The sequence below is a fragment of the Mytilus californianus genome, unplaced genomic scaffold (assembly GCF_021869535.1).
Source record: "Mytilus californianus isolate M0D057914Y unplaced genomic scaffold, xbMytCali1.0.p SCAF_83, whole genome shotgun sequence".
NCBI lineage: Eukaryota > Metazoa > Mollusca > Bivalvia > Mytilida > Mytilidae > Mytilus > Mytilus californianus.
In genome coordinates, this window is record NW_026262738.1 from 449,928 (window position 1) to 594,106 (window position 144,179).

The following is a 144,179-nucleotide window of genomic DNA, read 5'->3' on the forward strand; positions in this document are numbered from 1 at the left end:
TTTCTTTGAATTTATTTTCTTGCCTCTGGTGTAAGCTCTGGATTCGTAACGGGAAATAAACCTATTACTGCGTATGTACCCGTTTTAGCGCTCGATTGATACCCTGCTACTTATTCGTTCCTTATTTACTTATTATACGTTGCATCTTTTTAATGCTTTGTTTTGTTTTGTTTTTTGTTTTTTCTGGTGTTAGCTGTGGGTTTATTTATGGGAAATAATCATGTTAGCGCGTATGCACCCGTTTCAGCGTTCGATTAATAACCTGTTACTTATTCGCTACTTATTCGTTCCTTATTCACTTTTTTTACGTTGCATCTTTTTAATGCTTTCTTTTCTTTTATCTTATTTTCTCATGTGTTAGCTGTGGTTTTGTTTATGGGAAATAACCCTATTAGCGCATTAGAAGCCGTTTCTGCGCTCGACTGATACCCTGTTCCTTATTTTCTTCTTATTCGTTCCTTATTCCCTTTTTTTTCGTTGCATCTTTTTAATGCTTTCTTTTCTTTTATTTTATTTTCTCATGTGTTAGCTGTAGTATTGTTTATGGGAAATAACCCTATAAGCTCATATGTAGCCGTTTCTGCGCTCGACTGATACCCTGTTACTTATTCTCTACTTATTCACTTCTTATTCACTTTTTATACGTTGCATCTTTTTAATGATTTCTTTTCTTTTCTTTTTTCTTTTCTCTGGTGTTAGCTGTGGGTTTGTTAATGGGAAATAACCCTTTTAGCGCGTATTACCCGTTTCAGCGCTCGACCGATATCCTGTTACTTATTCGTACCTTTTTCGTTTGTTATACGTGTATTATACGTTTCACCTTTTTAAAAAATTTCTTTTCTTCTATTTTCTTGTCTCTAGTATATACTATATGCTGGGTATGAGTGGAAAAGTAAGTTTATTTGCTTCCAAGGTGCAACTGTTACCATGAGGCGTAGCCGAGGGCAATAGTTGTATCCCAGGGGATAATAAACTTATTCCAGTCAGTAAGTGTTTTATTATACCGAAAGAGAAAACAAACAAGATATGTCGAGGCTAAATCAACTATCGTAATATAAAAAGCAGAATCACAACCATACTTTTTACTTCATAGATTTTCTGAATGCTAAGGCTACATCCCGCACTGACATTAACCCTACACACACAATAGGTAAAGCGCGACGGCGTAACTCCTGTGGTATCTCATAATCCTCCAATCCCGTAGCTGCAGTTGAAATTACGCGAAATATAATGACGCTTGCGGTCAAATAGTTTTATAGAGGGCGAATAGTTGGAAACTATTGACCGGTCAAATAGTTCAACGCTTGCAATTCAAAATATAATGAAAACATTGTGTACTTATTTTATATAGAAAATGATAACTGATGTATGAAATAATGTTAGCTATGGGTTCTTAGAGATAAAATAACCATATTAGCGCGTATGTACCCGTTTCAGCGCTCGACTGATATCCTATTACTTATTCGGTACTTATTTGCGCCTCATTCGCTTTTTATACGTTGCACCCTTTTAATGCTTTCTTGTCTTTCCTCTGGTGATAGCTATGAGTTCGTAGACGTGAAATAACGCTATAAACGCGTATGCATCCGTTTCAGAGCTCGACTGATACCCTATTACTTATTTGCTACTTATTCGTTCCTTATTCACTTTTTTACGTTGCATCTTTTTAATGCTTTCTTTTCTTTTCTTTTCTTTTCTCATATGTTAGCTGTGGGTTTGTTTATAGGAAATAATCCTATTAGCGCATATGTAGCCGTTTCAGCGCTCGAATGATACCCTAGGTTACTTATTCTCTACTTATTCGTTTCTTATTCACTTTTTATACGTTGCATCTCTTTAATGCTTTCTTTTCTTTTATTTCCTTTTCTTTGGTGTTAGCTGTGGGTTTGTTGACGGGAAATAACCCTTTTAGCGCGTATGTACCCGTTTCAGCGCTCGACTGATATCCTGTTACTTATTCGTTCCTTATTCGTTTGATATACGTTTGTTATAAGTTGCACCTTTTTGAAAATTTCTTTTCTTCTTTTTTCTTGTCTTTAGTGTTAGCAATGGGTTCTTAGAGGTGAAATAACCCTATTAGCGCGTATGTACCCGTTTCAGTGTTCGACTGATACCCTGTTACTTTTTCGCTACTTATTTGTTCCTTATTCACTTTTATACGTTGCCTCTTTTAAATGATTTCCTTTCTATTGTTTTCTTGTTTCTAGTTTTAGTTATTGGTTCGTGGAGGTAAAATTACCCTGATGACATGTATTTCTCCGTCTCCGCGCTTGACTGATACCCTGTTACTTATTTGTTCTTTATTTTCTCTTCAAATGTTGCCATTTTTTTAAAGCCATATGATATGACATGTTCAAAATAAGCTTAAATAAATTCAGAAGACCTGATTTTGTACAAAGTACTTATATTGCTTTGAAGTACTTGTTCTTTTACGCTTTTAAGACCACAACAGAGTGAATTAGACACTGATCCTTGCTTGTTCTAGCTATGGAAGATATCTGCAGCCCCTGGTGCTTTTTTCATTTTTTTGGTTGTGCTTATAAATATGCTTAATGATAGGTATCATTATAGAACTGTAGACCTGGCCAATACGTCTGATGAACAAATGGTCCATAGGAACTAGATAAGACCACAACAGAGTGATTAAGACTTTGGACCTTGCATGTTGGACCTACTGGGTGATAGCTACAGCCCGTGGTGCTTAGTTCATTTTTAGTGGTGCTCATAAATAGGTTGTATGCTTCATGATAGGCACCATTATAGGACTGGACATCTTAGCCTTGAAGACCGGACTACTAAGTCTGGTGAACAAACGGGCCGTAGAAACCAGATAAAACCACAACAAGAGTGATTTAGACTCTGGACCTTGCTTGTTGGGCATTTTGGAAGTTTAGTGCAGCCCGTGTTGCTTAATGTGTTTTTTGTATGGTGATTATTAATATATGGGATGGGCGGACATCTTCAACTTGCAGACTGGACCACCAAGTCTTGTGTACCAATGGGCTGTGTTTATCAGACTAGAACCAACATGTAACTAAGTGGTTTAGACCCTGATGCTTGAATTTTAGACATATTGGAAGATAACTGCAGTCCGTGGTGCTTAATTATTTTTTTTGGTAATGCTTATAAATGTATGAGATGGGTGGACATCTTCAACTTGCAGCCTGGACCACCAAATCTGGTGAACCAATGGGTTTTGTTTATCAGATTAGACCCCAAAACAAGTGGTTTCGACCCTGATGCTTGCAATTTAGACCTATTGGAAGATAGCTGCAGCCATCGTTGCTTTTTTTTTTTGGTGGTGCTTATAAATATATGAGATCCTACATTTGTGAAGAAATATAATTTATTCCTCTTTTAAATGTTCATTTCATGAATCCTTTACTGTATTTCAATAACTACTTGTATATAAAATAACCCATGAAAGACTATTTTCAATAATTTTACTGATAAAAAATATTAAAATCCGTGGTGCTTATACTGGTTCTTCTACGTAAAATGGAAGAAAATAAATGCAGGGGATAGTAATGAACAGTACTACGGTAAGTTTAAATCTATACCAACTCGCCCCATTGCCAAATCGCCTAAGACATACAGGCCCGGCCCCCACTTATGAAAAAGGGTTAAATCCCGCTTAAACGGTACTTTTACCTCTACGAACCCATAGCTAACACCCAGAGAAAAGAAATAAAAGAAAAGAAAGCAATAAAAAGATCAAACGTATAAAAAGTGAATAAGGGACGAATATGTAGCGAATAAGTAACAGGGTATCAGTCGAGAGCTGAAACGGGTACATACGCGCCAATAGGGTTACTTCCCATTTACAAACCATAAGCTAACACCAGAGGCAAGAAAATAAATTCAAACAAAGCATTAAACAGGTGCAACGTATAAAAAATTAATAAGGAACGAATAAGTAGCGAATAAGTAACAGGGTATCAGTCGAGCGCTGAAACGGATACATGCGCGCTAATAGCGTTATTTCATGTCTACGAACCCATAGCTAACACCAGAGGAAAGAAAAAAAAGCATTAAAAAGGTGCAACGTATGAAAAGCGAATGAGGAACTAATAAGTAACGAATAAGAAACAGGGTTTCAGTCGAGTGCTGAAACGGGTACATACGCGCTAATAGGTTTAGTTCAGCTCTAAGAAACCATAGCTTACACTAGAGACAAGAAAATAGAAGATAACATTTCTAAAAGGTGCAACGTATAACAAACGTATAACAAACGAATAAGGAACTAATAAGTAACAGGATATCAGTCGAGCGCTGAAACGGGCACATACGCGCTAATAGGGTTATTTACCATCAACAAACCCACAGCTAACACCAGAGAAAAGAAAAGAAAATAAAAGAAAGCATTAAAAAGATGCAACGTATAAAAAGAATAAATAAGGAACGAATTAGTAGCGACTAAGTAAAAGGGTACCAATCGAGCGCGGAAGCGGGTGTATGCGCGCTGAAAGGGTAATTTTACATCATCGAACCAATATCTTGCCTCATTGTAAATAAAAAGAAAAGAAAGGAAAGTATTAAGAGGGCAACATATTAAAAAGCGAATAAGGAACGAATAAGGAATAAGGATTGAGTAACGAATAGGTAACGAATAAGGAATAAGGAATAAGTAACGAATAGGTAACGAATAAGGAATTAGTGACGAATAAGGAATAAGGAATAAGTAACGAATAGGTAACGAATAAGGAATTAGTGACGAATAAGGAATTAGTAAAGAATAAGGAATAAGTAACGAATAAGGAATAAGTAACGAATAAGGAATAAGGAATAAGGTATAAGTAACCAACTTGACGACCCTAGATGTAAAACAATGTCAAAAAGACAACTATAAACATGGACAAAATGGCGTTTAATAAAATAACGTACACAAGTAAATTTAAATATAATAATTTTGTTGTTCGGAGTACGGAAGTATTTTTTTATAAAATACATACATTTGTTGTTCATAGTACGACAACAGAAGTGAAAAATTATTGTCATACTAAATACTTATCAAAGATGGTACATATTAAAAATAGTGAGACAAGATATAACACAATATAAATAAACATTGTATAACAAAAATGCATTACAAATTGTGTCAACAGGTCAAATTAACACGAAAGTACGATTTGAGAGTACTCGCAGTCACTGAAAGCTAGTTAAAAGCCAAAAACAATTAACAATAAAAGATCATGCATCAGAGACTAATTAAAGCATTGAATGGAGTATAGAATGAAAAATCTTGAATTTGTGCTTATTTTGTAAATTTTGATAAAAAAAAATACAAATTGAATTGAACAGTCATTTTTATCTGTTTAAATGGTACTGCATACTTTTATTTTTATATAAGATAAGATGTGATTTGATAGAGGTAGTGTATCATGCCTTATATGAAAGAAGTACAGAAAGAGATAAACCAGCATGTAGGGGTGGGGACATACAATGATCAATGTTTATATAAGTAATGGGGACAGACAAGTATTTCTTATAGCCAAGGTTTTGACAATAACTCAGTATTGCATTATATTGATGGTATCATAAGAATCCTTTATATCTTTATGACACAGTATATTGAAGATAGCAAGAGAAATCGAAATCAATCAGAGCTCAGTTACATTTCACTATATTAAAGCTTTTGATAAGTACATTTGATTTTTATCACCATGAATAGAAATTATTCACAGAGACTAATACTGATTTGAGAAAAGAGCTGAGTCATCGAGATAAGTCAAATTGATGAGTACTGATATACAACTTTATTCTAGAAATCCAATACTAGCTATATTTTATAAAATGCACCAGACTCTACTCTTTTGTATTTGTTTTAACTTTTTGCACTGATTAATTCAATTGGAAACACCAGAGTTCAAGTCGCGACAAATATTTTTTACTTAAATATTTGCCTTTTTGGCTGTGTAATGCCCTGAATGTATCACTTGGGTAATTCCCAAGACAATAGTTATTAAAATTGGAAACTGTCTGGTTTAGTTTGTACAGTTTATGGAGTAAGGCAATAATTAGGTAAGATAGAAACATTTTCAGTGTTACAGTTGTCCAGCTAAGAAACAATAGGCCCAATTGAGGCTAAATTTAGATAGAATTTGTACTCTTCTGTGTAAAGAAATGTTCACATTCTTGGCAGTTCATGCAGGAAATATTTCAATAGAGTTTCATTTTGTATTTTTTATCTTTTATTATATCAAACATATCTAATTTTTCATTTTCTACTTTTTGAAAGGTCTAATTTTGGAAATGAATACTCCCAAGGGACATAACTCAGCTATTTTAGAGATTAATACAGGCAACAAAGGAAACTTTACGGCTGTGTTTTTGTATATTTAATGTTTTGAGTGTCCGACACCCTTGTCCTTCTCATCTCAAGACAGGATGCTGGATTTTATAACCATCTCTGAAACTTTGGACTACAATATGGCATATACTAAAGCATGGAATGGAGTTTAGTATGAAAATGAATACAAATTGAATGGAACAGTCATTTTTATCTGTTTAAATGGTACTGTTTACTTTTATTTTTAAATAAGATAATATGTGATTTGATAGAGGTAGTTTATCATGCCTTATATGAAAGAAGTACAGAAAGAGATAAACCAGCATGTAGGGGTAGGGACATAAAATGATCCCTGTTTCTATAAGTAATGGGGACAGAAAAGTATTTCTTATAGCCAAGGTTTTCACAACAACTCAGTATTGCATTGATGGTGTCATGAGAATTCTTTATATCTTTATGTCACAGTATAGGGAAAAGGTAGTATTACATTTTACGGACCCCGATTGTTGACCTTGTTTAGTTTTGGTGTTTATTTGGTTGTTGTCTTATTTATGATACACAGATAAATATGGGAACACTTTAAATATTTCACATACGGTGTCTTCTGGCTATTCCTACATTTTGTATTTTACTATTCTGGCTATTCCTACATGGGAGATTATGGGAAGAACAATAGTATACACCTATTGATTGGGTGTGAGGGTAATAGCAAGTTTGTTGTCCCTGAGAAACCAACTATTGCTCGAGGCGAAGCCGAGAGCAATAGTTGGTATGCGAAGGGACAACAAACTTGCTATTACCCGCACAACCAGTCATTAGGTGTTTTATTATACTGAACAACACTATCATTAAGTGTTTATTATACCAATCTAACTAACTTTCTAAAAGTGTACATATATCATCTGAAAGAAAAGAAAAATGTCACATAACTTGACATGCACAAGATGAACGATACGTTTGTTTTTTATAGTCCGTGTTGTATTTGTAAATATTTCATTAATTGCAATCAAGACTAGAAATACTTGTGTTAAACTTTCCGTGCATATAATAAATTCTAGCTAAAGTACACCAAATGCAAATACAGGTCTAGAAGACGACGACAAACCCATCTTATAAATTAAGTACTATATTTTAGATCTTTAAAAAATGTTTCGCAAAGATTTTCTTTCTCTTTTATAATTGCGTCTTGTAAGTGAAATTACGATCGACACATGTATTATACCGTTTACGATATTAGAGTTTGACGTTGCCAAGCACACAAAATCCAAGCAGAATGGTTAATGACGTCATTATTGTCCAATGAAAAATAAGCATGAAAAAGTACGGGAAATATGATTATAAATCTATTAACCGGGGTAATAGTCTTTGAAACTATTGACTGGCAAATAGTCTGTTGAATGAAATAGCAGAATTATTTCATTATTTTTTTATATAGAAAAAACATAGTGAGGTATAATAACAACATTTATTGCAAAATATGTTGTTTTAGTCATTAGTGTCTAATTAGGTCACAGGTAACTTTACCTGTGGAAATTAAATAAAAATAATTAGTTATATGAAATTTATGTAAAAAAATGGTTGTCTTTTTTTTGTTTGAAAACATGTAGCAAGTGTTATAATTAAGTATTTCTAATATGGAATAGTAAAGCATTTAGTAGTCTGGAAAATAAAATTATTTACAAGAAAAAGTAGTAACAGCATTTAAAAGTCTGGAAAAAACTATTAAAAAGAAACGTTAGTTAAAGCATTTAATAGTTACTGTAACCTACACTTTCAACTTTAGCTTCAAAGATTTAAATAATTTCATCATTTGAATAACAAATCATTTAGAAGGTTGGCATAGTAACTGAAGAAGTTAGTCAATGCACCTCACCCAAACATCTTCAGCATGATCAAGTTGTTGAGACAAGAAGAAGCCTTCCATGCTCTCACACTTATCCAATACAGGAAACGTGTTCCAAGAAAGAGAAAATACAGAGAAATAGATGACAGACTTTATGACGTCTTTACTCTAAATTCATTTGATGTTGGATGTGTACTGATTGATATTTTAGTCTTAGATGCATGATTTTTTTCTTAGTTGTTATTGGCTTTGGACTAGCTGTCAGTAACTGCGAGTACTCTCAGATCTGTATTTAGTGTCATTTTCTTGTGGGGATGTATAAGTACTCGTCCACGTCCACTCTGTGTTTTTGTTAGATGTATTTCTATTTGTACCCATCTGATGAGTTTAGCCCTTTTCAACTGATTTTTATAGTTTGTTCTTATGTTGTACTATTACACCACTGTCCCATGTTAGGGGAAGGGTTGGCGCCTTCAAACGAGTTTAACTCCGCCACATTATGTATGGCCCTGTCCCAGGTCAGGAGCCTGTAATTCAGTGGTTGTCGTTTGTTGCTGTGTAACATATCTGTTTTTTGTTCATTATTTTGTAGGCCGTTAGTTTTCTCGTTTGAATTGTTTTACATTTGTCATTTTATTATTTTGAATATTATTTACACAAAATGTGCTATGAAATTATTAAATAAAATATTGTAATAGAAACTATTCTTTTTCTTTATTTTCCACAAGATTTACCTGGATTTACCTTGGTTCATTAGTTTAGTATTGTTACAACATAATCCTACATAATCCCATTGTTTACATAAAAATTCTTGGAACTACAACATAAAATCTCACTATTTTATCCATATTTTCAAAATGAAGGAATAGCCAGAATAAACCTTTACATACATGTATACCCGCTTTCAAAACACCTTACGGGAATGAAAAAAAAAAAAAACAACGAGCAACCGGGCATGTATCGACGCCTAGATGTGTAAAATACCTCTTCCCTAAACATTTATCTTATCTGTGTTATTCGTATTGTCTTATTTTTTCCCTTTTGGAAGTTGACAGTTGTGTCATAACTTCGCTGTATCGTGATGGAAACTAGCGTGATAAGGAATTCGACACATTTTTACATCAACCAATCCCTCTTCTATATTATCCTTTAGACCTGGGACTAATTCATTCTATCTTTTAGTCTCAGTTTAGACCCGGTATAAATGATCATTAAAATCAATCGAAAATAAGTGACTGTAATTTTAAGATACCTGTTTTCAGATTTTTGTTCTGCTTTTGAATTGTATAGGTATTTATAAATTTTTAATTCTTTTTGACTACAGACAGAAGCATACGCGATCCTTCCTTTTTTTTTTCTTTCTTTTTTTTTTGTATGAACACAAATTTGAAAATGGCTCTACACATTCACGACAGTGAGTGACTTGATATATCATACTTAGGTGAAGCACCACGTATGTGTACTATTATTATCCTGTATAACGTCTACGCATGAGTGTTAGCTGAAACTCTATTGATGCTTTGTAACTCAGAAACTGATCTAAAACACACTAACAAGTTAAAATAATATTTACTATAAATGCTGCAAACACAATATTGTATTTTTCTGTCTTGAGAATAAAAAGTTGTATCTTTTTTTCTTTTTATCTGTGACTATTGGTATTTGGATACCACACATTTGTAGTCTGCCGTAATAGTAGTTTTGATGTTTAACGTCCTTCAAAAGAACTACTAAGTCTGCGATCCCTTTGCGGATTTTTTTTTATTAAATTATAATTTAGGCACTGACCTTTTTTTCAGGGGGGGGGGGGGGGGGGGAGAGGAGGAGGTTCTCTCGTGATAAACATTGTTTTCCCAAATAACATACAGCAACTTGAAAATCATTACGAAACGCAATGAATAATTCATTTCCCCTTATTTTTCAATGCAAACGAAGTATTTTGTTATTTCCTTCTAAACACAAAATTATTTAAATTATATATTAAAGAAATTTAAAATTAAACAATATATAAAAAAAAAACTCACAAAAAGATAAATGGTCGGTGTTTTATTGAACTTTTGAAAATTCACCCTTACAAAAAATAAGACAATGGTTGTTAGTAGTATAAAGACATATGAATATATTAAGGATGATTAGGTTAAAGTAACCATTTTTTTTCTTTTAATAGATATAAGAAGATGTGGTATGAATGCCAATGAGACAACTCTCCATCCAAGTCACAATTTGTAAAAGTAAACCATAATAGGTCAAAGTACGGCCTTCAACCCGGAGCCTTAGCTCACACCGAACAGCAAGCTATAAAGGGCCCCAAAACACAACATTCAATAAGGGTTAGCAATGATGACATCTGAATTAAATTAACGCCATATGATATTTTTTTGCTATGGAGTTTATTCCGTATATTTGTAAGCTGGTAACACGTTTATGTGCGCCATATCACCCTTGTTATTATCTATATAGTTATTAATATCATCTTTGCATTTCAGTATATCTCAAGACGCCGTACAGAAAACAGGTTGTTATTTTGCAATTCGCCGTACAACACCCTGCAATTTGCTGTACAGTAAACAATAACTGTTTTGGTTCATATTCTTGAGAAAACATCTTTTTGATAGCCAATTTCAGTAAATATAAAGTCGAACTATCATAATCTAAAACTTTGCCTGGAAAAAAGAATGAAAAACAGTTGAACATTTGGCCAGCGGGACGTCGGAAGGCTATCGACATCGAGTTTGTGTCAATTTGTTTATTTCAATTATTACAATCAGCAGTCTTCAATTAACAGTGGGATTCTAAAAACTAAAAAGTAACATATGGAAATGGGTGAAAATATTAGAAAATTATGGAACATATTGCTAAAGACACACAAAAAAGACAAAACAATAAAAATAAGAAGATTTGGTATAATTGCCAATGAGACAACTCTCCACAAGAGACCAAATGACACAGAAATTAACAATTATAGGTCACCGTAGGCCTTCGACAATAAGCAAAACCCATACCGCATAGTCAGCTATAAAAGGACCCGAAATAACAAATGAACAAGCTCATATTACTAATTATTCGAAAGTGAGTTAATGTTTAGTGCTTCAGTCTGTAAAGTTTAAACACAATAAATATTTAAAAAATGAATTATAAAAGCAGTACATTGAATTGATTACCTTCGTAAGAGGTGACACCACAAACAAGAAGTTAGAAATTTTATTAGTAAAGGCTATGTCTTCCAGTGACAAGTATTAAAGACATATCAGGAGTAGAATATAATACGAACCCTGTTTTGAGCTGGACAGACACGCTGTTCCTTGATATCAACGTGTGCCAAATTCTATCTCAAATTCTAGAAAAAAAAAAGCAAATATTATCAAAAGGTATGTTTGAAAAATACTTCGTATTGGACTTGCATTTCGATTGACAGATAACCAACCTGGTGTGACAGTTGTGGTTTTGCCATCGATAGAGTTTTCGTAATAAATATGAATTTAACTGAGTTTCTCCACTCGAAGTTAACAGATTTTTCTCATAATTATTACCTGTGTCTATTTTTATCTCCTCTCATTAATTATAAGGGTTTTAGGTCCATATTTGTTTTAAGTCTTTAAGTTTTCATTAACGTCTCCTCAGGGACGGTATTATAAGAGTTGAACGATGGACAGACTGCGGCTGAATGCTTTCTTACTACCTGATTGGAAGATATTACTGAGACGTTAATAATTAAAGTTCGTTGATTGGTTGGGACAATCCAAACCTAGTAAATGTCTTGCAATCCCGTAGAGTATCGGATTTGAACTCTTTAATTTAGTAAATAGATTTTGCCTGGTTATCAATCATGCATGTCAGAACACAGGTAACACTTTTCTATAAATAGCCGAATCTCCTGAAGTTTTGTAAACACACACGTGATTGTTTCACATTCAATCCAGTCGCTCACTGTTACGTACATTTTATACATAAAAAACATACGAAAACTTTAAGGAAAATGTTTTTTTTTTAGGTTATATTCATTTGTACTCAGTAAGATAATCCAAAGGCAACAAAAACAAATTTAAAAAGGAGATATCAAATCATTTCTTTTCGATTAATATTAATTTACACGGGAATTTTTATCTCAGGGAACTGGGGCGGCGACACTTCGACCACTCCCTTTTCATATATGGTCAGATCATATGTTTACGTTCGTCACATGAATTCGTACTATGCATGCTTTTTCAATTGAAATTGTGACGTCACAATGAATTCTTAATAGCACGAAAACCCATGAGACGAGGATATATATATATATATATTGAATGAAAAAATAACATACATGTAGTTACACTAGCTATCATATATTTTTTTAAGTACATATACCTACACGTAGCTATCATTGTTACGCTTTTTCATGGGGAGATAAATAGTTATTTAAGAGTCTGGTGATTTTAATTGCATCTGTAAAAAAATATCGACATCTGATTAGCATCAACCTTGTCTTACATTTCACCTTAATTTCTCGACCTCATGAAATATCATGAAGCTTCAAATAGTGATATATCCCAGCGGCTAATCCCTTCCACTCATTACATAATAAGTGCCCCCTTACATCTCTTATGTTGATGGCCTCATAGCGAATTTTAAATAGCACTGCAGAACTTATCATCTTCTTTATAACAAACTACGTCCATTATAATTTGAAAAAGAATGGCAACGAAACTAATATGTTTTGAATTTCAGCCGCTTACAATAGGTCTTATATAACACATTAGCCTTCTGAGTATTTTTCCTGAAAAGAATACATTCAAGAAGTCCAATAAAACCAAATAATATGAAAAAAAACATTTTATTATAAGGATACTCGTTATTCCAAAAAAAAGAGGCGTGTGTCATTCCACATTGTAATCCAACTACAATAAATAGACATGATCTTCATCGTAAACAAAAATAAACATACATATATGTAAACTTTACATTTTGAGGATCATTTTGAAAAGATGTGAGATACCGTTTGAAATATATTAATTGTGTTATTATATGTTAAAATTTATCTTCGTTTCACTCTCTACACTTTTCGATGCCTATTATGAACGAAAAACTTTCATTTGGAAGGGCCACACTTTTCTAAAACAACCAAAGAAAAAGTAAACGAACAACTCCGATATCTGTTTGAAAAAAATAATCGATAAAGAGGTACAAACGCAGATGATTAAATGAGAGGCGAAAGATACCAGAGGGACATTCAAACTCATAAGTCGAAAATTAACTGACCACAACATGGCTCCGGAAAGGTGAGCAGATCCTGCTCCTAATGTGGCACAAGTCGTGTTACTCATGTTAGTACAAACCCGGTATCAAGTCTAACTCGGTAGGTTACATTCGTGAAAAGGGGACGGGATTGTAGTTACGACATTAGGAACATATCCGCTATCATCTGTGAAACGGATATTCCATAACGGTCAACCAACAGTAAAATTTACGAAGGGATGATTTCAACTTTAGAACTCTTGGTTTAGACATTACCCCTCCCTTTCCAGTGTTAATACATTCTCCAAAAAAATGGAATTGGTAAATCTAAAAAAAATGTATAAGCCTTTTATAATATTTGTAATCCACTAAAATTTATATATTTATAAGGCTATTCCGAACGAATCAAACAACAAAAAGAAACATTTTCCACTTTCATCAGCTATGAGACGGTTATGCTTTTAGAAAAGCTATTACTTGTTCATTTTATTCCCAGCTGATTTTACCGTCAAACCGGAAGTGGGATTTAGCTGGCCACAGATCACAATTAATTCCTCTATTAGTTCTTTATAACGTTTTGTTTCATTAAAAAAATGCACCGAATCTTTTTGTCAAATATTGTGTGTGTGTAAAGTACAGTACTAGTCCAAACATATATCCAACATTCAGAAAGATTGCTCCCCAGTATCTTTCAAATTTAGCCAATACACATCAATACCCCTATGGCCAAGTCAAGAGATGTTATGAAAACTGTAAATATTACCTTTTGTACCTGGTCTTAATACTCTTTCCATATCAAAATCAGTTAAAATACAACATCCAAAAGTTTATTTCACCTCTCTTCTTTCATTTCCACCAAAAAAAAAAAAAAAAACTAAGAAATGAGTGAAGAAGGGAAAGAAAAAAAATTAAGAAAAAATACACTAAAATTAAAAGGAACTATATTCGTGGACAACGAAAAGCAGGGTCATTAATTGTGATCTTCAGCCAGCTCGTGCAGTAGTCTCGATCATCCAGCCGCTTTATTTTTCAAAGTATAGCGTCTGGATGATAAATGAAATCGAAATGGTAATTATGACAGTCGGAATAATATCGGCGTTTTACTTAGTTTAAATTGATAATATCCAGACAAATAACCAAGAAGTTGGTTATTGAATAGGATTAGTCGAAATAATTATGACGTCGTTTAAAGCTATTTTTAATTTTTTGCTGTGACGCTATACAAGTCACGGAAAACGATAGACTCAAGCTAGCAGCCACTCCGCTAGCAGCCAGTTTTCAGATATGTCTGTAAACCCAAAAGTTGCATAAGACTCAAATGTTTTTGTACTAAATATAACGATTTTTAATCTAACAATCGAAGACGCTATGCACGAGTTTAAGGGGTGGATCCAGGAATTTTCAAGGGACAAAAAGGGGGGAGGGGGTAATTGCCAAAATGATATATACTGCCGATCGAAGGGATTCAAAAAATTGATGGACGATTTAATTCCAAAAAAAGAAGACATTTTCCGTTGAAAGGGGAGAGTGGCGTACGCCCTCCACGTCTAATCTGATTCCGCCACTGACTTTTACATTTTCATTTCTTGACCAAGAATTAAAAGACATTTGTATATGATATCATCACACTTCGCTGCACGTTGAAAGGGTGAGAAATAAATAAAAAAAAATATAGAACACTTCAAGAATGGAGTAATAAGGAAATACTTATTTAAAACACAATGTTAAGAAGCATTTTTCCTTAACAATTTCCACCAAAAACATGAAAATGTGGAATAAAACTTTGGTTAAAAATCTTTGAAACAATATAGTTTACCTCCCTTTAAAACTTACTACTTTAGAATAATTAAAATATTAAGTCTTCTTCGATGCGTAAAACAACAAATACTTATATCATAAGGTGTGAAGCATTTATTCATTTACTATTAATGATCATGTAACATACAGTTGCAGAAATCATACATAATTAAGCTATTTTCAGTTTCATTTTAAGCCTATTTCATGAGATTCATTATGAATATCTATGAACTCCTAATAAATGAAAATCTGTTATTCTTTCTTTGCTACAATCATAGAATAAAAATTACGAATATAGTTTGGCACAAATATTGATTTCGTCATCAGCATATTAATGCATAACTAAACTTGTATTCATTTCAAACGATTTTTTGGGTTGTACAAATGCACATCCACGTTGATTTTCTATATAGAGATTATTGTATCTATATATTAAATTATACATATTTATTAACAGGTTAACTTCTAACTATCCTTTTGCCTGTCGATACTATCTGCATTGCACAAGTCATGTCTTCTTTGACTGTCCATGACGTTAAAACATCAAATCCCATGGATGTGTATTTGTTGATTTTAGTCTCTAATCCACGATTTTTAATTATTAATTGTTTTTGGCTTTTAACTAGCTTTCAGTTACTGCGAGTACTCTCAAATCGTACTTTCGTGTAAATTTGACCTGTTGATACAATTTGTAATGTAGTTTTGTTATTTAATTTTTACTTATTCAGTGTTATATCTAGACTCATTATTTTTAATATAAACCACCTTTGATGAGGATAGATTTTCACTTTTGTTCTCGTACTAGGAACAACAAAATTTTTTATTTTGTAAAAACTATTTCCGTACTCCATGTATACCTTACAACAAAATTATTTTTATGTACCTGTGTAAGTTATTTTGTTTGGCGGCATTTTGTCCAATGTTATGTTTGTCTTTTTGATATTGTTTTACATCTAGCCCCCTTGTTTTATTAATTTTGTATTTACATTCAATTTGTATCATAGATCAAATTTATTCACTTGGTTTTGTTAATATGTCTTTTGATTGAGTTAAGCCATTTCAATTGATATTTTATAGTGTGTCTTTCTGTGTTGTGATGTTACACTATTGTTTCAGGTAGGGTGAAGGTTGGCGCCTGTTAAAACGTTTAAACCCGCTGCATTTGTTTGCACCTGTCCTAAGTCAGGAACCTGATGTTCAGTGATTGCCGTTTGTTGATGTGGTTCATAAGTGTTTCTCGTTTCTCGTTTTTTATATAGATTAGACCGTTGGTTTTCCTGTTTGAATGGTTTCACACTAGTCATTTTGAGGGCCCTTTATAGCTTGCCGTTCGGTGTGAGCCAAGGCTCCGTGTTGAAAGCCGTACTTTGACCTATAATTGTTTACTTTTACAAATTGTGACTCTGATGGAGAGTTGTCTCATTGGCACTCATACCACGTCTTCTTATATCTAAATATTATCAGAAAAACTGAAGGAATTACTATAAATTTTAATTCGGTTGGGGAATTTTTAGCGAGTTAGAACTGAAAATAAGTAATGAAATGAAAAAGCTGGCCTAGACGAAGTCAGAACTGAACATAGCCTATCTTGTCGAAAACAGGATTAAATGAATATTCTACAAAAATAAAAAGAATTATTGTTTACAAAATCGAAAATCAATTTTCACGCGGCTTTGCCGGCCCCCAAAAAGATGATGCATAGAAACCGGTACACATGAATGACTATTGTGAAGCTAGCCGGCGATAACAGTCGGCCGCTTACTAGTCATGAGGCCAACCTGCATTGATATTCATGAGCCTACGATAATATTCATGAGATGACCTGAGTCGATGAAGTGTTGTAAGAAAATATCGATTATTAGGATAAAATAATGTTTGTTGTTTATATTTGATATTGCTATAAATAACAATAAAATCTGAACTCAGTGGGTGTCTTTTTCGAGGTCTGCGTCTACTAAATCAATTATAAATAGGAACGCTTACGTAGAACCGAAATTATAAATATTTTTTCGGTAAATTATAATAAATGCTAATTGAAACATCAACGAATTACCTTTTATGTTTAAACGTCAAACTGAACCAAAAGTACCATCTACAGATGCTTCTCGGTTAAGACACATATAAAATTACAAAATGGTTCTTATTAAATTCTCTTACATGCCGACGTGAAATTTGTTTAAATCACTGTCAGAATTATACAGTACTCTTATTAAATGCAATCGTTTTCGACCATATTTAACAGCTCAGACTTAAGATAAGACCAGGTAACCCCACCCTATGCTGACAAACTCGTACGGGTTTAGGGCATAGTAACTATGAGCCACTTTAAAAGCAACATCTGGTACCATGGCCAACGTGAATAATCTCTAGGTCTGGGCAGTCGGTAATAGTAAAGTTGGACTATCTGACATATCAGAATACCAGGACCCCCCCCCCCACACACACACACACCATGCTGACAAACTCATACGGGTCTAAGCATAAGTGCTAGGGGTCATTCCAGAGGCAATTTCTTCTTTTGCCTCTTGTATCATGGCCAGCGTGATGAATCTCTTAGTTTGATCAGCCGGCAATAGTTAAGTTGGACAATGAAACATACCAGCCCCTAACCCTATGCTGAAAACTCGTGCGGGTCTAGGCCATAAGTGCTATAGGTCATTTTAGAGGCAATGTATACCTCTACCCCTTTATCATGGTCAGCGTGAATAATATTTTAGTTTGGCCAGCCGGTAATAGTTAAGTTTGACTTTGTGACATAACCGATGCCCCCTTTTTATCACATGCTGACGAATTCGTACGAGTCTAGGGCATACGTGCTATGATCCATTTCAGAGGCAATATCTACCTCTACCTTTGGAACCAAGGCCAACGTGGAGAATCTCTTGTTTGGCCAGCTGGCAATAGTTGAGTCAGACTATGTGACACACCATGGCCAGGTACCCCTATCCTTCATCCAATAATGACAAGCTCGTATGGGTCAAGGGCATAAGTGATAAGGGCTATTTTAGAGGCAATGTTTTCTTCCTCTTATATCATGACCACCCGGCAATAGTAAAGTTGGACAATGAGCCAAACCATGTACCTCAAAACCCTCTGCTGAAAACTCGTACGGGTCTAGAACATCAGTGCTATGGACTAATTTAGAGGTAATGTATACCTCTACCTCTGGTATCAGGGATAACGTAAATAATCTTTTAGTTTGGCCAGCCGGTAATAGTTAAATTGGATTATGTGACATACCAGTTCCCCCACCCCCTTTTCATCCTATGCTGACAAACTCGTACGGGTCTAGGGCATGAGTGCAACAAGCTATTTAAGAGGCAATATCTACCTCTACCTCTAGTACCATGGCCGACATGGAGAATCTTTTAGTTGGCCAGACGGCAATAGTAAATTCAGACTACGTGACATACCAGGTACGACCCCTCCCCCCACAAATACAAAATCCATTCACCAAATGTTGACAAGTATGGGATAAGGGCATAAGTGCTTAGGGCCATTTTAGAGGCAATGTCTTCTACCTCTTATATCATAGCCAATAGGGAGATCTTAGTATGGCCAGTCGGCAATAGTTAAGTCGGACTATGTGACATGCCAGGAACCCCCCTCACCCCCTCAACCCTATGCTGACAAACTCATACGTGCTTAGGGCATAAGTGCTACAGACCATCTTAGAGGGAATGTCTCCCTCTTCCTCTAGTAGTATTTGATGAAAGAGAATAAAGTATTGTATGGGACCATGGCCAACGAGGAAATCTCTTAGTCTGGCTATATCCGGCAATAGTTAAGTCACACCATGTGACACTAGGTACCCCTTCTCCCCCTTTTCACCCAATGCTGACAAGCTCGTTTGGGCCAAGGGCATAAGTGCTAAGTGCCATTTTAGAGGCAATATCTTCCTCTACCTTTTGTATCATGGCCAACGTGGAGAATCTTTTAGTTTGGTCATCCGGCAATAGTTAAGTCATACTATGTAAGATACCAAATTCTCCCATCCCTTTCGCACCACCGATGCTGACAAACTCGTATGGGTCTTGGGCATAACTCCTTTGAGCTATTTTGAGTTTATATCGACCTCTACCTCTGGTAACATGGCCAACGTGGAGAGTCTCTTAGTTTGGCCAGGCGGCAAGAGTAAAGTCAGACTGTGACATACTAGGTACCCCTCCTCCCCCAGTTCACCGAATGCTGACAAACTCGTATAGGTCTAGGCTAGGCATAAGTGTTATGAGCCATATTTGTGGCAATGTCTTCCTCTACCTCTGGTTCAATAGCCAACGTGGAGAATCTCTTAGTTTGGCCAGCCGACAATAGTTAAGTCGGAAGGTAACCCTCACCCTACAGCAAGCAAGCCTGAACGGGTCTAGGGAATAAGTGCTAAAGACCATCTCAGGGTCAATGTCTACCTCTTCCTCTGGTAGTATTCGTTTAAAGAGAATATTAAGTAGTGTATGGTACCATGGCAAACGTGGAGAATGTTTTAGTTTGGGCATCCGGCAATAGTTAAGTCGGACTTTGTGACATTCCAAGTCAACCCATTCCCTCCCCCATTTGATGCTGACAAACTCGTACGTATTTAGGGCATAAGTACTAAGGGCCATTTTAGAGGCAAGTCTACCTATACCTCTCGTACCATGGCCATCATGGAGAATTTCTTATTTTGGCCAGGCGGCAACAGTTCGATTGGACTTTGTGACATACCAAGATACCAGGACCTCCCCCCCCTTTATACTAACAAACTCGTATGTGTATAGGCTAGGCATAAGTGCTATGATTCATTATTATGGCAATGTCTTCCTCTACCTCTGGTTCAATAGCCATCGTAGAGAATCTCTCAGTTTAGCCAGCCGGCAAATGTTAAGTCGGACTACGTGGCATGCCAGGTACCCCTTACCCTATGGCAGACAAACTCAAACGGGTCTAGGGTGTAAGTGCTTAAGACCTTCTTAGAGGCAATGTCTCCCTCTTCCTCTGGCAGTATTTGATTAAAGTTATTTATATATTCGCTTGCAAAGTTTACGGGTATAGGGCATCAGTGCTATGAACCATTTTAGAGGCAATGTCTTCTTCTACCTCTTGTATCATGGTGAAAGTGGTGAATCTTTTAGATAGCTGGCAATATTTTAATAGGAATATGTGACATACAAGGTACCACAAGTCACCCCATCCCCTCATCTTATGCTGACAAACTCGTATGGGAAAAAAAAAAAATAGTGGCGAAGGATACCAAAGGGGCATTCAAACTCATAAGTCGAAAAGAAACTGTAAACGCCATGGTTAAAAAAGTAATGGGCATAAGTGCTAAAGGCCATTTAAGAAGCAATTCCTACTTCTACGTCTGGTTCAATGGTCAACGTTGAGAATCTCTTGTCTTGGCCAGCCCGCAAAAGATATGCTACGTGACATACCAGGTATCCCCCTTTTAACCCTAGGCTGACAAAATCTTTCGGGTCTAGGGCATAAGTGCTATTGGCCATTTTAGAGGCAATGTCTGTCTCTACTTCTGGTACCATAGCCAACGTGGAGAATCGTTTAGTTTTGCCAGCCGGCTCACTCTAATATGATGAAAAACTCATACGGGTCTAGGAAATAAGTGCAAAGGGCAATTTAAGAGGCCATGTCTACCTATACCTCTCTACCTTTGGTAGCATGGCCAGAGTGAAGAATGTCTTAATTTGGTCAGTCGGCAATAGTTATTCGGACTATGTGACACACCAGGTACTCCTCACACTATGGTTACAAATTCGTACGGGTCAAGTGCATAAGTGCTATTGGCCATTTTAGAGGTAATAGCTACCTCTATCTCTGGTATTATTGACTACGTATGGAGTGTCTTAGTTTGGCCAGCCGGTTCATTTTTCCAGACTTAGGAACTTTTTCATTAGGTCATTTTTCAGCAAAATTAATGAAAGTTGGTACAAATTTTGTGTAATCAAAACCTAATACAGTTTTTAACCCTGATCCTTGCAGACCGTTTACAGAAAGATTGAACATATATCAAAGTTGTGAACCTTCAACATTGTCCTGTGATTTAATTTTATGAGAGATTTTGTTCCAAAAATGAATACAACACGTTATAAATTTCATGTGTCCGAAGCGCTTTTCTGGATTTACCTTCATCAGGAACGCCCAAAGCCGATTATTTGGAAGCCAAGGATGTATAAGAATCGAAACAGTTGAAGAGCTATTCAACTTTCATTCTAAACTTTAAAACTTAGTCACTGTTCAGTAAAATGTTTGAAAGAAGGTACAAGTTTTGTGTAATCAACTCCTGCTACAGTTTTCAACCCAGATCACAGAACCTTCACTGAAAGTTTTACATATGTTGAAGTTGTGCACCTGCTTTCACGGAATAATTTGAGGATTTTTCCTCATTTTTCCAAACTTGGGAACTTATTCATTTTTCAGCAAAATTTAGGAAAGTATGGAAGTTTTGTGTAATTAACTCCTACTGTTTTCGAACTAGTTCCTTGAAACTTCGCAGAACGATTGCACATATGTTGAAGCTATTATTGAATTGTTTGTGGATTTTTCTTTCATTTTTTAAGACATTGGGAACTAATTCATTTTTCAGCAAAATTTAGTCAAAACAATTGCAATCAGACCATTAAGGACTGTGACCTATTTTTAAGAGGTAATTTTAGGGTGGCTAGGGGGTAATTTATGTTAGACATTGGAGTATGTAGAAGACCTTACGTCAGTTGTAATACCCGACCATTAAGGACTGTAACCAATTTTTACGAGGTAAATTTAGGGGTTATTTATGTCTGACATTAAACTATATAGGAAACTTTACGTTTGTTGTAATACCTGGGGTTTTTCGTCAAGGAAGAGTTTGGCCTTGTGCAGATAAAGAATTGCCGTAGAGAATTTTATACGAATTAAATGCAGGACGCGGGAAGATGGCACATGGTCAAACCCCGATAAAGGACCTCATTAAGTCACTGTCTTTTATTTGAACATAGTGGCAAAAATTGCTATAGGGAACACAGTTTACGATTTAAATTGAGAGTGCAGGTTTTCAGTAATGTCAGACCCCGATGTTAAACATCTTTGAGTTGTACCAACTGGGCTTATGTATGGTGTAGAACTTCCGTCAGTTTTTTGGGCATTTTGGTCCTGGAAATATAAGTTTACCGCCTTTGGTTTGAATCTAGTGCGATCTTTATTAAATTTAGGGCGAGCAGTAATGTAAGACCCCGATATTGGGTCTGTGGTGAAGACCTTTCTTACCTTGGCCTTTTGTCCAGGAAACCTTATGCTGCTCGTTTGCATTTATACTTTGTGCAGATCAGATAAAAGTATGGCCATAAGGTTTGTTTATGAGTTAGATTTAGGTTGGATAAGTCTTACCCCGATATTGGACCCATGGTAAAGACCTACTGTGAATTGTAACACTTGAGGCTATTGATCCAGGAAATATTGGGCTTCTGGCTTGCATTTGTACATAGTGCAGATCAAAGCATTGCCATATAGATTTTTGAACGAATATAAATATGGTTGAAATGGTCGGATATGTTATTCCGAAATTCTATGTTCAATATATTATATATATATGGATTAGATATTTCGTGGTGTATCTTATCTGGACTTCTTGAACAAATAAGCCATATACCACTGCCTTTCATTTGCATCTAGGGCGGTAAAAATTATCCCACTAGATCATTTGATCTAGAAAACTATAGGCCAATAGCTTTTATTTGTATCCTTTGTGGATAAAAAGTCTTGTAGTATTGATTGTTTGGGGGGTTTAAATTAGGGTAGGTATGGGTTCAGTTATTTCACGATTTAGAACCAATGCTGTAGACCTTTCCTGAGTTGTCCCCACTGGGCCGTTTAGTTCACTAATCATTTGGTCTCTGCCTTTCATATGCACCTTGTGCAAATAAAATGATTGACGTAGGAATTTTTTTACATATTGAATTCAGGTCGTGTAAAGAAACTTATCACATATACCATGATTACAATTTTGTACACCAGACGCGCGTTTCGTCTACAAAAGACTCGATCGTCATTGTTGCTCAAAATCAAATAGTTTCAAAATGCAAAATAAAGTACAAAGTTGTAGAGCATTGAGGACCAAAAAAGTACGTCAGTTGGGATTTTTTTTCGAATTAGATTTAGACCGTGTGGAAGGAGGTGAGTATTATCAGACCTTAGTATTGGATCTGTGGTGAGATCTATCGTGGGTTTTCCCCCTGGGTCTTTTGTTCCAGAAACAGGCCAGTAGTATAGAATTGACAGTTTGGCTGCACAAAAACATAGCACTGGTTTTTAAAAATATAAACCCGAAACTTTAACTCTTAACCCTTACAAATATTTGTCCAGTTCGAAAGAACAATCGGACTTGGATGAGAATGATAAAAATGAGAAACACAATAAAGACACGGCAGCAACATATAAAATGGAAAGTGAAGGAGACTGTATTTACACAGATGATCTGAATGAAAAGGAATCATGAAGCTGTAAAATGGAAAAACATACCAGAAAATGTGATATTTAATTCACACAGAAATTACAGAAGTGGATGTAACATTTTGACAGAGTAAAAATTTTAATTCTTAGGAATAGAAGAACTGGAAATTAATAAAGTCTGGGTTTTCACGAGACTAAAAAAAAAGAAAATATATCGGTGGGAACTTATGTTAAAAGTAAGGGTTTACAAATAGACCCTAAATAAAAAAAAGTTATTTTCCCTGCATGTTGATGCATGCAAGTAACTAGAACCGGGGCTGGTATAAAAACTTTAAATAAACTTTAAATGATAATAATATAGTTTAGGATGATAAAATAATATACAATAACGATATGGCATTACCAAATAGAAGTGATTTTCATTGTATGATTGAAAAGATGGTTGGTGTTAAGAAGGAAAAAGAAAAAGCTTAGTAAAAATTCATTGCGGGACAAAGTATTCTCAAAGGCGACCAACTTTTCGAAGATATGTTGAAAAAGATGTATACTAGTAATAGCTTTGGGGAGAAATTTGAAAGTTGGACATAGGATAAAAGTGGTAAGGCACTGAAAGGGGTGATTAGTATAAAATCTGATATCGGCAAATATAGATCAATTGCAGGATCTCAATACTAGGTCTTACATAAGTGGCTGGCTGACAATAAAGCCATCATGGATGTGAAGAACCAGGACGAGCAATGTTTTAAGTTGGCGGTTTTGGCGTAAATACGCCACGAATGTGTAGACCTTTAAAGTGCTGAACGGGTGACCAAGTACCAGCGATGGGATACGAGTTAACGTTTGAAGGATTGATTTCCCAGTGAATTTCAAGAACATAACTACATTTGAGAAAAACAATCCGAATATATTCATCAACGTGAATGGTTAAGAAAAGAAAAAGACCCACTGAAGATTTCGAACACCGAGAAAAGAAAACTGAATGTGGACTTTTTGAAGAAAGAGAAAGACGGATTGACACATTGTTTTGTGTATTTGTTTATTTTTTCGTCGTGCTTTGTTTTTTTCCAATGGCATGGTCAGTTTGTTTTCGACATGTGAGTTTAAATATCCCTTTGGTATCTTTCGCTTCTCTTTTAATCACTTCCAAAGTGACCCAATCCCAGCAAAAAGAGTAAGGTAATAAGAAGATAACTGCGAATGTAAAGATGCCGGATCAAAGGGCCTGCCAAGATTTTAAAAACCATATGAGATCAATGAAGGTTCCATTAATTCGTAGAGTACGCAGAAATTGTGACGGATCGTAGTGAAAAAAATTAAAGATTTTGTAAAAAAAATCAAGGAAGAGAAAGATATCTCGGCCGAACAAATCATGAGTCGCTGGTGCCGAATGAATGACTGCAAACCAGACACCCCAAACCCTACCAGAAAATCACGCACCGTCCAGAATCTGCTATATCATTAAGTGCTTTGTCGACAAGGTGTTAACTAGAGAACCACTTTGTTATACAAATTGTACAATGCAGAATGAGAGGGAATATGTGGCCAAGATCTTTGTGGATGAACTTAAAGAAGATTTTTGAGCTTTGTACCAGAAAGATGAATATCGAATGTCCAAAGAGATATCGGAGGAGAATTATCAACGGGTCTAGAGTATATAAGTGCTAATGGCCATTTAAGAGGCAATGTCTACCTTTGTCTCTGGTACCTAGGGCAACGGTGAGAATGTCTTAGTTTGGCCATCCGGCCCATTAAAGATTTCAATAACTTTCTTATTGACCTTAGTCTAAACTTTGGATTTATGGTCAGTCGGGTAATTGGAGATATCGTGCCACTGATACACATTTTTTATATGTATTTGTAAATGTCTGAGGTATGAATATTGCAAACGAGACTGTTAGTATTGTGTTTGAAGCAGATTGTGGCTCGCGTTCCGTATTGGGGTTTGAGGTGGTCTTATTCAAAATCAGTCATCAATGTTTTAGCAGGTCCAAAATCTCAAAACTTTGTCAAATACCAACTTGGCTCGTGTCCTGTGATTATAGCGAATAATTCCTTAAATATAGTCCGTTTCTTGAATTGGGGACGATTGCTAGTTTTAAAGCGTTCGTATTGTTACGGAAACCATCACGGTTCCGGATATTTTCTATGCCTTTTGCAAACACTTTCATCATCCTACTGAATACTTTTTTAAATGTGGCCTAAAGTTCGGCTCGGAGTTCCGTTTTCTTGTCAATGTAAGGTTTTCTCCGTAGGCTTTGGTTGAAAATGATAACTTTATGTATTTTCCTAAGTTTCAACCCCCGGGCCAGATACATCTTTAAGTTCACATGATGCACCACATATGTTGACTTGTTCTGAAGATTAGCTACATGTCCTTGATTTTACTCCATTAATTTGCCAAGATTGTGGAGCCAGTGGAAAATCATTGTGGTAACCCTTCTTTGACTATCATATCTTCATCCTTCCCTTTAAGAGGAACTGTGATGTAACAATCAATTACTTTTTACTTTCTGTGACCACCATTGATCAATCCAGGCAATCTGTCGCGTGTTCTATATTCTTTTCGAATCATCAATTCATCGAACACAAACATGACAAAAGACAGTACATTTATCTTTTCCTCAGCCAAGGTATTTTAATTTCGACGCAGTAAAGGCCAGTAAGATTGGGTGACCATTCCCCAATATCATAAATGTAGTCTTCGCAAATTAAAGTGTGTGTTTAATTTTTTCAGCTTATATTTTCAATCCGAGATTTACCGCAGTCCAGTATCCTAAAAAAAACTTCTACTGCAAGTAATGCATTACAATTTTAGCATTGAGGCTGGGTAGGTAGTCGCAAATTCATGTTAGCTGGGTAGTCGTTTCTAATGTAACTCCTTTGATATAGCGAGCCCGAAGTTGGAAATCATTCGGATGATTCACAATACACTCTTACTTTCGCCTGTCCACTAGTTCCCTTATGGTTTTGTTCCTACCATTTCTTCGAATTGTGTTTTACATTGTACAATTTCGGTTCAAGGGAAAATTTCTCCAAACACTTTCTATACACTACAAATGGAACTTTCCTTCATCTCACATGGTTTTGAAAATCTTGGTAGGTTCCTTAATCCGGCACCGTTACATTCGCAGTCATCTTTTTATTACAGTATTCCCGTTGCTAGGTTAGGGTCTGTTCACTTTGGAAGTAATTAAACCAGAGGCAAAAGATACCAAAGGGATATTTAAACTCACAAGTCGAAAAAAAAACTGACCATGACACGGCAAAATACAAAACATGACAAAAATACATGACAAAAATACATGACGAGTACACAAAACACAAAACATAGAAAAATTAAGACTGAGCAAAAGGAACCCATCAAAACCCGGGGGCGATCGCAGGTTCTTCAGAATGGAAAACAGATCATGTTCCACACGTGACACCCGTCGTGTAACTCCTATATAATTTGTTATAAGCTATATCAATTGATTCGGCATCACGCAATAGCTGATTGGCGATTGACTGTTATCTAACCCTAAGAGAGCACCAAATTAATAATTTATTTTGACCCTTTAACAAGTTCTTGAGTGGAATCGTGATTTGACAACAGTAGATTTACGCAACCACAGTAACATCGAACTACTACCTGGTATATAAGTTTGAAACACCTAGATATTATGGCTGTGCACAGTTTTATAAACTATATAGATATACACATGGATATGCAGATGTAATATAAATATGAAATCTTCGAGCTCCTTTTGACCCTTTAACACGGTCTTGAGTGGAGTTGTGATTTGACGGCAGTAGATTTACGCAACCACAGTAACATAGAACTACTACCGGGTATATTTCCTCGCGTCTTCAGGAAGGTGTTTTTATACTAGACTAGAGAATTGAATATACTGAAAATGAGTTTCTGGCGTATATATTGCCGCGGTGCTTGACACTACAAATGATGGGTATGAGTCGAATGAAGTCAAATGGAGAGGACTAGGAAGTGTTTATAAAAAAGAGTGTAAAGAGTAGAGTAATGATCAGGAGTATTGAATAATATCCAATCCAGTCCAATATCATGAAAAGCCTTCTACTGGAAGTAACGCATTAGACTTTCACCTTTAGCATTTGGTGCTGGTTAGATAGTCGCGTATTCACGTTAGTTTGGTAGTCACGTCTACTTGAACTCCTTTGATGTAGAAAGCCCTAAATTGGAAATCATCGGGAGGATTCAAAATGTGTTCTTCCTTTCGTCTGTCACTATCTTTATTATAGTTATGTTATTCCCATTTCTCCGAATAGTGTTTTTACTTTACACAATTCCGGGTCAAGAGAAATTTCTATAAACAATTTCTGTGTGAACATGTTTTTTTGTATGTTTTAAAAATGTTATCAGATGGTCAACTTTTTGATGAAGTGACGTTTTGATTAACATTATAAAAACAAAAAAGTTTGTAGACAAATTCGTTTTATTTAAAGGGGAGTTGGTTCAAAGTTGCGGTCCGATACCCTACTCTACCCTAACTTTCAACTTTCCACACTAGGTGCAAATGAAAGTTGGGACCCTTAGGCGCGTTTGATTAAAAAATCCAGGTGGGGTATGGCACGGATTTTTTTTTTAAATTGGTTCAAAGTTGGGGTCCGACACCCTACCCTACCCTAACTTTCAAAGTTAATAAAAATTTTCCTATGGCACAACTTTTTTCCACACTAGGTGCAAATGAAAGTTGGGACCCTTAGGCGTGCTTGACTAAAAAATCCAGGTGGGGTATAGCACGGATTTTTTTTTAAATTGGTCCAAAGTATGGGTCCGACACCCTACCCTACCCTAACTTTCAAAGTTAACAAAAATTTTCCTACGGCAATACTTTTTTCCACACTAGCTGCAAATGAAAGTTGGGACCCTTAGGCGTGCTTGACTAAAAAATCCAGGTGGGGTATAGCACGGATTTATTTTTTTATTGGTCCAAATTTTGGGTCCGACACCATACCCTACCCTAACTTTCAAAGTTAATAAAAATTTTCCTCCGGCAATACTTTTTTCCACACTAGGTGCAAATGAAAGTTAGGACCCTTAGGCGTGCTTGACTAAAAAATCCAGGTGGGGTATAGCACGGATTTTTTTTTTTAAATTGGTCCAAAGTTGGGGTCCGACACCCTACCCTACCCTAACTTTCAAAGTTAATAAAAATTTTCCTACGGCAATACTTTTTTCCACACTAGGTGCAAATGAAAGTTGGGACCCTTAGGCGTGCTTGACTAAAAAATCCAGGTGGGGTATAGCACGGTTTTTTTTTTTAAATTGGTCCAAAGTTGGGGTCCGACACCCTACCCTACCCTAACTTTCAAAGTTAATAAAAATTTTCCTACGGCAATACTTTTTTCCACACTAGGTGCAAATGAAAGTTGGGACCCTTAGGCGTGCTTGACTAAAAAATCCAGGTGGGGTATAGCACGGATTTTTTTTTAAATTGGTCCAAAGTTGGGGTCCGACACCCTACCCTACCCTAACTTTCAAAGTTAATAAAATTTTTCCTACGGCAATACTTTTTTCCACACTAGGTGCAAATGAAAGTTGGGACCCTTAAGGTAGATCATAAGTATATACTTTTTGAGATAGAATTTTCTTATACTTTGCCAAAAGGAAGATTTTACTATGCTTTTTTCAAAAATATAATAAAAAGTATGGGTCACCGTGCTATTTTCCAAGCTATGAGTCGTTGAAAATTGCCTAAATTTGGTTAGATTGTTCATGAAAAAACACATTTGTGTGCATAAAAAAAATTCTATGTGATAGAATATTGAAATAAATTGTAAGAAGATAGGTTTTATAATATGTTTTAAGAAAATAAAAAGAAAAAATGGTGTCACCGAACTTGTTTTCTTGCTACATGTAAAAATTAAAAATTTCCCTATCAGTCCAGTATATATTTTTTACTAAAAGAGTTATCTCCCCTTAAATGGCTTATTTGAAAGAAATGATTCTAAAAACACAAAATTTGATATTTGTTTAAATATTTTGATTAATACAATAAGTCACCAAGTTTTCCTTATATAAATAAACAATCTAACCATTAAATTGCAAATCTGTCTTCAAATTTGCAGATTTGGGCAAATAACTAGACCATTTTTGTACTGAGATTGTACAATCCAAGATGGCGGTATTCCATGAATCTACCTTAAGCGTGCTTGACTAAAAAATCCAGGTGGGGTATAACACGGTTTTTTTTTTTAAATTGGTCCAAAGTTGGGGTCCGACACCCTACCCTACCCTTACTTTCAAAGTTAATAAAAATTTTCCTACGGCAATACTTTTTTCCACACTAGGTGCAAATGAAAGTTGGGACCCTTAGGCGTGCATGACTAAAAAATCCAGGTTGGGTATAGCACGGATTTTTTTTTAAATTGGTCCAAAGTTGGGGTCCGACACCCTACCCTACCCTAACTTTCAAAGTTAATAAAAATTTTCCTACGGCAATACTTTTTTCCACACTAGGTGCAAATGAAAGTTGGGACCCTTAGGCGTGCTTGACTAAAAAATCCAGGTGGGGTATAGCACGGTTTTTTTTTAAAAATTGGTCCAAAGTTGGGGTCCGACACCCTACCCTACCCTAACTTTCAAAGTTAATAAAAATTTTCCTACGGCAATACTTTTTTCCACACTAGGTGCAAATGAAAGTTGGGACCCTTAGGCGTGCTTGACTAAAAAATCCAGGTGGGGTATAGCACGGATTTTTTTTTAAATTGGTCCAAAGTTGGGGTCCGACACCCTACCCTACCCTAACTTTCAAAGTTAATAACATTTTTCCTACGGCAATACTTTTTTCCACACTAGGTGCAAATGAAAGTTAGGACCCTTAAGGTAGATCATAAGTATATACTTTTTGAGATAGAATTTTCTTATACTTTGCCAAAAGGAAGATTTTACTATGCTTTTTTCAAAAATATAATAAAAAGTATGGGTCACCGTGCTATTTTCCAAGCTATGAGTCGTTGAAAATTGCCTAAATTTGGTTAGATTGTTCATGAAAAAACACATTTGTGTGCATAAAAAAAATTCTATGTGATAGAATATTGAAATAAATTGTAAGAAGATAGGTTTTATAATATGTTTTAAGAAAATAAAAAGAAAAAATGGTGTCACCGAACTTGTTTTCTTGCTACATGTAAAAATTAAAAATTTCCCTATCAGTCCAGTATATATTTTTTACTAAAAGAGTTATCTCCCCTTAAATGGCTTATTTGAAAGAAATGGTTCTAAAAACACAAAATTTGATATTTGTTTAAATATTTTGATTAATACAATAAGTCACCAAGTTTTACTTATATAAATAAACAATCTAACCATTAAATTGCAAATCTGTCTTCAAATTTGCAGATTTGGGCAAATAACTAGACCATTTTTGTACTGAGATTGTACAATCCAAGATGGCGGTATTCCATGAATCTACCTTAAGCGTGCTTGACTAAAAAATCCAGGTGGGGTATAACACGGTTTTTTTTTTAAATTGGTCCAAAGTTGGGGTCCGACACCCTACCCTACCCTTACTTTCAAAGTTAATAAAAATTTTCCTACGGCAATACTTTTTTCCACACTAGATGCAAATGAAAGTTGGGACCCTTAGGCGTGCATGACTAAAAAATCCAGGTTGGGTATAGCACGGATTTTTTTTTAAATTGGTCCAAAGTTGGGGTCCGACACCCTACCCTACCCTAACTTTCAAAGTTAATAAAAATTTTCCTACGGCAATACTTTTTTCCACACTAGCTGCAAATGAAAGTTGGGACCCTTAGGCGTGCTTGACTAAAAAATTCAGGTGGGGTATAGCACGGATTTTTTTTTAAATTGGTCCAAAGTTGGGGTCCGACACCCTACCCTACCCTAACTTTCAAAGGTAATAAAAATTTTCCTACGGCAATACTTTTTTCCACACTAGCTGCAAATGAAAGTTGGGACCCTTAGGCGTGCTTGACTAAAAAATCCAGGTGGGGTATAGCACTGATTTTTTTTTTAAATTGGTCCAAAGTTGGGGTCCGACACCCTACCCTACCCTAACTTTCAAAGGTAATAAAGATTTTCCTACGGCAATACTTTTTTCCACACTAGGTGCAAATGAAAGTTGGATCCCTCAGGCGTGCTTGACTAAAAAATCCAGGTGGGGTATAGCACGGATTTTTCTTAAAAATGATCCAAAGTTGGGGTCCGACACCCTACCCTACCCTAACTTTCAAAGTTAATAAAAATTTTCCTACGGCAATACTTGTTTCCACACTAGGTGCAAATGAAAGTTGGGACCCTTAGGCGTGCTAGACTAAAAAATCCAGGTGGGGTATAGCACGGTTTTTTTTTAAATTGGTCCAAAGTTGGGGTCCGACACCCTACCCTACCCTAACTTTCAAAGTTAATAAAAATTTTCCTATGGCAATGCTTTTTTCCACACTAGGTGCAAATGAAAGTTGGGACCCTTAGGCGTGCTTGACTAAAAAATCCAGGTGGGGTATAGCACGGATTTTTTTTTTAATTGGTCCAAAGTTGGGGTCCGACACCCTACCCTACCCTAACTTTCAAAGGTAATAAAAAATTTCCTACGGCAATACTTTTTTCCACACTAGGTGCAAATGAAAGTTGGGACCCTTAGGCGTGCTTGACTAAAAAATCCAGGTGGGGTATAGCACGGATTTTTTTTTAAATTGGTCCAAAGTTGGATCCGACACCCTACCCTACCCTAACTTTCAAAGTTAATAAAAATTTTCCTACGGCAATACTTTTTTCCACACTAGCTGCAAATGAAAGTTGGGACCCTTAGGCGTGCTTGACTAATAAATTCAGGTGGGGTATAGCACGGATTTTTTTTCAAATTGGTCCAAAGTTGGGGTCCGACACCCTACCCTACCCTAACTTTCAAAGGTAATAAAAATTTTCCTACGGCAATACTTTTTTCCACACTAGCTGCAAATGAAAGTTGGGACCCTTAGGCGTGCTTGACTAAAAAATCCAGGTGGGGTATAGCACGGATTTTTTTTTTAAATTGGTCCAAAGTTGGGGTCCGACACCCTACCCTATCCTTACTTTCAAAGGTAATAAAAATTTTCCTACGGCAATACTTTTTTCCACACTAGGTGCAAATGAAAGTTGGGACCCTTAGGCGTGCTTGACTAAAAAATCCAGGTGGGGTATAGCACGTTTTTTTTTTTTTAAATTGGTCCAAAGTTGGGGTCCGACACCCTACCCTACCCTAACTTTCAAAGTAAATAAAAATTTTCCTACGGCAATACTTTTTTCCACACTAGCTGCAAATGAAAGTTAGGACCCTTAGGCGTGCTTGACTAAAAAGTATAGGTGGGGTATAGAACGGATTTTTGTTTAAATTGGTCCAAAGTTGGGGTCCGACACCCTACTCTACCCTAACTTTCAAAGGTAATAAAAAATTTCCTACGGCAATACTTTTTTCCACACTAGGTGCAAATGAAAGTTGGGACCCTTAGGCGTGCTTGACTAAAAAATCCAGGTGGGGTATAGCACGGATTTTTTTTTAAATTGGTCCAAAGTTGGATCCGACACCCTACCCTACCTTAACTTTCAAAGTTAATAAAAATTTTCCTACGGCAATACTTTTTTCCACACTAGCTGTAAATGAAAGTTGGGACCCTTAGGCGTGCTTGACTAAAAAATCCAGGTGGGGTATAGCACGGATTTTTTTTTAAATTGGTCCAAAGTTGGATCCGACACCCTACCCTACCCTAACTTTCAAAGGTAATAAAAATTTTCCTACAACAATACTTTTTTCCACACTAGCTGCAAATGAAAGTTGAGACCCTTAGGCGTGCTTGACTAAAAAATCCAGGTGGGGTATAGCACGGATTTTTTTTTAAATTGGTCCAAAGTTGGATCCGACACCCTACCCTACCCTAGCTTTCAAAGTTAATAAAAATTTTCCTACGGCTATACTTTTTCCACATTAGCTGCAAATGAAAGTTGGGACCCTTAGGCGTGCTTGACTAAAAAAAATCCAGGTGGGGTATAGCTCGGATTTTTTTTTTTAAATTGGTCTAAAGTTGGGGTCCGACACCCTACCCTACCCTAACTTTCAAAGGTAATAAAAATTTTCCTACGGCAATACTTTTTTCCACACTAGGTGCAAATGAAAGTTGGGACCATTAGGCGTGCTTGACTAAAAAATCCAGGTGGGGTATAGCACGGATTTTTTTTTAAATTGGTCCAAAGTTGGGGTCCGACACCCTACCCTACCCTAACTTTCAAAGGTAATAAAAATTTTTCTTACGGCAATACTTTTTTCCACACTAGGTGCAAATGAAAGTTGGGACCCTTAGGCGTGCTTGACTAAAAAATCCAGGTGGGGTATAGCACGGATTTTTTTTTAAATTGGTCCAAAGTTGGGGTCCGACACCCTACCCTACCCTAACTTTCAAAGTTAATAAAAACTTTCCTACGGCAATACTTTTTTCCACACTAGCTGCAAATGAAAGTTGGGACCCTTAGGCGTGCTTGACTAATAAATCCAGGTGGGGTATAGCACGGATTTTTTTTTTAAATTGGTCCAAAGTTGGGGTCCGACACCCTACCCTACCCTAACTTTCAAAGGTAATAAACATTTTCCTACGGCAATACTTTTTTCCACACTAGGTGCAAATGAAAGTTGGGACCCTTAGGCGTGCTTGACTAAAAAATCCAGGTGGGGTATAGCACGGATTTTTTTTTAAATTGGTCCAAAGTTGGGGTCCGACACCCTACCCTACCCTAACTTTCAAAGTTAATAAAAACTTTCCTACGGCAATACTTTTTTCCACACTAGCTGCAAATGAAAGTTGGGACCCTTAGGCGTGCTTGACTAATAAATCCAGGTGGGGTATAGCACGGATTTTTTTTTTAAATTGGTCCAAAGTTGGGGTCCGACACCCTACCCTACCCTAACTTTCAAAGGTAATAAACATTTTCCTACGGCAATACTTTTTTCCACACTAGGTGCAAATGAAAGTTGGGACCCTTAGGCGTGCTTGACTAAAAAATCCAGGTGGGGTATAGCACGTTTTTTTTTTTTTAAATTGGTCCAAAGTTGGGGTCCGACACCCTACCCTACCCTAACTTTCAAAGTTAATAAAAATTTTCCTATAGCAATACTTTTTTCCACACTAGCTGCAAATGAAAGTTAGGACCCTTAGGCGTGCTTGACTAAAAAATCCAGGTGGGGTATAGCACGGATTTTTTTTTAAATTGGTCCAAAGTTGGGGTCCGACACCCTACCCTACCCTAACTTTCAAAGGTAATAAAAATTTTCCTACGGCAATACTTTTTTCCACACTAGGTGCAAATGAAAGTTGGGACCCTTAGGCGTGCTTGACTAAAAAATCCAGGTGGGGTATAGCACGGATTTTTTTTTAAATTGGTCCAAAGTTGGATCCGACACCCTACCCTACCCTAACTTTCAAAGTTAATAACAATTTTCCTACGGCAATACTTTTTTCCACACTAGCTGCAAATGAAAGTTTGGACCCTTAGGCGTGCTTGACTAATAAATCCAGGTGGGGTATAGCACGGATTTATTTTTTAAATTGGTCCAAAGTTGGGGTCCGACACCCTACCCTACCCTAACTTTCAAAGGTAATCAAAATTTTCCTACGGCAATACTTTTTTCCACACTAGGTGCAAATGAAAGTTGGGACCCTGAGGCGTGTTTGACTAAAAAATCCAGGTGGGGTATAGGACGTTTTTTTTTTTTTAAATTGGTCCAAAGTTGGGGTCCGACACCCTACCCTACCCTAACTTTCAAAGTTGATAAAAATTTTCCTACGGCAATACTTTTTTCCACACTAGGTGCAAATGAAATTTGGGACCCTTAGGCGTGCTTGACTAAAAAATCCAGGTGGGGTATAGCACGGATTTTTTGTTTAAATTGGTCCAAAGTTGGGGTCCGACACCCTACCCTACCCTAACTTTCAAAGTTAATAAAAATTTTCCTACGGCAATACTTTTTTCCACACTAGCTGCAAATGAAAGTTGGGACCCTTAGGCGTGCTTGACTAAAAAATTCAGGTGGGGTATAGCACGGATTTTTTTTAAAATTGGTCCAAAGTTGGGGTCCGACACCCTACCCTACCCTAACTTTCAAAGGTAATGCAAATTTTCCTACAGCAATACTTTTTTCCACACTAGGTGCAAATGAAAGTTGGGACCTTTAGGCGTGCTTGACTAAAAAATCCGGGTGGGGTATAGCACGGATTTTTTTTTAAATTGGTCCAAAGTTGGGGTCCGACACCCTACCCTACCCTAACTTTCAAAGGTAATAAAAATTTTCCTACGGCAATACTTTTTTCCACACTAGCTGCAACTGAAAGTTGGGACCCTTAGGCGTGCTTGACTAAAAAATCCAGGTGGGGTATAGCACGGATTTTTTTAAAAATTGGTCTAAAGTTGGGGTCCGACACCCTACCCTACCCTAACTTTCAAAGGTAATAAAAATTTTCCTACGGCAATACTTTTTTCCACACTAGGTGCAAATGAAAGTTGGGACCCTTAGGCGTGCTTGACTAAAAAATCCAGGTGGGGTATAGCACGGATTTTTTTTTAAATTGGTCCAAAGTTGGGGTCCGACACCCTACCCTACCCTAACTTTCAAAGTTAATAAAAACTTTCCTACGGCAATACTTTTTTCCACACTAGCTGCAAATGAAAGTTGGGACCCTTAGGCGTGCTTGACTAATAAATCCAGGTGGGGTATAGCACGGATTTTTTTTTTTAAATTGGTCCAAAGTTGGGGTCCGACACCCTATCCTACCCTAACTTTCAAAGGTAATAAACATTTTCCTACGGCAATACTTTTTTCCACACTAGGTGCAAATGAAAGTTGGGACCCTTAGGCGTGCTTGACTAAAAAATCCAGGTGGGGTATAGCACGTTTTTTTTTTTTTAAATTGGTCCAAAGTTGGGGTCCGACACCCTACCCTACCCTAACTTTCAAAGTTAATAAAAATTTTCCTACGGCAATACTTTTTTCCACACTAGCTGCAAATGAAAGTTAGGACCCTTAGGCGTGCTTGACTAAAAAATCCAGGTGGGGTATAGCACGTTTTTTTTTTTTAAATTGGTCAAAAGTTGGGGTCCGACACCCTACCCTACCCTAACTTTCAAAGTTAATAAAAATTTTCCTACGGCAATACTTTTTCCACACTAGCTGCAAATGAAATTTGGGACCCTTAGGCGTGCTTGACTAAAACATTCAGGTGGGGTATAGCACGGATTTTTTTTTAAATTGGTCCAAAGTTGGGGTCCGACACCCTACCCTACCCTAACTTTCAAAGGTAATAAAACTTTTCCTACGGCAATACTTTTTTCCACACTAGGTGCAAATGGAAGTTGGGACCCTTAGGCGTGCTTGACTAAAAAATTCAGGTGGGGTATAGCACGGATTTTTTTTTAAATTGGTCCAAAGTTGGGGTCCGACACCCTACCCTACCTTAACTTTCAAAGTTAATAAAAATTTTCCTACGGCAATACTTTTTTCCACACTAGCTGCAAATGAAAGTTGGGACCCTGAGGCGTGCTTGACTAATAAATCCAGGTGGTGTATAGCACGGATTTTTTTTTTAAATTGGTCCAAAGTTGGGGTCCGACACCCTACCCTACCCTAACTTTCAAAGGTAATAAAAATTTTCCTACGGCAATACTTTTTTCCACACTAGGTGCAAATGAAAGTTGGGACCCTTAGGCGTGCTTGACTAAAAAACCAGGTGGGGTATAGCACGGATTTTTTTTTAAATTGGTCCAAAGTTGGGGTCCGACACCCTACCCTACCCTAACTTTCAAAGTTAATAAAAAATTTCCTACGGCAATACTTTTTTCCACACTAGCTGCAAATGAAAGTTGGGACCCTTAGGCGTGCTTGACTAAAAAATCCAGGTGGGGTATAGCACGGATTTTTTTTTTAAATTGGTCCAAAGTTGGGGTCCGACACCCTACCCTACCCTAACTTTCAAAGGTAATAAAAATTGTCCTACGGCAATACTTTTTTCCACACTAGGTGCAAATGAAAGTTGGGACCCTAAGGCGTGCTTGACTAAAAAATCCAGGTGGGGTATAGCACGGATTTTTTTTTAAATTGGTCCAAAGTTGGGGTCCGACACCCTACCCTACCCTAACTTTCAAAGTTAATAAAAATTTTCCTACGGCAATACTTTTTTCCACACTAGCTGCAAATGAAAGTTGGGACCCTTAGGCGTGCTTGACTAAAAAATCCAGGTGGGGTATAGCACGGATTTTTTTTTTAAATTGGTCCAAAGTTGGGGTCCGACACCCTACCCTACCCTAACTTTCAAAGGTAATAAAAATTTTCCTACGGCAATACTTTTTTCCACACTAGCTGCAAATGAAAGTTGGGACCCTTAGGCGTGCTTGACTAATAAATCCAGGTGGGGTATAGCACGGATTTTTTTTTTAAATTGGTCCAAAGTTGGGGTCCGACACCCTACCCTACCCTAACTTTCAAAGGTAATAAAAATTTTCCTACGGCAATACTTTTTTACACACTAGGTGCAAATTAAAGTTGGGACCCTTAGGCGTGCCTGACTAAAAAATCCAGGTGGGGTATAGCACGTTTTTTTTTTTAAATTGGTCCAAAGTTGGGGTCCGACACCCTACCCTACCCTAACTTTCAAAGTTAATAAAAATTTTCCTACGGCAATACTTTTTTCCACACTAGCTGCAAATGAAAGTTGGGACCCTTAGGCGTGCTTGACTAAAAAATCCAGGTGGGGTATAGCACGGATTTTTTTTTAAATTGGTCCAAAGTTGGGGTCCGACACCCTACCCTACCCTAACTTTCAAAGGTAATAAAAATTTTCCTACGGCAATACTTTTTTCCACACTAGCTGCAAATGAAAGTTGGGACCCTTAGGCGTGCTTGACTAATAAATCCAGGTGGGGTATAGCACGGATTTTGTTTTTAAATTGGTCCAAAGTTGGGGTCCGACACCCTACCCTACCCTAACTTTCAAAGGTAATAAAAATTTTCCTACGGCAATACTTTTTTACACACTAGGTGCAAATGAAAGTTGGGACCCTTAGGCGTGCCTGACTAAAAAATCCAGGTGAGGTATAGCACGTTTTTTTTTTTAAATTGGTCCAAAGTTGGGGTCCGACACCCTACCCTACCCTAACTTTCAAAGTTAATAAAAATTTTCCTACGGCAATACTTTTTTCCACACTAGCTGCAAATGAAAGTTAGGACCCTTAGGCGTGCTTGACTAAAAAATCCAGGTGGGGTATAGCACGGATTTTTTTTTAAATTGGTGCAAAGTTGGGGTCCGACACCCTACCCTACCCTAACTTTCAAAGTTAATAAAAATTTTCCTACGGCAATACTTTTTTCCACACTAGGTGCAAATGAAAGTTGGGACCCTTAGGCGTGCTTGACTAAAAAATCCAGGTGGGGTATAGCACGTTTTTTTTTTTAATTGGTCCAAAGTTGGGGTCCGACACCTTACCCTACCCTAACTTTCAAAGTTAATAACAATTTTCCTACGGCAATACTTTTTTCCACACTAGCTGCAAATGAAAGTTGGGACCCTTAGGCGTGCTTGACTAAAAAATCCAGGTGGGGTATAGCACGGATTTTTTTTTAAATTGGTCCAAAGTTGGGGTCCGACACCCTACCCTACCCTAACTTTAAAAGTTAATAAAAATTTTCCTACGGCAAAAGTTTTTTCCACACTAGGTGCAAATAAAAGGTGAGACCCTTAGGCGTGCTTGACTAAAAAATCCAGGTGGGGTATAGCACGGATTTTTTTTTAAATTGGTCCAAAGTTGGGGTCCGACACCCTACCCTACCCTAACTTTCAAAGTTAATAAAAGTTTTCCTACGGCAATACTTTTTTCCACACTAGCTGCAAATGAAAGTTGGGACCCTTAGGCGTGCTTGACTAAAAAATCCAGGTGGGGTATAGCACGGATTTTTTTTTAAATTGGTCCAAAGTTGGGGTCCGACACCCTACCCTACCCTAATTTTCAAAGGTAATAAAAATTTTCCTACGGCAATACTTTTTTCCACACTAGGTGCAAATGAAAGTTGGGACCCTTAGGCGTGCTTGACTAAAAAATCCAGGTGGGGTATAGCACGGATTTTTTTTTAGATTGGTCGAAGATGGGGTCCGACACCTTACCCTACCCTAACTTTCAAAGGTAATAAAAATTTTCCTACGGCAATACTTTTTTCCACACTAGGTGCAAATGAAAGTTGGGACCCTTAGGCGTGCTTGACTAAAAAATCCAGGTGGGGTATAGCACGGATTTTTTTTTAAATTGGTCCAAAGTTGGGGTCCGACACCCTACCCTACCCTAACTTTAAAAGTTAATAAAAATTTTCCTACGGCAAAAGTTTTTTCCACACTAGGTGCAAATAAAAGGTGAGACCCTTAGGCGTGCTTGACTAAAAAATCCAGGTGGGGTATAGCACGGATTTTTTTTTAAATTGGTCCAAAGTTGGGGTCCGACACCCTACCCTACCCTAACTTTCAAAGTTAATAAAAGTTTTCCTACGGCAATACTTTTTTCCACACTAGCTGCAAATGAAAGTTGGGACCCTTAGGCGTGCTTGACTAAAAAATCCAGGTGGGGTATAGCACGGATTTTTTTTTAAATTGGTCCAAAGTTGGGGTCCGACACCCTACCCTACCCTAATTTTCAAAGGTAATAAAAATTTTCCTACGGCAATACTTTTTCCACACTAGGTGCAAATGAAAGTTGGGACCCTTAGGCGTGCTTGACTAAAAAATCCAGGTGGGGTATAGCACGGATTTTTTTTTAGATTGGTCGAAAGTTGGGGTCCGACACCTTACCCTACCCTAACTTTCAAAGGTAATAAAAATTTTCCTACGGCAATACTTTTTTCCACACTAGGTGCAAATGAAAGTTGGGACCCTTAGGCGTGCTTGACTAAAAAATCCAGGTGGGGTATAGCACGGATTTTTTTTTTAAATTGGTCCAAAGTTGGGGTCCGACACCCTACCCTACCCTAACTTTCAAAGTTAATAAAAATTTTCCTACGACAATACTTTTTTCCACACTAGCTGCAAATGAAAGTTGGGACCCTTAGGCGTGCTTGACTAAAAAATCCAGGTGGGGTATTGCACGGATTTTTTTTTAAATTGGTCCAAAGGTGGGGTCCGACACCCTACCCTACCCTAACTTTCAAAGGTAATAAAAATTTTCCTACGGCAATACTTTTTTCCACACTAGCTGCAAATGAAAGTTGGGACCCTTAGGCGTGCTTGACTAAACAATCCAGGTGGGGTATAGCACGGATTTTTTTTTAAATTGGTCCAAAGTTGGGGTCCGACACCCTACCCTACCCTAACTTTCAAAGGTAATAAAAATTTTCCTACGGCAATACTTTTTTCCACACTAGGTGCAAATGAAAGTTGGGACCCTTAGGCGTGCTTGACTAATAAATCCAGGTGGGGTATAGCACGGATTTTTTTTTTAAATTGGTCCAAAGTTGGGGTCCGACATCCTATCCTACCCTAACTTTGAAAGGTAATAAAAATTTTCCTACGGCAATACTTTTTTCCACAATAGGTGCAAATGAAAGTTGGGACCCTTAGGCGTGCTTGACTAAAAAATCCAGGTGGGGTATAGCACGTTTTTTTTTTTAAATTGGTCCAAAGTTGGGGTCCGACACCCTACCCTACCCTAACTTTCAAAGTTAATAAAAATTTTCCTACGGCAATACTTTTTCCACACTAGGTGCAAATGAAAGTTGGGACCCTTAGGCGTGCTTGGCTAAAAAATCCAGGTGGGGTATAGAACGGATTTTTTGTTTAAATTGGTCCAAAGTTGGGGTCCGACACCCTACCCTACCCCAACTTTCAAACTTAATAAAAATTTTCCTACGGCAATACTTTTTTCCACACTACATGTAGCTGCAAATGAAAGTTGGGACCCTTAGGCGTGCTTGACTAAAAAATCCAGGTGGGGTATAGCACGGATTTTTTTAAAAATTGGTACAAAGTTGGGGTCCGACACCCTACCCTACCCTAACTTTCAAAGGTAATAAAAATTTTCCTACAGCAATACTTTTTTCCACACTAGGTGCAAATGAAAGTTGGGACCCTCAGGCGTGCTTGACTAAAAAATCCAGGTGGGGTATAGCACGGATTTTTTTTAAATTGGTCCAAAGTTGGGGTCCGACACCCTACCCTACCCTAACTTTCAAAGTTAATAAAACTTTTCCTACGGCAATACTTTTTTCCACACTAGCTGCAAATGAAAGTTGGGACCCTTAGGCGTGCTTGACTAAAAAATCCAGGTGGGGTATAGCACGGATTTTTTTTTAAATTGGTCCAAAGTTGGGGTCCGACACCCTACCCTACCCTAATTTTCAAAGGTAATAAAAATTTTCCTACGGCAATACTTTTTTCCACACTAGGTGCAAATGAAAGTTGGGACCCTTAGGCGTGCTTGACTAAACAATCCAGGTGGGGTATAGCACGGATTTTTTTTTAGATTGGTCGAAAGTTGGGGTCCGACACCCTACCCTACCCTAACTTTCAAAGGTAATAAAAATTTTCCTACGGCAATACTTTTTTCCACACTAGGTGCAAATGAAAGTTGGGACCCTTAGGCGTGCTTGACTAAAAAATCCAGGTGGGGTATAGCACGGATTTTTTTTTTTTAAATTGGTCCAAAGTTGGGGTCCGACACCCTACCCTACCCTAACTTTCAAAGTTAATAAAAAATTTCCTACGACAATACTTTTTTCCACACTAGCTGCAAATGAAAGTTGGGACCCTTAGGCGTGCTTGACTAAAAAATCCAGGTGGGGTATTGCACGGATGTTTTTTTAAATTGGTCCAAAGGTGGGGTCCGACACCCTACCCTACCCTAATTTTCAAAGGTAATAAAAATTTTCCTACGGCAATACTTTTTTCCACACTAGGTGCAAATGAAAGTTGGGACCCTTAGGCGTGCTTGACTAAAAAATCCAGGTGGGGTATAGCACGGATTTTTTTTTAGATTGGTCGAAAGTTGGGGTCCGACACCCTACCCTACCCTAACTTTCAAAGGTAATAAAAATGTTCCTACGGCAATACTTTTTCCACACTAGGTGCAAATGAAAGTTGGGACCCTTAGGCGTGCTTGACTAAAAAATCCAGGTGGGGTATAGCACGGATTTTTTTTTTAAATTGGTCCAAAGTTGGGGTCCGACACCCTACCCTACCCTAACTTTCAAAGTTAATAAAAATTTTCCTACGACAATACTTTTTTCCACACTAGCTGCAAATGAAAGTTGGGACCCTTAGGCGTGCTTGACTAAAAAATCCAGGTGGGGTATTGCACGGATGTTTTTTTAAATTGGTCCAAAGGTGGGGTCCGACACCCTACCCTACCCTAACTTTCAAAGGTAATAAAAATTTTCCTACGGCAATACTTTTTTCCACACTAGCTGCAAATGAAAGTTGGGACCCTTAGGCGTGCTTGACTAAAAAATCCAGGTGGGGTATAGCACGAATTTTTTTTTAAATTGGTCCAAAGTTGGGGTCCGACACCCTACCCTACCCTAACTTTCAAAGGTAATAAAAATTTTCCTACGGCAATACTTTTTTCCACACTAGGTGCAAATGAAAGTTGGGACCCTTAGGCGTGCTTGACTAATAAATCCAGGTGGGGTATAGCACGGATTTTTTTTTTAAATTGGTCCAAAGTTGGGGTCCGACACCCTACCCTACCCTAACTTTGAAAGGTAATAAAAATTTTCCTACGGCAATACTTTTTTCCACAATAGGTGCAAATGAAAGTTGGGACCCTTAGGCGTGCTTGACTAAAAAATCCAGGTGGGGTATAGCACGTTTTTTTTTTTAAATTGGTCCAAAGTTGGGGTCCGACACCCTACCCTACCTTAACTTTCAAAGTTAATAAAAATGTTCCTACGGCAATACTTTTTTCCACACTAGGTGCAAATGAAAGTTGGGACCCTTAGGCGTGCTTGGCTAAAAAATCCAGGTGGGGTATAGCACGTTTTTTTTTTTTAAATTGGTCCAAAGTTGGGGTCCGACACCCTACCCTACCCTAACTTTCAAAGTTAATAAAAATTTTCCTACGGCAATACTTTTTTCCACACTAGGTGCAAATGAAAGTTGGGACCCTTAGGCGTGCTTGACTAAAAAATCCAGGTGGGGTATAGCACGGATTTTTTGTTTAAATTGGTCCAAAGTTGGGGTCCGACACCCTACCCTACCCCAACTTTCAAACTTAATAAAAATTTTCCTACGGCAATACTTTTTTCCACACTAGCTGCAAATGAAAGTTGGGACCCTTAGGCGTGCTTGACTAAAAAATCCAGGTGGGGTATAGCACGGATTTTTTTTAAAATTGGTACAAAGTTGGGGTCCGACACCCTACCCTACCCTAACTTTCAAAGGTAATAAAAATTTTCCTACAGCAATACTTTTTTCCACACTAGGTGCAAATGAAAGTTGGGACCCTTAGGCGTGCTTGACTAAAAAATCCAGGTGGGGTATAGCACGGATTTTTTTTTTAAATTGGTCCAAAGTTGGGGTCCGACACCCTACCCTACCCTAACTTTCAAAGTTAATAAAAATTTTCCTACGACAATACTTTTTTCCACACTAGCTGCAAATGAAAGTTGGGACCCTTAGGCGTGCTTGACTAAAAAATCCAGGTGGGGTATTGCACGGATGTTTTTTTAAATTGGTCCAAAGGTGGGGTCCGACACCCTACCCTACCCTAACTTTCAAAGGTAATAAAAATTTTCCTACGGCAATACTTTTTTCCACACTAGCTGCAAATGAAAGTTGGGACCCTTAGGCGTGCTTGACTAAAAAATCCAGGTGGGGTATAGCACGGATTTTTTTTAAATTGGTCCAAAGTTGGGGTCCGACACCCTACCCTACCCTAACTTTCAAAGGTAATAAAAATTTTCCTACGGCAATACTTTTTTCCACACTAGGTGCAAATGAAAGTTGGGACCCTTAGGCGTGCTTGACTAATAAATCCAGGTGGGGTATAGCACGGATTTTTTTTTTAAATTGGTCCAAAGTTGGGGTCCGACACCCTACCCTACCCTAACTTTGAAAGGTAATAAAAATTTTCCTACGGCAATACTTTTTTCCACAATAGGTGCAAATGAAAGTTGGGACCCTTAGGCGTGCTTGACTAAAAAATCCAGGTGGGGTATAGCACGTTTTTTTTTTTAAATTGGTCCAAAGTTGGGGTCCGACACCCTACCCTACCCTTACTTTCAAAGTTAATAAAAATTTTCCTACGGCAATACTTTTTTCCACACTAGGTGCAAATGAAAGTTGGGACCCTTAGGCGTGCTTGGCTAAAAAATCCAGGTGGGGTATAGCACGTTTTTTTTTTTTAAATTGGTCCAAAGTTGGGGTCCGACACCCTACCCTACCCTAACTTTCAAAGTTAATAAAAATTTTCCTACGGCAATACTTTTTTCCACACTAGGTGCAAATGAAAGTTGGGACCCTTAGGCGTGCTTGACTAAAAAATCCAGGTGGGGTATAGCACGGATTTTTTGTTTAAATTGGTCCAAAGTTGGGGTCCGACACCCTACCCTACCCCAACTTTCAAACTTAATAAAAATTTTCCTACGGCAATACTTTTTTCCACACTAGCTGCAAATGAAAGTTGGGACCCTTAGGCGTGCTTGACTAAAAAATCCAGGTGGGGTATAGCACGGATTTTTTTTAAAATTGGTACAAAGTTGGGGTCCGACACCCTACCCTACCCTAACTTTCAAAGGTAATAAAAATTTTCCTACAGCAATACTTTTTTCCACACTAGGTGCAAATGAAAGTTGGGACCCTCAGGCGTGCTTGACTAAAAAATCCAAGTGGGGTATAGCACGGATTTTTTTTTAAATTGGTCCAAAGTTGGGGTCCGACACCCTACCCTACCCTAACTTTCAAAGTTAATACAAATTTTCCTACGGCAATACTTTTTTCCACACTAGCTGCAAATGAAAGTTGGGACCCTTAGGCGTGCTTGATTAGAAAATCCAGGTGGGGTAATGCACAGATTTTTTTTTTAAATTGGTCTAAAGGTGGGGTCCGACACCCTACCCTACCCTAACTTTCAAAGGTAATAAAAATTTTCCTACGGCAATACTTTTTTCCACACTAGCTGCAAATGAAAGTTGGGACCCTTAGGCGTGCTTGACTAAAAAATCCAGGTGGGGTATAGCACGGATTTTTTTTAAATTGGTCCAAAGTTGGGGTCCGACACCCTACCCTACCCTAACTTTCAAAGGTAATAAAAATTTTCCTACGGCAATACTTTTTTCCACACTAGGTGCAAATGAAAGTTGGGACCCTTAGGCGTGCTTGACTAATAAATCCAGGTGGGGTATAGCACGGATTTTTTTTTTTAAATTGGTCCAAAGTTGGGGTCCGACACCCTACCCTACCCTAACTTTGAAAGGTAATAAAAATTTTCCTACGGCAATACTTTTTTCCACAATAGGTGCAAATGAAAGTTGGGACCCTTAGGCGTGCTTGACTAAAAAATCCAGGTGGGGTATAGCACGTTTTTTTTTTTAAATTGGTCCAAAGTTGGGGTCCGACACCCTACCCTACCCTTACTTTCAAAGTTAATAAAAATTTTCCTACGGCAATACTTTTTTCCACACTAGGTGCAAATGAAAGTTGGGACCCTTAGGCGTGCTTGGCTAAAAAATCCAGGTGGGGTATAGCACGTTTTTTTTTTTTAAATTGGTCCAAAGTTGGGGTCCGACACCCTACCCTACCCTAACTTTCAAAGTTAATAAAAATTTTCCTACGGCAATACTTTTTTCCACACTAGGTGCAAATGAAAGTTGGGACCCTTAGGCGTGCTTGACTAAAAAATCCAGGTGGGGTATAGCACGGATTTTTTGTTTAAATTGGTCCAAAGTTGGGGTCCGACACCCTACCCTACCCCAACTTTCAAACTTAATAAAAATTTTCCTACGGCAATACTTTTTTCCACACTAGCTGCAAATGAAAGTTGGGACCCTTAGGCGTGCTTGACTAAAAAATCCAGGTGGGGTATAGCACGGATTTTTTTTAAAATTGGTACAAAGTTGGGGTCCGACACCCTACCCTACCCTAACTTTCAAAGGTAATAAAAATTTTCCTACAGCAATACTTTTTTCCACACTAGGTGCAAATGAAAGTTGGGACCCTCAGGCGTGCTTGACTAAAAAATCCAAGTGGGGTATAGCACGGATTTTTTTTTAAATTGGTCCAAAGTTGGGGTCCGACACCCTACCCTACCCTAACTTTCAAAGTTAATACAAATTTTCCTACGGCAATACTTTTTTCCACACTAGCTGCAAATGAAAGTTGGGACCCTTAGGCGTGCTTGATTAGAAAATCCAGGTGGGGTAATGCACAGATTTTTTTTTTAAATTGGTCTAAAGTTGGGGTCCGACACCCTACCCTACCCTAACTTTCAAAGGTAATAAAAATGTTCCTACGGCAATACTTTTTCCCACATTAGGTGCAAATGAAAGTTGGGATCCTTAGGCGTGCTTGACTAAAAAATCCAGGTGGGGTATAGCACGTTTTTTTTTTTAAATTGGTCCAAAGTTGGGGTCCGACACCCTACCCTACCCTAACTTTCAAAGTTAATAAAAATTTTCCTACGGCAATACTTTTTTCCACACTAGGTGCAAATGAAAGTTGGGACCCTTAGGCGTGCTTGACTAAAAAATACAGGTGGGGTATAGCACGAATTTTTTTTTTAAATTGGTCCAAAGTTGGGGTCCGACACCCTACCCTACCCTAACTTTCAAAGTTAATAAAAATTTTCCTACGGCAATACTTTTTTCCACACTAGCTGCAAATGAAATTTGGGACCCTTAGGCGTGCTTGACTAAAAAATTCAAGTGGGGTATAGCACGTTTTTTTTTTTAAATTGGTCCAAAGTTGGGGTCCGACACCCTACCCTACTCTAACTTTCAAAGGTAATAAAAATTTTCCTACGGCAATACTTTTTTCCACACTAGGTGCAAATGGAAGTTGGGACCCTTAGGCGTGCTTGACTAAAAAATCCAGGTGGGGTATAGCACGGATTTTTTTTTAAATTGGTCCAAAGTTGGGGTCCGACACCCTACCCTACCTTAACTTTCAAAGTTAATAAAAATTTTCCTACGGCAATACTTTTTTCCACACTAGCTGCAAATGAAAGTTGGGACCCTTAGGCGTGCTTGACTAATAAATCCAGGTGGGGTATAGCACGGATTTTTTTTTTAAATTGGTCCAAAGTTGGGGTCCGACACCCTACCCTACCCTAACTTTCAAAGGTAATAAAAATTTTCCTACGGCAATACTTTTTTCCACACTAGGTGCAAATGAAAGTTGGGACCCTTAGGCGTGCTTGACTAAAAAATCCAGGTGGGGTATAGCACGGATTTTTTTTTAAATTGGTCCAAAGTTGGGGTCCGACACCCTACCCTACCCTAACTTTCAAAGTTAATAAAAAATTTCCTACGGCAATACTTTTTTCCACACTAGCTGCAAATGAAAGTTGGGACCCTTAGGCGTGCTTGACTAAAAAATCCAGGTGGGGTATAGCACGGATTTTTTTTTTAAATTGGTCCAAAGTTGGGGTCCGACACCCTACCCTACCCTAACTTTCAAAGGTAATAAAAATTGTCCTACGGCAATACTTTTTTCCACACTAGCTGCAAATGAAAGTTGGGACCCTTAGGCGTGCTTGACTAAAAAATCCAGGTGGGGTATAGTACGGATTTTTTTTTTAAATTGGTCCAAAGTTGGGGTCCGACACCCTACCCTACCCTAACTTTCAAAGGTAATAAAAATTTTCCTACGGCAATACTTTTTTCCACACTAGCTGCAAATGAAAGTTGGGACCCTTAGGCGTGCTTGACTAATAAATCCAGGTGGGGTATAGCACGGATTTTTTTTTTAAATTGGTCCAAAGTTGGGGTCCGACACCCTACCCTACCCTAACTTTCAAAGGTAATAAAAATTTTCCTACGGCAATACTTTTTTACACACTAGGTGCAAATGAAAGTTGGGACCCTTAGGCGTGCTTGACTAAAAAATCCAGGTGGGGTATAGCACGTTTTTTTTTTTAAATTGGTCCAAAGTTGGGGTCCGACACCCTACCCTACCCTAACTTTCAAAGTTAATAAAAATTTTCCTACGGCAATACTTTTTTCCACACTAGCTGCAAATGAAAGTTAGGACCCTTAGGCGTGCTTGACTAAAAAATCCAGGTGGGGTATAGCACGGATTTTTTTTTAAATTGGTCCAAAGTTGGGGTCCGACACCCTACCCTACCCTAACTTTAAAAGGTAATAAAAATTTTCCTACGGCAAAACTTTTCTCCACCTTAGGTGCAAATGAAAGTTGGGACCCTTAGGCGTGCTTGACTAAAAAATCCAGGTGGGGTATAGCACGGATTTTTTTTTAAATTGGTCCCAAGTTGGGGTCCGACACCCTACCCTACCCTAACTTTCAAAGTTAATAAAAATGTTCCTACGGCAATTCTTTTTTCCACACTAGCTGCAAATGAAAGTTGGGACCCTTAGGCGTGCTTGACTAAAAAATCCAGGTGGGGTATAGCACGGATTTTTTTTTAAATTGGTCCAAAGTTGGGGTCCGACACCCTACCCTACCCTAACTTTCAAAGGTAATAAAAATTTTCCTACGGCAAAACTTTTTTCCACACTAGCTGCAAATGAAAGTTGGGACCCTTAGGCGTGCTTGACTAAAAAATCCAGGTGGGGTATAGCACGGATTTTTTTTAAAATGTCCAAAGTTGGGGTCCGACACCCTACCCTACCCTAACTTTCAAAGGTAATAAAAATTTTCCTACGGCAATACTTTTTTCCACACTAGGTGCAAATGAAAGTTGGGACCCTTAGGCGTGCTTGACTAAAAAATCCAGGTGGGGTATAGCACGTTTTTTTTTTAAATTGGTCCAAAGTTGGGGTCCGACACCCTACCCTACCCTAACTTTCAAAGTTAATAAAAATTTTCCTACGGCAATACTTTTTTCCACACTAGCTGCAAATGAAAGTTGGGACCCTTAGGCGTGCTTGACTAAAAAATCCAGGTGGGGTATAGCACGGATTTTTTTTTAAATTGGTCCAAAGTTGGGGTCCGACACCCTACCCTACCCTAACTTTCAAAGTTAATAAAAATTTTCCTACGGCAATACTTTTTTCCACACTAGCTGCAAATGAAAGTTGGGACCCTTAGGCGTGCTTGACTAAAAAATCCAGGTGGGGTATAGCACGGATTTTTTTTTAAATTGGTCCAAAGTTGGGGTCCGACACCCTACCCTACCCTAACTTTCAAAGGTAATAAAAATTTTCCTACGGCAATACTTTTTTCCACACTAGGTGCAAATGAAAGTTGGGACCCTTAGGCGTGCTTGACTAAAAAATCCAGGTGGGGTACAGCACGGATTTTTTTTTTAAATTGGTCCAAAGTTGGGGTCCGACACCCTACCCTACCCTAACTTTCAAAGGTAATACAAATTTTCCTACGGCAAAACTTTTTTCCACACTAGCTGCAAATGAAAGTTGGGACCCTTAGGCGTGCTTGACTAAAAAATCCAGGTGGGGTATAGCACGGATTTTTTTTTAAATTGGTCCAAAGTTGGGGTCCGACACCCTACCCTACCCTAACTTTCAAAGTTAATAAAAATTTTCCTACGGCAATACTTTTTTCCACACTAGGTGCAAATGAAAGTTGGGACCCTTAGGCGTGCTTGACTAAAAAATCCAGGTGGGGTATAGCACGTTTTTTTTTTAAATTGGTCCAAAGTTGGGGTCCGACACCCTACCCTACCCTAACTTTCAAAGTTAATAAAAATTTTCCTACAGCAATACTTTTTTCCACACTAGCTGCAAATGAAAGTTGGGACCCTTAGGCGTGCTTGACTAAAAAATCCAGGTGGGGTATAGCACGGATTTTTTTTTAAATTGGTCCAAAGTTGGGGTCCGACACCCTACCCTACCCTAACTTTCAAAGTTAATAAAAATTTTCCTACGGCAATACTTTTTTCCACACTAGCTGCAAATGAAAGTTGGGACCCTTAGGCGTGCTTGACTAAAAAATCCAGGTGGGGTATAGCACGGATTTTTTTTTAAATTGGTCCAAAGTTGGGGTCCGACACCCTACCCTACCCTAACTTTCAAAGGTAATAAAAATTTTCCTACGGCAATACTTTTTTCCACACTAGGTGCAAATGAAAGTTGGGACCCTTAGGCGTGCTTGACTAAAAAATCCAGGTGGGGTACAGCACGGATTTTTTTTTTAAATTGGTCCAAAGTTGGGGTCCGACACCCTACCCTACCCTAACTTTCAAAGTTAATAAACATTTTCCTACGGCAATACTTTTTTCCACACTAGCTGCAAATGAAAGTTGGGACCCTTAGGCGTGCTTGACTAATAAATCCAGGTGGGGTATAGCACGGATTTTTTTTTAAATTGGTCCAAAGTTGGGGTCCGACACCCTACCCTACCCTAACTTTCAAAGGTAATAACAATTTTCCTACGGCAATACTTTTTTCCACACTAGGTGCAAATGAAAGTTGGGACCCTTAGGCGTGCTTGACTAAAAAATCCAGGCGGGGTATAGCACGTTTTTTATTTTAAATTGGTCCAAAGTTGGGGTCCGACACCCTACCCTACCCTACCCTAACTTTCAAAGGTAATACAAATTTTCCTACGGCAATACTTTTTTCCACACTATGTGCAAATGAAAGTTGGGACCCTTAGGCGTGCTTGACTAAAATATCCAGGTGGGGTATAGCACGGATTTTTTTTTAAATTGGTCCAAAGTTGGAGTCCGACACCCTACCCTACCCTAACTTTCAAAGTTAATAAAAGTTTTCCTACGGCAATTCTTTTTTCCACACTAGCTGCAAATGAACGTTGGGACCCTTAGGCGTGCTTGACTAAAAGATCCAGGTGGGGTATAGCACGGATTTTTTTTTTAAATTGGTCCAAAGTTGGGGTCCAACACCCTACCCTACCCTAACTTTCAAAGGTAATAAACATTTTCCTACGGCAATACTTTTTTTCCACACTAGGTGCAAATGAAAGTTGGGACCCTTAGGCGTGCTTGACTAAAAAATCCAGGTGGGGTATAGCACGGATTTTTTTTTTAAATTGGTCCAAAGTTGGGGTCCGACACCCTACCCTACCCTAACTTTCAAAGTTAATAAACATTTTCCTACGGCAATATTTTTTCCACGCTAGGTGCAAATGAAAGTTGGGACCCTTAGGCGTGCTTGACTAAAAAATCCAGGTGGGGTATAGCACGTTTTTTTTTTTTTAAATTGGTCCAAAGTTGGGGTCCGACACCCTACCCTACCCTAACTTTCAAAGTTAATAAAAATTTTCCTACGGCAAAACTTTTTTCCACACTAGCTGCAAATGACAGTTAGGACCCTTAGGCGTGCTTGACTAAAAAATCCAGGTGGGGTATAGCACGGATTTTTTTTTAAATTGGTCCAAAGTTGGGGTCCGACACCCTACCCTACCCTAACTTTCAAAGGTAATAAAAATTTTCCTACGGCAATACTTTTTTCCACACTAGGTGCAAATGAAAGTTGGGACCCTTAGGCGTGCTTGACTAAAAAATCCAGGTGGGGTATAGCACGGATTTTTTTTTAAATTGGTCCAAAGTTGGGGTCCGACACCCTACCCTACCCTAATTTTCAAAGGTAATAAAAATTTTCCTACGGCAATACTTTTTTCCACACTAGGTGCAAATGAAAGTTGGGACCCTTAGGCGTGCTTGACTAAAAAATCCAGGTGGGGTATAGCACGGATTTTTTTTTAAATTGGTCCAAAGTTGGGGTCCGACACCCTACCCTACCCTAACTTTCAAAGTTAATAAAAGTTTTCCTACGGCAATACTTTTTTCCACACTAGCTGCAAATGAAAGTTGGGACCCTTAGGCGTGCTTGACTAAAAAATCCAGGTGGGGTATAGCACGGATTTTTTTTAAATTGGTCCAAAGTTGGGGTCCGACACCCTACCCTACCCTAACTTTCAAAGTTAATAAAAATTTTCCTACGGCAATACTTTTTTCCACACTAGCTGCAAATGAAAGTTTGGACCCTTAGGCGTGCTTGACTGAAAAATCCAGGTGGGGTATATCACGGATTTTTTTTTAAATTGGTCCAAAGTTGGGGTCCGACACCCTACCCTACCCTAACTTTCAAAGGTAATAAAAATTTTCTTACGGCAATACTTTTTTCCACACTAGGTGCAAATGAAAGTTGGGACCCTTAGGCGTGCTTGACTAAAAAATCCAGGTGGGGTATAGCACGGATTTTTTTTTAAATTGGTCCAAAGTTGGGGTCCGACACCCTACCCTACCCTAACTTTCAAAGTTAATAAAAGTTTTCCTACGGCAATACTTTTTTCCACACTAGGTGCAAATGAAAGTTGGGACCCTTAGGCGTGCTTGACTAAAAAATCCAGGTGGGGTATAGGACGGATTTTTTTTTTAAATTGGTCCAAAGTTGGGGTCCGACACCCTACCCTACCCTAACTTTCAAAGGTAATAAAAATTTTCCTACGGCAATACTTTTTTCCACACTAGGTGCAAATGAAAGTTGGGACCCTTAGGCGTGCTTGACTAAAAAAACCAGGTGGGGTATAGCACGGTGTTTATTTCAAAATGGTAATATAGCTAATTAGTAACGTTGCACACCATACTTTGATTACTTAAAATAAACCCTGCATGTAATGAAAACTAAGCGAAACCCACTGCTACAGAAAGAGAATAGAGTTTTCTGACATGAAAGTACTAAAGTACGAACGCAACTCTGTATTCTTGAAGCGTAGAAATATTTTTACTTTTTAGGAACTATTTCACAGGATGACGAGAATATGGAAAGCTATTTCACACAATATCGCACAAAAATTTTCTGATGGAAAAGTCGATACCATGTAACAAGAAAATTTGGCCAACATTTAAATAATGTAATGTTTTCAGTGTTGACAGTTGGAGTAAAGTCTTAAAGCGTGCAGCACCTGCACGATGTAAAAAGGACATACTATTGTTTTTAAAATATTGAACAGGAAATGAAATTTCCAAATTCATTGAATAGTGTTTTCGACGGCTAAATTGAAGATAAAACAGATATTGTAGTGGTAATATAAAATAAAAACGTTTTAGTAAGTTTGAATCTTATGGAAATTTTGGGTTTATATACATATCTGAAAACTGGCTGCTAGCGAAGTGGCTGCTAGCGAGTAGCTGCTAGCTTGAGTCTAGCACAGAAAACACCAGACAAGCATGGATTCCATGACCGCGAAGGAAAATAACAGTACAACCAACCTTGGTAAGATGTTATAACAATATAAACTGTAACAAAAAATTCAATGCAACCTATAACATTGAGTAGTTATAATTTGTCATGCATGTCCGTGCTATGCAAACGAGTTAATAATTACAATAAATGGCAAATTGTGTTTTGACTGGGACCACTCAAACAGTCGTTTGCTATAAATAAATTCTGAGATTGATATGTAGTATCTTTAACTTCATACTTATTTGATGAAAAGGGGTTATGACGCCGACATATGACTTTCACCCAAGATAAGATTTTTGCATCTATCTGTATTAGATAGTTTGCATCTTGATAAGTGTAAAAAAAATGGGATTCAATGTTCCCATTCAAAGGAGAAAACGCAATCCATAACCACAAGTAGAAGAAAAACAGAGAAAATGTATCTATAAGATGTCATTTTGTACATACATCCAATGTTCTTGAAAAGCTGGCACATTTAACATTTGGGACAGGTCAGATATATAAACTTTTATCATCTATTAATCATATGAATTGAATGGTTATTTTCTTGTAATTTCATAGGATTGTAAAAGCATTTATGTTGCACACATTATTAGTATGAAGTGCTTCCACGCTTTATAAAAAGAGATGGAAATACCAAACGGACAAAATGTTCTTGACATGATTTTTTTTAAAACATATGCATGTTGTTTAATCTATACAGATTAGAAAAGGGAGCGAAAAAATCCCGCACCCAGTGTCCGGCTTCAGCTGGCCCCTGAACATAATGTGTACAATATATTTCTATGATGTTATTTTTATTCAAACAATATATGATACCAATTATAAAAAATTTTGGGTGTTGAATTGTGGCGTTGAATTAGAACAATTTTACCTATCAAATTTGGGCTTCTAAAAACCAAAATATACCAAAACTTACACTTTTTAATGTCTCTATGTATAGGTTATCACCTATTAAAAGCAATAGATAGCATACTTCATGTTTCAGACTTATAAAAAATGGCCAGAAGTTAATTTTATACGAGCCTGTGCCAAAAAATAGAGGTTTTCAAATGAAGTGAGGCCCTATATGAAATGTAATATTTTTCACTTACCACAATTTTCTGAAGTTGTTAAGTTATAAAAAAAAAACTTTAACATGTTATAAATGTACTTTTAATGGAAATATAAGTTTCAAATAGCATAACACATGTGAATAAAATGATCTTCAGCAATGTCAAGCTTAAAAAAACAGGTTGTCAATTTAGGTCGTTCCCCACATTTTCATATTAAAAAGCATATAAATGATATGGGAGATGGAGGTATGCTTCTTTTTGCTCAAATCTTTGCTTAGATATGATAAAACATGGAGCCTGGATGTAACAAGACTGTCACTTTCAACTATATATGTAGATAGTATGGTCTGATGCAAAGTTATTTACTGTACTTTTTAAAACCAGCATGAAATTTCAGCCTCAAAAGGCCAATATTTTAACCACTAGCTATCAAACAAAAGAAAATAAAGGTAGTCTGTGAAACAGACAAGGTCAAACAACCAGTAATAAGTGATTTTGATACAGATTTAGTGAAGTCTGCTAAAAGGAATTCAATTTGTATGTGCATAGAACCTCATTTTTCACTTGCTTCATACTGACCGTTAGACTAAGATCATTAAAGCAGCACATTTTGCACTCTTGTTCTAATTTTTTTGTGTGTTCAGTGTTCAAAAATGAGTTAAACATCTACATTAGATACCACAAATACAAATAGAAAATAAAAACCTGTCAGAGAGAAAGTAAGCATGCTACTTTTGTCAAAATATTGAAACAACTGAAAAAGTTCAATTTTGGGCATGTAGGCTGAAATGTCATTTTTTTACAAAATTTCTATCAAATAAAAGTGGAAATCATTTATTCTCATGTAGTTTGACAAATTAATACCAATAGATCATTCAGGGAAGTTGTCAAAGTACAAATTTAATATTTCCTAAATTAATTCACCTCTCAGGCCACAGACCACAATTAAATTCCTCTATTAGTTCTTTATAACGTTTTGTTTCATTAAAAAAAATGCAACGAAACTTTTTGTCAAATATTTTGTGTGTGTAAAGTACAGTACTAGTCCAAACATATATCCAACATTCAGAAAGATTGCTCCCCAGTATCTTACAAATTTAGCCAATACTCATCCATACCCCTATGGACAAGTCAAGAGATGTTCGGAAAACTGTAAATATCACCTTTTTGCAACTGGCCTTATCACTCTTTTCATATCAAAATCAGTTAAAATACAACATCCAAAAGTTAATTTCACCTCTCTTCCTTCATTTCCACCAAAAAAAAAAGACTAAGAAATGAGTGAGGAAGGGAAAGAAAAAAAATTAAGAAAAAATACACCCTATTAAAAGGAACTATATTCGTGGACAACGAAAAGGAGGGTCATTAATTTTGGTCTTCAGCCAGCTCGTGCAGTAGTCTCGCTCATCCAGCCGCTTTATTTTTCAAAGCGTCTGGATGATAAATGAAATCGAAATGGTAATTATGACAGTCAGAATAATATCGGCGTTTTACCTAGTTTAAATTGATAATACCCAGACAATTAACCAAGAAGTTGGTTATTGAAAAGGATTAGTCGAAATAATTATGACGTTTAAAGATATTTGCTGTGACGCTATACAAGTCACGGAAAACACCAGACAAGCATGGATTCCATGACCGCGAAGGAAAACTACAGTACAACCAACCTTGGTAAGATGTTATAACAATACAAACTGTAACAAAAAATTCAATGCAACCTATAACATTGAGTAGTTATAATTTGTCATGCATGCCCGTGCTATGCAAACAAGTTAATAATTACAATAAATGGCAAATTTTGTATTTACTGGGACCACTCAAACAGTCGTTTGCTATAAATAAATTCTGAGATTGATATGTAGTATCTTTAACTTCATACTTATTTGATGAAAAGGGGTTATGACGCCGACATATGACTTTCACCCAAGATAAGATTGTTGCATCTATCTGTATTAGAGAGTTTGCATCTTGATAGGTGTAAAAAAAGGGAGGAGAGATTCAATGTTCCCATTCAAAGGAGAAAACGCAATCCATAACCACAAGTAGAAGAAATACAGAAAAAGTGTATCTATATAAGATGTCATTTTGTACATACATCCAATGTTCTTGAAAAGCTGGCACATTTAACATTTGGGACAGGTCAGATATATAGACTTTTATCATCTATTAATCATAAGAATTGAATGGTTATTTTCTTGTAATTTCATAGGATTGTAAAAGCATTTATGTTGCACACATTATTAGTATAAAGTACTTTCACGCTTTATAAAAAAGAGGCGGAAATACCAAACGGACAAAATGTTCTTTACTCGATTTTTTTTAAAACATATGCATGTAGCTTAATCTATACAGATTAGAAAAAGGAGCGAAAAAATCCTGAACATAATGTGTACAATATATTTCTATGATGTTATTTTATTCAAACAATACATTTTTTTTCTTCATATATGCTGGTGACCAAAAACTAATGTGGTTTTGATATTTATTTTCTTTTGTAGAGACAAACCAATGATGATTCCTGGACACACATTTGATGTGAAACATGTCAAGAATAAACAAGGATATTCATTATATCGTGCTTCAATTTCATAAGAATAAGATTCAGAGTAAATTTTATGAAATACTGAAGTATCAATCAGTATAAATAAATCACAGTTCCAGGAATGTTGGGTATGCATTATTTCAACAGCAACCACAAAGCCAAGAAAAGGTACACAGACCTATAAGTCTATAAAACAAAAATCAAGAAAAAGATTATTGTCAGACATGTCAGAGCATTAAGATTTGTATTAACAAATAAAACATCTTATAAACAATTACACAGTTAGTTTTCTCGTTTGAATTGTATCACATTTTTCATGTCGGGCCCTTTTATAGCTGACTATACGGCATGGGGTTTTCTCAATAATGAAGGCCATGCAATGACCTATATTTGCTTATATCCACGTCATTTGAACTCTGGTCAATAGTTGTCTCGTTAACAATCATACCACTTCTTATTTTCATATAAAGGTTCACAGGAGAAGATATTGTTCTTGTGAAGCTGTCCTTTCTTGCGTGCTAATACATGCTGGATATTAATATAATTGGAGAAGTAGAATACACTATTGAGTTATTGGTTTAACAAGTTACCATGCAGTGTAAGATACATCCCATTCCATCTTCTCCATATGCGTGATACGCACATGCATTCAAAAGAGTATTGAGTTACATGAATGATTCTGGTTAAGTTCTTCATCTCCTCTATAGACACTGATAATACTGACACAGTGGTATTGTGTAAAGGTGGGTTCCTATATTTGTTCTTCCCAAAAAGGATTAGGCGATATAGATTATTGGTGTAAAAGTTAAGAAACATTCAGACTATTGTGTCGTTTGTAGTTTCTTTTGTAAATGAAAATTGAGCTAGCTCATTGTGTGATCTCACTGACCTGCCAGTAATAGCTGTTAATGAAGTTTCTTTACGTTGCATTCTTAGTATTTATATGAGTTATTTTTCTTTACATAGAAGTAACTTGATATGTGCTTATTTTGTAAGGAAAGTGTATAAGAATTCTGAAAGGATATATAAAAAGGACAGCATAAATTATAACAATACTAGACTACACCAGACCATACTGATGGACCAAATGTCATAACAGTAAGAAAAATCCAGAAAAAATTAAACCTGCACCTACAGATACAGGAGAGACTGGGTGGAGTTTACAGAAATGAGAATAAAGGGCAAAAATTAAGAAAAATGGACCAAAAAATAAAGAATGGAGAGAAAAAATGACAGTAGTGTGAAAAGGTCGATTCTGCCGCACTCCCCAATTTCAAGGGCAAAACCTGCATAGGACCCCCAGCCCCGAGGCTAAGATGCAATCCGACAGCGTCCCTTCTTAGCGTATAATAAATCATGACTTTTGTACACAATGATTTCGTCGACACAGATGCGAAGACACCTTTCAGGAAAAGGTGCAGGACCAGAATCAGGAAGCCATCAAATGGAAAGACTTGCCCACCGAGGTGATCTATAAGATCTTGGAGGTGACTGAAGTGGACCGAGGGCTAGGGGTATGGACGCAAAATTTTCCAATCCAAAGCGGACATTTTTTTTTTTTTTGGTCACTTAACACTTTGATCTGGAGGGTTCGGGAATGAGCGGGGAGCGAGGCGTAGCCGAGCGAGGCGCGATTGGAAGAACCCTCCCTACGGCGCATGCGCATTAAGGTCCTCACTAAAAGTGGTGGAAGGTTGTCGAAGCTGATCTTTCTCATCATAGTAGTACTTGAGGCAGGTGGCGATCTTTCCAAACTCAGCATCATCAATTTGTTCAACATCAGCCAAAGCAGTACTGATACATTGTTCCACCAAGGATTTTGTGGACTGTGCTAATCGCAAGGTGTCGCGGTGTTTTTTCTTCTTTTTTATGATACGCCTTGAGATCAGTGTGAGTACCATCACGCCAGTGGCACTCAAGCAAGCAAGGGATCCTAGGGGAAGGGAGGCTATAATACCTATACCGATTAAAGCTGGTCAACATCAAACTGGCTACGGAACACACACCCTGTGCTACAGATACAACTTTGTCCAGACGTTTATAGGTGTTCAAGGTACGTTGATACCTTCGAATTTCTGCATCGAGTCGATCCTCCATACATTCGACTCTGGTCTGTCGGTATCCAGAATCTAAATCATCCATTTATTTATAGGAGCATACCGAGAAGGGGAATATTTTTGAAGGGACTGTTAGCACCTAAGATCAGGCCGGCTCCATCGTGGAATTGCTGACCACGCTTCAAGTAAAGTCCATCACCATAGGTGATCCGGGCGTTTGAGGGTTTGAGGTAGAGACCGTTGCCATTAGGTTTCACGGTACAAACACACCCACCACGTTTCAGGTACAATTCAGACCCTAAGGCCTTGTTGACGGCTACACCACCCAGACCACTCAAGGCTCCAACACCCAAGGCGGGTAGAATGGTTTTTGCTAACATGGGAAGTGCCCTCATTGCCATCCCCGCCAACATGGGTAGGAAGCCACCTACCTTCTGCATGTTTTCCTTCAATTGGGTCGCACTTAACTCTAGGACCATGCCACCAATACCCTTCTGTAGAAGCTTGGCGATCTTTTGAACTTGGTGGGTGGTGAGCCACATCTTGTGTTCGCCTTGCAGGTTTGCGTGGGACAAACGAATGGAGACCGGACAACCTTTCTTGGCAGCCCGTTGTAGTTTATCAGCTTGACCTTTTGTCAAGTTTAAACCATGTTCGTGATAAGTCATTTATTTATACCTCTCGAAGATGAAAGCGGATGGTGAGATGTTCACCCCTGAAATCGATGGGCCTACCGTCTTGATCGGTTAGATACGTTTGCATGCGATTGATGTTTCGCAAGGTCACCGGCAAGTATACTAGATTATTGGGGGTTTGAATGATTTTCATACCAGAACCGTCTGCGGGAAAGAAGCTGTAGATGGTAGACTGCTGTGTACCATTCACATAACTTCCATGGATGATATCACTATTCACCAGAATGCTGTTGATGCTGATGATATTTACAATGTGTTCCCCTTCTGTATAGCCGTTTGTGGTCATATCGAACGTGTAAATTTGCCGCTCGAATCCCAAGACGGTGCTAATGCTATTGACAACGTTGAAGTCTACTTGATAGTGTCTGGCGAGGGTCAGCGTTGCTCTTAGGGTCGCCCGGTTGGCATCGATGATGATCTTCGTTTTATGTTTGTTGAGCCGTAGCCGCCGCTGGATCTCATCGTTGATGTCTTCGATGTCATAGGAACCTGTGCTCAGTGCGATGGGAAACCAGTTGGCACCATCGTCGGGGGAGTAGCGGAAGGAATTGTTACCTGTATGAATGTTGGGGATGGAGTTATAGGTTTCCACGTTCACCAATGCCATCTCGTAGGTCTTAGATTCCTTGAGATGCAGTGGGGGTTGAACCGGGTAAGGATTTGGCTATCGTTTCCAGAGACGATGAAGGAAAACCCATGCTTGGGGTCGGTGTTGTTAGCAATTTGCTGCAACAATGTGTTGTCCATTTATTTATGGTAGACCATTGTCACATATTTTTGCTTCCACTCTTCGATACCGTCATACTGCTCCTTGAGTTGTTTACTAGCCTTCACTACGATCGCATAGACTTCGGCGGGGCGACTGGCAAAGAGGAGTTGTAGGTGAATTTTATCCATTTACTTTTAGTACACAACGTTCATCTTTTGACCATCGGATTCAAACTGTAGGATTCTGTCGGAAATGACAAGTGCAAACGCCTCGGTGTTGGCTGGAACATTGCGGGCGAATTCGGCCCGGATCTGAATGTCTACCGTAGATTCTTTGAGACGCTCAGACTGATGACTCACATCGATTACAAACAAGGGGTACAAGTCGATGAAATCGGAGGGATTGATACCACCATTACTGAGGAGACTGTCCATGTTGTGGAATTTCTTTCTGAAGTCAAAAGCCTCTTTGAACACTCTGGCGATCCTATTTTCGTTGAAAACTGCATTATAGTCGACTGCCGGATAACGTTCAGCGTTGAGGGTGACATGGATATTTCGCAATCGACAGTGATCGAACACGGAAGCATTATGGGTTTGGTCACCACTTTTGTCGGTTTGGAAGGCAACAATGATATATCTAGGCTTTTCGCGACCACTCTTGGCAGCTAGGCGTCAGTTAAACTGCGAGGCTTGGGGAACGGCTAGGGAATCACACTGTCTCATGCGAAATCCACAGTGGATCTTGGATTTACTTTGGATGGTTTTGTACAGTTGCATCTTATTTTCGTCTGAGGGGGTGACGTGAGGGACGAACCACGATAGTTTACTCAGGACAATTTTTGCCTGATCGTTGACGGCAGCTGCTCTCAGAATGGCATTAGCATTTGAATCGCGAACGAGTGAGAGTTCGTGCCTGAACCCGTACACTATTTTGTTGTAATCATCTGCGATTCCAAAAATATGTTTTAGTGGGATGGCAAACGAAAACGATCCTTTGTTGGTGGGTTTGGTGATAATGTATCCATGGCGGGCTGCAAATCCAGTGTTCTCAGCCTCAGCATCGGTGGAAGAATCCTTATACCACAGTTGGTTGAGACCCTGTGATTTGGAGAAGTCGTCGGGGTAGGTTAACATTCCCAGCATAGTGGTGGCGATGCCGGGGTCGTTAATATGTTCGATCTGCTGACCGGAAAGCCTGTAACTGATGCTCTTGAAGAGATACATGATACCATTATGGGTGAGCGACACAAGATCGCCATCGGCATATGCTGTGTCATTATTCTTGAGAAGTCGACCTTCCACCACGAGATAACTCTCGGCGGGGTGTAGGAACAAATGCTGGGTTTCGATGTTGATTCGGATTTCAGCACCGGCATTGTTTAGCTGGGCAGCGGCTTGTGGTTCGTATTCTCGAACCTGATATTCCTGGAGACTTTCGTCGAAGGTCAATCCTTCGGTGAATGAAGAATGTTAGACATAATGTATTTATTTATAGCGTTGGACGAAGTCGTGAATGGTTTTGATACCAGAGTCGGAGATGAGATTGTTTAACCGAACTTGCTCTGGCTTCTTGCGTTGAACACTAGGCTGTTGAGGTGTTTTACTGCGTTCTCTTGGGCGGGTCACTTTATTAACCACATGGTCGACGGCTTTGGAGGCTCCTTTTTCAACACCTTTAAAGGCCGCATTGGTGACAGCACTCACGGCCTTATTTCCTAGGGTTTTGGTGGTAGAGGAAGTAAACATGCGTCCAGCCAAACTGGCGATTGTGTCAAACAGTCCTTTACCACCGTAGGCGTACTTTCAAGCGTAACCTTTCTTGATTTGCAACATTTATTTATATGATGCTACGATGCAGTGCCTTATATTCCTCGATGCTAATATGTCTACCCTTCTTCATAGCATCGATAATCGACACAATTTCGTTGCGCACACCAATATTTCCTGCTCGGTATGCTGCGGCACACAGTTCCAAGCGATCAAGAAGCTGCTTGAAGTTGGAAGGAAGAAATATGGTTTTCAGCCCACTACCAAACTTATCCTTCTTGTAGATGTGGGATACGATTTCCTTCCACTTGTAACTCGTATTCGCCTTCGGGGTTCTCGAGAGGGTGGAATTGCCTTGATACATGGCACCGGAACTTTTCAGGATCTGTGCATAGTCCTCTAGGTCTTCGGGGCTCGAACGATTCTGGATTCTTTTTCACCATGAGTTCCCAGAGGCCAAGGGTTCCTTCGTACCTCACACCATCCACGAAAATAGCATCGCCGTCAAACGTAACTGGTGAGCTTCCGATGAAGATACCATCGTTTTCAGATCGCAATCGAAAGGTGTGGTCGGCGGAAGGAGTCATACTGAGCTGCAAATACTGCTGTGCTCTAGGTTTGAGGACGGTGTCTGCAGGTGGTGCGATGGGTAGTGGATCGGCCAACTCGGGCGGTGGAGGAGGGAGGGCTGGCACTGCTGCAGGAAGGTCTGCGATCGTTTTGGTGATTTTTGAAGCTGCTTCCCGCTGAGCCTCAACCACAGGCTTAAACACCTTGGAAAGGTCTCGGCTGAGTCCAATCTTGTCGAGACGATGCTGCATATTACTGGCTTGAATCTTCCGCTAGGCGTCTTGCAACTCCCTGGCAAGTGCCTCACGCTGCTTAGGGTCGGTAATCTTGATAAACGTCATTTATTTATAGGATCGAAAGCTGTTGAACGCCCCTAAGCGTTGGATTGAACGCCCCTAAGCTTTGGTGTGAACGCCCCTTAGCGTTGGTGTGAACGTCCCATAGCGTTGGTTCGATCGCCCCTAAGCGTTGGGTCGATCGCCCTTAAGCGTTAGGAGAAACGCTCCCAAGCGCCTTGGGGAAGGTTCAGACGCCTTTCCCAATCGCTAGTTGTATCGACCGTATCCACTACGGCTTCTTTTTCTTTGCAAGATTAAAGTGTCTACCGCATAGGTCTTTACCAGGGCGGCATGGGTATGTGCACTGATGGCCTCGAATCGTCTTGGTAGGGCATTGGGGGTTGAGGAAAGCGCTCCACCTTACCATACAGTTGGCCAGAGTTCCATGCTTCGAAATCACCTCCACTGCTATCGATCGGGCGGATGATCGTGCGACCGCATTTCCAACACATACTTGTCATATCGGCTGAGTCCCACTCGTGCTTGCATTCAGGGGGTGGTCGTGAGGGCTTGGGAGCATTCTCAAACTCCCGATCCAAGTCCCGTTGATTCTCCAGGAAAAATTCCTGCAAGTGATCCATTTTTTTTATTTTATACCTCATAGAACTCATCTTATTTGCATCGGTATTTCCCTGCTGACTTGGGGCTTGTGAGATCGATGGTTACAAATCCATAGGGTTGGGACCAGCAATGCTTACACAGAGCGTCAAATTGTTCCTTGGTAAGCTCCTTGCAGTGATCGCGCCGAATATGGTCGAGATTCTTTGCGTCCTGCTGGAAGAGGGACTAAACTTAGCAAGCGACTACTCCCCGATGGCACCCCGAAGGCTTGGTCCAAACCCATTAATCGAGTGGACCAGGCTGCATATCACCACGATCTTCGTTATGCCCAGCACAAGGATACAACCGCACGCAACTCCATCTGTGACAAAGCTATGCTAGCCTCGCTTAACACCATTCCCAACCCTACCACACGCGAATGCATGGACCGCAGCATCGTCGGACCCATCATCGGCACCAAAGCTCGATTTGGTCGAGGTGTTAAAAAAAAAAAAAAGTTCGCTGGACCGATGATTTAGCTGAGGAGTTGCACAAACCAGTTCGACGCAAGTTTCAAAAACGCCGTGTGGTAGTGGGCGGTGTGGTTGAGACCTGGGCGGCCGACCATGTTGATATGTGTGCCTTTTCTAGGGATAACAAGGGAAATAAGTTCATCCTGAGCATCATCGATGTCTTCTCCAAATATGGCTGGTTGAAACCGCCCCCAAAAAAAGAAGGGGGTGACGGTGCAGGATGCCTTTCAAGCGGTGTTCAAGGAGCGTGTGCCCAAGAAGCTTTGGACAGACAAAGGCACTGAGTTTTACAACAAGGATGTAAAGCAGCTGCTTCAAAAGCATGATATTGAGCTCTACTCCACCGAGAATGAGGAGAAGTCGAGTGTGGTTGAGCGCTGGAATCGCACCATGAAAGAGAAGATGTTCAAATATTTCTCGGCCAACTCCACGCGCACCTATATCGATGTCCTGGACGGTCTTGTTCGCCAGGACAATACCACCAAGCACCACTCCATCAAAATGACCCCTGTCGCCGCAAGTTACAAGGAGCATGAAAACAAGGTGTATTGGAACCTTTACGGCAGCATACCTCTCATGAGACCACCGCGATTTCATGCTGGCGACAAAGTCCGAATCACCAAGAAGAAAGGTACATTCGAGAAGGGATACACACCCCGCTTGACCGAGGAAGTATTCACCATTTCCCTAGTGTTGAACACTCAGCCGCCCACTTATCGCCTCAAGGATTTCAGCGGCGAGGAAATTCAGGGATCTTTCTATGAGCCCAAACTTCAAAAGACTGATCAAAACCGGGAAGGTCTTGCACCGGAGAACCCGTGGAGGGGTGAAAGAGCTTTACGTTAAGTGGAAGGGGTATCCCACAGAATTCAACTCTTGGGTCAAAGCCACAGATGTGCAATAAACTAGTCAAGTTTTCTTGTCCTAATTCATAGGACAGGAAAACTATGCTGTGTAACCTTATAATTTCATGAGTTCCGCCTTGATTCTGTCGATGCGCCGGTCCTCCTCAGATATGGAATCCAATTCGCGCCGGCTCCTGTCCGTCGTGTGATAAGACTTCACCTTCTGTTCGATGGTGTTTATTTTCTCTGGAACCGCCATGCTTAGATCCACACAGTTCTTTGCATACCATCCTTTGGTCACCGGTTCATGTGCCGCCACCCCCTCTAGAAGATTGACGATCGAGTGTCCCTGCATATCCAGGGCACCACTCATCATACCGCCGGCCATAGGCAAACACTTCGCCACATCTTTCTCGAGACCGTTCAGGTGTTTTTTCATCGCCTCGAGCTCTTTCGAGATTGCTTCAAGCGCAGCCTCTATGTCATTGATGTCTTTTATACTGTCTTTCATTTGTTGGGTTACCCACCGTTTTGTCACAGAATCAGAGCTGTCCTTGGGATGTCCTAGGCTAGAAATGCGATTGTCGTTCATTCGCCGAAGGGATGCACGCTTTCTTGCATGGGATCCAAACTTATCCATTTATTTATAGAGTGAGAAGACTGCGTCCTCCAGTGACTTTCCGGCCGCCAGCATCTTCAACACGTACAGGCAAAAATGACCACACACCACATCCCCTCGCTTCTGCAGTTCATCGGTGTTGTATCGGATCTCAGGCAGTAAATAGTCTACCATTTCGTCAGGCGGTGGCAATCCATAAGAGTCAAAGTAATACTTTGTCGGTCCGCGCTTGTACCAGCAAGTCCAATGCGTTCCAGGACCTTCCCAGCTATCGTGATTCAAGATTCCACATTCGATGCGGCGCGGGCTGGGTGGTAGGGTATCTCGCATGAACACCCCTCTGAAACTTCCTAGGGCTGTGACGGCTCTCTCCAATTCCTTATTTGACAGGGGCTTGTGGTGGAGGCGGATGCCGTGCATGCGTATGCTGCTCATTTATTTAGGTATGGGCATTCACACCCGTCAAAGACTGCCAAGTGCAGAAGAGGAGAGATGGGCATCCGCACCCGTCAGAGCATGCTAATTGCAAAGGGTCTCACCTCAGTTGCGGGCGTCAGCGATTCGATAGTGTCCGTGGGCGAGGGTGCTGATGCCGTCGGATAGGATGTGGCGCTTGGTATCCTTGGCAGAGAGGGCTACCTTGTTGATCTCCTGGGTGTAGATCTGGTGGAGGTGGCTGCGGATAATATTCATGGACTTGTAGACCTCCTGCTGCGTGTCGAGGCATCTCTTGTAGTCATCGAAGGTGATGTTGCGCTTGATGGTGGTCTTCGCGACTCCTTTGGCTCTCTTGGTGGCGGCGCCGTCATCCATCTTGTAGGCGTACAGCTTCGGCCGGAGTCCCACAAAGTCGGTCATGCTCTTGCCACCGCACTCGTCCTTGAACATGCCGATAATCTTCTTATTTGCACAGACCGGAATTCCGGAGGGGTGGTCGGCCGGATAGTTCGACGTGTCGAATTTCTCCTGGGCGTGGGGAGCGATATCCTTGTAGAAATCCTCGGTTCGGATCTCGTAGGCCAAGCTGTCGGTGTCGGTGAAAAGCAGCCGGGCGTCGTCGCCATACATCTTCCGCACGAATCCGTAGAGGAAGTCATACATCAGGATCTTCGAAATATCCAGGATGCATGCTCCCAGGTAGACGGGCTTATCGAACTTGAGCTTCGTCTTCTTCATATGGACGGCTGCCAGGTTCTCGGTGAAGACGACCCGACGATCGAAGTTGGGCTTGGCCAAGAGCTTCAGCGCCTGCTTCTCGTTGGTGACCAGCCGGACATCGACCCTCTTGCGGATATTTTCCATGGTCTTGCCGAAGACCGAATTATTCATGAGCTTGAAGAAATCTTTTTCGGCGTCGGACTTGGCCACGGCTCTGAGTTCGGTATTTTTGTCGATGTACGGTTTGATCCATGGAGATTGGTTGAACCCAATGATGCGGTAGACCTTCTTTAACACCGCCCCCTGTGAGATATAGTACTTGAGGTTACGAATGTGAAGGGTATATTTTTCACTGCCTAAATGAGGCACCAGTTTGCGCATCCCATCGATCTCCATGGTCTCGGGCGCCAAAGGGTAGTCGTTATGATCATCGTGGAGGTGATGGGGGTACACTATGTCACATTCCATCATAGTTCCATGATCGTCGGGGAAGTTTAAGACGGCCTCAATCTTTTTCGATTCCAACCATTCGAAACATTCTGTAGGTAGGGGTTGTGTCATGGCCCACCCGTACAAATTATTCGCGTCCAGATAAGTCAGATACTTGGTGGGTTGTGCTGGATCGTAATTGCTCATATACGGATTGTTAGCCTTACCAAGTCGATGGGAAATCATGGCCACACCTCCCCTAGTCGCATTTTCGAACATTTACAGCATGTCCGGATCTGAGAGAAGCTCCAGTCGGACCCAAGTGAATTTCAGCGCCGCGTCGCAGGATAGCCCCTGGGCTGTGAAGTAGTGTGCGGGATCGAGCTTGTAGTGTTTGATGCACATATCCTTGAAATCTTCGAAAACATCTTCAAATATTGCTACGTCGCTCTCCAGGTAGAGATTGTGATAGTCCTGCATCAACCGACAGCTGAATTTCTCAAAGACCTGCTGCGCGTGCTCGTACTCCTTATCGCTGATGTGCGTGCCATAGAGTCTGCAGAAAAATTCCTCCTTGGGCGGTAGCTGCGTTTCCTCCAGCTTGGCGGGCCCATCCATATAATCGTAGGGATATACCCCCTTCCTAAGCATCAGTTCGGAGCGGTCGCCAAAGCACTTCTGCGTCGCGTTGAATTTGTCCTTGGTAAGATTCCCTGCCAAGGCTTCGAGAGAGCTGAGCATGAATCGCATGGAGTCGATGAACCTCATCTCAAGGTCTCCCACCTTCTTGGAGAAGCTGATGTACTTCTCGTCGGTGTTGGGGATGCAGGTGATCTTCCCTTCCCCGAATCCTAATTCCTTCACGAAAAGGTGGGCGTCGTACCCACTCAGGTTGTGAAAGACGATGGGCACGTACTTGGGGAGCTAAAAGTTAAGATTGCACTATTGTGTGCGGCGCCGCGATACCTACCCGTGAGGTGATCGTGATCCCGTACCTTATCCTCACCCAATGCGCCACCGCAAATGTGGCAGAGTGTGCTCACCGCAAAGCTCTCCTTATCTTCGTCCGTCATCGTCATGGGTTTGTTGTCCCGATAGATTTTGTCGATCTCCCCAACTTCCTTCTCCATGCACTCCATAAATTTTTTGGCCGCATCCTCCCCACAGTAGACGACCGATTCCTTGTAGTCGCCTTTGGCATACTTCACTCGGTAGCAAAAACCTGATGGTCGATGTAGCTGGTATGCCTTCGTGTAGGCTCGCGATGGGTCGGGTTGGCAGGTATCCATCTTTCCCGTAAAGCACTCGAAATCCGCGTAGATGGTGAATGGAACCCTCATCTGACGCTTGTGATGTTGGAAGCTGATGAAGGATCCTTCTTCCGGCATTTCGATTCTGACCGCATCCTTTTTGCCGCAGTACTCCATATGATCGTCGAGGATGTCCTGCCTAGAAAAGTGGCACAGGCATCTGCGGCAGAAAAAGAGCTCGTGCCCGTGCTCCGTCACTTGCGAGCTCAAGAGTCGTGACAAGCTCTTGATCCAGCAGTAATGCTGCTTGCTATCGCTGTTTAGGAAAAGGAGATCTACGTGCTGCGCGCCGGTGTTCTTGGATATCCTTAGGGGATATATCTGGAGGTCCTCTTCCCCATCCTCACCCTTCTTCAGACCATCATAGCCAAAGACGTTGATGTTAAGGTCTGCATTCCGCCTCTCGAATTGATCGATCGCCTTGAGGGATACTGGAAAGTCAATATCATCGAATTTTAGCTCATCCCCCCACTGCTTGTACTGGCTTACGCGGTGTGTCGACTTCTGATCGACTTCCCCATGATGTAGGGCTGAGAGAATGGCCCAGCGGAAGCACTCCTGATCTTGGTTTTGGATGTTGATGACGGCCTTCTTCTGAGCGAGTGGCTTTGGGAGTGGTATGTGGGAGCTGCCCCTAAGTGGCTTAAATTCGTTCAGGTGGATCTCTAGCTGCTCGATGTGGGCGAAGGTCCATCCACTACCCTCGCGCATATACTTTGACATGCTTTCCTTGATCTTCCCTACCATAACCGCAATCTCGAAGTCGAGGTCTGCTGATTCGGTGATGACTGTCTGGGCTGATCTGAAGTAAGGAATGACGTAGGTGTTCCCCCCCAGTCGCGGGATTCGTTTTAACCAGCTCCACTTTCAACACTAGCTGTACCTTCAAGCCCTTCGTTCGGGTGAGGGCATCTTCGATTGTCCTGGAGATGGTGCTGCGACTTACCTGGAAAAACGTTTCCAAATCATGCTGCTAGAGCGGGTTAATTCTGACTGTGCCAAAAACTCCTTTCAATGCATCGCGTCAGTCAACTACCTTGATCTCGTCTTCCAATGGGGCATTTTCGATATCCTTCTTCACCAGGTCGGTTAGGGCGGCTCTTCGAATTCCTAGTCGGGAATATTTGGTGATTCCGCGTCTTTTGGCGATGGCCTTCAGCTCCTTCTTTGTGAAGACCTCTTCGCGGGCAAATTTTCGATTGGTTTTCTCCTCGATTAGTTTGACCAACTTTTTCTTCAACATCCTGCTGACCCCCCTCAGACCCTTATCCTTAGCTATTTGACGGAGTGCCTTCATGGCCTCTTTATCCACAATTTTGCCTACGATTGGGATGTTCTCGTCATTGTCCTGTTGGCGCGATTGCTTCCTATGTCTCCAGCAGAGACCGTCCATTCCCGATTTGCTCTTGCAGAACTGCTCCTTCTTCCTCTTCAATGGGACACCGCAGGTGTGTCTCACCCATTCTTCCTTCTGGTCTTCAAATTTCAGCTTTGTCGACTGAACGCCGCAGCTTTGACACATCTGGGTGGTCGGATCCATCTGTGCCATATTTGGGTTGTCGAAGCACTGCTGAGGGGTTGGGGTTGGGGTTGAGGCGCTATTCTCAAATCTTTCTCATTCTTCAAGAAGAAATCTGCGTACTGATCCATAATATTCTTACCCAATGCCATCTTTTTATTTATTTTAATTTGGGGCACCCTTCCCTCTAAGGTGTCTTCGCTGATGAAGTCATCTGTGTCGACGAAACCATTGTGTACAAAAGTCATGATTTAATGTACGCTAAGAAGGGACGCTGTCGGATTGCATCTTAGCCTCGGGGTTAGGGGTCCTATGCAGGATTTCCCCTTAAAATGGGTGAGTGCGGCAGAATCGGCCTTTTTACACTACTAATGACATAAAAATAAAGAATAGAGAACAATGATGTGCTACAATATAAAGAATAGAGAATAATTGTTGGCTATAATATGAAGAATAGAGAATACCTGTGTGCTATAATAGAAAGAATATATTGAGAGTTGGTTGCTTACTTAACGTCCAGTGGTAAATATTTCATGCATGTTCAAGACGAAAAGAAATTAACAAGAAATACAATAGGGAGGTGCTGTAATAGAGGCCGTCCGGGATACAGGTCTTGTAAATTATGTATATTGGATAGGGGCAGAAATTTAGCCTTACAACAGGCCACCTACGGACACCTCTCTTAGCGTGCAGAGAGCGTGGCACACACTACACTAGGAATCGGATTTAATGTCCCCATTCTGATCTGACGTGGCAGCGTACTTGTGCATCCCTAAAATTAACAAGCGGAAGCCACTTTGGTAAGGGTTTTACTGCCGGTCGGAAGAGGACCAAGAGTGACCATGTATATCTATTCCCCAGTCACCTTAGGGGGTATAAAGAGTAGAAAATAATGGTGTGGTCTACTATAAAGGATAAAGAATTAATGTGTGCTATAATAGAAAGAATAGAGAATAATGGTGCGCTATGATATAAAATAAAAAGAATAGAGAATAATGGTGTGCAATAATATAAAGAATGGAAAATAATTGAGTGCTTCGAAAAGTTGGATTGATGATGTCTGGATTTACCAATTCAGTTTTTCAAAAAAATGTACATGTACAAAAATTACAATATTTGATGCTGATTTAATTTTGTACTTTGTTATAATAAAAGTTGTACTTTAAAATCTTTGTTTTCAAAACCTATACAAGCATCCGAGAGATACGAACCAGGACTAGTCCCTCCTGTTACAAATTGGTGCCGTGACCAGGATGCTTTAGGCCATTAAATTTTGAACAGTTAAAAGAAAAAAAATAATTTCCCCACAAAAAAAAAAAAAACATTTTTGAAAAAAAAATTAATTTGAAAAAAAAAATCCCAATTTTCGAAGTTGTATAAATAGGTAAATATATAGGTGTTATTAAAAAAGAATAACAAGGTAGGTTAAAAGAAAGTTTGTTTGCAAAAGCGTTTCAAGGGTATCCCCTTTATTAAAAAATAAGGGTAAAACACAGTCATAAATGGATTTTGATTGTGCTAAAAGGGTGGCGTCACCCGAAAGTCAAAATGAGAGGTACCAAATAACGTCGACTCCTTCACAGGAGTGTGTAGATTCAGGTTACCGAACCCCACATAATGTTCAATTTGAAGCAGCTTAATATAATTTAAACAAGTTTGCTTCTCCAACAAAATGGGATATACCCCTTAAATATGTACTTGAAAGTGATATTGAAAATGAAATTGACGTAAGGTCTAAATCAAAACTAAATGCTAGTGATAGAGAGACTGAAAAATGTCCAACCAAGGCCAGTAGGAGGTTATGAATCACCAAGAAATACCAGGTCCATTCTAGATAGTTATAAGAGACCCGCTCTAAAAATTACACGCGAAGTCGAAAGTAGAAGTTACATGTCCGATAGTAATGAAGAACGTAAAAAATGCAATTTTGATACTAGAGTGCGCGATAGATATTCGAGGTAGAGTTAGTTCCCGAAACACCTTTGTACAAAAAAGGAACTCTATTGCGTAATTCTCAAAGTAGAATGACTGATTGTTATGGGTCTACAAAACGTGCTTCTGTTCAGTTTGAGTCGCGTGATTATGAACGTGAGAACTATATACGCAGAGGCTTTGAATCAGCGCTTCCGAAACGACAAACTTATTCACCAAAACAGCACGAAGCTCGCTGGGAACCTCCGGTTCCGAGTTATTATCGGGGTCATAGCTATAGCAAGCCTACTACACCCATACATAACTTCGACGTAACGCAATCTTAACAGTTTGAAGGACAATATTTTAAAGATCCGTGTAATTCGTTCATACACCATGCTACAGCCGTGATAGAACCACAGAGCAATCCGTGTTTCGGTCCGCCGCAAATGCACCAAGCTCAAAGTCAGCCCTTTATACAACAGCAACATACTAGCCAACAGTATTGTCCAACCGCACAATCAGTACCGACAAGGCCATTTCCTGCTGCGCAAAATTACACACAACGTTATCAGTCACAAGCTACTCATCAATTGGTAACGTCAAGACCATTTCCTGTTCCGTAACATTACGTACAAGGTAATCAGTCACAAGCTTCTCATCAAGTGTTGCAGCCTAGACAATTTTCGGCTCCTCAAGGTAGGCCACGCGATTATCAACCACATGTTACTTCGAAATTCGGGCCGTCACCAGTTGATCCCTACTATCAAGGAACGTTATATCCACCGCAAATACCTTACTGCAATTTCGGTCCATGTCAGACGCAAACAAAGGCTATTAAACGTCGTGAGAAAGAACCAGAAAAGTATGACGGGTCCACAGATTGGAACGAATTTATCATTCAGTTTGAAAGTGTGGCTCATTGGAATGAGTGGGATAAAGACGAAATGGCTCAACAGCTAGTCATGCTATGACATGGTTCCTAGCCAAATTATAGGTGATCTCACAGTGAGACAACTCAATGACTATCATGCATTAAAACATGCTATAATGCAGCGCTTCGATCCACCAGAAAGCGACTTATCCCATTGGTGTGTGTTTCAAAATAGGCGTTAACTGAAGACTGAAACCGTAACCGCGTATAGAAATACACTACGCAAATTAGCCTCCCGTGCCTATCATAGTCTACCACCGTCTTGTTTGGAAGTATTTACAGTAGATCAGTTTATCAAAGGTATAGGCAATTTAACCTCAAGTCGATCATCCTGAGCAAATATCAGAAGCAGGAGTAGGTCCTTTAAACTAAGAGCGGCTGGAATTGCGGTCGAATATCCAGCCCTCGTTGATAAAATTAAGATAAGACCAAACAAATTAGACATTGATGATACGGAAAACAAGAAACTTGACGCTAAACAAATCGTTGTCGATATACATATAGAAACTGCTGAGTCAATACAATTACGCGTATTTACGCCGAGCTGTCTAGTGGTAGGCACGAAAGTTAACGGTAATCGATACCGGGTCACCTGTTTCAATCATTTCCGACAATGCCTTACGAGATTTGAAAATTGAGGAGCCACTGCAGAGAGTTGAGACAACTCTACGCACAGCTGATGGAACGTTGTTAAAAATTAAAGGCAAAGTTTTAGTTCTGATTGAAATAGGTGCGTTCACGTTCAAACAATCTGTCATAGTCGCGAATCTGAATGGCCCTGGTATTCTTGGTATGGACTTTTTAGATAAAAAAAAAATACTGTAGACATCCTAGTTAGGGACAGAGTCTTAAAATTTTACGATAAAATAATTAAACTGAAAAGTCTTAAAAGTTCAGCTACTGCTAGGGTGACTTCAAAAGAAGGGGTGATAATTCCAGCAAACTCTGAATTAATTATAGATACTCATTTAAAGGGTGTAGTTCCTTATGAGACTGGTTTAGTTGAACCTGTTGACTTTATAAAGAGTAAAGGTATCTTTGTGGCAAAAAGCTTAGTTGACACAAAACTGAATGAAGTCACTCTTTCAGTAAAAATAATATATAAAAAGGATGTCTGTCTTGATGAAAATAGTATGATAGGGACTGTTCATGAAGTTGATAATGTGATGTCAAATTTCTCTGAAGATTTAAATAAGAATAAAAGTAAAGACATATCAGAACATTTAAACAAAATTAGTTGAAAATATTTCCCAAAATCTTAGCGCAAAATAGGTGGCAGAAGTTCATAAGTTAATTGTTGAGTTTGAGGGCATTTTTGTTGGCAAGTTTGCCCAAACAGATAAAATTTATCATGAAATTGATACAGGAGATGCCAAACCTGTTAAAATCCCCCCTCGTCGGATTTCACCCAAGCAAAAAGAAAGCATATAAGCAGAACTAAAGAAAATGCTTGAAAATAATGTTATAGAACCAAGCAATAGTGCCTGGAGTAGTCCAGTTTGCATTGTCACAAAGAAGGAGTGAACTTCAAGATTTTGTATAGATTTTAGGAGGGTCAACTCTAAAATAATTCGCAAAGATGCATACCCTTTGCCTAGAATAGCAGACTGTTTAGATTCTTTAAACGGGGCAAACTATTTCCACTGTCTTGATATGTATAGTGGATATTGGCAAGTAAAAGTAGCTCAAAAGATTAGAGAAAAAACTGCATTCGCTACCCATAAGGGGTTGTTTCAATTTCCGACCATGCCCTTCGGTTTTACTAATGCCGCAGCATGTTTTCAAAGATTGGTAGAGACTGTTTTTGGTCATTTACAATGGGACAAGTGTCTATGTTATTAAGATGACATAATTGTTTTGGGGAAAATATTTGAAACAGCATATGACAATTTGAAAATAGTTTTTAAACTCTTTAGGGAAGCAAATCTAAAGTGAAAGGCCAAAAAATGTCAATTGTTTAAAACAGAAGTTTCTGTTTTGGGACATGTAGTATCTGATAAGGGTGTCAATTGTGATCCGGAAAAAATTACATCATTAAAAAATTGGCCAAAACCGTCAAATGTTTCAGCGGTTTAAGAGCCTTTTGGGTTTCTCAAGCTATTATCGGCGATTCATATCTAATTTTTCAACATTGGCGGAACCACTGACAAAGCTTACTCGCAAAAAGACAAAATTTACTTGGGGAAAAGAAGAAGAAATCTCATTTGACCTTTTAAAAACCATTTTGGTAGAAGCACCAGTTCTCGCATTTCCAGATCCGAATGAGAAATTTGTACTCGAACGGATTGTGATGCAAGTTTAACAGGAAAAGATGGAGTTCTGTCGCAAATGCATGAAGGTTAAGAGCGAGTCATCGCGTACGCTAGTAAAACATTAAATCGAGCACAGAGAAATTACTGTGTCACCAAGCGTGAATTATTAGCGGTAGTTTCATTTGTCCAACATTTCAAACATTTCCTTTATGGCACTCATTCTATTGTTCGTACCGATCACGCCTCTTTGACATGGCTCCGGAATTTTAAAGAGCCCGAAGGTATAATTGCCCGAAGGATAAGCACGCTTGAAACATTTGACTTCACAATAGAGTATCGGAGCGGTTCTAAACATTCAAATGCCGATGGACTTTCCCGTTTACCGAAGCGTTAATGTAAAAACGAAAACTGTACTGAATGTTGGCAAAAAGACGCACACGAGAACTGTAATCTGTTCTATTCTGTGCCAGAAGAAAGTGCCGAATCAGTTCAAGTAAACGATGTTACACCAGACAGTACGAGAGAAGCAAATTGGCTTGAAAAGTGGACACACGATGAATTGGTTGATATACAGGCAAATGATCCAGATATCAACGCTGTAATTATAATGAAACGAAATTCTAATGAAAGACCGCGAAATTTTGAGATACTTACAAATTGTCAAAATATTATGGCGACTATGGGATACGTTAGAAGTGCAGAATGACTCCTTTTTCGGATGATGCCAAATTCGAAACAATTAATAGCACCGCCTGAAATCCGAGAAACAATTTTCGAACAGTTTCATACAAATCGTATAGCTGGGGACTTCGGACGTGACCGAACTTTGGCAACCATGAAAATAAACGTTTCTATTGGCCAGATATGTCTAGTACAGTTGCTAGATGGTGCAGAAGTTGTGATTTATGTGCTCGATGCAAACCAGGTCCAGGAAGCGGTCGTGCGCCTTTGACCCAATCAGAATTTAGTTTTCCACCAGAAAGAATTATTATTCATAGTCGGTCCGCTTCCCATTACTAGAAACGGTAAAGAGTATATCATAGTAGTGGGAGATTATTTTTCTAAATGGAAGGAAGCCTATGCGTCAGAGGATCATACTGCTCAAACTGTTGCAGGCTTACTATTGACTCAATTTATATGACGTTTCGGTTGTCCGCTTACAATCCATACGGATCAGGGTCGCGACTTCGAGAGTAATTTGTTCTAAAGCATATGTCAAAAATTAGAAATTGAAAAGACACGAACTGTCCAGTACCGACCTCAGTCAGACGGACTTGTAGAGCGTTATAGCCGCACTTTAAAACGGTTACTAGCTATGTTCGTTTATGTTCATCGTAATGATTGGGACGATCATCTACCATATATGATGATGGCATATCGTGCAACCGAGCATGAAAGTACCAAATGCACCCCAAATTTAATCATGTTTGGCAGAGAAATACTTTTTTCCGGTAGATTTGATGTTTGGCTTACCCTCAAATACAAAAACTTCACTTTGTCAAATTGAATTTGTTGAATGGGCCAAAAGCTCAATGCGAAAAGCTTTTCAGTTTGTGGCAGAAAATTTGAAAACTGCTGCCAGAAGGCAGAAAAACTATTATGACAAAAAGTTAAAGGTCAGGGATTTTGAGCTCAACACCTGGGTATGGCGCTGGTATCCCCCCTATGTTAACCAAAGTTTAGGATTGGGATGGACGGGTCCCTATCTTGTACTACAGAAATTATCTGATGTCAACTACCAAATACAAAGGGATGAGTATTCTCTTCCGATTGTAGTACACGTGGACCAACTCAAACCTTATGAAGAAACTAGGCCCGCACTCAACTGGAATCTTTTAGATGAGAGTGCTTTAACCGAAACTGACGAAGTACCGGAGGTGGAACAAGAAGAACTAGTGTCTAAAACCCATGTAGTCACTAGAGGAGGACGTAGAGTTTAACCGAGAGAAAGATATTCTCCCGGGCCCATTTAGTTAAATGTCTGTAAATAATATATATTTCACTTACATACAACAAATTGTGTAAACTAAAATGAGATATACCACCGTAAAAAAAATCTGTATATAGATTTGATATTTTTTATTAAGAAATTGTTACATATATTGCGACAATGGTGAAACAATGATAAAGATGATGATGATTATGACAATGATGATGAAAATGATAATGATGATGATGATGATGATAATTGCTTTTAAACTTGCGGTCATAGATATACAAAATTAAATATTTTTGTGATTGTTTTTCTTATTGTTTCGTATTTATAATTTAATACTGTTGTACATAAATATAATTCATGTTTAATATGATGATTAAAATTGTTGTATGTTTCCAGGATGGAAGACTTTGTAAATGTTCATGCAGATGAAAAAGAATTAAATGATTTTACGGTCAACTATATAAGGAGGCCCTTTGTAAGTTGCATGACCTGAATTGTTGCCAGTTGCTCATCTGTACAATTTGAAACATACCGGGAGTACATGAATCACTGGAACAACTTTCATGTAGAGTTCCTTAACTTACATATTCGCCGCATTGGTCAGAGTTGGAGGGTAAAAGGCCGCTTGACGAGCCACCTCAAATTCAAACATTTTGTAACCCCGGAAAAAGTGGAGGAACACGGTAGACCCAGAGAAAGTGGAGGAACACGGACTTTCCCGTTTACCGAAGCGTTAATGTAAAAACGAAAACTGTACTGAATGTTGGCAAAAAGACGCACACGAGAACTGTAATCTGTTCTATTCTGTGCCAGAAGAAAGTGCCGAATCAGTTCAAGTAAACGATGTTACACCAGACAGTACGAGAGAAGCAAATTGGCTTGAAAAGTGGACACACGATGAATTGGTTGATATACAGGCAAATGATCCAGATATCAACGCTGTAATTATAATGAAACGAAATTCTAATGAAAGACCGCGAAATTTTGAGATACTTACAAATTGTCAAAATATTATGGCGACTATGGGATACGTTAGAAGTGCAGAATGACTCCTTTTTCGGATGATGCCAAATTCGAAACAATTAATAGCACCGCCTGAAATCCGAGAAACAATTTTCGAACAGTTTCATACAAATCGTATAGCTGGGGACTTCGGACGTGACCGAACTTTGGCAACCATGAAAATAAACGTTTCTATTGGCCAGATATGTCTAGTACAGTTGCTAGATGGTGCAGAAGTTGTGATTTATGTGCTCGATGCAAACCAGGTCCAGGAAGCGGTCGTGCGCCTTTGACCCAATCAGAATTTAGTTTTCCACCAGAAAGAATTATTATTCATAGTCGGTCCGCTTCCCATTACTAGAAACGGTAAAGAGTATATCATAGTAGTGGGAGATTATTTTTCTAAATGGAAGGAAGCCTATGCGTCAGAGGATCATACTGCTCAAACTGTTGCAGGCTTACTATTGACTCAATTTATATGACGTTTCGGTTGTCCGCTTACAATCCATACGGATCAGGGTCGCGACTTCGAGAGTAATTTGTTCTAAAGCATATGTCAAAAATTAGAAATTGAAAAGACACGAACTGTCCCGTACCGACCTCAGTCAGACGGACTTGTAGAGCGTTATAGCCGCACTTTAAAACGGTTACTGGCTATGTTCGTTTATGTTCATCGTAATGATTGGGACGATCATCTACCATATATGATGATGGCATATCGTGCAACCGAGCATGAAAGTACCAAATGCACCCCAAATTTAATCATGTTTGGCAGAGAAATACTTTTTTCCGGTAGATTTGATGTTTGGCTTACCCTCAAATACAAAAACTTCACTTTGTCAAATTGAATTTGTTGAATGGGCCAAAAGCTCAATGCGAAAAGCTTTTCAGTTTGTGGCAGAAAATTTGAAAACTGCTGCCAGAAGGCAGAAAAACTATTATGACAAAAAGTTAAAGGTCAGGGATTTTGAGCTCAACACCTGGGTATGGCGCTGGTATCCCCCCTATGTTAACCAAAGTTTAGGATTGGGATGGACGGGTCCCTATCTTGTACTACAGAAATTATCTGATGTCAACTACCAAATACAAAGGGATGAGTATTCTCTTCCGATTGTAGTACACGTGGACCAACTCAAACCTTATGAAGAAACTAGGCCCGCACTCAACTGGAATCTTTTAGATGAGAGTGCTTTAACCGAAACTGACGAAGTACCGGAGGTGGAACAAGAAGAACTAGTGTCTAAAACCCATGTAGTCACTAGAGGAGGACGTAGAGTTTAACCGAGAGAAAGATATTCTCCCGGGCCCATTTAGTTAAATGTCTGTAAATAATATATATTTCACTTACATACAACAAATTGTGTAAACTAAAATGAGATATACCACCGTAAAAAAAATCTGTATATAGATTTGATATTTTTTATTAAGAAATTGTTACATATATTGCGACAATGGTGAAACAATGATAAAGATGATGATGATTATGACAATGATGATGAAAATGATAATGATGATGATGATGATGATAATTGCTTTTAAACTTGCGGTCATAGATATACAAAATTAAATATTTTTGTGATTGTTTTTCTTATTGTTTCGTATTTATAATTTAATACTGTTGTACATAAATATAATTCATGTTTAATATGATGATTAAAATTGTTGTATGTTTCCAGGATGGAAGACTTTGTAAATGTTCATGCAGATGAAAAAGAATTAAATGATTTTACGGTCAACTATATAAGGAGGCCCTTTGTAAGTTGCATGACCTGAATTGTTGCCAGTTGCTCATCTGTACAATTTGAAACATACCGGGAGTACATGAATCACTGGAACAACTTTCATGTAGAGTTCCTTAACTTACATATTCGCCGCATTGGTCAGAGTTGGAGGGTAAAAGGCCGCTTGACGAGCCACCTCAAATTCAAACATTTTGTAACCCCGGAAAAAGTGGAGGAACACGGTAGACCCAGAGAAAGTGGAGGAACACGGACTTTCCCGTTTACCGAAGCGTTAATGTAAAAACGAAAACTGTACTGAATGTTGGCAAAAAGACGCACACGAGAACTGTAATCTGTTCTATTCTGTGCCAGAAGAAAGTGCCGAATCAGTTCAAGTAAACGATGTTACACCAGACAGTACGAGAGAAGCAAATTGGCTTGAAAAGTGGACACACGATGAATTGGTTGATATACAGGCAAATGATCCAGATATCAACGCTGTAATTATAATGAAACGAAATTCTAATGAAAGACCGCGAAATTTTGAGATACTTACAAATTGTCAAAATATTATGGCGACTATGGGATACGTTAGAAGTGCAGAATGACTCCTTTTTCGGATGATGCCAAATTCGAAACAATTAATAGCACCGCCTGAAATCCGAGAAACAATTTTCGAACAGTTTCATACAAATCGTATAGCTTGGGACTTCGGACGTGACCGAACTTTGGCAACCATGAAAATAAACGTTTCTATTGGCCAGATATGTCTAGTACAGTTGCTAGATGGTGCAGAAGTTGTGATTTATGTGCTCGATGCAAACCAGGTCCAGGAAGCGGTCGTGCGCCTTTGACCCAATCAGAATTTAGTTTTCCACCAGAAAGAATTATTATTCATAGTCGGTCCGCTTCCCATTACTAGAAACGGTAAAGAGTATATCATAGTAGTGGGAGATTATTTTTCTAAATGGAAGGAAGCCTATGCGTCAGAGGATCATACTGCTCAAACTGTTGCAGGCTTACTATTGACTCAATTTATATGACGTTTCGGTTGTCCGCTTACAATCCATACGGATCAGGGTCGCGACTTCGAGAGTAATTTGTTCTAAAGCATATGTCAAAAATTAGAAATTGAAAAGACACGAACTGTCCCGTACCGACCTCAGTCAGACGGACTTGTAGAGCGTTATAGCCGCACTTTAAAACGGTTACTAGCTATGTTCGTTTATGTTCATCGTAATGATTGGGACGATCATCTACCATATATGATGATGGCATATCGTGCAACCGAGCATGAAAGTACCAAATGCACCCCAAATTTAATCATGTTTGGCAGAGAAATACTTTTTTCCGGTAGATTTGATGTTTGGCTTACCCTCAAATACAAAAACTTCACTTTGTCAAATTGAATTTGTTGAATGGGCCAAAAGCTCAATGCGAAAAGCTTTTCAGTTTGTGGCAGAAAATTTGAAAACTGCTGCCAGAAGGCAGAAAAACTATTATGACAAAAAGTTAAAGGTCAGGGATTTTGAGCTCAACACCTGGGTATGGCGCTGGTATCCCCCTATGTTAACCAAAGTTTAGGATTGGGATGGACGGGTCCCTATCTTGTACTACAGAAATTATCTGATGTCAACTACCAAATACAAAGGGATGAGTATTCTCTTCCGATTGTAGTACACGTGGACCAACTCAAACCTTATGAAGAAACTAGGCCCGCACTCAACTGGAATCTTTTAGATGAGAGTGCTTTAACCGAAACTGACGAAGTACCGGAGGTGGAACAAGAAGAACTAGTGTCTAAAACCCATGTAGTCACTAGAGGAGGACGTAGAGTTTAACCGAGAGAAAGATATTCTCCCGGGCCCATTTAGTTAAATGTCTGTAAATAATATATATTTCACTTACATACAACAAATTGTGTAAACTAAAATGAGATATACCACCGTAAAAAAAATCTGTATATAGATTTGATATTTTTTATTAAGAAATTGTTACATATATTGCGACAATGGTGAAACAATGATAAAGATGATGATGATTATGACAATGATGATGAAAATGATAATGATGATGATGATGATGATAATTGCTTTTAAACTTGCGGTCATAGATATACAAAATTAAATATTTTTGTGATTGTTTTTCTTATTGTTTCGTATTTATAATTTAATACTGTTGTACATAAATATAATTCATGTTTAATATGATGATTAAAATTGTTGTATGTTTCCAGGATGGAAGACTTTGTAAATGTTCATGCAGATGAAAAAGAATTAAATGATTTTACGGTCAACTATATAAGGAGGCCCTTTGTAAGTTGCATGACCTGAATTGTTGCCAGTTGCTCATCTGTACAATTTGAAACATACCGGGAGTACATGAATCACTGGAACAACTTTCATGTAGAGTTCCTTAACTTACATATTCGCCGCATTGGTCAGAGTTGGAGGGTAAAAGGCCGCTTGACGAGCCACCTCAAATTCAAACATTTTGTAACCCCGGAAAAAGTGGAGGAACACGGTAGACCCAGAGAAAGTGGAGGAACACGGTAGAGTAAAACATAAAGTAAATGAACGCTATATCGCCCCGGGCGAAAAAATCTTCGCCAGAAGGCAAACAGCACAAGAAACATTGGCATTCAAGAAGGAGCAAGCTTCTCAAAAAAGAAGGCAAAATGTAATTTTGTACTTTGTTATAATAAAAGCTGTACTTTAAAATCTTTGTTTTCAAAGCATATACAAGCATCCGAGAGATACGAACCAGGACGAGTTCTCCACTACACGGTCCAGGACTAGTCCCTACCGAACCCCACCGTGTACTGGGACCTGTTCCTGTTACACTGGCAAAAGTATGTCACCTTGACCATCGTTTCATGCTATACTTGTTTTGGTCATATCTAAGATACTGTGGCATACATCAGTGCTATCACATAGTGATAAATTATTTGCTATATTTTCTCCACTCTTGATTTCAATGAAAAAACAAAATTTGGTTCAATATTATTCATAATGTCACGATGAATTACGATGTTATTCAATTTTGAGATGTAAAAAAAAAACAGGGGGCCATCCAATCTTTTTATTGAAAAATAAGTAAATTGTAGTCTCTATATCTGTACATATGCATTTTATTTATAAACACTTTATATTAATAATATGCCTTTTATTAAATCACACATTTAAATAGTGTAGAAAAACTTGAATGGTATATCTATGTATATCCAGAAAAAATACATTTCAGATATTATTATATATTATAAATAATAAGTTTAAACTTGTAAAAATGAATTTTACAAAAGCCCTAGCGATATATTCAGTGATTTTTTTTTTTAAATTCCAAAAGAGAGGCGAAAGATACCAAAGGGACATTCAAACTCATAGGTCAAAAAAATACTGACAACGCCATGGCTAAAAAAAAAAAGAGAAACAGACAAACAACAGTACACAAAACACAACATTGAAAACTAAAGACTGACAAACAATTTCAGGGATTTTACAAAATCACTAATTAAATCGCTGTAACATATTATACATATAAATTGGCGATAATGTATATAATATATTGATAGAAATGTTTAAAGGGGCATTAGCTACGAGATATGAAAAAATAAAATATGATATTTATTTTTTGTTCAATCACTAATGAAAGTGAAATAGTGAAATAATAATTCGCTTTTAGAAGCCAGTTTGGTTCAATTTTGTCAAAATAAGCTAAGAAACATCGCTGATGAATTATTCACTTGCAAGTGAATAATTCGTACTCATTGAATCCGTATTCATGTGAACTCCAATTTAACCCCTTAGCTAGAAATGGGTTACGCATGAATTAGGCGTGTTCAGTTATTTAAAGGAAAAGAATGTCAACATTTGAAAGTGAAACAGAGGAAAAACCATTTGAATGACTGATTCGATCAACAAAAACTCATTCTTATACAGGTAAAAACGATGATTAACATATATTTTTAACCTATAATATGAAATCAAACAGACCTAGAAAAATCCAATTGCACGAGTTCGCTATCTATTTATATCTTTATTTATATTTATATCGGGTTATATGACCGTCGCCATTCTTCGGAGGTTACCACGATGGTTAAATAAATGGTGTCTATACTAAAATACACACGAAATGCTGATACATATTATAGAGCCTACATATATAATATATATGCATTGTAAATTGTTTACTTTAGACTTTCTATAAATTAGATAAACGTTTAAGAATGTTATAAATCAAATATAAGAATTTGAGTCAAATCGGTGAACATGAATTTGACAGCTAGTGCCCCTTTAAATGCCTAATGTAGGAAGGATACTTCACTAAGTGTAAGTTCAACCCTTCAGAACGACACACAAATTATCTCTTCTCTTCCATAACCCTGATATACGATAAGTAGTTATATATTCTGACGTCCATACGAAAAAGACGCTCGAACGAATGTTTTAATAAAAAGAGTGAGATTTAGCTACGTAGGGATTTTATTTGGGATGGTAAAGTGAATCAAGTAGACCGTAAGGTTTGTTGTTTAGATGTAAAAAAAAAAGGGGGGGGCATGGGGATGGTAAATTTGGATAGTTGGATAGAAAGTAAATATATCAAATCGTTATATACGATATTACACCAGCCATTATCTAGTTGGAATGCAATAGGTAAATTTTGGTTAAAAATATGGGACGATAATATCAAAGATTTTAAATCGTGCAATGAAATATACCAACAACTAAAAGATAAACCTAATTGTATTTCGGAATACTCGCGAATTAAAAGTTCCATACCACAAACATTCATGCAGATTTTTGAAAAACAAAGATGTTCAAAGCACTTCAAAAAGCCACATAATCAAAATTTCTGAAAACTTTGAATTTCTAAATCCAGATAATAAAATCATTAAAATTAAAGATTTGACATTAAAATATCTTCAGCTAAACATAAACATAACTGAGACCCCTAAGTGTCAAACAAAATGGGAAAATTTGTATAGCGAGATTATAAATAGGGAAAAAAATTGGCTAAATCTCAGTAAAATGGATATTAATAGAAAAGTTAAAGAATTTCAATGGAAATGTATACACAGGATTATATATACTGAAAACAGACTGCAAATAATGCATATGTCAAACGGGAAATGACTCTTATGTGATGAAAATAATAATATTGAAACTCTTGTCAGAGCATTTATTTTATCAATGTAACAATGTTTAGCCATTGATAGAAACAGTTGTCAGAAATTTACAACTTTGTAACTTAATAAATAACGAGGCACTCGTTGAAAAAGATATTCTATTAGGAATATGTGCAGATAATTTATGGCATGGTATTGGTTGCAAAAAATTGATATTTTTCATTTAAATGCAATATTTCTTATTTAATTGGTATATTTCTTCATTTAAATGCAATATTTTTTTTTCATTCAAATGGTATAATTTTTCATTCAAATGTTATAATTTTCATTGAAATGCAACAGTTTTTATTCAATTGGTATAAATTGTCATTTGAATGCAATATCTTTTTATTCAATTGGTATAGTAGTTTTTTTATTTATATGCAATAATTGCATTATGGGAAATTCTTTGACGTCATAAGGTCAAATTTGCAACAACGTTTGTGATTGGTCGGAAATTGTTTGGATTTCTCCCCTTTCTTTCAAAACATGGGTGACCAAGAATTAAAAAACGCGTCAGAATATCGCCCCTCTAACTAAATCTAACGTTCGTGCGAGTCCTGCACTGGCTGTTAAAATCTTGTGGTCATAACTAGTATTTCTATTGCAAAATTTCGATGGTCAAAACGTTCGGTCCACTTTTCAAAAACCGTTTCATTGTATATGGATTTATATGCAAGTATATCGTTTTTTTTTTAAATAGATTAGACACCGTTGGTTTTCCCGTTTGAATGGTTTTACACTACAAATTTTTGGGGGCCTTTTATAGCTTGCTGTTCGGTTTGAGCCAAGGCTCCGTGTTGAAGACCGTACGTTGACCTTTAATGGTTTACATTTACAAATTATGACTTGGATGGAGAGTTGTCTCATCGGCACTCATACCACATCTTCTTATATCTATATACAACGTAAACCAGACGTTTCTCAGACTGTTTTTTTATTTTTAATAGATCCTTTGCCGCGCGTTGTGTACTGATTGATAACTCAGTCTGGGAGAACAAGATTTATTTCAGTACCAGTTGTAATTAGATTTGGTTGAGCAAACTTCCAGTAATTGCAAATACTCTTATGTCGGTGCTTTGTGTCTATTGTCAGTGAAAAAAACTATATGAATTAAGTTTTTTTTTATCTTACATTGAACTTTTGATGTCGTCCCTAATGTGCAAAAAAATAGATAAGGGGCAGGACCAAACTTATAGATAACATAATAAAGAAATGATGAAATATACAGAATACGTTGATTGACTTTTGGTTGCCTTATGTCCAGTGGCAAATATGTCACGCATGTTTAGGACAAATATAATAGAGATCAAAGGATAAAGAATAGAGTGAAATGGTAAAAACTAAAAGATATAGAATTATAGAAACCCCTACCCTCACACACACACCATAACCATTACTGCCAATACTCGCATATATACATCTCTATACAAATATCTAAATTTGAACCTACCCCCCCCCCCCCCCCCCCCACCCCCCACCCCCCACCCCCTTCCTCTAGACACCGAGCTTTTGGATCCGCCCTGGTTAAATGTGTCTAATTATATACATTTTGTACGGGTCTAGATAATAGCTAAACGTACAATCATATAATTTGTTGGATACCTAATTATATCATATAATGTGTCACAAAATAAACTTGTATACCCCCCTTCCCAATGCAGTATTGAAAAGTAAATCATTTAAAAGTCCTGAAGATAAAATATGTTTTGAAATATTCCCTGCATACTTATTTATGCAAAGACATATAGTAATTATTGAACTACTGTGGGGCTTGAAAAAAAATCTATTTAAGGGATTAGGAGACGAGAACAGTAAAAAAAAAAAGCTCAGCAACGAATCCTAAATGTAAAATGATTAGCAGCATAAGACATGAGAGCACATATTATAGATAGTATTAAATATGAAGTTCACGCCTCATATAGTGAAGTCCTATGTCATAGGACTATTGTTGTAACATGGGTTAGTAACTGGTTCCAATTTATCCTGAATTGTCTTTATTAAAGAATTAGTTCCGAAGTATAACAGCTTATGTCTCTACTTGTGGGTTTCTGGTTCTGCTGTCGTAATTAGGTGATTTTTTTTCTACATGTAGTAAAAAAGAGGGGGCTTAGTCCAAATAATTGTAACGTCCTGGGTGCTTTGTATTCTTTTTTCATGTGTGCCTACCTGCAACGTCTCTGAGGATCAAGAAAAGTAAAAAATATATAGCACTAAAGAACGTTATGATTACATATATCTGGACTTAGAAGGGGGAGGGGGGCTAGCTATGTATTTTTTTTTTATTTAAATGTGTAGACTGTAGGAGAGTTTCTTCAGAAAAGGTTTTCATTGGAGATTTTTTTGCCATGCACGCAGGCATCTGTTTCTCTATCCATGAACAAGTTGTGTGTCAAATTAATTATTATTACTTGTCACTCGCATTTTTTGCTCGTCCAGGCCATTATTGGCATTAACAGCCAGTGCAAGAACTCGCACGAACGCCAAATTTAGTTAGAGGGGCGATATTCTGACGCGTTTTTTAATTCTTGGTCACTCAAGTTTAGAAAGAAAGGGGAGAAATCTAAACAATTACCGACCAATCACAAACGTTGTTGCAAATTTGACCTTATGACGTCAAAGAATTTCCCATAATGCAATTATTGCATATAAATAAAAAAACTACTATACCAATTGAATAAAAAATATTGCATTTGAACGAAAATTATACCATTTGAATGAAAAATTATACAATAATACCATTTGAATGAAAAATTATACCATCTGAATGAAAAATTATACCATTTGAATGAAAAATTATACCATCTGAATAAAAAATATTGCATTTGAACGAAAATTATATCATTTGAATGAAAAATTATACCATTTGAATGAAAAATTATACCATATGAATAAAAAATATTGCATTTGAACGAAAATTATACCATTTGAATGAAAAATTATACCATTTGAATGAAAAATTATACCATCTGAATGAAAAATTATACCATTTGAATGAAAAATTATACCATCTGAATAAAAAATATTGCATTTGAACGAAAATTATACCATTTGAATGAAAAATTATACCATTTGAATGAAAAATTATACCATTTGAATGAAAAATTATACCATCTGAATAAAAAATATGGCATTTAAATGAAAAAATATACCATTCAAATAAAAAAAATATTGCATTTAAATGAAGATATATACCAATTAAATAAGAAATATTGCATTTAAATGAAAAATTATCAAATTTTTGCAACCAATACCATGCCATAATAATTCAAATAATACAATTGTTAACGCAATAATACTTTATTTGAAATGGGCTATTTGGAAATTACGTAATAAATGCAAATTTGATAAAATTAAACTGAATATGCAATCTATACAGGCTTTGCTGAAATTGCACATGAAAAACGAATTAAAACTACTCTTGCTACGCTCGGATATAAAGTATATATGTAGAGCAAAAGTTGAACTCTTTATCGAAAAAATAGAAGAAGATATACTTAGTTCTACTGTTCAAAACTAAAGGTATGTTCGATTCCATATATAATAATCTTATTGTATTTTAGGAAGAACTTAGTGAACACTATGTTATTTTTACAGAAAGAAAACTAATATTTTTACTGTAATCGATATTTGAATCTATGTCTGTGCATATTATGTATATTAGTAAATTACCACATATATCATGCTTCTTACTACATTAGTACTTACCACGTGTGCTTTATCCTTTTATAATCCATACGTATATTAGAGAATAATTTCAATTTTTGTTCAATCACATCAACAATTTCCAATTAAATTATAACTCTCATTTTTCTCAATCAAATATATAGTTTTCAAGTTTAAATCAACACATGGTACATGTAGTCAGTGAACCGGATATACGATAATAATTATGTATTACAGTGATGCTTATCTATGGAACGCCACAGCTGTCTTATGTGGAACTCTGATATTACTTTATGTTGTTTTATTATTACTTAATGATATTTTGGCTTTACTTAATATGGTTTTGACATTACGTAATGATGTTTTGATATAACTCAATATGGAATTGTCATTACTTAATGATATTTCGATATTACACGATATGGTTTCGTATTGACTTGATATAGTTTTGTCATTACTCAATATGGTTTTGTCATTACTCGATGTGGTTTCACCATTATTTAATGTGGTTGTGTCATTAGTCAATGTGGTTTTAACATTACTTGATGTGAATGTGACTTAACGTTATGTAGTTGTTTCATTACATGATGTGGTTTTGTTATTTCGTAATGATGATTTGCCTATTCTTTATATGGTTTTAACATTACGCAATGATGTTTCAAAATTTGACGATTTTACACTACATGATGTGTTTGTTTCATTGTTTGATGTGGTCCTGTCATTCTTTGATGTGGTTATCCCATTACTTGATGAGGTAAAACCACGTGACCAATTCGGAAAAAAATATGTTCTATTTTTAAACAGATTTCAATATATCGTTAACTTTGTTTAATGTGCTTTGGATGGGTATCGCTATCCATTGAGTTAAACTTCAAATTAAAGTTCGAGTGGTTGTTCAGAGTTATTTGGTATGAAAAATGGGAACGGCCGACAATAATAAGAAAAAAAGTATTAAAAAGTTTACAGTATTTCGGACATAATTGGGATATCCCCAAACCACTTGGTCCTGTTGTTTTTATCCTAAGTTCTCAAACGGAAGCAGTATTTTTGTAATAAATTTGTAAAATATTCCACGGAACCATGTGTCTCGCCTGATATTGCTGCTGTAAGTGTAAAAGCGTCATGTTGATCGGCTGTACATTTATCTATACATTTTTCGGTAAAAAAAAAAAAATAAAAAAAAAAATGTTTTTCTGTAGATGCTTTTTCTTGAAATTGAGGAATAACTCATATACAAGTTTTAAAACACTTCATTGAGGTTTACAAATTTATCATGTCAAAACAGTTTAATTCGGTTTTATTTAACTAAAACAAAACTGTATGGTTTTCAACAATGAGCAAAACCCATACCCTATAGTAAGCTATAAAAGGTCCCGAAATGAAAAATGTAAAAAACTAGAAAACTAACGATCTATAGATACATATATACTTTATTCTCTAAAAACTAAATACAAGTTTACAGAGAAACATACAATATAAATACAGAAACAATAGCCGAGGTAAACAAATACAGTATGATATTCTAAAAGTACAAAATTATGATGGCATACATGTTTAGTAACATGTATAATGAAAGGTTAAACTCAATAGAAATAAAGAAAATGGAGATGGAGACGCCGACGCCACTATCGACGACGAAATATAGGTTTGTTGCGTCTCGCTGCCGCTACATTGATGTCACAGGCTCGACACAAATCAAAAGACTTGAACTTTATTGTAAACAAATGAAACACTTCAAATCAACTCACACTAAAGTTACAGGGAAACGGGGGGAGAAGGGGCTCGGACTAAGCGACAAAGCATCAATACTATAAAATAAGAATTCTCCGAATTTTTTTTAGCGTAAATGATCATTTGAACTTATACGAATATCAATCTTTTATTTGTAATCAATTGAATTCCCTGATCTACCTCGCACTAATTGAAAAATAAACTTTTTGGAATATCTGTTTCACATGTGACGACGGACATGTTCCAGTGGTCGTAACCATAATACCGTCATCTTTTCCTTGAATGTAAACTACCAAATAAAACCAAATCACTGGGTTTGTACTTTCTCGAATAACACGACGGGTGCCTTTCTGGAGCATTCGAGATCACCCCGATGGATTTATATTACCCAGTCATACCGATCTATTGAATCAGCCAAATGAAACTGTTTTGTATGCCACCGCAACTGAAAGTTGGGGGGCATATTGTTTTACCCCTGTCCGTCCGTCCGTCCGTCCGACTGTCCGTCCCATTATGGGTATATAGTTATTCCGCATAACTCCTCCTACAGTTTGAATCCTAGGAAGTCTTCTCTTTACTGTCTGTTTGTACATATATTAAAGGTGTGCATGTGGTCAGGGTTTAATGTTTATTAATATTTGCTCTTTTGGGAGATAGTTGAACTTTGTAATTTTTTGGGAAATTTACTTGCATAAGAAGAGCGTTTCCAGATAACTCCTCCTACAGTTTGAATGCTAGGAATTAAGTTTTTACTCTGCTGGCTGTTTGTACATATATTGAAGGTGTGCATGTGGTCAGGGTTTTTATTTTTATTATCTTTTGCTCTTATTGGGAGATAATTGAACTTTTTTTTTGTCATTTTTGGGGTATAAGCGGTTAAACGAGTTGAGTGCGGGGGCATCACTTTGTCTAGTTTACATTTTTTTCTCGTGTTGTGCTGTTACACAACTGTAACAGTCCGATGTAAGGTTAGGATTTAGCGCTCACATACATGTTAAACTCCGCCACGTGCACTTTCTTTATGTACCTGCCCCAAGTCAGGAGCATGAAGTTCAATTGTTGTCGTTGTATAAATGTGTGTCATTTTTTTTGTAGATTGTTTATTTATAAATAAGACCGTTTGTTTTTTCGTTTGAATTTTTTCACATGGTGCATGGTGGCCTTTTGTAGCTGACTAAACGATGTGTTGAAGGCTGTACGGTTGCCTATATATGATTTCTTACATCCACTGCATTTAAACTCTGGTGGATAGTTGTCTCATTGCCAAATCACACCACATCTAGCTTTATTTCAACTTCTATGTTGCGTTTTGTATACTGTAACATTGTTTATCTTTTGTACGCATACCCCGGAGCCCTCTTTTCGGAAGCCCGAGAAAAAGTCCTTGTTCCGCGATAGAAAATTTATTTACGAACCCATATAAGATAGCTCGAATTTCAACTCATAATCTTAATTAATCTAAATGAGACTTAAATTCGAATCTTACTCAAACTCTACCTCAAAAAGTGACTCAAATTTAATGTTGTAACTATAACTCTACCTTTAAATGTGACTCAAACTCGAAGTCCAACTCGAAACTCAATGCTAACTAAAACTTTAATTCTAAAAGTGACTTGAATTCGAAATCGAAGACTAACTCAAAGTTTAACTCAAACAGTAACCCGAACTCTAATTCGATGGATGGCCACACTCATCCAATGCACATACAACATGGGAATCTATCTAAAAATAGAACAGGTTTTTCCGAATTGGTCACGTGATTTTACCTCATCAAGTAATGGGATAACCACATCAAAGAATGACAGGACCACATCAAATAATGAAACAAACACATCATGTAGTGTAAAATCGTCAAATTTTGAAACATCATTACGTAATGTTAAAACACCAGGCTGAAGCTAGCGAACAATAAGCCAACGAACAATAAGGCGATATATCTAAAAACCGAAAAAATGAATAAGACAGCAACGGCCGTTAAAGAAAAATATTTTAAAAGGCAGAAATTCCGTCTAAATATTGCAATTTCAACTCTATCATGAAATGGTATTTATCCCATCCATTTATAAAACTAGTCACATCTCTTTTAAGCTAATATTCAGTAACATAATAATTCTGTATCTGTCAACGGATTATTTGTAGTTGTAAGACCACCAATGCACCCACTTCAATTTAGAACGTATGTAAAAGTAGTCCTTCCCTTTAAAAACTTTTTAAACACCTTTGATGTCATTGTTTAATTGAACTAAGATACACATTTGCAGAAATGGGGGTTGGCCTATTCCATGGCTTCTAGAGAAAAATAATGAGGGGTGTCACGGGGTATCACTATATGGGTCTTGTAGGGGAGAAACAGGCGCATCTTTTGCGCAAGGTATCGAAGGGCGCTATGTTCAAAAATCTGAAACTAGAGCTCAAAATTTGGAAAAAAAAGTTAAAAACAGGGGGGTTGGCCTATTCCATGGCTTCTAGAGAAAAATAATGAGGGGTGTCACGGGGTATGTTTATATAGGTCTTGTAGAGGAGAAACAGGCGCATCTTTTGCGCAAGGTATCGAAGGGCGCTATGTTCAAAAATCTGAAACTAGAGCTCAAAATTTGAAAAAAAAATTGGTAAAAACAGGGGGGTTGTCCTATACCATGGCTTCTAGAGAAAAATAATGAGGGGTGTAACGGGGTATGTTTATATAGGTCTTGTAGAGGAGAAACAGGCGCATCTTTTGCGCAAGGTAGCGAAGGGTGCTATGTTCAAAAATCTGAAACTAGGGCTCAAAATTTGGAAAAAAATTGGTAAAAACAGGGGGGTTGTCCTATTCCATGGCTTCTAGAGAAAAATAATGAGGGGTGTAACGGGGTATGTTTATATAGGTCTTGTAGAGGAGAAACAGGCGCATCTTTTGCGCAAGGTAGCGAAGGGTGCTATGTTCAAAAATCTGAAACTAGGGCTCAAAACTTTGAAAAAAAATTGGTAAAAACAGGGGGATTGGCCTATTCCATGGCTTCTAGAGAAAAATAATGAGGGGTGTCACGGGGTATGTTTATATAGGTCTTGTAGAGGAGAAACAGGCGCATCTTTTGCGCAAGGTATTGAAGGGCGCTATGTTCAAAAATCTGAAACTAGAGCTCAAAATTTAAAAAAAAATGTTAAAAACAGGGGGATTGGCCTATTCCATGGCTTCTAGAGAAAAATAATGAAGGGTGTCACGGGGTATGTTTATATAGGTCTTGTAGAGGAGAAACAGGCGCATCTTTTGCGCAAGGTATCGAAGGGCGCTATGTTCAAAAATCTGAAACTAGAGCTCAAAATTTAAAAAAAAAAATTAAAAACAAGGGGGTTGGCCTATTACATTGTACATGCCTTCTACATGCCTTCTAGAGAAAAATAATGAGCGGTGTTACGGGGTATGATTATATAGGTCTTGTAGAGGAGAAACAGGCTCATCATTGAAGTAAATGACTGGATGTCCGAGGGTAGCACGTTTATCTGCATCGATAGGTAATGTATCTGAAAATTAGGAGATGGAGGGGGTAGTGCAGATAGTGATAAGACTACAAGGATGTCTACATTAGACCTGGTTGACTAAGAAGCAGTTTTTTTCTCTTGCCCTTTTAAGACTGGTTAAAAGACTCGTTTAGATCACGACTAAACCTTGTTAGTAGTCATTGTAAGTTACTAGATTTGATGGTATGCTTTTCATCCTGGAACTTTATGTGAAGTGTTTCATGCTGCTTGGAATAGGCAATAATTAGACTAAGTATAACAAACGTCATTTTATGTAAAGCGTTTGCAAAAACTCCCTTAAGCGTTTGAAAGCGTTTTAGAAAACATCATCTAGTGTTTAATACCGTAGAAAAAATTAGCGTTTGATGATGACAAAGCCGTAGGGCTCAGACCAGCATGAAAATTTGACCACCTTGAAGGCTAGGGCCGAACGGTGAATGTGTCTGGAAACTCTGGTTGTATTGTTGAAAGAGATCTTGACAAAATTGGATCGTGTTGCGCGAGAGTTTCAAGCAGTTTTGACAGAGAAAGAATAAATCAGCGTTGTTGAGTCCTACTCGGACGTAGAAGTCTTCGCACTATTTTGCTTACTCAGCACCAATTGATCAAAAATCACCAAGATCTTACTGTTTGTTTCAATTCCCGATGGTCTGTTCGAAGACGAACAATGACAATGAGTGATGTGGGACATTTACCTATATCGGATATCAGCTCGCTTATCTCATTTGTAAGAACCTCTTCCCCAGTGCGTTTTGCAGGAGTAGATAGATAGGTTGATGAAGATATTTCCCAAACTATCGTAACATAAACAACTGATCGAATTCGAAAGAGTACATTTTTGAGCAGCGTCGGCTTATAATGGCTTACGGCAGTCTGAAGTGTAAGTAGAATACAAAAACAAACAGCCGCATCCAATTTACAACTAGCAAGGGGCGACGACGGAGGGGTGGATCGAGGATATTCCACTTTATGAGTACAACCAGTGGATGTTTCATGAACAAACTAAAAAAACACGCCCCGATTGTTTATTGCACAACTTCACGGGGCCTGGTACTAAGCTGAAAAAACGATTACATACAGTAAGAACCCCAAACACCTTGGTCCATGAGTCGCTCAAGCTGTGTATCGTCATGATCTCTGCTTTTTGTACACTTCTTTGGTCCAACGGAAGGTGTGTATTCCTTATCAAATGTACCTAAATTCTTTGTGATTCGAACCTTGTCACCCACGTGGAACCAATCCGTGTAAATAAGCTGTCGATGCTCAACATAAGAATACAACAACTCGCAACTATGTGAGTGACAGGATCATGCATTGTTAACTTTGCACTATATAAAATCCAACAATGAGAAAGAAGATGGAACGCGACACTGTTGACACCTCATATTCACCAAAGTTCAATCGGTCTGGGCGACTCAATGGAAAAGTTCGTTGGACGGATAAAACATTTCGACGTAAATTCGAGAAACGATGCCTGAGCGCTGTTCGTTTAGGTGAAACTTGGATTACAGTTCCATCTCACCAGAACAAAGAATTCACGTTTATTCTAAGCATCATCAATGTTTTCCTTGCCAAATACGACTGCTTAGTGCCACCCAAGACCATGAAGGTGTGACGATCAAGGTTGCTTTTTATACCGTATTTAAGTCAAGCATTTTCATAACACTATGGAAAAGGTTACCGAATTCCACAACAAAGAGGTCAAAGTGCTATGCCGAAAACACGACGTTGATCCCGCCAGAATGGAGGAAAGCCGATTTTTCTCGACCACTGGGACCACACCAAGATGGGAAGATGATCAAATACTTTAAAGCAAAATCTACGCGCACATGCGCGATTGGTACTTAAGATGATATTGTTCACCAACAAAAACACCACCAAACAAAGATCGACTTAAGACCTGCGGCCGCAAGTTATAAGAAATATGAAAGAAAATAAGGTGTACTATAACTTGTATGCAGACATCAACAGGGTCGGTTCCGCGTGTTTACCAATTCCCACGATTTCAACGATGAGGAAATACAGGGATCCCGAACTTCTGAATACCTCGTACCGCATCGATAAGGTAGCACTCGCACCAGCAAAGTAGAGAGGGATATGATTAATATAAGTTACAATAACTTGTTTCCAAATCCACTAAAATAACTACTAGTATGTTTAAACTAGCCTCTCTAGAAGGTCTATATTCTTGATGATTTCTCCAAGACTGTAAAGGTTATGAGAATGTAAAGGTTACTAGTAACCAATGGGTTTAACGGTTTTCTCTGATATAGCAGGGTTACTAGTATAAAACTATGCTGCATTTTATTGTACAAGAGGTGTCGACGTGAATCAATTAACGTGCGAGTTCTATTGAGAGCAGTCGCTTGCGGGTACACTATTGCCTGTAGGTTAAATCATGATATGTATGGGTGTATCAGAGGGAGTAACATGACTAGCTTGAAAAACGGTAGTATTGACGGTTAAATTATGACTAGTTTATTGTGAGGATTGGATGTGTTTTTAATTTGACGGATTTTTTAGTCTAAACGAACATGTACTGATCTGTTTGCTGAATTTCTTCCACCACGTCTTCATCCGGGCAAGCTTCTACAATTTTATCATTAAGACCTTTCTGAATATCACTTTTCTGTGACACGGAATCTAAAATAGCTGTGACTTCCTCTATTTCTATATCGAAACTATTTCTGCAGTTATATATGTCTTCAAAATTCTTCCAAAGTCTTGTAAGTGCTCGTTTGTATCCGGAACGAATGGCTTTCAGCTTTGTATCCATTTTCCCTTCTTAAAATAGAAATAAAAGACTTTTTGACTATGTGATAGATGTACTAGTCATAGTAACATGTCAAAGTGACAAGACATTACATTAAGTGCGGCACATTGTAAACGTCATGTGTTTGGTATTAACGAGAGGTATGATTATGATGCAACGTATTACCCTCAATTTTTAAGGTTTCGATATCTACTCTAGTTTATTTTAACACATCTCACTCCTTCAATCTATTGAATTTCTCTTTCTTGTTCTTCCTATTTCTTTGCATACCAAACATTCATCACCTTGTCCTCTGCCATTTTATTTTCGTGAAGTTAACTAATCAAATGGTTCTGTATGTTTGAGTTTGTGGTCACACTTGTCCAGCTTGTCCATTATTTTTTCTCATGTTCTTTGATTGCTGCATCATATTCTATCTTCATTCATTCTATATCCGTTTAAATCTGGTCGCACTAGGTTTCATACGTGCTGTCTTTTACTTTTTTAATGACCCACCATTTCATTACAGCATCCGAACTGGCCCTCGGAGCTTTCAGAATGGTGATATGGTTGTCGTTCATGTCCAGTATTTGAAGAAACTACCCATGATCATCCCTCTTTATCAATGGCCCTTTGTGTTGTTCCATTCCCTGAAAAGTGCTATTCGGAGATGGGCGAGCGTTTCCGATGGATTTGGGCTCTTTCTGATGGGTCGTCCAAGTTCGTCCCAAAGATGTTCCATTGGCTATAATCTGGAGACATTGCTGGCCACGGCAACACACGAATGTGATTATTCTCCAAAAATCATTGAAATGTGTGCCACGTGACAACGGGCGTTATCCTGCTGAAACACGTGGTTAAAACGATGCCTTCCGAGAAACGGGAGAACGAGTGGAGCCAGAATTTTGTTCCTATACCTTTTAGCATTTAGGTTACCTTCAATAATTGCCAGATCGGTGCGTTCCTGGTAGGTTATTCCGTCCCATACCATAATTCCGCCACCCTCAAACCGATCCGTTTCCTGTACGCACGCATCAGAAAATCATGCATTGAACCCTGGCTTTGCCGTCGTTAAATGTCAAGTTGAATTTCGATTCATCGGTTAAAAGGACTTGTCTCCATGTTAGCCTATTCCATCGAATCCGTACCCGAGTCCATGCAAGTCGCGACATCCTGTGACGCTGCGAAAGGATAGGCCCCTTCAACGGACGACGAGCTCTTAGACCAACTTGATGCAGTTGGTTACAAACTGTTTGGGAATATAGCCTGTTGTTGTTTCTTCAATGAGTTTGACGTGCTGTTTATGACACGTTTACAAATCGATTCCGGAGATGAATAATGCGGATGTGCCTGTCTTGACGTAACTTCGTTTCACGTTGCCTGCAACATCGGGAGCGATTATTTGTCGTGCCAGTATCCCTAAGACGAGTCTTAAGCCTTTCAATAGTCATTCTAGAGACATTGGGATGATTTGCAACCTGTATTAGAGTTAGTTTTGCTGCCAACATCCCAATAGCTCGTTCTCTCTCATTATGACATAGACGTGGAATTGATTTACGTGTAACTTTTTCAATTTTTTTAATGCGACCTTTTGTTAACAAAATAGTACTCGACACATTTAATGATCAAAAGGACAACTCAATTCCAGCTCTATACAGGTAAATGTTTGAAAAAATGCTTATTTGTTTGAAATCAGAAAATGACGTAACGTCGTCTTCGAATTTTTAACAAAATAGTAAATGATACATAAATCATTCAGGTCACTAGTTGTAATCTTGAAAATATTATAAATTAATTTATGTAAATTCAAAACCAGGCTAACGTTTCTTTTTTTGCCTAGTATACATTTATTTATATCAGACAATGCCCGCACGTGGACGAGGGTACTTATACCGTCTTTAAAGATGTGGCGCTTGGATTGTCATTGATAAAGTTAACTGGTCTGTTTGTAGTTTTACTATCATATCTTTTTAACAACGCAGTACTCTTTGCCGATTTTGTTTTATTCTGCTACAAAAACTCTGATATAAATAAACTGTTGATAGTAATACAAAGTAAACTGTCTATTAAGTCTGTAATAGTATATAGAACTTTAGGTTGTATACCAGATGGCCTTCGCACTAAAGTTCTTTCATCTTCATCGTTTTCTTTTTGAAATACCCTTGAAAAAAATTCAGCAAGTACTCAGCTTTCTCTTTATCAGTACTTACATTACACATTTTGCAATCTCTTTTATCATGTAATTCGGATGGGGGAATTTGGATTTTCATTTCGACTTCATATGACAAGAAATTCTTCTTTGCTGACTCTGATATGTCTTTTTCACGGTTTTCACGTTCTTGTCTGACATTTGAGTTGGTTTTGTTCCTCACTAACTTTTAGTTTCTTTCGAAAATTAAACATAGCACCTCTCGAAGCCTTGCGCAAACTATGCGCCTGTGTGCCCTCTACAAAACCTATATAGACATACCCCGTGACACCACTCATTATTTTTCTCTAGAAGCCATGGAATAGGCCAACCCCCATGTTTTTAACATTTTTTTTCAAATTTTGAGCTCTAGTTTCAGATTTTTGAACATAGCGCCCTTCGATACCCAACGCAAAAGATGCGCCTGTTTCTCCTCTACAAGACCTATATAGTCATACCCCGTGACACCCTTCATTATTTTTCTCTAAAAGCCATTGAATAGGCCAACCCCCATGTTTTTAACTTTTTTTTCTAAATTTTGACCCCTGAACATAGCGCCCTTCGCTACCTAGCGCAAAAGATGTGCCTGTTTCTCCTCTAGAAGACCTATATAAACATACCCCGTGACACCCTTCATTATTTTTCTCTAGAAGCCATGGAATAGGCCAATCCCCCTGTTTTTAACATTTTTTTTCAAATTTTGAGCTCTAGTTTCAGATTTTTGAACATAGCGCCCTTCGATACCCAACGCAAAAGATGCGCCTGTTTCTCCTCTACAAGACCTATATAGTCATACCCCGTGACACCCTTCATTAGTTTTCTCTAAAAGCCATTGAATAGGCCAACCCCATGTTTTTAACTTTTTGTTCCAAATTTTGACCCCTGAACATAGCGCCCTTCGCTACCTAGCGCAAAAGATGCGCCTGTTTCTCCTCTACAAGACCTATATAGTCATACCCCGTGACACCCTTCATTATTTTTCTCTAAAAGCCATTGAATAGGCCAACCCCAATGTTTTTAACTTTTTTTTCCAAATTTTGAGCCCTGAACATAGCACCCTTCGCTACCTAGCGCAAAAGATGCGCCTGTTTCTCCTCTAGAAGACCTATATAAACATACCCCGTGACACCCCTCATTATTTTTCTCTAGAAGCCATGGAATAGGCCAATCCCCCTGTTTTTAACAAATTTTTTTCAAATTATGAGCTCTAGTTTCAGATTTTTGAACATAGCGCCCTTCGATACCTTGCGCAAAAGATGCGCCTGTTTCTCTTCTACAAGATCTATTTAGTCATACCCCGTGACACCCCTCATTATTTTTCTCTAGAAGCCATGGAATAGGCCAACCCCCCTGTTTTTAACTTTTTTTTCAAATTTTGAGCCCTAGTTTCAGATTTTTGAACATAGCGCCCTTCAATACCTTGCGCAAAAGATGCGCCTGTTTCTCTTCTACGAGACCTATATAGACATACCCCGTGACATTCCTCATTATTTTTCTCTAAAAGCCATGGAATAGGCCAACCCCCTGTTTTTAACTTTTTTTTCCAAATTTTGAGCCCTAGTTTCAGATTTTTGAACATAGCGCCTTTCGTTACCTTGCGCAAAAGATGCGCCTGTTTCTCCTCTACAAGACCTATATAAACATACCCCGTGACACCCCTCATTATTTTTCTCTAGAAGCCATGGAATAGGCCAACCCCCATTTCTGCAAATGTGTATCTTAGTTCAATTAAACAATTACATCAAAGGTGCTATATTTTACAGGGAAGGACTACTTTTACATACGTTCTAAATTGAAGTTGGTGCATTGGTGGTCTTACACCTACAAATAATCCATTGACAGATGCAGAATTATTGTGTTACTGAATATTAGCTTGAAAGAGATGTGACTAGTTTTATCAATGGATGGGATAAATACCATTTCATGATAGAGTTGAAATTGCAATATTTGGACGGAATTTCTGCCTTTTTATATATTTTTCATTTAACGGCCGTTGCTGTCTTATTCATTTTTTCGGTTTTTAGATATATCGCCTTATTGTTCGCTGGCTTATTGTTCGCTAGTTATTGTTCGCTAGCTTCAGCCTGGTTGTTAAAACCATATAAAGAATAGGCAAATCATCATTACAAAATAACAAAACCACATCATGTAATGAAACAACTACATAACATTAAGTCACATTCACATCAAGTAATGTTAAAACCACATTGACTAATGACACAACCACATTAAATAATGGTGAAACCACATCGAGTAATGACAAAACCATATTGAGTTATGACAAAATTATATCAAGTCAATACGAAACCATATCGTGTAATAACGAAATATCATTAAGTAACGATAATTCCATATTGAGTTATATCAAAACATCATTACGTAATGTCAAAACCATATTAAGTAAAGACAAAATATCATCAAGTAATAATAAAACAACATAAAGTAATATCAGAGTTCCACATAAGACAGCTGTGGCGTTCCATACTTATCAGGTAAAATCAATTGTATTGGTTATTTAAATATATGTATGTAAAACTATGGGAGTTTAAACTCATTTGATTTTTTCCCTGGTCAAGTGAGGCTGTTAAAAATACAGGGGTCCCTAAGTATGCGACCTGGTCTACTTAGATATTTATATATCAGGAAATGATTGAATAAAAATATTTGTTATCATTAAAAAAAAACATCGTAAAACTTCTTCCGGTTATGATTTTACGAATCATTTTTAGAACTTTGACAATAGTCTTATTTGATATAATATCAGTCATTAAGGAAGACCCGAAGTATTTAATCTTTTGACGTGTTTATCAACTTCACAATATGATATGAAGTAAAAATTAATCGAAGAGCTTAGTTGTAGCTGCAAAAACATTGTCTTAACAAATTAAGTACACTTAAATATGTACTTACATGATCGAATTTGATTCCCAGAAGGACACATTATTTACAACAACACATTGTGTTTACTTCCTCTTTGTAAACGATATACGTGTATTATTATAGTTTAGATGATAATCTGAAGATATTTTCCTTAAACTTATATTGTGTAACGTGTACACAGGGTAAGCGTGTTTATTTCTATTATGTACGAGGTCAGTTACCAGTTTGATACTGGATCCGAAATGTTCTATTTACAAAATACTGATACAAATTTGTACTATTATAAATTTGTCCTTTTGGTACAATTACATGTACAAAAATGTATGTACCCTACAAGCTAACACTTGTCCAATACGGCACAACTTGTAAAGCTCCAACTTGAACAAGTTCGTAGCTTCCAAAAAGAGAAGCGATGTATGTGAAGTTAGCAGCCGGTTCGTTATTCGATATTCGATATTCAATATCCAACCGGCTGCTAGCAGTCGGTTGGATATTCAAAATTTAGTTGAAAATCATAAAAAAATTAAATACTTGATAACATTAAAAGCACGATTTTCATAGTTAAGAGGACTGATAAGATACGTAGGAAATCGTTTAATGACCTCTTCAAGCTGTCGTAAATTCTCGTTGTCCTCGAATATAAACCCTTTTCTAAGTTGCATATTTGTCTTTATGTAATATAGATTTTTATCAATAAAACAACTTCAAATATATACTTTTATAAATGATATTTCTTAACACAAAATGAAAAACTTATAACTCTAGAAACATTTAGAAATATAAATAGAAATATTTATGGAAAGCCCAAAAAAGAAATATATAGTGAAAACCTACCTGAGACCGCTGAAATGAGGGTGAGACCCCCCTGGTCTTTCAATATTTCTAATATTATGCAGACATTTAGTTAATAGGTAGATACCAACGTGTCTAAAAGGAATTTGGGTACACTTTCTGTCTTTCATGTTTACGGAGCGGCTAAAGTGCCAATTGGATATTCAAAAAATATAGTGAAAACCTACCTGAGACCGCTTAAATGAGGGTGAGACCCCCCCTGGTCTTTCAATGTCCATACAATTCAACTTAATTATAGACTCTGTATATGTAAAGGTTGTATTAGAAGGATTTCCCAGAAAAATGTCATCATCGATATCTACGGAGGGCTTAGATTGTCACTTTTCAGTTAAAAATTGTCAAAATTTTAGAACAAAGGGCACATGGCAATGGTGAGAGTCCCATGATCTCTCAATCTTTCTAATATTATGCAGACATTTAGTTAATAGGTAGATACAAACGTGTCTAAACGGAATTTGGGTACACTTTCTGTCTTTCATGTTTACGGAGCGCCCCAAGTGCCAATTGGATATTCAAAAAATATAGTGAAAACCTACCTGAGACCGCTTAAATGAGGGTGAGACCCCCCTGGTCTTTCAATGTCCATACAACTCAACTTAATTATATACTCTGTATACGTAAAGGTTGTATTAGAAGGATTTCCTAGAATAATGTCATCATCGATATCTACGGAGGGCTTAGATTGTCACTTTTCAGCTAAAAATTGTCAAAATTTTAGGACAAAGGGCACATGGCAATGGTGAGAGCCCCCTGATCTCTCAATCTTTCTAATATTATGCAGACATTTAGTTAAAATGGTAGATACAAACGTGACTAAAAGGAATTTGGGAACACTTTCTGTCTTCCATGTTTACGGAGCGCCCAAAATGCCAATTGGATATTCAAAAAATATAGTGAAAACCTACCTGAGACCGCTTAAATGAGGATGAGACCCCCCTGGTCTTTCAATGTCCATACAATTCAACTTAATTATAGACTCTGTATACTAGTATGTAAAGGTTGTATTAGAAGGATTTCCCAGAATAATGTCATCATCGATATCTACGGAGTGCTTAGATTGTCACTTTTCAGCTAAAAATTGTCAAACTTTTAGGACAAAGGGCACATGGCAATGGTGAGAGCCCCCTGATCTCCTAATCTTTCTAATATTATGCAGACATTTAGTTAATAGGTAGATACAAACGTGTCTAAAAGGAATTTGGGCACACTTTCTGTCTTTTATGTTTACGAAGCGCCCAAAGTGCCAATTGGATATTCAAAAAATATAGTGAAAACCTACCTGAGACCGCTTAAATGAGGGTGAGACCCCCTGGTTTTTGAATGTCCATACAATTCAACTTAATTATAGACTCTGTATATGTAAAGGTAGTATTAGAAGGATTTCCCAGAATAATGTCATCATCGATATCTACGGAGGGCTTAGATTGTCACTTTTCAGCTAAAAATTGTCAAAATTTTAGGACAAAGGGCACATGGCAATGGTGAGAGCCCCCTGATCTCTCAATCTTTCTAATATTATGCAGACATTTAGTCAGTAGGTAGATACAAACGTGTCTAAAAGGAATTTGGGTACACTTTCTGTCTTCTATGTTTACGTAGCGCCCAAAGTGCCAATTGGATATTCAAAAAATATAGTGAAAACCTACCTGAGACCGCTTAAATGAGGGTAAGACCCCCCTGGTCTTTCAATGTCCATACAATTCAACTTCATTATAGACTCTGTATATGTAAAGGTTGTATTAGAAGGATTTCCCAGAATAATGTCATCATCGATATCTACGGAGGGCTTAGATTGTCACTTTTCAGCTAAAAATTGTCAAAATTGTAGGATAAAGGGCACATGGCAATGGTGAGAGCCCCCTGGTCTCTTAATCTTTCTAATATTATGCAGACATTTAGTTAATAGGTAGATACAAACGTGACTAAAAGGAATTTGGGTACACTTTCTGTCTTCCATGTTTACGGAGCGCCCAAAGTGCCATTTGGATATTCAAAAAATATAGTGAAAACCTACCTGAGACCGCTTAAATGAGGGTGAGACCCCCTTGGTCTTTCAATGTCCATACAATTCAACTTAATTATAGACTCTGTTTACTAGTATGTAAAGGTTGTATTAGAAGGATTTCCCAGAATAATGTCATCATCGATATCTACGGAGGGCTTAAATTGTCACTTTTCAGCTAAAAATTGTCAAAATTTTAGGACAAAGGGCACATGGCAATGGTGAGAGCCCCCTGATCTCTCAATCCTTCTAATATTATGCAGACATTTAGTTAATAGGTAGATACAAACGTGACTAAAAGAAATTTGGGTACACTTTCTGTCTTCCATGTTTACGGAGCGTCCAAATTGCCAATTGGGTATTCAAAAAATATAGTGAAAACCTACCTGAGACCGCTTAAATGAGGGTGAGACCCCCTTGGTCTTTCAATGTCCATACAATTCAACCTAAGTATAGACTCTGTATATGTAAAGGTTATATTAGAAGGATTTCCCAGAATAATGTCATCATAGATATCTACGGGGGCTTAGATTGTCATTTTCAGCTAAAAATTGTCAAAATTTTAGGACAACGGGCACATGGCAATGGTGAGAGCCCCCTCATCTCTTAATCTTTCTAATATTATGCAGACATTTAGTTAAAATGGTAGATACAAACGTGACTAAAAGGAATTTGGGAACACTTTCTGTCTTCCATGTTTACGGAGCGCCCAAAGTGCCAATTGGATATTAAAAAAATATAGTGAAAACCTACCTGAGACCGCTTTAATGAGGGTGAGACCCCCCTGATCTTTCAATGTCCATACAATTCAACTTAATTATAGACTCTGTATATGTAAAGGTTGTATTACATGTAGAAGGATTTCCCAGAAAATGTCATCATCGATATCTACGGAGTGCTTAGATTGTCACTATTCAGCTAAAAATTGTCAAAATTTTAGGACAAAGGGCACATGGCAATGGTGAGAGCCCCCTGATCTCTTAATATTTCTAATATTATGCAGACATTTAGTTAATAGGTAGATACAAACGTGTCTAAAAGGAATTTGGGTACACTTTCTGTCTTTAATGTTTACGGAGCGCCCAAAGTGCCAATTGGATATTCAAAAAATATAGTGAAAACCTACCTGAGACCGCTTAAATGAGGGTGAGACCCCCCTGGTCTTTCAATGTCCATACAATTCAACTTAATTATAGACTCTGTATATGTAAAGGTTGTATTAGAAGGATTTTCCAGAATAATGTCATCATCGATATCTACGGAGGGCTTAGATTGTCACTTTTCAGCTAAAAATTGTCAAAATTTTAGGACAAAGGGCACATAGCAATGTTGAGAGCCCCCTGATCTCTCAATCTTTCTAATATTATGCAGACATTTAGTTAATAGGTAGATACAAACGTGTCTAAAAAGAATTGGGGTACACTTTCTGTCTTTCATGTTTACGGAGCGCCCAAAGTGCCAATTGGATATTCAAAAAATATAGTGAAAACCTACCTGAGACCGCGTAAATGAGGGTGAGACCCCCCTGGTCTTTCAATGACCATACAATTCAACTTAATTATAGACTCTGTATATGTAAAGGTTGTATTAGAAGGATTTCCTAGAATAATGTCATCATCGATATCTACGGAGGGCTTAGATTGTCACTTTTCAGCTAAAAATTGTCAAAATTGTAGGACAAAGGGCACATGGCAATGGTGTGAGCCCCCTGGTCTCTCAGTCTTTCTAATATTATGCAGACATTTAGTTAATAGGTAGATACAAACGTGACTAAAAGGAATTTGGGTACGCAAATTGGATATTCAAAAAATATAGTGAAAACCTACCTGAGACCGCTTAAATGAGGGTGAGACCCCCCTGGTCTTTCAATGACCATACAATTCAACTTAATTATAGACTCTGTATATGTAAAGGTTGTATTAGAAGGATTTCCTAGAATAATGTCATCATCGATATCTACGGAGGGCTTAGATTGTCACTATTCAGCTAAAAATTGTCAAAATTTTAGGACAAAGGGCACATGGCAATGGTGAGATCCCCTGATCTCTCAATCTTTCTAATATTATGCAGACATTTAGTTAAAATGGTAGATACAAACGTGACTAAAAGGAATTTGGGAACACTTTCTGTCTTCTATGTTTACGGAGCGCCCAAAGTGCCAATTGGATATTCAAAAAATATAGTGAAAACCTACCTGAGACCGCTTAAATGAGGATGATACCCCCCTGGTCTTTCAATGTCCATACAATTCAACTTAATCATAGACTCTGTATACTGTAAATTCAGAAATTATTGCGTGTATTTATTATTGCGATTTTTCAAGAAAGAACAAAAATGGGAGTTTAATTATTGCGATTTTAGGAAAAGCTTTGTACAGATATATACAAAACAGATGTCAGAATGCGAATTTTTATTTTTGCGATACTCAAGGAGTCGCATTATTCGCATTAATAAAAACCTCGCAATAATTTCTGAATTTACAGTATGTAAAGGTTGTATTAGAAGGATTTTCCAGAATAATGTCATCATCGATATCTACGGAGGGCTTAGATTGTCACTTTTCAGCTAAAAATTGACAAACTTTAGGACAAAGGGCACATGGCAATGGTGAGAGCCCCCTGATCTCTTAATCTTTCTAATATTATGCAGACATTTAGTTAATAGGGAGATACAAACGTGACTAAAAGGAATTTGGGTACACATTCTGTCTTTCATGTTTACGGAGCGCCCAAAGTGCCAATTTGATATTCAAAAAATATAGTGAAAACCTACCTGAGACCGCTTAAATGAGGGTGAAACCCCCCTGGTTTTTCAATGCTCATACAATTCAACATAATTATAGACTCTGTATATGTAAAGGTTGTATTAGAAGGATTTCCCAGAATAATGTCATCATCGATATCTACGGAGGGCTTAGATTGTCACTTTTCAGCTAAAAATTGTCAAAATTGTTGGACGAAGGGCACATGGCAATGGTGAGAGCCCCCTGGTCTCTCAATCTTTCTAATTTTATGCAGACATTTAGTTAATAGGTAGATACAAACTTGACTAAAAGGAATTTGGGTACACTTTCTGTCTTCCATGTTTACGGAGCGCCCAAAGTGCCAATTGGATATTCAAAAAATATAGTGAAAACCTACCTGAGACCGCTTAAATGAGGGTGAGACCCCCCTGGTCTTTCAATGTCCATACAATTCAACTTAATTATAGACTCTGCATATGTAAAGGTTGTATTAGAAGGATTTTCCAGAATAATGTCATTATCGATATCTACGGAGGGCTTAGATTGTCACTTTTCAGCTACAAATTGTCAAAATTGCAGGACAAAGGGCACATGGCAATGGTGTGAGCCCTCTGGTCTCTCAATCTTTCTAATATTATGCAGACATTTAGTTTATAGGTAGATACAAACGTGACTAAAAGGAATTTGGGTACGCCAATTGGATATTCAAAAGATATAGTGAAAACCTACCTGAGACCGCTTAAATAAGGGGGAGACCCCCCTGGTCTTTCAATGACCATACAATTCAACTTAATTATAGACTCTGTATATGTAAAGGTTGTATTAGAAGGATTTCCCAGAATAATGTCATCATCGATATCTACGGAGGGCTTAGATTGTCACTTTTCAGCTAAAAATTGTCAAAATTTTAGTACAATGGGCACATGGCAATGGTGAGAGCTCCCTGATCTCTCAATCTTTCTAATATTATGCAGACATTTAGCTAATAGGTAGATACAAACGTGACTAAAAGGAATTTGGGTACACTTTCTGTTTTCTATGTTTACGGAGCGCCCAAAGTGCCAAATGGATATTCAAAAAATATAGTGAAAACCTACCTGAGACCGCTTAAATGAGGGTGAGACCCCCTTGGTCTTTCAACCTCCATACAATTCAACTTCATTATAGACTCTGTATATGTAAAGGTTGTATTAGAAGGATTTTACAGAATAATGTCATCATCGATATCTACGGAGGGCTTAAATTGTCACTTTTCAGCTAACAATTGACAAAACTTTAGGACAAAGGGCACATGGCAATGGTGAGAGCCCCCTGATCTCTAAGTCTTTCTAATGTTTAGCAAACATTAAGTTAATAGGTAGATACAAACGCAACTAAAAGGAATTTGGGAACACTTTCTTTTTTCCATGTTTACGGAGCGCCCAAAGTTCCAATTGGATATTCAAAAAATATAGTAAAAACCTACCTGAGACCGCTTGTATAAGGGTGAGACCGCTTAAATGAGGGTGAGCCCCCCCCCCCCCCCCCTGGTCTTTCAATGCCCATACAATTTAACTTAATTATAGACTCTGTATATGTAAACGTTGTATTACATGTAGAAGGATTTCCCAGAATAATGTCATCATCGATATCTACGGAGGGCTTAGATGTCAATTTTCATCTAAAAATTGTCCAAATTTTAGTACAAAGGGCGCATGGCAATGGTGAGAGCCCCCTGATCTCTCAATCTTTCTAATATTAAAGCAGACATTTAGCTAATAGGTAGATACAAACGTGACTAAAAGGAATTTGGGTACACTTTCTGTTTTCTATGTTTACGGAGCGCCCAAAGTGCCAAATGGATATTCAAAAAATATAGTGAAAAACTATGAGACCGCTTAAATGAGGGTGAGACCCCCCTGGTCTTTCAACCTCCATACAATTCAACTTCATTATAGACTCTGTATATGTAAAGGTTGTATTAGAAGGATTTTACAGAATAATGTCATCATCGATATCTACGGAGGGCTTAAATTGTCACTTTTCAGCTAACAATTGACAAAACTTTAGGACAAAGAGCATATGGCGATGGTGAGAGCCCCCTGATCTCTTAATCTTTCTAATATTATGCAGACATTTAGTTAATAGGTTAATACAAACGTGACTAAAAGGAATTTGGGTACACTTTCTGTCTTCTATGTTTACGGAGCGCCCAAAGTGCCAATTGGATATTCAAGAAATATAGTGAAAACCTACCCGAGACCGCTTAAATGAGGGTGAGACCCCCCTGGTCTTTCAATGTTTATACAATTCAACATAATTATAGACTCTGTATATGTAAAGGTTGTATTACATAAAAAGGATTTCCCAGAATGATGACATCATCGATACCTAAGGAGGGCTTAGATTGTCACTTTTCAGCTAAATATTGTCAAAATTTTAGGAAAAGGGCACATGGGAATGGTGAGAGCCCCCTGATCTCTCAATCTTTCTAATATTATGCAGACATTTATTTAATAGGTAGATACAAACGTGACTAAAATGAATTTGGGTACACTTTCTGTCTTCCATGTTTACGGAGCGCCCAAAGTGCCAATTGGATATTCAAAAAATATAGTGAAAACCTACCTGAGACCGCTTAAATGAGGGTGAGACCCCCCTGGTCTTTAAATGTCTATACAATTAGATTAAATTTTAGAATCTGAAGAGGTAAAGGTTGTATTAGAAGGATTTCCCAGAATAATGTCATCATCGATATCTACGGAGGGCTTAGATTGTCACTTTTCAGCTAAAAATTGTCAAAATTTTAGGACAAAGGACACATGGCAATGGTGAGAGCCTCCTCATGTCTCAATCTTTCTAATATTATGCAGACATTTAGTTAAAATGATAGATACAAACATGACTAAAAGGAATTTGGGTACACTTTTTGTCTTCCATGTTTACGGAGCGCCCAAAGTGCCAATTGGATATTCAAAAAATATAGTGAAAACCTACCTGAGACAGCTTAAATGAGGGTGAGACCCCCCTGGTCTTTCAATGTCCATACAATTCAACTCAATTATAAACTCTGTATATGTAAAGATTGTATTACATGTAGAAGGATTTCCCAGAATAATGTCATCATCGATATCTAAGGAGGGCTTAGATTGTCACTTTTCAGCTAAATATTGTCAAAATTTTAGGAAAAGGGCAAATGGCAATGGTGAGAGCCCTCTGATCTCTCAATCTTTCTAATATTATGCAGACATTTATTTAATAGGTAGATACAAACGTGACCTAAAGGAATTTGGGTACACTTTCTGTCTTTTATGTTTACGGAGCGCCCAAAATGCCAATTGGATATTCAAAAAATATAGTGAAAACCTACCTGAGACCGCTTAAATGAGGGTGAGACCCCCCTGGTCTTTCAATGTCCATACAATTCAATAAAATTTTAGACTCTGAAGAGGTAAAGGTTGTATTAGAAGGATTTCCCAGAATAATGTCATCATCGATATCTACGGAGGGCTAAGATTGTCACTTTTCAGCTAAAAATTGGATAAATTATAGGACAAAGGACACATGGCAATGGTGAGACGCCCCTGATCTCTCAATTTTTTTAATATTATGCAGACATTTAGTTAAAATGGTAGATACAAACGTGACTAAAAGGTATTTGGGAATACTTTCCGTCTTCCATGTTTACGGAGCGCCCAAAGTGCCAATTGGATATTCAAAAAATAAAGTTAAAACCTACCTGAGACCGCTTAGATGAGGGTGAGATCCCCCTGGTCTTTTAATGTCAATACAACTCAACTTAATTATAGACTCTATATATGTTAAGGTTGTATTAGAAGGATTTCAAAGAATAATGTTATCATCGATATCTACGGAGGGCTTAGATTGTCACTCTCCAGCTAAAAATTGTCAAAATTTTAGGACAAAGGGCACATGGCAATGGTGAGAGCCCTCTGATCTCTCAATCTTTCTAATATTAAGCAGACATTTAGTTAATAGGTAGATACAATCGTGACTAAAAGGAATTTGGGTACACTTTTTGTCTTCTATGTTTACTGAGCGCCCAAAGTGCCAATTGGATATTAAAAAAATATAGTGAAAACCTACCTGAGACCGCTTAAATGAGGGTGAGCCCCCCTGGTCTTTTAATGTCCATACAATTCAACTTAATTATAGACTCTGTATATGTAAAGGTTGTATTAGAAGGATTTCCCAGAATAATGTCATCATCGATATCTACGGAGGGCTTAGATTGTCACTCTCCAGCTAAAAATTGTCAAAATTTTAGGACAAAGGGCACATGGCAATGGTGAGAGCCCCCTGATCTCTCAATCTTTCTAATATTATGCAGACATTTAGTTAATAGGTAGATACAAACGTGACTAAAAGGAATTTGGGTACACTTTCTGTCTTCTATGTTTACTGAGCGCCCAAAGTGCCAATTGGATATTCAAAAAATATAGTGAAAACCTACCTGAGACCGCTTAAATGAGGGTGAGACCGCCTTGTATTTTAATGTCCATACAATTCAACTTCATTTTAGACTCTGAAGAGGTAAAGGTTGTATTAGAAGGATTTCCCAGAATAATGGCATCATCGATATCTACGGAGGGCTTAGATTGTCACTTTTCAGCTAAAAATTGTCAAAATTTTAGGACAAAGGACACATGGCAATGGTGAGAGCCCCCTCATCTCTCAATCTTTCTAATATTATGCAGACATTTAGTTAAAATGGCAAATACAAACGTGACTAAAAGGAATTTGGGTACACTTTCTGTCTTCCATGTTTACGGAGCGCCCAAAGTGCCAATTGGATATTCAAAAATATAGTGAAAACCTACCTGAGACCGCTTAAATGAGGGTGAGACCCCCCTGGTCTTTCAATGTCCATACAATTCAACTCAATTATTAACTCTGTATATGTAAAGGTTGTATTTCATGTAGAAGAATTTCCCAGAATAATGTCATCATCGATATCTAAGGAGGGCTTAGATTGTCACTTTTCAGCTAAACATTGTCAAAATTTTAGGAAAAGGGCAAATGGCAATGGTGAGAGCCCCCTGAACTCTTAATCTTTCTAATATTAAGCAGACATTTATTTAATAGGTAGATACAAACGTGACTAAAAGGAATTTGGGTACGCTTTCTGTCTTCTATGTTTACGGAGCGCCCAAAGTGCCAATTGGATATTCAAAAAATATAGTGAAAACCTACCTGAGACCGCTTAAATAAGGGTGAGACCCCCCTGGTCTTTAAATGTCCATACAATTCAATCAAATAATAGACTCTGAAGAGGTAAAGGTTGTATTAGAAGGATTTCCCAGAATTATGTCATCATCGATATCTACGGAGGGCTTAGATTGTCACTTTTCAGCTAAAAATTGTCAAAATTTTAGGACAAAAGACACATGGCAATGGTGAGAGCCCCCTGATCTCTCAATCTTTCTAATATTATGAAGACATTTAGTTAAAATGGTAGATACAAACGTGACTAAAAGGAATTTAGGAATACTTTCTGTCTTCCATGTTTACGGAGCGCCCAAAGTGCCAATTGGATATTCAAAAAATATAGTGAAAACCTACCTGAGACCGGTTAAATGAGGGTGATACCCCATTGGTCTTTCAATGTCCATACAATTCAATCAAATTTTAGACTCTGAAAAGGTAAAGGTTGTATTAGAAGGATTTCCCAGAATAATGTCATCATCGATATCTACGGAGGGCTAAGATTGTCACTTTTCAGCTAAAAATTGTCAAAATTTTAGGACAAAGGACACATGGCAATGGTGAGACGCCCCTAATCTCTCAATCTTTCTAATATTGTGCAGACATTTAGTTAAAATGGTAGATACAAACGTGACTTAAAGGAATTTGGGAATACTTTCCGTCTTCCATGTTTACGGAGCGCCCAAAGTGCCAATTGGATATTCAAAAAATATAGTGAAAACCTACCTGAAACCGCTTAAATGAGGGTGAGACCCCCCTGGTCTTTCAATGTCCATACAATTCAACTCAATTATAAACTCTGTATATGTAAAGGTTGTATTAGAAGGATTTCCCAGAATAATGTCATCATCGATATCTACGGAGGGCTTAGATTGTCACTCTCCAGCTAAAAATTGTCAAAATTTTAGGACAAAGGGCACATGGCAATGGTGAGAGCCCCCTGATCTTTCAATCTTTCTAATATTATGCAGACATTTAGGTAATAGGTAAATACAAACGTGACTAAAAGGAATTTGGATACATTTTCTGTCTTCTATGTTTACGGAGCGCCCAAAGTGCCAATTGGATATTTAAAAAATATAGTGAAAACCTACCTGAGACCGCTTAAATGAGGGTGAGACCCCCCTGTTCTTTCAATGTCCATACAATTCAACTTAATTATAGACTCTGTATATGTAAAGGTTGTATTAGAAGGATTTCTCAGAATAATGTCATCATCGATATCTACGGAGGGCTTAGATTGTCACTTTTCAGCTTAAAAATGTCAAAATGTTAGGACAAAGGGCACATGGCAATGGTGAGAGCCCCCTGATCTCTCAATCTTTCTAATATTATGCAGACATTTAGTTAATAGGGAGATCCAAACGTGACTTAAAGGAATTTGGGTACACTTTCTGTCTTCTATGTTTACTGAGCGCCCAAAGTGCTAAGTTGATATTAAAAAAATATAGTGAAAACCTACCTGAGACCGCTTAAATGAGGATGAGATCCCCCTGGTCTTTTAATGTCAATACAACTCAACTTAATTATAGACTCTGTATATGTAAAGGTTGCATTAGAAGGATTTCCCATAATAATGTTATCATCGATATCTACGGAGGGCTTAGATTGTCACTTTCCAGCTAAAAATTGTCAAAATTTTAGGACAAAGGGCACATGGCAATGGTGAGAGCCCCTGATCTTTCAATCTTTCTAATATTATGCAGACATTTAGTTAATAGGTAGATACAAACGTGACTAAAAGGAATTTGGGTACACTTTTTGTCTTCCATGTTTACAGAGCGCCCAAAGTGCCAATTGGATATTAAAAAAATATAGTGAAAACCTACCTGAGACCGCTTAAATGAGGGTGAGACCCCCCTGGTCTTTTAATGTCCATACAACTTAACTTAATTATAGACTCTGTATATGTAAATGTTTTATTAGAAGGATTTCCCAGAATAATGTCATCATCGATATCTACGGAGGGCTTAGATTGTCACTCTCCAGCTACAAATTGTCAAAATTTTAGGTCAAAGGGCACATGGCAATGGTGAGAGCCCCCTGATCTCTCAATCTTTCTAATATTATGCAGACATTTAGTTAATAGGTAGATACAAATGTGACTAAAAGGAATTTTGGTACAGTTTCTGTCTTCTATGTTTACGGAGCGCCCAAAGTCCCAATTGGATATTCAAAAAATATAGTGAAAACCTACCTGAGACCGCTTAAATGAGGGTGAGACCCCCCTGGTCTTTCAATGTCCATACAATTCAACTTAATTATAGACTCTGTATATGTAAAGGTTGTATTAGAAGGATTTTTCAGAATAATGTCATCATCGATATCTACGGAGGACTTAGATTGTCACTTTTCATCTAAAAATTGTCAAAATTTTAGGACAAAGGGCACATGGCAATGGTGAGAGCCCCCTGATCTCTCAATCTTTCTAATATTATGCAGACATTTAGTTAATAGGTAGATACAAATGTGACTAAAAGGAATTTTGGTACACTTTCTGTCTTCTATGTTTACGGAGCGCCAAAAGTCCCAATTGGATATTCAAAAAATATAGTGAAAACCTACCTGAGACCGCTTAAATGAGGGTGAGACCCCCCCTGGTCTTTCAATGTCCATACAATTCAACATAAGTATAGACTCTGTATATGTAAAGGTTGTATTAGAAGGATTTCCCAGAACAATGTCATCATCGATATCTACGGAGGGCTTAGATTGTCACTTTTCAGCTAAAAATTGTCAAAATTTTAGGACAAAGGGCATATGGCAATGGTGAGAGCCCCCTGATCTCTCAATCTTTCTAATACATGTATTATGCAGACATTTAGTTAATAGGTAGATACAAACGTGACTTAAAGGAATTTGGGTACACTTTCTGTCTTCTATGTTTACGGAGCGCCCAAAGTGCTAAGTGGATATTAAAAAAATATAGTGAAAACCTACCTGAGACCGCTTAAATGAGGATGAGATCCCCCTGGTCTTTTAATGTCAATACAACTCAACTTAATTATAGACTCTGTATATGTAAAGGTTGCATTAGAAGGATTTCCCAGAATAATGTTATCATCGATATCTACGGAGGGCTTAGATTGTCACTTTCCAGCTAAAAATTGTCAAAATTTTAGGACAAAGGGCACATGGCAATGGTGAGAGCCCCCTGATCTCTCAATCTTTCTAATATTATGCAGACATTTAGTTAATAGGTAGATACAAACGTGACTAAAAGGAATTTCGGTACACTTTTTGTCTTCTATGTTTACGGAGCGCCCAAAGTACTAATTGGACATTCAAAAAATATAGTGAAAACCTACCTGAGACCGCTTAAATGAGGGTGAGACCCCCCTGGTCTTTCAATGTCCATACAATTCAACTCAATTATAGACTCTGTATATGTAAAGGTTGTATTAGAAGGATTTCGCAGAATAATGTCATCATCGATATCTACGGAGGGCTTAGATTGTCACTTTTCAGCTAAAAATTGTCAAAATTTTAGGACAAAGGACATATGGCAATGGTGAGAGCCCCCTGATCTCTCAATCTTTCTAATACATGTATTATGCAGACATTTAGTTAATAGGTAGATACAAACGTGACTTAAAGGAATTTGGGTACAGTTTCTGTCTTCTATGTTTACGGAGCGCCCAAAGTGCCAATTGGATATTCAAAAAATATAGTGAAAACCTACCTGAGACCGCTTAAATGAGGGTGAGACCCCCCTGGTCTTTTAATGTCCATACAATTCAACTTAATTATAAACTCTGTATATGTAAATGTTGTATTAGAAGGAATTCCTAGAATAATGTCATCATTGATATCTACGGAGTGATTAGTTTGTCACTTTTCAGCTAAAAATTGTCAAAATTTTACGACAAAGGGCACATGGCAATGGTCAGAGCCCCCTGATCTCTCAATCTTTCTAATATTATGCAGACATTTAGTTAATAGGTAGATACAAACGTGACTAAAAGGAATTTGGGTACGCAAATTGGATATTCAAAAAATATAGTGAAAACCTACCTGAGACCGCTTAAATGAGGGTGAGACCCCCCTGGTCTTTCAATGACCATACAACTCAACTTAATTATAGAATCTGTATATGTAAAGGTTGTATTAGAAGGATTTCCCAGAATAATGTCATCATCGATATCTACGGAGGGCTTAGATTGTCACTCTCCAGCTAAAAATTGTCAAAATTTTAGGTCAAAGGGCACATGGCAATGGTGAGAGCCCCCTGATCTCTCAATCTTTCTAATATTATGCAGACATTTAGTTAGTAGGTAGATACAAATGTGACTAAAAGGAATTTTGGTACACTTTCTGTCTTCTACGTTTACGGAGCGCCCAAAGTTCCAATTGGATATTCAAAAAATATAGTGAAAACCTACCTGAGACCGCTTAAATGAGCGTGAGACCCCCCTGGTCTTTCAATGTCCATACAATTCAACTTAATTATAGACTCTGTATATGTAAAGGTTGTATTAGAAGGATTTTTCAGAATAATGTCATCATCGATATCTACGGAGGACTTAGATTGTCACTTTTCATCTAAAAATTGTCAAAATTTTAGGACAAAGGGCACATGGCAATGGTGAGAGCCCCCTGATCTCTCAATCTTTCTAATATTATGCAGACATTTAGTTAATAGGTAGATACAAACGTGACTAAAAGGAATTTGGGTACACTTTTTGTCTTCTATGTTTACGGAGCGCCCAAAGTACTAATTGGACATTCAAAAAATATAGTGAAAACCTAACTGAGACCGCTTAAATGAGGGTGAGACCCCCCTGGTCTTTCAATGTCCATACAATTCAACTCAATTATAGACTCTGTATATGTAAAGGTTGTATTAGAAGGATTTCTCAGAATAATGTCATCATCGATATCTACGGAGGGCTTAGTTTGTCACTTTTCAGCTAAAAATTGTCAAAATTTTAGGACAAAGGACATATGGCAATGGTGAGAGCCCCCTGATCTCTCAATCTTTCTAATACATGTATTATGCAGACATTTAGTTAATAGGTAGATACAAACGTGACTTAAAGGAATTTGGGTACACTTTCTGTCTTCTATGTTTACGGAGCGCCCAAAGTGCCAATTGGATATTCAAAAAATATAGTGAAAACCTACCTGAGACCGCTTAAATGAGGGTGAGACCCCCCTGGTCTTTTAATGTCCATACAATTCAACTTAATTATAAACTCTGTATATGTAAATGTTGTATTAGAAGGAATTCCTAGAATAATGTCATCATCGATATCTACGGAGTGCTTAGTTTGTCACTTTTCAGCTAAAAATTGTCAAAATTTTACGACAAAGGGCACATGGCAATGGTCAGAGCCCCCTGATCTCTCAATCTTTCTAATATTATGCAGACATTTAGTTAATAGGTAGATACAAACGTGACTAAAAGGAATTTGGGTACGCAAATTGGATATTCAAAAAATATAGTGAAAACCTACCTGAGACCGCTTAAATGAGGGTGAGACCCCCCTGGTCTTTCAATGACCATACAACTCAACTTAATTATAGAATCTGTATATGTAAAGGTTGTATTAGAAGGATTTCCCAGAATAATGTCATCATCGATATCTACGGATTACTTAGATTGTCACTCTCCAGCTAAAAATTGTCAAAATTTTAGGTCAAAGGGCACATGGCACTGGTGAGAGCCCCCTGATCTCTCAATCTTTCTAATATTATGCAGACATTTAGTTAGTAGGTAGATACAAATGTGACTAAAAGGAATTTTGGTACACTTTCTGTCTTCTACGTTTACGGAGCACCCAAAGTTCCAATTGGATATTCAAAAAATATAGTGAAAACCTACCTGAGACCGCTTAAATGAGCGTGAGACCCCCCTGGTCTTTCAATGTCCATACAATTCAACTTAATTATAGACTCTGTATATGTAAAGGTTGTATTAGAAGGATTTTTCAGAATAATGTCATCATCGATATCTACGGAGGACTTAGATTGTCACTTTTCATCTAAAAATTGTCAAAAGTTTAGGACAAAGGGCACATGGCAATGGTGAGAGCCCCCTGATCTCTCAATCTTTCTAATATTATGCAGACATTTAGTTAATAGGTAGATACAAACGTGACTAAAAGGAATTTGGGTACACTTTCTGTCTTCTATGTTTACGGAGCGCCCAAAGTACCAATTGGATATTCAAAAAATATAGTGAAAACCTACCTGAGACCGCTTAAATGAGGGTGAGACCCCCCCTGGTCTTTCAATGTCCATACAATTCAACATAAGTATAGACTCTGTATATGTAAAGGTTGTATTAGAAGGATTTCCCAGAACAATGTCATCATCGATATCTACGGAGGGCTTAGATTGTCACTTTTCAGCTAAAAATTGTCAAAATTTTAGGACAAAGGGCATATGGCAATGGTGAGAGCCCCCTGATCTCTCAATCTTTCTAATACATGTATTATGCAGACATTTAGTTAATAGGTAGATACAAACGTGACTTAAAGGAATTTGGGTACACTTTCTGTCTTCTATGTTTACGGAGCGCCCAAAGTGCCAATTGGATATTCAAAAAATATAGTGAAAACCTACCTGAGACCGCTTAAATGAGGGTGAGACCCCCCTGGTCTTTTAATGTCCATACAACTCAACTTAATTATAGACTCTGTATATGTAAAGGTTGTATTAGAAGGATTTCCCAGAATAATGTCATCATCGATATCTACGGAGGACTTAGATTGTCACTTTTCATCTAAAATTTGTCAAAATTTTAGGACAAAAGACACATGGCAATGGTCAGAGCCCCCTGATCTCTCAATCTTCCTAATATTATGCAGACATTTAGTTAAAAGGTAGATACAAACGTGATTAAAAGGAATTTGGATACACTTTCTGTCTTCTATGTTTACGGAGCGCCCAAAGTGCCAATTCGATATTCAAAAAATATAGTGAAAACCTACCTGAAACCGCTTAAATGAGGGTGAGACCCCCCTGGTCTTTTAATGTCCATACAATTCAACTTAATTATAGACTCTGTATATGTAAAGATTGAATTTGAAGGATTTCCCAGAATAATGTCATCATCGATATCTACGGAGGGCTTAAATTGTCACTTTTCAGCTAAAAATTGTCAAAATTTAAAGACAAAGGGCACATGACAATGGTGAGAGCCCCTGAAATCTCAATCTTTCTAATATTATGCAGACATTTAGTTAATAGGAAGATACAAACGTGACTAAAAGGAATTTGGGTACACTTTCTGTCTTCCATGTTTACGGAGCGCCCAAAGTGCCAATTAGATATTCAAAAAATATAGTGAAAACCTACCTGAGACCGCTTAAATGAGGGTGAGACCGCTTAAATGAGGGTGAGACCCCCCTGGTCTTTCAATGTCCATACAATTCAATATATTCATAGATTCTGTATATGTAAAGGTGGTATTAGAAAAATTTCCCTGAATAATGTCATCATCGATATCTACGGAGGGCTTAGATTGTCACTTATCAGCTAAAAATTGTCAAAATTTTAGGACAAAGGACACATGGCAATGGTGAGAGCCCCTGATCTCTCAATCTTTCTAATATTATGCAGACATTTAAATAAAATGGTAGATACAAACGTGATTAAAATGAATTTGGGAACAGTTACTGTCTTCCATGTTTACGGAGCGCCCAAAGTGCGAATTGGATATTCAAAAGATATAGTGAAAACCTACCTGAGACCGCTTAAATGAGGGTGAGACCCCCCTGGTCTTTCAATGTCCATACAATTCAACTTAATTATAGACTCTGTATATGTTAAGGTTGTAATAGAAGGATTTCCCAGAATAGTGTCATCATCGATATCTACGGAGGGCTTAGATTGTCACTTTTCAACTAAAAATTGTCAAAATTTTATTAGGACAAAGGGCACATGGCAATGGTGAGAGCCCCCCTGATCTCTCAATCTTTCTAATATTATGCGGATATTTAGTCAATAGGAAGATACAAACGTGACTTAAAGGAATTTGGGAACACTTATTGTCTTCCATGTTTACGGAGCGCCCAAAGTGCCAATTGGATATTCAAAAAATATAGTGAAATCCTACTTGAGACCGCTTAAATGAGGGTGAGACCCCCCCTGGTCTTTCAATGTTCATATAATTCAACTTAATTATAGACTCTGTATATGTTAAGGTTGTATTAAAAGGATTTTCCAGAATAATGTCATCATCGATATCTACGGAGGGCTTGTTTTGTCACTTTTCAGCTAAAAATTGTCAAAATTTTAGGACAAAGGGCACATGGCAATGGTGAGAGCCCCTGATCACTCAATCTTTCTAATATTATGCAGACATTTATTTAATAGGTAGATACAAACGTGACTAAAAGGAATTTGGGAAAACTTTCTGTCTTCCATGTTTACGGAGCGCCCAAAGTGCCAATTGGATATTCAAAAAATATAGTGAAAACCTACTTGAGAGAGCTTAAATGAGGGTGAGACACCCTGGTCTTTCAATGTCCATACAATTCAACTTAATTATAGACTCTGTATATGTTAAGGTTGTATTAAAAGGATTTTCCAGAATAATGTCATCATCGATATCTACGGAGGGCTTAGATTGTCACTTTTCAGCTAAAAATTGTCAAAATTTTAGGACAAAGGGCAACATGGCAATGGTGAGAGCCCCCTGATCTTTCAATCTTTCTAATATTATGCAGACATTTAGTTAATAGGTAGATACAAACGTGACTAAAAGGAATTCGGGAACACTTTCTGTATTCTATGTTTACGGAGCGCCCAAACTGCCAATTGGATATTCAAAAAATAAAGTGAAAACCTACCTGTGACCGCTTAAATGAGGGTGAGACCCCCTGGTCTTTCAATTTCCATAGAATTCAACATATTCATGGACTCTGTATATATGTTAAGGTTGTATTAGAAGGATTTCCCAGAATAATGTCATCATCGATATCTACGGAGGGCTTAGATTGTCACTTTTCAGCTAAAAATTGTCAAAATTTTAGGATAAAGGGCACATGGCAATGGTGAGAGCCCCCTGATCTCTCAATCTTTCCAATATTATGCAGACATTTAGTAATAGGTAGATACAAACGTGACTAAAAGGAATTTGGGAATACTTTCTGTCTTCTGTGTTTACGGAGCGCCCAAAGTGCCAATTGGATATTCAAAAAATAAAGTGAAAACCTACCTGTGACCGCTTAAATGAGGGTGAGACCCCCTGGTCTTTCAATTTCCATACAATTCAACTTAATTATAGACTCTGTATATGTAAAGGTTATATTAGAAGGATTTCTCAGAATAATGTAATCATCGATATCTACGGAGGGCTTAGATTGTCACTTTTCAGTTAAAAATTGTGAAAATTTTAGGACAAAGGGCACATGGCAATGGTGAGAGCCCCTGATCTCTCAATCTTTCTAATATTATGTAGACATTTAGTTAAAATGGTAGATACAAACGTGACTAAAAGGAATTTGGGAACACTTTCTGTCTTCCATGTTTACGGAGCGCCCAAAGTGTCAATTGGATATTCCAAAAAATATAGTGAAAACCTACTTGAGACCGCTTGAATAAGGGTGAGACCGCTTAAATGAGGGTGAGACCCCCCTGGTCTTTCAATGTCCATACAATTCAACTTAATTATAGACTCTGTATATGTAAAGATTGTATTACATGAAGAAGGATTTCCCAGAATAATGTCATCATCGATATCTACGGAGGGCTTAGATTGTCACTTTTCAGCTAAAAATTGTCAAAATTTTAAGACAAAGGGCACATGGCAATGGTGAGAGCCTCCTGATCTCTCAATCTTTCTAATATTATGCAGACATTTAGTTAAAATGGAAGAAACAAACGTGACTAAAAGGAATTTGGGAACACTTTCTGTCTTCTATGTTTACGGAGCGCCCAAAGTGCCAATTGGATATTAAAAAAATACAGTGAAAACCTACTTGAGACCGCTTAAATGAGGGTGCGACCCCCCCTGGTCTTTCAATGTCCATACAATTCAACTTAATTATAGACTCTGTATATGTTACGCTTGTATGAGAAGGATTTCCCAGAATGATGTCATCATCGATATCTACGGAGGGCTTAGATTGTCACTTTTCAGCTAAAAATTGTCAAAATTTTAGGACAAAGGGCACATGGCAATGGTGAGAGCCCCATAATCTCTCAATCTTTCTAATATTATGCAGACATTTAATTAAAATGGTAGAAACAAACGTGACTAAAAGGAATTTGGGAACACTTTCTGTCATCTATGTTTACGGAGCGCCCAAAGTGCCAATTGGATATTGAAAAAATATAGTGAAAACCTACTTGAGACCGCTTAAATGAGGGTGAGACCCCCCCTGGTCTTTCAATGTCCATACAATTCAACTTAATTATAGACTCTGTTTATGTTAAGGTTGTATGAGAAGGATTTTCCAGAATGATGTCATCATCGATATCTACGGAGGGCTTAGATTGTCACTTTTCAGCTAAAAATTGTCAAAATTTTAGGACAAAGGGCACATGGCAATGGTAAGAGCCTTGATCTCTCAATCTTTCTAATATTCTGCAGACATTTAGTTAATAGGTAGATACAAACGTGACTAAAAGGAATTTGGGTACACTTTCTGTCTTCTATGTTTACGGAGCGCCCAAAGTGCCAATTGGATATTCAAAAAATATAGTGAAAACCTACTTGAGACCGCTTAAATGAGGGTGAGACCCCCCTGGTCGTTCAATGTCCATACAATTCAACTTAATTATAGACTCTGTATATGTAGAGGTTGTATTAGAAGGATTTCCCAGAATAATATCATCATCGATATCTACGGAGGGCTTAGATTGTCACTTTTCAGCTAAAAATTGTCAAAATTTTAGGACAAAGGGCACATGGCAATGGTGAGAGCCCCCTGATCTCTCAATCTTTCTAATATTATGCAGACATTTAGTTAATAGGTAGATACAAACGTGACTAAAAGGAATTTTGGTACTTTTTATGTCTTCTATTGTTACGGAGCGCCCAAAGTGCCAATTGGATATTCAAAAAATATAGTGAAAACCTACCTGAGACCGCTTAAATGAGGGTGAGACCCCCCTGGTCTTTCAATGTCCATACAATTCAACTTAATTATAGACTCTATATATGTCAATCTTGTTTCAGAAGGATTTCCCAGAATAATGTCCTCATCGATAACTTCGGAGGGCTTAGATTGTCATTTTCAGCTAAAAATTGTCAAAATTTTAGGACAAAGGGAACATGGCAATGGTGAGAGCCTCCTAATCTCTCAATCTTTCTAGTATTAGGCAGACATTTAGTTAAAATGGTAGATACAAACGTGACTAAAAGGAATTTGGGAACACTTTCTGTCTGCTATGTTTACGGAGCGCCCAAAGTGCCAATTGGATATTCAAAAAATATAGTGAAAACCTACTTGAGACCGCTTAAATAAGGGTGAGACCCCCCCTGGTCTTTCAATGTCCATACAATTCAATTTAATTATAGACTCTGTATATGTTAAGGTTGTATGAGAAGGATTTACCAGAATAATGTCATCATCGATATCTACGGAGGGCTTAGATTGTCACTTTTCAGCTAAAAATTGTCAAAATTTTAGGACAAAGGGAACATGGCAATGGTGAGAGCCCCTGATCTCTCAATCTTTCTAATATTATGCAGACATTTAGTTAATAGGTAGATACAAACGTGACTTAAAGGAATTTGGGAACACTTTCTGTCTGCTATGTTTACGGAGCGCCCAAAGTGCCAATTGGATATTCAAAAAATATAGTGAAAACCTACTTGAGACCGCTTAAATGAGCGTGAGATCCCCCCTGGTCTTTCAATGTCCATACAATTCAACTTAATTATAGACTCTGTATATGTTAAGGTTGTATGAGAAGGATTTACCAGAATAATGTCATCATCGATATCTACGGAGGGCTTAGATTGTCACTTTTCAGCTAAAAATTATCAAAATTTTAGGACAAAGGGAACATGGCAATGGTGAGAGCCCCTGATCTCTCAATCTTTCTAATATTATGCAGACATTTAGTTAATAGGTAGATACAAACGTGACTAAAAGAAATTTGGGTACACTTTCTGTCTTCCATGTTTACGGAGCGCCCAAAGTGCTAATTGGATATTCAAAAAATATAGTGAAAACCTACCTGTGACCGCTTAAATGAGGGTGAGACCCCTGGTCTTTCAATGTCCATACAATTCAACTTAACCATAGACTCTGTATATGTGAAGGTTGTATTAGAAGGATTTTCCAGAATTATGTCATCATCAATATCTACGGAGGGCTAAGATTGTCACTTTTCAGCTAAAAATTGTCAAAATTTTAGGACAAAGGGAACATGGCAATGGTGAGAGTCCTGATCTCTCAATCTTTCTAATATTATGCAGACATTTATTTAATATGTAGATACAAACGGGACTTAAAGGAATTTTGGTACTTTTTATGTCTTCTATTGTTACGGAGCGCCCAAAGTGCCAATTGGATATTCAAAAAATATAGTGAAAACCTACTTGAGACCGCTTAAAACAGGGTGAGACCCCCCTGGTCTTTCAATGTCCATACAATTCAACTTAATTATAGACTCTGTATATGTAAAGTTGTATTAGAATGATTTCCCAGAATAATGTCATCATCGATATCTACGGAGGGCTTAGATTGTCACTTTTCAGCTAAAAATTGTCAAAATTTTAGGACAAAGGGCACATGGCAATGGTGAGAGCACCCTGATCTCTCAATCTTTCTAATATTATTCAGACATTTAGTTAATAGGTAGATACAAACGTGACTAAAAGGAATTTGGGTACACGTTCTGTCTTCTATGTTTACGGAGCGCCCAAAGTGCCAATTGGATATTCAAAAAATATAGTGAAACCTACTTGAGACCGCTTAAATGAGGGTTAGACCCCACTGGTCTTTCAATGTCCATACAATTCAACTTAATTATAGACTCTGTATATGTTAAGTTTGTATTAGAAGGATTTCCCAGAATAATGTCATCATCGATATCTACGGAGGGCTTAGATTGTCACTTTTCAGCTAAAAATTGTCAAAATTTTAGGACAAAGGGCACGTGGCAATGGTGAGAACCCCCTGATCTCACATTCTTTCTAATATTATGCAGACATTTAGTTAATAGGTAGATACAAACGTGACTAAATGAAATTTGGGTACACTTTCTGTCTTCCATTTTTACGGAGCGCCCAAAGTGCCAATTGGATTTTCAAAAAATATGGTGAAAACCTACCTGAGACCGCTTAAATGAGGGTGAGACCCCCGTGGTCTTTCAATGTCCATACAATTCAACTTAATTATAGACTCTGTATATGTAAAGATTGTATTAGAAGGATTTTCCAGAATAATGTCATCATCGATATCTACGGAGGGCTTAGATTGTCACTTTTCAGTTAAAAATTGTCAAAATTTTAGGACAAAAGGCACATGGCAATGGTGAGAGCCCCCTGATCTCTCAATCTTTCTAATATTATGCAGACATTTACTTAATAGGTAGATACAAACGTGACTAAAAGGAATCTGAATACACTTTCTGTCTTCTATGTTTACGGAGCGCCCAAAGTGCCAATGGGATATTCAAAAAATATAGTGAAAACCTTCCTGAGACCGCTTAAATGAGGGTGAGACCCCCCTGGTCTTTCAATGTCCATACAATTCAACTTAATTATAGACTCTGTATATGTCAAGGTTGTATTAGAAGGATTTCTAAGAATAATGTCATCATCGATATCTACGGAGGGCTTAGATTGTCACTTTTCAGCAAAAAATTGTCAAAATTTTAGGACAAAAGGCATATGGCAATGATGAGAGCCCCCTGATCTCTCAATCTTTCTAATATTAAGCAGACATTTACTTAATAGGTAGATACAAACGTGACTAAAAGGAATTTGGGTACACTTTCTGTCTTCCATGTTTACGGAGCGCCCAAAGTGCCAATTGGATATTCAAAAAATATAGTGAAAACCTACCTGAGACCGCTTAAATGAGGGTGAGACCCCCCTGGTCTTTCAATGTCCATATAATTCAACTTAATTATAGACTCTGTATATGTAAAGGTTGTGTTAGAAGGATTTTTCAGAATAATGTCATCATCGATATCTACGGAGGGCTTAGATTGTCACTTTTCAGTTGAAAATTGTCAAAATTTTAGGACAAAGGGCACATGGCAATGGTGAGAGCCCCCTGATCTCTCAATCTTTCTAATATTATGCAGACATTTACTTAATAGGTAGATACAAACGTGACTAAAAGGAATCTGGGTGCACTTTCTGTCTTCTATGTTTACGGAGCACCTAAAGTGCCAATTGGATATTCAAAAAATATAGTGAAAACCTACCTGAGACCGCTTAAATGAGGGTGAGACCCCCCTGGTCTTTCAATGTCCATACAATTCAATTTAATTATAGACTCTGTATATGTAAAGGTTGTATAAGAAGGATTTCCCATAATAATGTTATCATCGATATCTACGGAGGGCTTAGATTGTCACTTTTCAACAAAAAATTGTCAAAATTTTAGGACAAAGGGCACATGGCAATGGTGAGAGCCCCCTGATCTCTCAATCTTTCTAATATTATGTAGACATTTATCTAATAGGTAGATACAAACGTGACTAAAAGGAATTTGGGAACACTTTCTGTCTTCTATGTTTACGGAGCGCCCAAAGTGCCAATTGGATATTAAAAAAAATATAGTGAAAACCTACCTTAGACCGCTTAAATGAGAGTGAGACCCCCCTGGTCTTTCAATGTAAATACATTTCAACTTAATTATAGACTCTGTATATTTTAAGGTTTTATTAGAAGGATTTCCTAGAATAATGTCATCATCGATATCTACGGAGGGCTTAGATTGTCACTTTTCAGCTAAAAATTGACAAAATTTTAGGACAAAGGGCACATGGCAATGGTGAGAGCCCCTGATCTCTCAATCTTTCTAATATTATGCAGACATTTAGCTAACAGGTAGATACAAACATGACTAAAAGGAATTTGGGTACATTTTCTGTCTTCTATGATTACGGAGCGCCCAAAGTGCCAATTGGATATTCAAAAAATATAGTGAATACCTATCTGAGACCGCTTAAATGAGGGTGAGACCCCCCCCCTAGTCTTTCGATGTATATGTAAAGCAACTTAATTATAGACTCTGTATATGTAAAGGTTGTATTAGAAGGATTTCAAAGAATAATGTCATCATCGATATCTACGGAGGGCTTAGATTTTCACTTTTCAGCAAAAAATTGTCAAAATTTTCGGACAAAAGGCACCTGGCAATGGTGAGAGCCCCCTGATCTCTCAATCTTTCTAATATTAAGCAGACTTTTACTTAATAGGTAGATACAAACGTGACTAAAAGGAATTTGGGTACACTTTCTGTCTTCCATGTTTACGGAGCGCCCAAAGTTCCAATTGGATATTCAAAAAATATAGTGAAAACCTACCTGAGACCGCTTAAATGAGATTGAGACCCCCTGGTCTTTCAATGTCCATACAATTCAACTTAATTATAGACTCTGTATATGTAAAGGTTGCATAAGAAGGATTTCCCATAATAATGTTATCATCGATATCTACGGAGGGCTTAGATTGTTACTTTTCAGCAAAAAATTGTCAAAATTTTAGGACAAAGGGCACCTGGCAATGGTGAGAGCCCCCTGATCTCTCAATCTTTCTAATATTATGTAGACATTTATCTAATAGGTAGATACAAACGTGACTAAAAGGAATCTGGGTACACTTTCTGTCTTCCATGTTTACGGAGCGCCGAAAGTGCCAATTGGATATTAAAAAAAATGTAGTGAAAACCTACCTGAGACCGCTTAAATGAGAGTGAGACCCCCCTGGTCTTTCAATGTAAATACATTTCAACTTAATTATAGACTCTGCATATTTTAAGGTTTTATTAGAAGGATTTCCTAGAATAATGTCATCATCGATATCTACGGAGGGCTTAGATTGTCACTTTTCAGCTAAAATTTGTCAAAATTTTAGGACAAAGGGCACATGGCAATGGTGAGAGCCCCCTGAATTCTCAATCTTGCTAATATTATGCAGACATTTACTTAATAGGTAGATACAAACGTGACTAAAAGGAATCTTGGTACACTTTCTGTCTTCTATGTTTACGGAGCGCCCAAAGTGCCAATTGGATATTCAAAAAATATAGTGAAAACCTACCTGAGACCGCTTAAATGAGGGTGAGACCCCCCTGGTCTTTCAATGTCCATACAATTCAACTTAATTATAGACTCTGTATATGTAAAGGTTGTAGTAGAAGGATTTCCAAGAATAATGTCATCATCGATATCTACGGAGGGCTTAGATTGTCACTTTTCAGCAAAAAATTGTCAAAATGTTAGGACAAAGGGCACATGGCAATGGTGAGAGCCCCCTGATCTCTCAATCTTTCTAATATTATGTAGTCATCTATCTAATAGGTAGATACAAACGTGACTAAAAGGAATCTGGGTACACTTTTTGTCTTCCATGTTTACGGAGCGCCCAAAGTGCCAATTGGATATTCAAAAAATATAGTGAAAACCTACCTGAGACCGCTTAAATGAGAGTGAGACCCCCCTGGTCTTTCAATGTAAATACATTTCAACTTAATTATAGACTCTGCATATTTTAAGGTTTTATTAGAAGGATTTCCTAGAATAAGGTCATCATCGATATCTACGGAGGGCTTAGATTTTCACTTTTCAGCTAAAAATTGTCAAAATTTTAGAACAAAGGGCACATGGCAATGGTGAGAGCCCCCTGATCTCTCAATCTTTCTAATATTATGCAGACATTTAGCTAACAGATAGATACAAGCGTGACTAAAAGGAATTTGGGTACATTGTCTGTCTTCTATGATTACGGAGCGCCCAAAGTGCCAATTGGATATTCAAAAAATATAGTGAAAACCTACCTGAGACCGCTTAAATGAGGGTGAGACCCCCCTAGTCTTTCAATGTATATGTAAAGGTTGTATTAGAAGGATTTCCCAGAATAATATCATCATCGATATCTACGGAGGGCTTAGATTGTCACTTTTCAGCTAAACATTGTCAAAATTTTAGGACAAAAGGCACATGGCAATGGTGAGAGCCCCCTGATCTCTCAATCTCTCTAATATTATGCAGACATTTAGTTAATAGGTAGATACAAACGTGATTTAAAGGAATTTGGGTACACTTTCTGTCTTCTATGTTTACAGAGCGCCCAAAGTGCCAATTGGATATTCAAAAAATATAGTGAAAACCTACCTGAGACCGCTTAAATGAGGGTGAGACCCCCCTGGTCTTTCAATGTCCATACAATTCAACTTAATTATAGACTCTGTATATGTAAAGGTTGTAGTAGAAGGATTTCCCAGAATAATGTTATCATCGATATCTACGGAGGGCTTAGATTGTCACTTTTCAGCTAAACATTGTCAAAATTTTAGGACAAAAGGCACATGGCAATGGTGAGAGCCCCCTGATCTCTCAATCTTTCTCATTTAGTTAATTGGTAGATACAAACGTGACTAAAAGGAATTTTGGTACACTTTCTGTCTTCTATGTTTACGGAGCGCCCAAAGTGCCAATTGGATATTGAAAAAATATAGTGAAAACCTACCTGAGACCGCTTAAATGAGGGTGAGACCCCTATGGTCTTCTAATGTCCATACAATATAACTTAATTATACACTCTGTATATGTAAAGGTTGTATTAGAAGGATTTCCCAGAATAATGTTATCATCGATATCTACGGAGGGCTTAGATTGTCACTTTTCAGCTAAACATTGTCAAAATTTTAGGACAAAAGGCACATGGCAATGGTGAGAGCCCCCTGATATCTCAATCTCTCAAATATTATGCAGACATTTAGTTAATAGGTAGATACAAACGTGATTTAAAGGAATTTGGGTACACTTTCTGTCTTCTATGTTTACAGAGCGCCCTAAGTGCCAATTGGATATTCAAAAAATATAGTGAAAACCTACTTGAGACCGCTTAAATGAGGGTGAGACCACCCTGGTCTTTCAATGTCCATACAATTCAACTTAATTGTAGAATCTGTATATGTTAAAGTTGTGTTAGAAGGATTTTCCAGAATAATGTCATCATCGATATCTACGGAGGGCTTAGATTGTCAATTTTCAGCTAAAAATTGTCACAATTTTAGGACAAAGGGCACATGGCAATGGTGAGAGCCCCCTGATCTCTCAATCTTTCTAATATTATGCAGACATTTAGTTAATAGGTAGATACAAACGTGACTAAAAGGAATTTGGGTACACTTTCTGTCTTTTATGCTTACGGAGCGTCCAAAGTGCCAATTGGATATTCAAAAAATATAGTGAAAACCTACCTGAGACCGCTTAAATGAGGGTGAGACCCCCCTGGTCTTTCAATGTCCATACAATTCAACTTAATTATAGACTCTGTATATGTTAAGGTTGTATTAGAAGGATTTTCCAGAATAATGTCATCATCGATATCTACGGAGGGCTTAGATTGTCACTTTTCAGCTAAAAATTGTCAAAATATTTAGACAAAGGGCACATGGCAATGGTGAGAGCCCCCTGATCTCTCAATTTTTCTAATATTATGCAGACATTTAGCTAACAGATAGATACAAGCGTGACTAAAAGGAATTTGGGTACATTTTCTGTCTTCTATGATTACGGAGCGCCCAAAGTGCCAATTGGATATTCAAAAAATATAGTGAAAACCTACCTGAGACCGCTTAAATGAGGGTGAGACCCCCCCTAGTCTTTCAATGTATATGTAAAGGTTGTATTAGAAGGATTTCCCAGAATAATGTCATCATCGATATCTACGGAGGGCTTAGATTGTCACTTTTCAGCTAAAAATTGTCAAAATTTTAGGACAAAGGGCACATGACAATGGTGAGAGCCCCCAGATCTCTCAATCTTGCTTATATTATGCAGACATTTACTTAATAGGTAGATACAAACGTGACTAAAGGAATCTTGGTACACTTTCTGTCTTCTATGTTTACGGAGCGCCCAAGGTGCCAATTGGATATTCAAAAAATATAGTGAAAACCTACCTGAGACCGCTTAAATGAGGGTGAGACCCCCCTGGTCTTTCAATGTCCATACAATTCAACTTAATTATAGATTATGTAGATGTAAAGGTTGTAGTAGAAGGATTTCCAAGAATAATGTCATCATCGATATCTACGGAGGGCTTAGATTGTCAATTTTCAACTAAAAATTGTCAAAATTTTAGGACAAAGGGCACATGGCAATTGTGAGAGCCCCTTGATCTCTTAATCTTTCTAATATTATACAGACATTTACTTAATAGGAAGATACAAACGTGACTAAAAGGAATTTGGGTACACTTTCTGTCTTCTATGTTTACGGAGCGCCCAAAGTGCCAAATGGATATTCAAAAAATATAGTGAAAACCTACCTGAGACCGCTTAAATGAGGGTGAGACCCCCTGGTCTTTCAATGTCCATACAATTCAACTTAATTATAGACTCTGTATATGTAAAGGTTGTAGTAGAAGGATTTCCCAGAATAATGTCATCATCGATATCTACGGAGGGCTTAGATTGTCACTTTTCAGCTTAAAATTATCAAAATTTTAGGACAAAGGGCACATGGCAATGGTGAGAGCCCCCTGATCTCTCAATCTTTCTCATTTAGTTAATAGGTAGATACAAACGTGACTAAAAGGAATTTGGGTACACTTTCTGTCTTCTATGTTTACGGAGCGCCCAAAGTGCCAATTGGATATTGAAAAAATATAGTGAAAACCTACCTGAGACCGCTTAAATGAGGGTGAGACCCCTATGGTCTTTTAATGTCCATACAATATAACTTAATTATACACTCTGTATATGTAAAGGTTGTATTAGAAGGATTTCCCAGAATAATGTTATCATCGATATCTACGGAGGGCTTAGATTGTCACTTTTCAGCTAAACATTGTCAAAATTTTAGGACAAAAGGCACATGGCAATGGTGAGAGCCCCCTGATCTCTCAATCTCTCTAATATTATGCAGACATTTAGTTAATAGGTAGATACAAACGTGATTTAAAGGAATTTGGGTACACTTTCTGTCTTCTATGTTTACAGAGCGCCCTAAGTGCCAATTGGATATTCAAAAAATATAGTGAAAACCTACTTCAGACCGCTTAAATGAGGGTGAGACCACCCTGGTCTTTCAATGTCCATACAATTCAACTTAATTGTAGAATCTGTATATGTTAAAGTTGTGTTAGAAGGATTTTCCAGAATAATGTCATCATCGATATCTACGGAGGGCTTAGATTGTCACTTTTCAGCTAAAAATTGTCAAAATATTTAGACAAAGGGCACATGGCAATGGTGAGAGCCCCCTGCTCTCTCAATCTTTCTAATATTATGCAGACATTTATTAAATAGGTAGATACAAACGTGACTTAAAGGAATCTGGGTACACTTTCTGTCTTCCATGTTTACGGAGCGCGCAAAGTGCCTACTGGATATTCAAAAAATATAGTGAAAACCTACCTGAGACCGCTTAAATGAGGGTGAGACCCCCAGGTCTTTCAATGTCCGTACAATTCAACTTAACTATAGACTCAGTATATGTAAAGGTTGTATTAGAAGGATTTCCCAGAATAATGTCATTATCGATATCTACGGAGGGCTTAGATCGTCACTTTTCAGCTAAAAATTGTCAAAATTTTAGGACAAAGGGCACATGGCAATGGTGAGAGCCCCCTGATCTCTAAATCTTTCTAATATTATGCAGACATTTAGTCAATAGGTAGATACAAACGTGACTAAAAGGAATTTGGGTACACTTTCTGTCTTCAATGTTTACGGAGCGCCCGAAGTGTCAATTGGACATTCAAAAAATACAGTGAAAACCTACCTGAGACCGCTTAAATGAGGGTGAGACCCCCCTGGTCTTTCAATGTCCATACAATTCAACTTAATTATAGACTCTGTATATGTAAAAGTTGTATTAAAGATTTTTCAAATAATGTCATCATCGATATCTACGGAGGGCTTAGATTGTCTCTTTTCAGCTAAAAATTGTCAAAATTTTAGAACAAAGGGCACATGGCAATGGTGAGAGCCCCCTGATCTCTCAATCTTTCTAATATTATGCAGACATTTAGTTAATAGGTAGATACAAACGTGACTAAAAGGAATTTGGGTACACTTTCTGTCTTCTGTGTTTACGGAGCGAACAAAATGCCAATTGGATATTCAAAAAATATAGCAAAAACCTACCTGAGACCGCTTAAATGAAGGTGAGACCACTGTGGTCTTTCAATGTCCATACAATTCAACCTAATTATAGACTCTGTATATGTAAAGGTTGTATTAGAAGGATTTTCCAGAATAATGTCATCATCGATATCTACGGAGGGCTTAGATTGTTACTTTTCAGCTAAAAAATGTCAAAATTTTAGAACAAAGAGCACATGGCAATGGTGAGAGCCCCCTGCTCTCTCAATCTTTCTAATATTATGCACACATTTAGTTTATAGGTAGATAGAAACGTGACTAAAAGGAATTTAGGTACACTTTCTGTATTCTATGTTTATGGAGCGCCCAAAAGACCAATTGGATATTCAAAAAATATAGTAAAAACCTTTCTGAGACCGCTTAAATGAGGGTGAGTCCCCCCTGGTCTTTTAATGTCCATACAATTCAACTTAATTATAAACTCTGTATATGTAAAGGTTGTATTAGAAGGATTTCCCAGAATATGGTCATCATCGATATCTACGGAGGGCTTAGATTGTCACTTTTCAGCTAAAAATTGTCAAAATTTTAGGACAAAGGGCACATGGCAATGGTAAGAGCCCCTGATCTCTCAATCTTTCTAATTTTATGCAGACATTTAGTTAATAGGTAGATACAAACGTAACCAAAAGGAATTTGCGTACACTTTCTGTCTTCTATGTTTACGGAGCGCCCAAAGTGCCAATTGGATATTCAAAAAATATAGTGAAAACCTACCTGAGACCGCTTAAATGAGGGCGAGACCCCCTGGTTTTTCAATTTCCATACAATTCAACTTAATTAAAGACTCTGTATATGTAGAGGTTGTATTTGAAGAATTTCCCAGAATATTGTCATCATCGATATCTACGGAGGGCTTAGATTGTCACTTTTCAGCTAAAAATTGTCAAAATTTTAGGACAAAGGGCACATGGCAATGGTGAGAGCCCCCTGATCTCTCAATCTTTCTAATATTATGCAGACATTTAATTAATAGGTAGATACAAACGTGACTAAAGGAATCTTGGTACACTTTCTGTCTTCAATGTTTACGGAGCGCCCAAAGTGCCAATTGGATATTCAAAAAATATAGTGAAAACCTTCCTGAGACCGCTTAAATGAGGGTGAGACCCCCCTGGTCTTTCAATGTCCATACAATTCAACTTAATTATAGACTCTGTATATGTAAAGGTTGTATTAGAAGGATTTCTAAGAATAATGTAATCATCGATATCTACGGAGGGATTAGATTGTCACTTTTCAGCTAAAAATTGTCAAAATTTTAGGACAAAGGGCACATGGCAATGGTGAGAGCCCCCTGATCTCTCAATCTTTCTAATATTATGCAGACATTTAATTAATAGGTAGATACAAACGTGACTAAAAGGAATGTCGGTACACTTTCTGTCTTCAATGTTTACGGAGCGCCCAAAGTGCCAATTGGATATTCAAAAAATATAGTGAAAACCTACCTGAGACCGCTTAAATGAGGGTGAGACCCCCCTGGTCTTTCAATGTCCATATAATTCAACTTAATTATAGACTCTGTATATGTAAAGGTTGTGTTAGAAGGATTTTTCAGAATAATGTCATCATCGATATCTACGGAGGGCTTAGATTGTCACTTTTCAGTTGAAAATTGTCAAAATTTTAGGACAAAGGGCACATGGCAATGGTGAGAGCCCCCTGATCTCTCAATCTTTCTAATATTATGCAGACATTTACTTAATAGGTAGATACAAACGTGACTAAAAGGAATCTGGGTGCACTTTCTGTCTTCTATGTTTACGGAGCACCTAAAGTGCCAATTGGATATTCAAAAAATATAGTGAAAACCTACCTGAGACCGCTTAAATGAGGGTGAGACCCCCCTGGTCTTTCAATGTCCATACAATTCAACTTAATTATAGACTCTGTATATGTAAAGGTTGTATAAGAAGGATTTCCCATAATAATGTTATCATCGATATCTACGGAGGGCTTAGATTGTCACTTTTCAACAAAAAATTGTCAAAATTTTAGGACAAAGGGCACATGGCAATGGTGAGAGCCCCCTGATCTCTCAATCTTTCTAATATTATGTAGACATTTATCTAATAGGTAGATACAAACGTGACTAAAAGGAATTTGGGAACACTTTCTGTCTTCTATGTTTACGGAGCGCCCAAAGTGCCAATTGGATATTAAAAAAAATATAGTGAAAACCTATCTGAGACCGCTTAAATGAGGGTGAGACCCCCCCCCCCCCTAGTCTTTCGATGTATATGTAAAGCAACTTAATTATAGACTCTGTATATGTAAAGGTTGTATTAGAAGGATTTCAAAGAATAATGTCATCATCGATATCTACGGAGGGCTTAGATTTTCACTTTTCAGCAAAAAATTGTCAAAATTTTCGGACAAAAGGCACCTGGCAATGGTGAGAGCCCCCTGATCTCTCAATCTTTCTAATATTAAGCAGACTTTTACTTAATAGGTAGATACAAACGTGACTAAAAGGAATTTGGGTACACTTTCTGTCTTCCATGTTTACGGAGCGCCCAAAGTTCCAATTGGATATTCAAAAAATATAGTGAAAACCTACCTGAGACCGCTTAAATGAGATTGAGACCCCCTGGTCTTTCAATGTCCATACAATTCAACTTAATTATAGACTCTGTATATGTAAAGGTTGCATAAGAAGGATTTTCCATAATAATGTTATCATCGATATCTACGGAGGGCTTAGATTGTTACTTTTCAGCAAAAAATTGTCAAAATTTTAGGACAAAGGGCACCTGGCAATGGTGAGAGCCCCCTGATCTCTCAATCTTTCTAATATTATGTAGACATTTATCTAATAGGTAGATACAAACGTGACTAAAAGGAATCTGGGTACACTTTCTGTCTTCCATGTTTACGGAGCGCCGAAAGTGCCAATTGGATATTAAAAAAAATATAGTGAAAACCTACCTGAGACCGCTTAAATGAGAGTGAGACCCCCCTGGTCTTTCAATGTAAATACATTTCAACTTAATTATAGACTCTGCATATTTTAAGGTTTTATTAGAAGGATTTCCTAGAATAATGTCATCATCGATATCTACGGAGGGCTTAGATTGTCACTTTTCAGCTAAAATTTGTCAAAATTTTAGGACAAAGGGCACATGGCAATGGTGAGAGCCCCCTGAATTCTCAATCTTGCTAATATTATGCAGACATTTACTTAATAGGTAGATACAAACGTGACTAAAAGGAATCTTGGTACACTTTCTGTCTTCTATGTTTACGGAGCGCCCAAGGTGCCAATTGGATATTCAAAAAATATAGTGAAAACCTACCTGAGACCGCTTAAATGAGGGTGAGACCCCCCTGGTCTTTCAATGTCCATACAATTCAATTTAATTATAGACTCTGTATATGTAAAGGTTGTAGTAGAAGGATTTCCAAGAATAATGTCATCATCGATATCTACGGAGGGCTTAGATTGTCACTTTTCAGCAAAAAATTGTCAAAATTTTCGGACGAAAAGCACATGGCAATGGTGAGAGCCCCCTGATCTCTCAATCTTTCTAATATTAAGCAGACATTTACTTAATAGGTAGATACAAACGTGACTAAAAGGAATTTGGGTACACTTTGTGTCTTCCATGTTTACGGAGCGCCCAAAGTGCCAATTGGATATTCAAAAAATATAGTGAAAACCTACCTGAGACCGCTTAAATGAGATTGAGACTCCCTGGTCTTTCAATGTCCATACAATTCAACTTAATTATAGACTCTGTATATGTAAAGGTTGTATAAGAAGGATTTCCCATATAAATGTTATCATCGATATCTACGGAGGGCTTAGATTGTCACTTTTCAGCAAAAAATTGTCAAAATGTTAGGACAAAGGGCACATGGCAATGGTGAGAGCCCCCTGATCTCTCAATCTTTCTAATATTATGTAGTCATCTATCTAATAGGTAGATACAAACGTGACTAAAAGGAATCTGGGTACACTTTTTGTCTTCCATGTTTACGGAGCGCCCAAAGTGCCAATTGGATATTCAAAAAATATAGTGAAAACCTACCTGAGACCGCTTAAATGAGAGTGAGACCCCCCTGGTCTTTCAATGTAAATACATTTCAACTTAATTATAGACTCTGCATATTTTAAGGTTTTATTAGAAGGATTTCCTAGAATAAGGTCATCATCGATATCTACGGAGGGCTTAGATTTTCACTTTTCAGCTAAAAATTGTCAAAATTTTAGAACAAAGAGCACATGACAATGGTGAGAGCCCCCTGATCTCTCAATCTTTCTAATATTATGCAGACATTTAGCTAACAGATAGATACAAGCGTGACTAAAAGGAATTTGGGTACATTGTCTGTCTTCTATGATTACGGAGCGCCCAAAGTGCCAATTGGATATTCAAAAAATATAGTGAAAACCTACCTGAGACCGCTTAAATGAGGGTGAGACCCCCCTGGTCTTTCAATGTCCATACAATTCAACTTAATTATAGACTCTGTATATGTAAAGGTTGTAGTAGAAGGATTTCCCAGAATAATGTTATCATCGATATCTACGGAGGACTTAGATTGTCACTTTTCAGCTAAACATTGTCAAAATTTTAGGACAAAAGGCACATGGCAATGGTGAGAGCCCCCTGATCTCTCAATCTTTCTCATTTAGTTAATAGGTAGATACAAACGTGACTAAAAGGAATTTTGGTACACTTTCTGTCTTCTATGTTTACGGAGCGCCCAAAGTGCCAATTGGATATTGAAAAAATATAGTGAAAACCTACCTGAGACCGCTTAAATGAGGGTGAGACCCCTATGGTCTTCTAATGTCCATACAATATAACTTAATTATACACTCTGTATATGTAAAGGTTGTATTAGAAGGATTTCCCAGAATAATGTTATCATCGATATCTACGGAGGGCTTAGATTGTCACTTTTCAGCTAAACATTGTCAAAATTTTAGGACAAAAGGCACATGGCAATGGTGAGAGCCCCCTGATATCTCAATCTCTCTAATATTATGCAGACATTTAGTTAATAGGTAGATAAAAACGTGATTTAAAGGAATTTGGGTACACTTTCTGTCTTCTATGTTTACAGAGCGCCCTAAGTGCCAATTGGATATTCAAAAAATATAGTGAAAACCTACTTGAGACCGCTTAAATGAGGGTGAGACCACCCTGGTCTTTCAATGTCCATACAATTCAACTTAATTGTAGAATCTGTATATGTTAAAGTTGTGTTAGAAGGATTTTCCAGAATAATGTCATCATCGATATCTACGGAGGGCTTAGATTGTCAATTTTCAGCTAAAAATTGTCAAAATTTTAGGACAAAGGGCACATGGCAATGGTGAGAGCCCCCTGATCTCTCAATCTTTCTAATATTATGCAGACATTTAGTTAATAGGTAGATACAAACGTGACTAAAAGGAATTTGGGTACACTTTCTGTCTTTTATGCTTACGGAGCGTCCAAAGTGCCAATTGGATATTCAAAAAATATAGTGAAAACCTACCTGAGACAGCTTAAATGAGGGTGAGACCCCCCTGGTCTTTCAATGTCCATACAATTCAACTTAATTATAGACTCTGTATATGTTAAGGTTGTATTAGAAGGATTTTCCAGAATAATGTCATCATCGATATCTACGGAGGGCTTAGATTGTCACTTTTCAGCTAAAAATTGTCAAAATATTTAGACAAAGGGCACATGGCAATGGTGAGAGCTCCCTGATCTCTCAATTTTTCTAATATTATGCAGACATTTAGCTAACAGATAGATACAAGCGTGACTAAAAGGAATTTGGGTACATTTTCTGTCTTCTATGATTACGGAGCGCCCAAAGTGCCAATTGGATATTCAAAAAATATAGTGAAAACCTACCTGAGACCGCTTAAATGAGGGTGAGACCCCCCCTAGTCTTTCAATGTATATGTAAAGGTTGTATTAGAAGGATTTCCCAGAATAATGTCATCATCGATATCTACGGAGGGCTTAGATTGTCACTTTTCAGCTAAAAATTGTCAAAATTTTAGGACAAAGGGCACATGACAATGGTGAGAGCCCCCAGATCTCTCAATCTTGCTTATATTATGCAGACATTTACTTAATAGGTAGATACAAACGTGACTAAAGGAATCTTGGTACACTTTCTGTCTTCTATGTTTACGGAGCGCCCAAGGTGCCAATTGGATATTCAAAAAAAATAGTGAAAACCTACCTGAGACCGCTTAAATGAGGGTGAGACCCCCCTGGTCTTTCAATGTCCATACAATTCAACTTAATTATAGATTATGTTGATGTAAAGGTTGTAGTAGAAGGATTTCCAAGAATAATGTCATCATCGATATCTACGGAGGGCTTAGATTGTCAATTTTCAACTAAAAATTGTCAAAATTTTAGGACAAAGGGCACATGGCAATTGTGAGAGCCCCCTGATCTCTTAATCTTTCTAATATTATACAGACATTTACTTAATAGGAAGATACAAACGTGACTAAAAGGAATTTGGGTACACTTTCTGTCTTCTATGTTTACGGAGCGCCCAAAGTGCCAAATGGATATTCAAAAAATATAGTGAAAACCTACCTGAGACCGCTTAAATGAGGGTGAGACCCCCTGGTCTTTCAATGTCCATACAATTCAACTTAATTATAGACTCTGTATATGTAAAGGTTGTAGTAGAAGGATTTCCCAGAATAATGTCATCATCGATATCTACGGAGGGCTTAGATTGTCACTTTTCAGCTTAAAATTATCAAAATTTTAGGACAAAGGGCACATGGCAATGGTGAGAGCCCCCTGATCTCTCAATCTTTCTCATTTAGTTAATAGGTAGATACAAACGTGACTAAAAGGAATTTGGGTACACTTTCTGTCTTCTATGTTTACGGAGGGCCCAAAGTGCCAATTGGATATTGAAAAAATATAGTGAAAACCTACCTGAGACCGCTTAAATGAGGGTGAGACCCCTATGGTCTTTTAATGTCCATACAATATAACTTAATTATACACTCTGTATATGTAAAGGTTGTATTAGAAGGATTTCCCAGAATAATGTTATCATCGATATCTACGGAGGGCTTAGATTGTCACTTTTCAGCTAAACATTGTCAAAATTTTAGGACAAAAGGCACATGGCAATGGTGAGAGCCCCCTGATCTCTCAATCTCTCTAATATTATGCAGACATTTAGTTAATAGGTAGATACAAACGTGATTTAAAGGAATTTGGGTACACTTTCTGTCTTCTATGTTTACAGAGCGCCCTAAGTGCCAATTGGATATTCAAAAAATATAGTGAAAACCTACTTGAGACCGCTTAAATGAGGGTGAGACCACCCTGGTCTTTCAATGTCCATACAATTCGACTTAATTGTAGAATCTGTATATGTTAAAGTTGTGTTAGAAGGATTTTCCAGAATAATGTCATCATCGATATCTACGGAGGGCTTAGATTGTCACTTTTCAGCTAAAAATTGTCAAAATATTTAGACAAAGGGCACATGGCAATGGTGAGAGCTCCCTGATCTCTCAATTTTTCTAATATTATGCAGACATTTATTAAATAGGTAGATACAAACGTGACTTAAAGGAATCTGGGTACACTTTCTGTCTTCCATGTTTACGGAGCGCGCAAAGTGCCTACTGGATATTCAAAAAATATAGTGAAAACCTACCTGAGACCGCTTAAATGAGAGTGAGACCCCCCTGGTCTTTCAATGTCCGTACAATTCAACTTAACTATAGACTCAGTATATGTAAAGGTTGTATTAGAAGGATTTCCCAGAATAATGTCATTATCGATATCTACGGAGGGCTTAGATCGTCACTTTTCAGCTAAAAATTGTCAAAACTTTAGGACAAAGGGCACATGGCAATGGTGAGAGCCCCCTGCTCTCTCAATCTTTCTAATATTATGCAGACATTTATTTAATAGGAAGATACAAACGTGACTAAAAGGAATTTGGGTACACTTTCTGTCTTTTATATTTACGGAGCGCCCAAAGTGCCAATTGGATATTCAAAAAATATAGTGAAAACCTAACTTAGACCGCTTAAATGAGGGTGAGACCCCCAGGTCTTTCAATGTCCATACAATTCAAATTAATTATAGACTCTGTATATGTAAAGGTAGTATTTGAAGGATTTCCCAGAATAATGTCATCATCGATATCTACGGAGGGCTTAGATTGTCACTTTTCAGCTAAAAATTGTCAAAATTTTAGGACAAAGGGCACATGGCAATGGTGAGAGCCCCCTGAACTCTAAATCTTTCTAATATTATGCAGACATTTAGTCAATAGGTAGATACAAACGTGACTAAAAGGAATTTGGGTACACTTTCTGTCTTCAATGTTTACGGAGCGCCCAAAGTGCCAATTGGATATTAAAAAAATATAGTAAAAACCTACCTGAGACCGCTTAAATGAGGGTGAGACCCCCCTGGTCTTTCAATGTCCATACAATTCAACTTAATTATAGTCTCTGTATATGTAAAAGTTGTATTAGAAATTTTTCCCAGAATAATGTCATCATCGGTATCTACGGAGTGCTTAGATTGTCACTTTTCAGCTAAATTTTGTCACAATTTTAAGACAAAGGGCACATGGCAATGGTGAGAGCCCCCCCTGATCTCTCAATCTTTCTAATATTATGCATACATTTAGTCAATACATAGATACAAACGTGACTAAAAGGAATTTGGGTAAACTTTCTGTCTTTTATGTTTACGGAGCGCCCAAAGTGCCGATTGGATATTCAAAAAATATAGTGAAAACCTACCTGAGACCGCTTAAATGAGGGTGAGACCCCCCTGGTCTTTCAATGTCCATACAATTCAACTTAATTATAGACTCTGTATACGTAAAGGTTGTATTTGAAGAATTTCCCAGAATATTGTCATCATCGATATCTACGGAGGGCTTAGATTGTCACTTTTCAGCTAAAAATTGTCAAAATTTTAGGACAAAGGGCACATGGCAATGGTGAGAGCCCCCTGATCTCTCAATCTTTCTAATATTATGCAGACATTTATTTAATAGGTAGATACAAACGTGACATAAAGGAATTTGGGTACACTTTCTGTCTTCTTTTTTTACGGAGCACCCAAAGTGCTAATTGGATATTCAAAAAATATAGCGAAAAACAACCTGCGACCGCTTAAATGAGGATGAGACCCCCGTAGTCTTTCAATGTCCATACAATACAACTTAATTATAGACTCTGTATATGTAAAGGTAGTATTACAAGGATTTCCCAGAATAATGTCATCATCGATATCTACGGAGGGCTTAGATTGTCACTTTTCAGCTAATGATTGTCAAAATTTTAGGGCAAACGCACATGGCAATGGTGAGAGCCCCCTGATCTCTCAATCTTTCTAATAGTATGCAGACATTTAGATAATAGGAAGATACAAACGTGACTAAAAGGAATTTGGGTACACTTTCTGTCTTCTATGTTTACGGAGCGCCCAAAGTGACAATTGGATATTCAAAAAATATAGTGAAAACCTACCTGAGACCGCTTAAATGAGGGTGAGACCCCCCTGGTCTTTCAATGTCCATACAATTCAACTTAATTATAGACTCTGTATATGTAAAGGTTGTATTAGAAGAATTTCCCAGAATAATGTCATCATCGATATCTACGGAATGTTTAGATTGTCACTTTTCAGCTAGAAATTGTCAAAATTTTAGGACAGACGGCACATGGCAATGGTGAGAGCCCCCTGATCTCTCAATCTTTCTAATAGTATGCAGACCTTTAGTTAATCGGAAGATACAAACGTGACTAAAAGGAATTTGGGTACACCTTCTGTCTTCTATGTTTACGGAGCGCCAAAAGTGCCAATTGGATATTCAAAAAATATAGTGAAAACTTACCTGAGACCGCTTAAATAAGGGTGAGACTCCCCTGGTCTTTCAATGTCCATACAATTCA